Here is a 144179-nt window from a genome sequence, read left to right on the forward strand (position 1 = left end):
TGTATGGATGATGTGGCAGTTAGGGCTACTCCAACCTCATCATCCTCATCAAGTTTTTTAAAAATGAAATACGGAGCAGACGCACTGAAATATGCAACAAGGTCTCACTAATCAATTTTGGAAATCTTTTAGATGGTGAAAAATCATAGATGCACAGATGACAGTTTGAAAATAATGGCAGTAATGTAAGTGACAGATATGTTTACAAACGATCTGTGAAAATGTCAAGCCTACTCTTGTTCCAGGATACTGTTGGTCAGGTAATTTCAGGATTAAACTTGGGCTGTAGAAAGTAAAGGAAGTGAAGAAGTTGTCCAAAGACAGTACAACCCAGTCTACTTAATCTTTAAAGTTAAACTTTACCAGGACAAAATTCATCTATAACTTTCTAGGTGCCATGTGAGAAGTCAAAAGACATTTGATACAGAAGTGCGTAGAGGGTTTTGGAAAAGCCTCATCAGCTGACCTGTTCAGTATCTGTTCCAGTGCTGAGAGGATGATGAAGTGTCGGGTGGAGAACCTGTAACCCCCTTCATCCTTTATTTCCAGAAGAACAGTGGACTCCTTTGAGCAGAGACAGGAACCAGGGGCGTCCACGTCCTCAGCCGTCTGCAGGTCCTTCACCTTTTCTGGACTCGATGAAAAGGTGTAAAGCTGTTTGTCAAACTTTCTCTGTTGTTTTTCTCTCACAGTCAATGAATTTTCAGGGCTATGCCACCAAAAAAACCAAACAGATATCCCATGACGTAGATAAGAGTTCAATGTGTCTAAATGAGGGTTTAGTTTTATATTGAATAAGCATAAAATGAATTCATGGCACACAAATGAGTAACTTCTGATATTTTATAGAGCACATAATAATGTCTGTAATTTAAGAGACTCTGTGCTTCTCAACTAAATGTTAATGAAAACACTTGGTAAAATACTGTTCTTGCTGTAAAACCAATGACAACAGATATGTGTCTCTACTGACCTCTGCTCAACTACCACAAATTTTAGTTACAGTGAGGGTTTATACTGGTTTTGAAGTGTCCATTGTCCCCAATCTTTGTACGGAGAAATAGCAGAGCAGAGCACTGAACTCAACAACACTAAACCATTCATTCAGATATGTGTGTGACAGTTTAGACAAAACCACTCAGTTCAAAGGACAGCAACATCAAGTTCACAAGGAATACTTTAGGAGAAAACAAGTTGTCTTTTTGGATTGTGCTGTGTACACTGAGGAGGATGAAAACTTCAACATACATGTTTGTTAGAAATCTCTATCCAGAGCAATGCATGCCGTCTGACTCCTTTCACCCACTGGGACATAAACTGGGGTTAACAGAACCATATACCACCACAGACACATCTTTTCATTAAGCAAATACATGTCCAGTGTGTACAATCTGCTGTAGGTGCCTCTCAACCAGTTAAAACTATACCACACCAACTTCCACACAGTACAGATCGACCATTTCTGTTGCTGTCAATAAAAGCCCTAAACATGTGTCCTGCCCTAAATATGTACATTATGAGATTGAGCTCAGAGGTAGCATAGCAAAATAACTTACAGTTTTATTCATATCACGTTTAGTGACATACAAAACATTTTATGGAATTTCATCTAAGTGAAATAGCTGAAAATAACATTAAACTTTAATGTCACTGAGGGGCGATCAAATGAAATGTAACATAACAGGAAATAAATTACAGATTGTTCCAAATCTGAACATAATTTAAAACATTTTCATAATATAAGCACATACATACCCCTAGTTACCAAAAAGTTAAGTTTAAGTATGTAAGTTTACTTTTGCCTCTTCTGTGTTAAGTGTTGTTTTGTAAAAATGTTGTGCAGATTTCCTCCCTCCTCAGCTCTGTGCTTTGACGCTCACTCAGACCAAACTCTCTAAGCAACAGCCACAAACAGATGTGTGACTAACGAAGAAACTCATTTACAACCTCGAGCTGACAGCTGGAAAGACGTCTGCCCGCCGCGCCCATGGTGAGGGATGGTCGGCTGGATAATTGATTACATAACACTGACAGGAGGAGGACGGTCAGACAGCACCGAGCATCCACACTGTCATCCCAACACTAAAGCCACTGTAATCTGAGTGTAGTAATCAGGCAAAAGAGATTTTTAATCTCAGTGAGATTTCTCAGTAAGAAAAGTTATTATATATTGAATTAAAACAGAAACATCAGGATAAACCAATGTGATATCATGACTCACATAAATATACATGCCACTTTTAATTGGCATGTTATCTGTATGCATTATGAGCTTTCAGCGTGTATGTTCACACTGCATCAAATACCACACATTGAGGGTCAGGGTTAGGGTTATGTGAACCGGAGATCTTGGCGTAAATTGACACACAACCAAATAGCGTTGAATAATATGTGAAAGGTCAAAAATGCATGCGTATAGCACGTCAAATGCCATCAGAACTGGCGTGACATACAACGTGATTTCATGAGATCAGTGTCGGATAAATAGTAAATTGGTGAAAAACAGCAGTGACCAGACTGATTTTTCTGAAGTGACCATGGATGAAAGGCCAAACAAACTTCACATCTCCAAAAACATCACTGCAGATTTTCAAGTCAACTTTGTTTGATAAAGTATGCGAGTTCATCAAGTTTCTCAATAAAAAGTGAATGTCAGTGGAGAAAAATCACCTTCTCATCTAAGTTCACAAATAAAAATAAAAACGTAAAAAAAATTATCATTCTGTTGGGCCATGTCCAGGGTGTACTCCGCCTTATCCGATGTCATCTGGGACAGGCTCCAGCCCCCCTGCAACTCGGATTAAGCAAATTACAGAAAAGGAATTATGAATGAATAATTGCCATTATTCCAGTACTTAATATATAAAAATATCTAAAGGATTTCATACATTTCATTACTTCAACCATGACCACTACTGGAGGAAGAAAAATAAACATTACTGCGAGGAGGAGGCAGGAGACAGTATGAGACCTTATGAGAAGGTAAGGCTCTATCTGAGCAAAAATCACTGATTGTTTTAATACTTTCTGAACTGCAGGCCCTGTGATTTTACAGGAAAACTATTTTATGGGATTTTATAAACATAATGACAAGACCAGCCCCACTTTTGGCAAAAAACTGTAAATATTTGCATGTTTAACACTTTAAAGAAAGGGACACTTACATCCTTGATCTATTTCAACCACTAACAAACAAAATACGGCCTACATTTAGACACTTTTTTGCCCTCCATGATCTGGTTTATTTTCCCTAAACTGCAGAGTCAGACAGCCGCCCTGTCTTTCTTCTCTCTATGGAAACTGTCCTCCACAAATTAGCTATCCAAACATCACTTTCAAAACAGACAAATTGAATAATTCAGGCCAATTAGCTGAACAAACACACACTTACACGCATGTTAATAGGATTAACGAGCTGCACTTAAGTGTCTGTTGACATTTTAGCTTTCCATCTCTGCACTGATGAACTCTTAACAACAGACTGGAACCTGAAGCTAACACACTGGGGCTCATCCAGCTGAGGTCCCTCCAAAAACAACCAGCCAGCGTTTGAAGTGTGAGCGAGCGTCCGGCAGACCTGAACAACAACACTGGCGTTTCCAGGCCACCAAAGAAGAAGCTGGTCAGTCAGTCATCAAGTAAATACAACTCAACATTCAATTAACCACACACGAAAAGTGCAGCACTGCTCACAATATTCATTAACTTCAAGGCAAATCTGGCTATTTTTCCTGTCTTAGGCACAAAACAAAAATGTTAGCCATGTCCTCTCTACAATAAGAATCAAAAGAGATACAGTACTGTGTCCAGGCTAGACTCAGGACATGCTAGAGGAATTAGGTCTCGGTGTGGGCCTGTCAGGCTGCCACCCCCGTGACCCAGACCAGAATGAGAGGCAGAAAATGAATAGGCAAATTACATCAAATAAATCAAACTCAGAACTGACCAATCACATTGTGCAGAATGGATATGACATCATAACAACAATGGAGGATCTGTTAATTAACAGTAAACTACTGACCCTGTTTGATATGAAAAAGGCATTGAACTGAAGATTGTCAGAACAGTGAGTAGTTGATGTGAGGCTAATGCCATATTAAAGTGTACCTCTACTGGTCATGTTTACAACATTAACTATGATATGTGTATTACTTATAAGCAAGAGAGGCACAAATTCAGTAAAAAATCTCCCTAAATGCACCACACTGGACCCTTTTATTACATTAATTATGGGCAGGGGCAGAACCTATGGGAGCAACCATTGCCGGCCAGAAGTAACCTACCCGTTGTTGTTTCCAGGTGATGGAGTGTGAGTAAACAAGTAGCAATCAGAGAGCAAGATTGAGTGGAAAGCACATATACATGCTAGTTGTTTGTGCAGCCGTAAGCTTGGCACTCCCCCATTGTCCTAGAGACACAACTCAGTAGTGGCTGATAATGTGTCATCTTAGACTGGTGTCTGCTGCACAGGGTTGGTGACCAGTTGATCACAGCCCAGGTAATCAGTCAATATAATGATGTTTCGTCACTACCAGTGCTGGAACAGCCTGTGAAGGAGGCAACATGTCGCTGATCATGCCTGACTGATGGGGCAGTGACTTGCATGTACTTGACAAAGAAAAGGCACTCTGTAGCCCCTTTTACACAGCACATCTATTATAGGAATACTTCACCTTTATTCCGGAAGGATGTCTGTGTAATAATAATAATAATAATAATAATAATAATAATAATAATAATAATAATAATAATAATAAAACAATGTCAGACATCCTTTTTCCTATATACACTAATATAATAATATCCATTTACAAATGATCCTACCAGATGTTAATATCAGATATTAATAAAAACTAAAAAACAAACAAAAACACATATACAGTACATATATAAAATAAATACATAAAGTATTCTATATTGTCCTATATAGTGATATAGTAATAATATATCCATATTCAAACTAGATATTGTCAACACATAAGTGCAAAGCCCCTCTATGAAAAACAACTAGACCCCCCCCCCATAAGCCCTTTACACTCTGTTTTGTAAAAGGACTGTCTCTGTGAGTCGATAAACACATCCAGCTGTCATTCTATAATATTATATATAATACTAAAGAGCAGGGGAAGTGGATGAGGGTGACACGTACAGTTACATTTCTTACAAAAAGGAAAATAATTAATTTAATAAATAAAGTTTGCTTCTGGCTAACATTAGCCCATTCCCCAGTTCTTTCTGCATCTTCCCAATTGAGCACTATGGGTTTCCCAGGTATAGAATAGTGCTTTTATAACAGGGTTTGTTTGTCAGCCCTTTATCTGTGCTGTCTAGTTCAGGGGAAGGTAGAGGTACATTAAAATGAATGTGGAGATTAAACATTATTTAAAACACTTAAAATACAACCTTCTGCAAATAGAACACTGATTATTGAAAATTGCACTAATCACTGTATATGAATTAATAAATGAATTGTGCCCTTTCTGAACCCTAACTGGCGCCTTACTCAACACAGACGTCATAGTAAACATGCTCACAGGCTCTGCCGTCATTAGTTTTTTTGGACCCAGAAATTAGTTTTATGACACCAAGACACCAGACAAGATGTCACATTTATATGCTTGGGCTACAAATTACTCACTTTGCATTCTGTACACAGATGCAATCAGTAAAATTATATGAGCACATGTGAATGCAACACGGAATCATTTCTTTACTGAATTTCAACCACAATTGCTGTATCATGATATATACTGATGACAGGATATAAAGTTACATATACCTTGATAAAAGATATTGGCTGTATTGGCTAACCCTATCCATTAGTAGTGTGGAAAAATGTAGTTCATTATAGAACTGTGGTGAGATTGCATGTAAGAGGAAACACTGTGGTCTAACAGGTGTATAACAGGTGTACTGTGCACAGCACAGGTAGATGTATTGTTTAGTCATCACTGAGATGTGTCATGTGTTATGTCAGAAACATGTCATAGTTTGGTTGCAGCTAACCTATGTTTTTCCAAAAGGTGAAAAATGTGTGATTGAGGTTGTGGATTTTAATTCTACTTACATAAAAGGTAACAGATTACAAAGTCTTGGAGGGATGATGGGTGAATGATGTATGTTTAATCATACTGATATCTTCTTATCCATAATACTATATTTCCTCGGTTAATATCGTAAAATCTCAGTTTAACCACCATGTGGTCTGTTACATCACAAAACTGTAGCGGTGAATCATTTTCCCCACTGGTTTATTTCATCCTACTTTTCTCTATTTGAAGTTGTTGTGATGTCTGTGCAGGTTAATCTTTCTTTCCATCATCCTGAGGAGTTTCTGCCCTACTCTCCCTCCCTCATCTTCCCGACTTCCAAAGCATCCTGGCGCCATTATTGACCATTTTTTCTTCTTCTTCATCTTCTCTGCCATAGCTCCTCACAGCTATAGGTCTGTGAGTAGAGTTTTGTAACATATACCAACAGGGAGAAAGTTCAAAGTCCTCCCTCCTTTCTTTTCTTTTCTTTAACCAATTTTCAGTGAGCGCCTTCTTGAAGAATAAAGCTCCCTCTGTGTGTCCATTTTGCAGCTTCATTGTGGCCTCAATAGGAGCTGACAGGGGTGTTTCATCAGAATGAGATTTTGGATGAAAGCTGCCTGGACTTGGATCAAGACGAAGGAGGGGTCTACTTATCGTCACCCTAATGAGCCTCACTATGGCCGACAGTTCTTGGGCCCAAAAGCCAACAAACCTAGAGCCACTTCAAAGACTGGCCTTTATGTAACTCAGATCCTCTCTCAACCAAATTATATAAAAGTTAACATGAACCAAAGTGAGCCTGGTTTTGACTCTACTGCAAAATTACACAACCTAAAATGGAAGTAAACTGTACCTTTTACAGAATAATAGCAGTTATGACTGGATTCCCACATATAAATTTTTTTAAATGTAAAAATCAGCTGGGAATCTCTTCAACTGGTACTGATATGTTCACCTCAACTAAAAATGTGTCAAAGCCTTTAAATAAATTCGTGTCAAACTTATAATAACTTATGTTTATAACAGGATTACCAATCAAGGAACACTAAGACAAATGCATAATCTAACAGTAAAAAAATATAATTAGATAACTGACATATTATGTATTATGTAAAATTCAAGTGAAACTTCACCTCACTCTGTGTGTGTTATGGGAGTAGTTTATGTTTATCTGCAGGATAGAGTATCAGAGGACTCCTATAGAAAAGCATATGAAAGAACATGGTACTTCTTTGCCATCTAGGACCAATGGCCCTGTAGCTTACCGGCCAAATTAAAAGCTTTGGGAAATGTATCCAGATGCCATTTATTATCACCCAGTTATGTGTATTTATTATATTACAGAAATAGCCCATGTTTTGGTCATTTTCCAATCAGATCTGTAAAAACTTCAAATTCCAACTTGATATCATTGATACTTACTGATTTCTTGTATCAGTCTACTTCCTATCTCTTATAATGGGAAAATGTTTCAAAGTCGCACCAAATCCAGAATCAGATCCGGATTGAAATAATTTCAATACCTTGTGTTGACATCATCATAAAGAAGTTTGAAGTCAATCAGAACTGTAGTTTCGGAGAAGAAGACGATTGAAATGTTTTCCCCATAAGAGCCCATGTTAAATTTTCCATAAGTTCCCGGATCCAGAAGAAGATCCTGATCAGCATGTGGACATTACATTTTGGTCATCTCCCCATCAGGGTTGGACTGGAGAAATTTACACTGGATATCATTTATATTAACTGAGTTATTGCATCGATCCACTTCCTATGTCTTATAATGGGGAAATTTTTCAAAGTCGCACCAAATCCAGAATCAGATCCAGATCCAAATAATTTCACTAACTTTTGTTGACATCATCATAAAGAAGCTGTATACCAAGTTTGAAGTCAATCGGAATTGTAGTTTCGGAGAAGAAGACGATTGAAATTTTTGTAACGGACGACAGACAACGACAGACGACAATGACAGACGCCGCATGACGACAATAGCTTGCGGCCTGTCAGCCGGTAAGCTAAAAAAACAATATGACTTTAAATGTGTGCTATATTTGCAATATTTCCACTGCTTTTCAGTTCTTTTCGACTTCAAACTGAAATCTTGAAGCTATCGTCAAACCTACAAGAGCAAATTCTATAGCCTGTGATGTGTGACTGGTGTTCAGGTACATTATTTGGGATTCCTTTCTTTAAACTAATCAACAGATGCAGTGGATTTACCAAGCAAAATTGCTGTCCTTGTGGGAGTGAAGTGGTTCTGAACAGAGCAGTATAATGTTTTTACTTTGACCCACCAGAAAATGGATGAGGTTTGGCAGACGCCCTCTGAAGGGCAGGTGGGCCTCACACCTCTGATTAAAGGGTGTTAACACTGAATTTTTTACATAAATGTCATCATGTAGATTAATCTCAAATGGTTGACTCTACATCGGCATCAAGGTGAGAACACTCCAGATGATCCCAGAACTTTAAGTAGGTGTTGAGTCATTGTCACCTATAAAATGTCATTTAAATTGTATCGCTAGGTGTTGCATTTCCACTCAGCAGTTGTTTCCGAGTGGAAGTGACGAAGCTGTCAGAGCCCATGAATAAACACAGTCTGCCATGTCTCCTCTCATTGTCGCCTCTATCAACATTTGATCTTCATGTTGTCAGCAGTGAACTGCTCATAACCTGTCAGACACCAGCAGCTCTGTGATGCCCTGTCCACACAAACGTGAATGTTTTTCAAATACACTCTGCATTGTATGCCCACATGTAAATGATGTTTTAGGTCACTGAACCAGAGATGTTGGTAAAATACCTTGCAAAGTGAAGACTTAAAAACACTAGTTTATGTGTATCCTTGTGGTCAGGGGAAATGAAGAGATTACAAAATGATGGCATCATACCACAATATGCACTTATATACTGTACATACACAAACACCTGAAACATTAAATATAGCGGATACAATTGTACATGTCAGTGTACCACTGAGAGTGTACTGCAGTCATGAAGGGTATATCTGTGGACCGTGTATCAGTGTTGTGGTGAAATCTACATAATGTAAATGCACTTCAACAACTCAAACTAATACTTCTAAGTTATGTTTGTCTTTAACTTAACTCATTATTGTTGCCCATCTTTGTGACAGACTAAAGCCTGTGTGTTTTCTGTGTCCATTATCATCTGGAGGTCGATGGTGCCCATAATTTAAAGTCCACCAGAAACAAAGGCTCGTCTGACGGTTTGTAGTGATTTGTGGTTATTTCGGCATCCTGGTATGTTCAGAGATAGTTTGTTAAGTAAAAGACGACGTCCACACAGGTTGCTGATGTAGGACACATTTCATTTTATAATACTTGTCATAATGACAAATGCCAGTTCTGTCAGTTTGCATAAATTAAAGTGGACTGACAAAATCAGAGAACCAATTCTACAATATCCACTAATTTTCAGTAAAGAGTATGAAATTAAGAAATTAAAGCAAATAGCTGCTTTTTTCCACGTTTGCAGACACTGGTAAACATGATCATTCCAGTCAAGTCATCTGTGTGGCACATTTTTTAATCTAAGGCCTACATTCCGTCTCCTTTTAGCACTGCTTTGGTCTCCACCAACTTCAGAGAAAGAAAAAAAAATTCTGACTCTTTGCTATAAATTTGCATTGTCTTCTGTGTCTGTTGCTGCCTGCCATGTGCATACAGTGAGTTTTTAAAGTGACTTTTGTTTTGAAAAGAGCAAAGGCAAAAAGGTCAGGGTAAAAACCCAAAAGATGCAAAGGTCAGGCTGGTATCTTTAAAATCTGGACAGAAAACATTTTTATTTGAGTTAAGTTGCACTTTATTACCAACAACTAAAGAATACTATATGTGTGACTGTCAGTTATCAGTCCTATCTCTTTTTTTTTTACAGTTACCATGACGACCACCAGATGTCACTGTTTCCTCTGAATGTCACCAAAAGTTGAACTTTCACTGGCACTGACTGCTCGTAGCCTCACTTTTATTTCCTACCTCCCCACTTAAACCTATGTGCAGGGCATCACCAAATCCCATAGTGAGTCTTCACCTCTTTATAAAGCTGGCCTGTGGTCCATCATGCTGATACTCTGTGGAAGCTGTTAAGGGTTTGTTGATCTTTGTGATTACATGTCATGTTGGCTCCGGCAGGTTCGGAAGATTCGTGGGAGGTTCTGAGAAACATTAATGTGAGGAAAAAGTGTTTGGCTGGTTGGATGCAGCTTTTAGCACATTCCTCTGCCACAGATCGTAGACGTGGTCTGGGTTTAGTCCTGATCCATCCCTGCTTCGCTTTCCTCCTGGAGAAAACTGGGCAAACTTAAAGCCAGTCAATCACACGGCTGGAGTCTGAGTCAGCAGGTTGTGGATTCTGCCATGCTGCCGATAGCTGAGCTGGCTTTTACTTTTCTCTCTTTCTCCAGACTGAAGAAAAGTATTTTTCTCTTTAAAACATGCCCTGTATTTTTCAGTGTAAGGAAACCGCTTAGGAAAATCCTGAACTATACAGAGATTATTTAAGAGCCAACTTGCCACAGAGGTTATGAGTGTGAGTTCTCCACACACAGAACAGTCTCATCTAAAGGTCAACTTACCAGTTTGTTCCACAGCTTTCAGTCTTATCACCATCTTCATCAGTCAAGGGACTCCTGGGAAGACCAAGAGTGCAAATGGTCAGATTTTTCTGAGCAGTATGAGGAGTTTTAATCTGTGCTGATGTTGAAAACAAAAGGCAATCTCAACTCAAGGCACCCTGACTAATGTGTTCCTGTTCTTTTGAGTCTACTGATCTGTTATTTCTGTTTTACTGGGTAAATAATTTAGTCACTGATGTATATGTTGTGAAAATATATATTTCTAAACTTTTACAGACAAATTTAGTGAAAAATGTAAAGCAGGACAGAAGAAGTAACCATTGATGAACAGAATACCATTAAAGGATATAGTCTGTATAGTTTGTTAGTTTATGAAGTATTGTTTAGTCACTTTGTTAAACTAAGCAAATAACTGCTGGTTATAGCTTCATATTGTGGAGACAAGAGTAACAACATGTGAGTCTACAATAATACAGTATACTATATTTGTTTCAACATATGTACTTATACCTTCAATATTAATTTAAATTTATTAGTAGTTTGTTGTCATTTAAAAATATCCCCACATTGGTATTCTGTGTATTTTTGCATTTATTTTTTATTAGCATTATTATTAATATAGGCTGCCACGATCATCTGGTAATCAAGCGAAGTATTCTTTGATAATAATACTGCGATACTAGGAGAATAAGTACAGTACAGTAATTCTGTACTTAATTCTGAGAAAAAAACAGTGTACTTCTTGAATACAATGCTCAGTTTGGAAATTAAATTCACAGATTTGACCCACAGAACGGCTATTCTTTCCACCTGTTTGTTATGACATACCAGTGTCATACTTCAGTTTTATTCATTCATTATCTGAACCCACTTTATCCTCACTAGGGTCGCTGGAGCCTATTCCAGCTACTTATGGGTGAAGGTGGGGTACACCCTGGACATGTCACCAGTTCATCACAGGGCCAAACAACCAATCACTCTCACATTCACACCTATGGGCAATTTAGATTAACCAACTAACCTATCAGTGCATATCTTTGGATGGTGGGAGGAAGCCGGAGTACCCGGAGAGAACCCACGCAGACATGGGGAGAACATGCAAACTCCACACAGAAAGGTCCCACCCCCATCGACTGGTGTCAAAATCAAACCCAGGACCTTCTTGCTATGAGGCATGAGTGCTAACCACTGCACCACCATGTCATCCACACTTAAGTTTTAATTGTAGGAAAAAAAGATCACTTTTCTCTTATTGCTTTGCATACATTTGTGTTTAAAATCTTTTAAATTAACATTCACTGCCTGATTTGAGGTTTACAAAGAGACCCAGATGTACTGTTACTTTCACACTGTTATTTTAAACTCATCAGAACAAACTGTGGCTAGAAAAGTCAACAGTCCGTCCCCATCATGGCCTTTGGAGCAGGTCATATAATAAGTTTTCCCTTCTCTAGGACAATTATCTTCTCTACCTTCCACCTCCTCCGCATCCATCAACACATTGAGTCGTCGTTCATTTCAACCTGCCAGCTGCCGCCTGAAGCCCTGACACTAAGAGCCTTTATGCCCTGTGGATTTTGTGGTTTGAGGCTTTGCCACTCGGTGCCCAGAGAGTTCCACAAAGCCTCCAGCCCATGCCACAGAACAGTAAACCTGGCAGAGATCGAGACCAGACTGTGGTCAGGTTGAAGCCTCAGAGCCTCAGTCAGGACTCCCCTTTGTGTGCAGGAAGAGTATACACAGATGCATGCACTAAAATGATAAGTGAATGGGCTTACAGTGAAGCGTCAATCACATTTATACATCCTATTTAAATGAATTACACTTTTGTTCACTAGAGTAGCTGTAGAAAATGATGTTATGCCCTTTTTAAGGTGCTTCTGGAACATTTTGCTCAAAGCAAAACAGCATACATTAATCAATTAATCATCTAGTCAATAGACAGAAAGTTTATCTGCAATATTTTTGATAACTAATTCATCATTTTAGTCATTTTTACTGCAAAAATGCCAAACTTTAACAAGCTGTGGTACGTCAGATTAGAGTATTAATGCTTTCCTTTGTTATATCTGTAAACTGAATATATTTTGGTTTTGATTTGCAGGCCAAACAGAATAAGCTATCCCAGAGCATTAATCTTCTCATTCATTTAAAGGGGGCCGATCCAGTAATACCATATTGGAGTCAATGCAGAGTCTGCAACTCATGGTTGACCAGCAGTACAAATTAACCTGGATCATTTCAAAACGGAAAACTTTGCACAATGGCTGATGAATCATTATAGTTCATATTTTTTACACAAAATGCGGTAACTTCAAACTAACCACAAACACATCTCAGCACACAGAGGAGACCTGTGGCACCAAACCGCCAGCAGAAACTGATTAAATATTTTCTAACACCAGGAGTTGATCAAGTTGCCCCAACATCATAATCTGACATCTCAAAACTCTGCTTTTAAGCACAGCAGGGTTAGTTTTTGTGTAGCTGTGTATGTGAACAGTACTTCACAGCACACATTTGAGTCTACAGTACTTTATACATTAATGTCGGGCCGAAAGCACAGACAGTTATATTTAACGACTTCTGAGCTCTCTGTGATTCACAATGAGCTCCACTGGGAAGCACTAACTTTAACTTTCTGTGGAGTCACAGAGAACATTTAAATATATTTCTAAACAGCCTTTTAATCCCAACAATAAAAAGCTGCAGGACATACTGAGCGTCTTTGTATGGAGCTGATTTCTGAAGCTATAACCTGCTTCCTGTCAGAAGTGCTCTTTAAAGAGCTGCTCACGAATAATGGAAAATGTTGCTGCTAAGTGAGCACTAATAGTCTGATCCGGCTCATAAACATGGGCCTGTATATTAGAATTTAATTAACCATCAGAATCACCAGTTTGAGTGCCATTTTTGTTCTGTTTGCTTTGGAGTCTGTCTTACATACCATGGGGTGAAGTCAGCTCAGATTCAGGCTTTTTTGAGGGGGTATCTGTAATGATTTTACATGTTTATGACTGTGACGCATTGAAAAGAATGTTTTCCATCACTGAGTGAGGTCTTTTCTGCAGCCACCCACTGCTCCCTCTCTTTCAAACACACCCAGTGAACTCCCATCCAGCTCCACAGCACCTCCACCACCTCTACTGTAACGCCACCCTGCTCCCAGCACGATGCCACATAACAAGCCAAACATCATATTCTAATGAGATTCTACTGCAGAACAGGGTGTTACAGCAGGCTGCAGTTAGATAGACACAGCTTGTCCGAGTTGGACTGAGTCCAGATGAGAACTTAAAAAAGCACGGCACCCTATAAAACTGTTTAGATGCGTGAGGGACAGTTAATATTCCAAAAAAAAATATCCAGTCGTTCTAAGACACAGTTAGGAGAGGATGTGTTGGAAAATAGTCCATTAAACGACCACACAAATTCTAATCACAGATTTAAAGTAACCATTAACAATGATGAAGAACAAACGTCTATTTTAATAATCAGTTTTAAAAAATAAACTTTAAGTGGTTGCATCTGAAACATGAAAAAGTCATTCTTTCCTCTGACAGAAACAAAACACTGGTAGTAAGATGACTGTTTTAATCATGTACTCTTTTATCTATTCATTAGTCATAACATCCCAAAGCAGCAACAACACCAAATAATAATACAAACTTCAGAGTTTTTATAAATTTCTCAATTGCTATTGTATGAATTACTCTAAAATTTTTCTTTCATTCATGCCATATTAATGCTACATAAAAAACTAATAAATTAGAGAAGTCAATCAAGTTAGGTCATGCTGGTTCTGTCCCATTACAAAGGTATATAAATGTTCCTACTTAGTCTTAAACTAGTAAACAAGCAAAACTGCCTAATGATCAAAAACATATTACAGTGGACAGACACATACACGACGTGGAGAACACTGCCTCCGTGTGGATAAAAGCTGAAACAACCTCAGGACAGCTGGGGCTGACATTTCTATGTATGGTGAGGTCAAAGGTGACAGGTGGTGGTCAGTTACAGAACAGCAGCCACCAACCAGTTTTCATCATTCTGTCAAAATCAAATATATCTGACAAATCTATTGGTTTTCACCTTAATATATGTCCACTAATTTGATCATTTATTACCATCTAAAAGTAATTGTTTTTGTTCAATTAAAATTACCTTTTAAATCCACAGAAAGCAGGTCCTCTGTGGATCTACTTCCCCTTGTTCTTCTTGTTACAGTAACTAGCATCCAGTATTAATCTTCATGACACCATTTATCACACTACTGTTCACAGTAAAAGTGCAACGACATTTTTTATTATCTATTTTTTTAATCATGGTGAAATAAAGACATAATATTGTAGTATATACTTAAATACTGTGTTTGGTTTGAAGGGTATTTGAACTCTTAGCAGATGTAATAAACTGCTGTTTAAGTCAAATCTCGGCTAAATGCTTTTTCTGTTTGTACTGATACATACACTTAGGGATAAATAACTGGAGAATGTGTTGGAAGTTTAAAACAAAATTCGTGCAATAAATCTTACTTCGGACACTGCTAATATTCTGCTTGTCATTTAGTGCTTTGTCATTTCTGATTATTCATTTTTGCATGAGTTTACAGTGTTAGCTTAGCATTAGCATGATGACTGACTCACCATAAGCAGAAGTGTTTGACCATTCATCTGTCAAAGCCTGTTCTCTCAGATTAAGTTTACATTTAATTCCTGTTGCTTGAATTTAATTGTTGCCCATGTCTTTTTTAATCAAGGGTTAGCAACGTAAAATTTAGCAAATGTTGTTAGTGAGTTAAAATATTTTTCTTAAGGACTCTGACCCTCATGTGATCTGATGTCATTGTAATCTGATTCTGATTGGCTCTCAGGAACTTATTTCCCGATTGAAAAAGTTTTTTATTATAGATACTAGCTCGTTTTACTGACAAGCAAACATGAAATCGACATAAGATCAATAAGTAAAACTAAATAAAATAGAAAGATAAATGAACAAAGGCAACTCAGTTTATAGTAGATCTTCAAATATTTTAGTTGTTTCATAGAGCTACTGCAGGTTTCCTCCTTGCCAACCTAGTTACCCTTTGAAAACAGAAAAGCTCATTTCATTTTCCTTCATTAAGAGGCATTAATAAATGTTGCCAGGAGTAAGAAATTAGCAAGTGTTAATTCATTTTTAGGACATTGGTATACTGTCAGTGGATCATAAGCTCAGTCACCTGAGTGTTAACTCATTTGGTTAAAGAGAATGACAAACTAAGAATCTAAATTTCATTGAGATTTTAAGAAAAACAAAACATTCATTTCATTTAGTATATTTCTCATGCTTTTCTGAAGCTAGAGCCACAGGTTGACTCAAATACACCTTTACAAACTGGCAAGCTTGAAATTTATTTTTAAGACTATAACTCATGTAATTTTTCAAGTCCAAGGACATGAGAAGATCCACCCGTTAGAGACTTGTTTCAAATTCCACCTTCTTTTCCTCAAGTTTGACTGGGTTTACCTAAATTTTTTTCAAATTGTGTTGGGTGATCTAAAGTTCATACCAAATTTCATAGCGCTAAGGTCTAGATAGTGTTAATAAAAATAAATAAAAATGAGGCATTGACTGTTCCATTATAGAAATTTTTATTACTTCCCGCACAAAATGAAAAAATGTTCTTTTAGAAGAAGGTGTTTGGTCTCTTGGTGGTGAAGCGGGGTTTGTGCTGGCGGCGCAGTACCCTGTGGGGCAGAGGGAACTTGATCTTGGAGTCCTGCAAGATGAGTCAGAAAAAAAAATGTGAGTTTCACTGAGGCAAAGACACTACCCATGTTACTATTAAAAATCTTATTGTCGCCAGTTTCTAACCGCCAGGTTTGAAGATGGGAAGCTGGAAATCTGGAAGAGGAATCTGGCTTATTGTCTAGCGGGTTTATGAACTGGAGCTGACAAACTGAGACAGTCCAGAGAGAGACCCGCCATTCACCAAAAAACTAATGCCCGATTTCCACTACGTAGTATCGGCTCGACTCGACTTTTTTTGCGTTTCCATTACGAAAAAGGACCTGGAATCTGGTACCCGGTACTACTTTTTTGGTATCACCTCCGCCGAGGTTCCAGGACTGGGGACCAGATACTAAAACGTGACGTGTACACACTGCAGACCACTGATTGGTCACATAGTTTTCTCTGTGGCCCCCCATTTTACAAAAAAACAGATGCGGAAGTTGACAGTAAATATAGCGGTATATTTAATCCACATGGTAACAGCCCAAAACTACACCATGGTCGGTTGAGGAGATTCAGTCTTTGGTGGCCGACGTAAAAATTCAGATGAGACAACGCAACGAGCGAGTTTATCAGCAACTCTCTGAACAGACGACACGGAAGTAACACGCTGCATCACTATGACGACCAGGTACTGTAAAGTCAGTAGTATCTTGTAATGGAAACGCTCTCTAGGAATACCGAGTCGAGCCGAGCCGAGCCGGGCTGGTTCCACGTAGTGGAAACGCAGCATAAGAATTAACTGTTTAAGGAGACTCACGTGGAACTGCTTGACGGCTGGTCTGCGACACTTGTTAGCGGCGATGACCTCCACCTTCATGATCTGGATAGAGTGGGCGCGGGCACGATGGCGAGCTCCCATATCACGATCTACAAGAAAAGGGGCTTCATTAACATCAATTTTAAACAAAACGTCTTTAAGATCATGTAACGATGTTTGACGTCTTTACGCTGTTGATCCACCAAGGAAAACATTACGTGTTGGTATCAGCTGGATCTGTTCTGGTATCAACTTTGTCCTGTTCAGTCATGACATTGAGTTGATCAGTTATCTGCAAGCAATGTCCACCTACTGAATTATTGATAAACCCCATCATCTATTATTAATTTGTTTGGCTATAAAGGCTCAATTCAAAAAGGACAAATAGCCTGTAAATGTAGTTTTGGTCAAATACATCTAAAAACAAAAAGTGAGTTATTAGCAGAAAAATAGTAATCTGATATAATGAATAGTTGATTAGACATTTAACAAAAGAACACGTTTCATTTTCAAACTCTATAATGAGGAACTGATGCCCTACTTGGTTTAATACAAACTAAATGTCTCTGGGGTTTCAAATGTTAAAAAAAAAATGTCTGTGGACAACCTGGTGATGAAACTTGTTTTAAATGCAGCTGAATAATGTTCAGCTGAAAAGTTGTTGAACCCCCAGACAGTTTTGGCATATTTCTATTTCGCTTAATATAGTCAAGTCTGAGGTTTATCCAGATTTTTATTTTGCTATATTTGCAGACACTGAAACACACACTTTTATAAAACATATCTCCAAATAATATGAAAAAAAGGAAGTTGACTGAAAAATAAGACAGCAATCACTGTGAAAACCTCTTGGCTTCTGAAATTGAAGTATTTGTGAAGTGGCAACCAATAACCATTTGGCTTATTTTAAATAAAGCTGACTATCTGACAACTGGTGGTTGATTTTATGTTAATTGACTTCATCAGTTCATTTCTTCATTATTCTGAGAACCAAACTTAAATCGTCTTTGGTAATGGAGCCTCTCCAAACCCCCCCCCCCACCACTGCTTACTGAGTTGATGCTAAGTTTATGTGGGTGTGCATTTCAACGTTGTGCACTCACAGCACTGAGTGACGGCTCCAGAGGTGGTCAGGTCCCTGTACTCTCTGTACATGTTGTGGGTGCCGCTACGAGAATCATAACGCAGCCAGATACCGAAGTTCTTCACCTTCAGCGGGGTCTTCTCGTGCACCTGAGGAGGTGAACCATACAGCATGCACCGAGTCATTAAACACACAAATGGCTACTGAACAGAGAAAGGACTGAACAATACAAATAACCCTGTTGTGTTGAGCATCAGAGACCTGGTGCATTCATGTTTCTAAGTTTCAGGACATTCAATATATATGCAGGGTTCCTGCAGATTCCTCTTGGTAAAAAATGACTTAAGACATATAAATACATCACAGGATAGGATTGAATATTTTAGTAATACAAAAATCACCTCCACTAACATTGAATACAATACCACATTTACTAATTTATGTGCAACCTTAAGCTCTTTTATTCGGAGACACATAAGCTGAGGTGGTCGAGTGCATTGGCATTTCCTATAAACTTCCTAAATAACAGCATATTGCAAGCTTTGTCTTCTTTGAATTCAGCTTTTATTTCTGCAGAAAACTAATATGTAACTTTAATTGTTCTTTGGTGTGAAAAATGCCCTTCATTCTTCTTATAATCAATACTTACCGCTTTTAATAAGTTGTATCTGATATAGTATTTCACAAAAATCTAATTCTTATAAACTGCTAATTGATATTTCATCCTCCTGGACTGAAAAACTCAGAAGCTACACAAATACTGCTCACTTGTAAATTTCAGTTACAGAAAAGACAATTCCTGCTTTCTGAAATTTGTATAGAATTTGTCTACTGATGGCACAAAGTTTCCATGTCACACATGATTTAAACAGGTGTGTGAAAATACCAACAGCAGGCAAGGTAATGTCATTTAGTGTTGCAAAGCAGTTTAAGGTTGAACCATCAAATTTAGCAAATGAATATGGCCACATTATAAAGAAATATCCCCTCCAAAAACACATTTGCTGATGCTTTAATCTGACACCCACCAGACCACAGTAGACAGTCTCCCCTGAAGCCTTCTTCATCTTCCTCAGCTGGGAGACAAAGTACCAGAAGCGGGACTTGGCCACAACATGGTTTGGGGCAAAGATCCTCATCCGATACAGAGGAGGGGTAGGGTTCTTGGCAGAGGGCAGCAGGCGCCCAATGACTTTATACTCCCTAAGCTGCAAATAGAAATTATATCAGTCAGTGTACAGGTACATGATGCACAGTTATCCAGTCAGGTGTTAAAATGCATGAGTTGTTGAACCTTGAATTCACTTTCAAAGGCACAGTAGCATCAGAGAAAGGCGACAAGGGTCGGTTTTCTATCAGCACACCAGACAAAATCATACCACTGAAATGATATGACCTTTGGGTTTGGGTGCATACAATTAATTATAACACTGTCATATTTAACGTTTACTTCTCGCACGGAAAACTCGCCATACATTCTACGTTGATTAATTTAATAATTATCAGCCTACATACTGATAAATTCTGACTACAGAGAGATTTGCAGCTTTATTGTGCTTTATGAAGCAATGCAGAATCGATTCACTTTGGGATGTTAGTCAAACAAAACCGTATCTCAGTTATGATAGATATTTGAAGAACTCTAAAATACGAATACATGGAAAACAAGTACTAGACTTCAGCGGAAGGCTTTACAAGTCTGCTCGTATCAAAGAAATCACACACGGAGCACATAAGACATTAGAAAACATCCTAGCATCAGCTCCTGCCATCAGCCACGAAGCTAACAGTTAGCTTAAGCCCATGCTACACAATATGCATTACACTTTATGTTCAGGATTTCTAGTGATCAGAGTGTGATCCTGTCGGTGGTTCAGCTCATTCGACGTCTAAAGTGACTTTATGTCATTCAACACATTCTGTCACAGTAACACATATCGTCACATTTTAAGTTGCCGTCGTCCACATGGTACTGCGGACGCCATGTTGTAGCCGCTAAAGCACCGGGACAAAAAATACTCAAAATATCCCTCAAAGGTGGCTTTTTTGGCAATATAAAAGTATAGAGTCAATGTTTATAGCCTTATATTGATAAAGTTTGTCTTAAATAGCGTGTGGTTTAAGTTAAAAACGATAAATTAAGCGTTTTACATACTGTGCCGGACGCCTTCATGGTGTCTCTCGCTCACTGCCACAGTAAAAGAGGAAGCAGAAGGGCGGAGCGTCCGTACGTCAAATGGAAGGAACGTAAGAAGGCGGGACCGGGAAAGACGACGCCGAAGCACGGAACGATCTGTGGGGTCATATGACTGACGGAGATTACCGAAGTGGATAGCGGTTTGCGACCACTATTTGGAAGCTTTATATTCAAGTTATAAAATGTAAAGACTCACCAAGAGCCCAATTTGAAACTTTTATTGACCAAATTAAATTTTATTTTATTGTATTTTAGTTTAGCTTTGTCTAGCCATGGAATGTGCAAAAGGGTTTGAACTAGACCATCACTCATTTCTTACTGAAAAACGACAAGGTCTTTCATTTCCATAGTTTTTCATCTCATGTGATGATTCTCTGGATATTTCTGGACTCAGGACAGATTTCTGCAGTTTACAATTAGTTCATTTTTTATGTTTTTATTTGAAGCTATTGCTGTGTTCTTGTTGTATTATATTGCTGGATAGAATATTATTTTGCTCTTTGTTCCGTCTTTGTTCTGTGTACGCAGCAACTGATAATTTCCCATCCTGGGATTAAAAGAGTATTTCTGATTTCAGTCATATTACTACACGCTATTACAAATCTTGCAGCTCAGTCGAAAAAGTAAATTGAGTAATAAATTGATAATATTAACAGACAGAAAACTGAATACAGCTCATGGCTGTTTTTAAGTGAGTGTGGAAACATGACAAATTCACAGCAGCTTCAAAATGATGAGCTTCTTTATCATCAGACTTTGTTCAACTATTTAACTGAAAGACATCTTGAGGAATCCTGGATTAAAAATGGATTCTTCCCACTTTGCGCTTTCAGCAAAAGTAGGATGATGCCAAAATACTATTGCCAGAAAGACAATTCTACATTTTCAACAGTAACCAGAATAACTTGGACCAAAAACAAGGAGTCTTCATCCAGTCCCATACCACAAGGGAATGATCACTTTTGTTCATATTGCTGACAACACTTAATTACATATGAACTGAGACACTTCACACCCCTACTTGTGCATTAAACCCAAGAAACATCAGTTTTCTGGTCATGTGTATTTTAATAAATAAATACAGGAAAATGTACATAGGCTACAGTTTGGAAACTAAGCAACAGAAGTGAACTCACATGCACATTAATTTGTGTCTGTGTACAAAAGCTGAATGAAGAAAGCATTAATGACGTAAGAACACGTCAACAAAAGGTTTTTAACAAATGGAAAAAGTGACTTCAAAAAGTTTCTAAAAGCGTTTTACAGTGCAAACCGTCATTTTGCTCATATCAAATAGTTAAAGCAGTGTTGGCTATCGAACAGCGTGGATACATTCAGCTGGAGAAACTAACCTACATCATCATAACACTGAAAAAGTGCCCTGTTTAATGTTTAAATACAACACAGAGAACACTGATGACTGACTTTGTTCGATCATGGCTTTATCTTTGAGTGCAAATCAATCTGATAACATCTGATCAATGACTCTTTTCTCAAGTCAACAAGTATTTAACTGTTCATATCAGTGAGTGCTCTAAGATGTTTTTCTGATTCATTTTAATTTCAATTCCTTGATTTGTACTGATATTAGATTTTTCTTTAACTGATTATTTCCTTTAAAAGCTTGTTGTTTAATGATTTAGTTCGTTTCTCTGTCTGTAATTTTAGAAAGTGAATATTTACAATTAAGCCAGTAATTAACAATGACTTTTTCAGTACATCTAAACTGGGGATTCAAAAAAACAGAAAGTTCTCAGGAAAAACTCTGGAAAATGTATACGATTATCGAGAGCAGGAGATCAGAATTAATTTCCCGCTCAATAATTGATAATTTCTTAAATTATGAATTGTAGTGCTGCACATGTTAATCATTTTAATCATTGATTCATCTGCCAATACTCAATACAAGGTCTCCCTACCTGACACACAATTCGGTCACAGATTTGACATGATAGTCTTATAAAATTGCAATTTTACTCTAATTAACCACATCTGAACTAAATGTAGAATAGTTTGAGACAAAAATTGCAATGTTCTAAGCATAAAGTCATCGTAGTGAAAATTTCTTATTTGTGGAAAAAATACTTAGTCATGGAAAAAATTATTAGACCTTCAAAAGTCATCAAAAATAATGGTTATACAATCAAGTACTAACGCCTGTGTGTATCATGTGACTAAAACAGACAGAAAAGAAAACATGGAATGCCTAAAAGCACTGTTTTTGGCAGTACAATGCCATAGTTATTGATGTAGGAACTGAAGTGATTTTGGTTATTATCAAGAAAACATGGAAAATGGATAGATATCAGCTCTTAAATGAAACTCTTATGAGCTGTTTTTGTTGTTATCATTATATTTGTCCAAACAAATGAACCTTTAGTTGTACCAGGCATTAAAATGAACAAGAAATTGAAGAAAACAAGGGTGGTCTAATAATTTTTTTTCCACGACTGTACGCTGGTGCGTTATGTCTTCATCAATCATGAAGACATAACTTTTTTGCAGGAATTAAATCAGAAACAAAATATGACTCTGACATGGATCGTGGATTTTTTTCTTTTAACACCACTAATGTTTCTCTTAAATATTTCAACTGTATTCTCAAACACTTTGAATGTTTTCATTCTGTCAAAACCCAAATATTCCATTTATGATGACACAAAACAGATGAAAACAAAACAAACAAATCATTTGACATTAACGTACAGTTGATTAATCTATGAATGAGCTTCCATCATTTATCAGACAATGAAAACAAAAAATAACAGATTAGTTTAACCTTTGAATAATAAAGGTAGATAATACATTACTTTGGATTGTGGGAATGTATAATAAACATGTTACTTTGAGTTTTGACAGATAAATTACAGAGAAAAATAAAACTGTTACAGGTGCAGCTATAACAAACATTATGGTGTTCACAGATGAGTCATGACTGTCAGCTCTTTGGAGCCTCGGCTGGTTGTTTCTGACAGAAAATCAAAGATTTAAAGGTTTTCAAAAAAGAACATGAATAAAGGTACATACACAGTCAGATTTAAGGCTTCAGGAGCACAGAGGGAGGAACAAAACAACACAGAAAAATCTTTCTCGACCATCACTGTCATTTGTCGTTTCAGAAATCAGGTTCCATTTGGAAAGTTCCTGTTATTCTCTAGGTTTTTAAAAACAAACAGTTTCGGGCCTTTTATTCCCTTTTCGTCATCTTCACGTTCACTGTTACTTGAGTAGTTGTTCAAGTCACTTCCAGTTTGTGTATTCGTAGTTTTTGTTGTTGTTTTAAGTAACGCAAAAGCAGTAAAAAGTGAAATTTCAGTTCCATTGGATTTGTGAATTTTAATTGGAGGTGAAAAGCCACAGCAGAAAACCGACTACAGTACGAATCACACAGCAGATATGCACATGTTGGGTCAGGCAGGTCGGGTCACATCCATCAGGTTTTTGGGCCCGGTTGAAACAAACACTTCTTGAAGGAAGTATCTCAGGGGAGCAGCAGTGGATCTCCAAGTTTTCAGTTAGTTTGTCACTAGCAGAGGTTCTACAGTCAATATACGTTGTTAAATTCACTGCTTTGGTCAAAACTAAATTATCTTAATAGCTATTCCTAGGGCCAATTGGTGATCCATTGACTTATCTTCATTAGATTAAAAAATTAAATTTAGGCTCATATCTATCTGAACTTTTCCTTCTCATGCATAAGCATATGTTTGATAAAAGTAACTACAAGTTTCTCTAAAAAATTACTGAGAAATGGACCCTGGTCCTGTGTCTAGAGTGACATCAAAACAAAGGCATAAAAGCAAAATGTGAACAAAATAATAATGATAACTCAGATGTATTCAGACTTCAGATGTGTGAGTGACATCACTGAGTTGACCCTGTTCCAGTGTAAGTCAGAAAACTAAAGCCAGTGGTGGTAAAACTAGCTGATAACACATTACACTGTATTTAACAAAGACCTACAGAGCATGTTGACAGGGAATAGTTGGACAGAAGTGTGAGTCTAACTGATTTAATGAGATATAAATAAAATCTGAAAATCTGATAGTGTATATTAGTGCAGATTCGATCACTATGGATGCATGGAGTAGCCAGCTTGAATTTCAGAAGTCAGAAATCTGACTTCCAGTTGAAAGTTCCAAATGATAATTTAGAAATCCCAACATCCTTGTTCCAATCGAATGCACCATTATAACCTATGCTGCAAACAGCCACCAGGCTTATTTGGCCTTCAATGTTGTACTGTTAACTTTTTTTATTACAGTCTATGATCAAGTTGTTAATAAGAGTCTTTGAGTATTACGGAAAAACCTTCAAAAAAGCATGCCATAACATCTGTAATTAACTGCTTTTACAGAAACCTATGGCACCATTTGGTATGACACCTGTCTCAGTCTGTGATTATGACTAATGTATTCGACGCATTTTGACCAGATGATGGAAAAGTCAGAGGAAGTCAAAGTTACCATTATATTTCAAGGGGAAAGTAAATATGTGAAAAGTTTTAAGATAGTTTAGTCTGAATCAAAGTGGTGGAATGACTTCAGACTAAACTAAATGTTTTATTTTGTCAGGGTACTTGTTAGAGAAGCTATACAAACCACTTCTATTTCCAGTACAGGTAAATAATTCAGCATTAAACAAAATGTGTTTTATACCTATTTTATCAAATCTGTGTATATTTCAAATTATATAATACAGTTGAATATTTGGTATATGTTAGACTGAATATAATATGTAAATTCTGCTATTTTTGATCAGATGATGGATTTGACCCCACCGCGACCTAGTCTGCTGTTTGCTAAAAGCATCAACACTATGCTGGGTCTATATGTTACTTTTCCCTCTTAGACAAAAACACATTTCACTTAAAACAATCCAGATGCAGAATCCTACTGACCTAGTGCTGTCGTAGATAAAAAAAACAAACAAAAAAAACAAAAACAAAACAGAGTCAAACAGATCGCAGAGTAATTCGCTAGTCGAGGCGTCTCAGTGAGGAAAGCAGCAGGATATTTACAAGAAAACACACATTCTTCTCATCTGTTTCCTTCCTGGTCAGAGTTCAGCCAATGCCTTTTCACACTGAGGTCATGTGATCCTGACAGCTGTTTCCATAGAGATGACCACCCGTCCAAACTGCAGGAAATTAAAAGAAGGAAGAGGCACTTCTTGAATGGCTGGTTGGAGTTTGATCGTCCCCTCCTCTGTGTCCAGCAGATATTGGTTGTTGTCTGTCTCGACTCCGGGTGGCGCTGTTGTCTCAGTGGCCTGATGCAGGGAGGCACTTGGTAATGATGCTCTGAGGGAGTCGAGCCCTGCTATGTCATCAGGATGGGCTTCTGCCGAACCTCCAGGATGTCTGAAAGAGAACACACACCACAGCATAAAACTAAAACTCTACTCCGGTTTAAAGGGAAGATTAGTTTTAGTTTCATTTTATCACAATAGAAATTTTATATCATTAACACATTATCTTTTGTCTTAATGGATGTTTTGTCATCATTCTCAGATAAAACACATATTTCAGTCTGCTGTTGTGTTGTAAATTTTACTCTATTTGGATGTTGACTTTTTTCTTATGCATGTTCTACCTGCATATATCTAAAATGTACTGTTGTTTGACAAGTTTATAAAAAAATTACAAACTTTTATATCATTTTCCTGTCATTGAATTCCCATTGCACTACTTTTCTTTATTCTGATTTGATGTTGTAAAGGCCAGCATAAAAAATGAACAAAATAAACATTAAATCACAAGATCTGAGACTTAAGGGAAAAGAGCTTGTTAACTCTGCTTAATTGCATTTACTTTGTTTCATTTCTAAAACATGAAATGGTTCACATATTCATGATATTATAAGGTGATGCAGGAATGGTAGTACAACAGGAAATGTATATTCATTTATATACAAATTAGGTCCTCTCATGATTTATAGATAAGGCCTCTATTGACCTGGTGACCAGGTTTGGCATTTTCAAAAAATTAATCCACAGAAAAACTGCTTGATTTTAAGTTTGACGAAAGACATAGAAGCTGAATATTACACTTTTGAATTCAAAAGGATTAAAATGTGGAACTCACTTCTCTCTGATGAAATCAATGACTGACTAATCAATGCAGTTGTGGTTAATATTCCAATGAGCTATTTATAGTAGTGCAGCTACAATCTATTGTTATGATTTTTACAGAACAGCTGTTTTTTTGTTTTGCGTTCCATTAGATCACAGGTGTCACACATGAGGCCTGAGGGCCAAATCTGGCCCGCCAAAGGGTCCAGTCCAGCCCTTGGGATGAATTTGTGAAATGCAAAAATAAGATATTAATCCCTTTAGTTCATGTTCCACATTCAGACCAATTCAATCTCAAGTGGGCAGGACCAATAAATACTAGCATAATAACATATAAATAATGACAACTCCAAATTTTTCTCTTTGTAAATGTAAATATTTTAATGTATTTACACTAAAACAAAGTATAATTTTGCAAAAAAATGTGAATAACCTGAACAGATATGAAATATGAAATCTTTTAAGAGAAGTAATTACAATTTTAACAATATTCTGTCTGTTTCTAAATGTTTTGTGTATTTGTAGATCCACTGTGAGTTATAATGTACATGTGTAAATGATAAACTGAGGCATGATATTGTTAAAATTACACTTATTTTTTGAGTTTGTTCATGTTATTCACATCTTTTGAAAGGATATTTTGTAGATGCAAACCTTTTCATAACGTAAATTTACTTTTTTTCACTCTAAAACACAGAGAAAAGTTTGGAGTTGACATTATTTATATATAATTATTTTATTATTTTATTGGTTCTGCCCACTTCAGATCAAATTTTGCTGAATGTGGCCTCTGAACTAAAATGACTGACAACCCTGCATTAGATGATCATTAATCAGCAAACTGATTCCCATCAAAATGGTGTCACTGTGTCTTTTTAAACCTAAGCAAAAAGGTGGAAAGAAAACAAAGATGAACTATTGCAGAAAGGTCTTTACCTCTGAGGTGGTGAGGTTCATGTGTGGATGAAAGGTTAATGTGAGAACGTGCAATGGAAACAAAATCAGCGAATAAATGATGATGAATGCATGAAGCAACAAACAAAAAAAAAGAAACATTTATAGATGAAAACAGCACAGAAACACTGCCATGTATGAGGAGATACAGAAACAAATTTTTGTCAAATACTTCATCAAACTGTGTAAGAGTCTGAATTGCCATTTGCACAAGAAGCATCAGATTTCTACCAGTGGTTCAGAGGTAAACCTTAAAGCCAGCGGTTTTCTGACATAACCAAATTCTGGAACAGAAATTTATGCTTATGTCCATGAGCTCCTCAGTAGCCAGATCAGCTACTGTGTATTATATATGTCATTAATTAAATACAAGTACCTCACTATTCTACATTGTCTTATAGCTCAGTAAGTATATTAATCCCATTAATGCCAATAAATTAATAATAAATCAAAAATCAAATAACCAGAATTTGATTATGGCCTTATGGTCTCAACTCTCCATGGCCCTACTCTTTGTATTCACATAACAGTAGTGGGTGGAAACTGAAAATTCTATTAGAAATTGTGCAATACATCTGGATAGAAGCTCAACTAATGTCTGGTTAAAAAGGAAGTCACAGGACAGGCAGTGGCAAAACCAAAGCATCCTTAATATTGCTGATCCATGATTATGTGTGTGTGTGTGTGCTGACCTGTGGTGATGCGATGCAGTGGCAGCGTGACGTAGGTCAGGTGGGAGTAAAGCAGGAAGAAGTCTTCAGTCCGGTTCAGTTTGAGCCAAGAACCGACAAGTGAACGTCCCGTCCCCGACAGAGAGCGGGAGCGCAGGTTGGTGGTGGTGTGAAGATCTGAAAAACATAAAACGATCACTTTTAAAAAACTTTTCAAAAACTCACATAAAAAAAATCACTTTTAACAGGAGAAACATGTTCGGCCAGGCAGACTGCAGCAAAATATGAATGTCAGTGTGGTTACTAGAGTGTTTTATTCAAAATGAGTGTTCCCCTCTGTTTCCTAAAGATGAAACCTGCCACCCAATGCAACAACAAAAGTTAAAGGAGTGATATTTTGCTTTTTTAAATGGAATTATGCATTTTAAAACATTTTCCTGTGGTCTACATAAACTGTAAATGCTATGCTTGGGTCTGAATTCTTCATTAATTCAACTCCACAGGTCCATCTTCAACCCTATTTCTGAGTAATGACACAACAAAGGTCGTTCTGAGCGCTGGCCCTTTAAATGCAAATGAGCCACTTCACGCCCCACCCCCTCCAGGTTGTTGGCTGCGCTGCTCTGTAACGTTCAACCAACAACTGAACATTTTAGGGTTAGACCTATTTTCAGTATGGACTACAACCGCTGCTGCTAACAAACAATTATGGTGTATTCTGAGAAATGTTCATCGAAAGTCTTGACCTTATTTGTGCAAATGTTGTGACGTAACTAGTTACAGACAAAACAAATTAAGCAGGAATTAAAACAGGTTGTAGAAATCCACTAGATTTTTACCAAAATGAATATAAAGATACCTTTGCAGCACCTGGAGGGTTCAAATTCAAACTTTATGAATTATTAGGGCCCAAATACACAAATAAATGTACCAAAGACTAATAAAAGTTGAAAATTAATCCAATAAGACTTTAATTAAAGAAAAAATTAAGGATTAGTGCAATAATTTTCAATAATTCTATGGAAACACTGATATAACACAACTGATGAATTTATCAGACTGTATTGTCTGATTTAGCTCATTCACTTCTGTTATAGATTTTCACTTTTGTCCAAAAGTGATTACAAACACTTCATTTAAAGGGGTCATATTTTGCTAGTTTTCAACAGAATTCTGTATTAGAACCTTCTGGATCACTGGAGCTTGTTATTGTTGTGTGTCATGGCCACCTAAAACACTCTAATCCCAACACACTTCGTTTTCTTGACTTTTTTCCACATTCAACTTTTTAACTTTTATAAATCATAATTAAACATGATGCTCTGTGTTAATATTGTAATGGTCTAAACCAACAATATCATTTCCTGGAGGAGATTCTTTCTGTTTGTTGAGATACTCATACGTTACCACAAATCTCATAGCTTTTTCAGAGCTATGAGATTATGGGCCTTGTCTTTATTTACTCTTCTCTAGGGCATTAACTTAAAAGTCGGTTTGTCGATGCATTGATGTCTGTGGCACAAGTCGACGTTACTTCAGAGGAGTCGACTAGTCATGTGTTATTCTCTCTCTCCCTTCCATCACCCGACAGCGTGCGAGCCGTCATTCAGCACATGTCGATACTCTCATCTTTCTACATGAAATCATGGAGCGCAGTGAGCAGTAGTGATGCGTAGATCAGTGGACCCAGCTCAGGTTGGTGCGGGTCCAAAAAATGTCACTTTATTTGCAGGGCGGGTCAAAAAATTCCACAAAGTGGCTTAAAAAAAAAAAAAAAAAACCCGCGCATCACTAGCACAAGGCCAAGACTGAAGGAAGAAGACGACTCAGAGTAGGAACTAAACTGACTGTGATCTAGAAAAACTCTGGTCTCAGTAATGTTCTGTGAATCATGGAAGCACCACCAATATTGAAGAAAAATTTGACCAGCCAATGTGTATGGATTATTCTGTTCATTTATTTCATGAAGACAATGCGCTCTTTTCTCTAACATGCTGTGTGTCTTTTCTGCCGCTGTCTTAACTTTTTCCCACTTTATGTTGTTTACTTAAATTTAAAAGAAAATCCCAGGTGTTAACCTCTGTTTAGTTTTGCTTAAATGTCTGTGAAGGACTGTTGATGCTTGTGTCTTAGTTTTTTTTTCTGCTCTTTACTGAACAGTGTTAATGTTACAGTGAACAAGTTGCTCATTGCTGAACAGCTGTGTATCTGTTGTTCCTCCGCTGTCAATGTGATGATGTCATCATACGACAAGTTGACTTGACTTTGACTGTTGACAAATAAGTCGATCTGAAAAAATCTGAAGTCACTAATGCTCTACTCTTCTCAAACATCCAGCTGTTTTGGACTGAATCCACAAACACACATACAAATGAGTTCATTATTCTCAAAACAAAAGAAATACAAGTGATAACTGCAGAAAAAACAGTCTGACCAGCGTGTGCTGCAGTTTTACCTTCGTCCTCCTCTTCCCTGAAGAATTCCTCGCTGTCATTGGCAGAGTGAGACTTCTTCATCTCTGCAATTCGGTTTCGAGGCATTTTACGACGCAGAGACGGCGAGAAGAAGGAGGGTCGGTTTCTCTCAGGGGTTGGAGGTGTGCTGAAGGAAGTCACCTGGAAGACGACGTCAATATTAATATTTATAGCATCCTGTCCTGAGCATACGTTTACTCAAATACTGTGAACAGCTTTATTTTTCAGTAGTGCTATAAATATAAACTGATTACTGGCACAGATTATGGCAGAAAATATATGCTAATAAAGTCTTTAGTATTGGATATAGGACATATTATTACACTTGCCAAAGAGCCAATCAGAAAAGAGTACCTCTAACTTTGATGCTTTAAACACATCTTAGTGACAACACTTTTCCACTTAAACCTCATTCCAAAATGTTATGATCCATGTGCTTCCTGTGAGATATATCTGGACGACAGACTGTTAAATGATGCATAATCCAGTCCGGCTACATTTATTATTGATCATGACCTCATTTCTTATCTCATTGTAAGATATGAAGCTCTGAGCTCTCCATTTGTTAGCTTTCTGTTGTTGTGCTTTTACTTATGTGAAAAGCAAACAGATAAATAGGAAGTGAAACAAGAAGTCTGCTTCCGTCTGTAACTGATTTTATGAACTGCAGAATTTCAAACCTGGAGGTTACTTTTAACAGAAGGAGAGATATGAAACTAATGTATAAAAAAAGAATCAATGTGTGAAACTGCTTTTTTTAGTATTAACCTGTATCAAAAACTGCAGAACAAATAGTTACGTTTAGGATACTTCATTGTTATTGGTTTTTGTTTGGCATTTTATCATTCCTATGTGCATGTAACACAGGATCTCTAATAAATATGAAATACTTCATGACTGTTCAAGGGAGAAGGAGAAAGAATAGGTCTGGTAGTGTATTTCAGATTAACAGAAGACATAATTCATCCATTACAGACTACCTTTATATTCAGCATGAACGTTTATTTGTACATGCCTGGTTATATCTTGTCTATAGCCATCATGAAAAGACTGGACTGTGTTATGTAACTGTATTTAGAAGTTGAAAAGACTTTTAATCTGTAAATATGATGGATAAGGTACATATTTTTAGTGCTTAAAAGCCACATTAACCATGACTACATGTCCATAATCAAACTGGTCGCTTATTATTATTATTATTATTATTATTATTATTATTATTATTATTATTATTGAGTTGCACGTCATCTGGTTCCCTCACCCTTTCGTGCATCGGTGACACCTGGTCTTCCTCTGTACCATAGGGGGAAGTATCACCTGTTGGCACCCTGCTAACAGCCATCTCTGCATGACCTTTGCCCTGCGGACCTTTCATCCTCACAAACTCCATGTTGTTATATTTGTAGAAGCCAAACGACATCCGCTGGGCCATTTTAGCAGCAACGCTCACCTACAGCACAGAAAGCCATCATAGAGTCATTGTAGAAGGAAAATATAAAAATGATTATGTGCGAAAGGGAAATTTACTCAAGAATCAAAGAAAAATGTCTGCAATGTTAAAATTTACACTACTATTTTGATTACAGAGTTACACAATTCTGAGATTTATCTAATTTTGATCAGAAATTACTTAACTGTTTACATGAAAACTAAATAAAAGGATTTGGTAAGATGTATGTTTACATGCACAACAGAACTTGATCAGAATAGAAGTGTATAGTGGTTTTACCCTCTGATATTTGTGCTTCTGCTGCTCTTTTAATTAAGTAGCTATCGCAGCAGCATAGATATTTGATTTATAATGAAAGAAATCATGGTTTCTCTGTCATTTGGCATGTGACATGGTTAAACATACTACAATACCCATGGTCTTCAGCTGCTGTTGCCATGGAGCCGATGCCGGTCAGAGCTGTGGTGAATTCAAAAGATTAATTGTTGCAGTTGAGAACTAAACTCATCTCCATGGTTACTGAAATCCTCCTAAACTGAGGCAGACTTTTCAACTGATTCAAAAGCATTTTGTTCCATCCATGCATTCTTGTGCACAAAATCTGCTCAGAAATACTGTATATAAAAACAGCTTTTAAGGTGCAGGCGATGTTTTTGCCAACATTGAACTCACTTTAGTGCACATTCAAACAGAATCAGAACTTCTGTTCTGTGCCTGGATTTCTCCTACAACTCTTGTCACTTTAGAATTCTTTAAAATTGTGCAATAAAAATATACCATTTGTTTTTTAGCAACCAGATCAAAATTCAGGGCAGCCATGGCCTAGAAGTTTGGAGAAATGGCATGTGACCAAAGGGTCAATGGTTCAATTCTCCAGAGTGATAATGAAATTATTGGCTGATGTGCCGTTGAGCAAGGCACTTAACTCCCTCATTTGGTCCACAGGCACCTGGCATGGCAGTCCACTGCTCCTAGTCTGTAGTGTGCGATGTGTTCCTGCATGTTTAGCTAGTGATGGGTTAAATGCAGAGGTTTAATTTCAGTGTGTGTTGCATGTCTGCATGTGAAACATATACTGACAAAAAAAGATTATCTAAATAAATTACAATATGGAACAAAAATCTACTCTGCACAAAAGGGGATGAACCTTTTTGATATGAACATTCACATATCAAGTGCTTTTCTGATGAACATATCAAGATTCACATTATTATAGATAAAAAGTTTCAAGTTGAGTAGAGTTTCTTATCCCTCACAATAAGATAGTCTTTGGGAAACATGAGTGGTGCTGTTACTGCAGGAGCCTGAAGGGTAAAATAACTGAAAATTTTGTCCCTCTGTTGTTATTGAAGCATGCACATGTTATTATATTTGAGTGAAGATTTCCTGAGCAGGGCTACAGCCTCTCACCCTGTTGTCGTAGACCTTCTTCAGTGCCTCGTAGCGGATGGAGCCCTGGAAGATGACTCCCTGGAAGGTGTTACTTTTGTCACTTGCTACCAGCTCCACACATACCATCTCCCCCTCGCCCACCGTCATATCACTGAACACCTACACAAACACACAGGACATTTGGAATTACTCTAAAAGTAATCATGACCATGTTTCAATCAAAAACATCTGGCTGACACACATGCTCTCAGTTGTTAAGCTGAGTGCAAAGCAAATAGGCTTTTATTTTTTGGTCTCTGAGCACAAAAAAGTGTTCACTGATTTCCCAGGACAGAATCTGAGATCTGTGGATTCTCCCTGTAGTTGACCGATAAAATGACCTATTAGTGCAGGAGCTTGTTTTTAAATGGAGTGAAAAACCATGTAGTAATACTTTTTAATTCAAGGACCAGGAGCAGCCACAATCAGCTGCTGTTTGTCACTGCAGAGACGGTTTCATTACTAAAACCGCCACCTTTTAGGTTCTTTCATTTCTTTGTCTACACCTTATATGTCTACAGGTTTCTAGATGAACTTTTTTGCTGAGTGTTGGATGTTATGGCAGTAGCATTAGTAGCAGTATCATGACTGACAAGATAATAATAAGATAACAAACATAAAAAGTTATCTGTGTTTTTGAGCATGATGTTAGTTCTTGTATTTTGGAGCAGCTGGACCATTATTTAACAGTTTTATGGACCTTTATTTTGAAACTCAAGCAAAAGTGTCCCTTTACAAAGTAAGTTGCATCAGTAGTGCAGGTAGTTTCGTAACAGTGGGAGTCGATAAAAGTTAAATTACCTCCTCAAAGTTATCAATCATAAAAAAGATGTTTGGATAGCTCATTTTGGATTCCTCGCCTTTGCTGTCCATGGCATGTTTGCTGGGAGATGCGAAGACTTCCTGTGACAAAAAGCAATAAAACAAAAACCCACACATGAAGATCAACAACTTCATGACCTTCTCAGAGAAAAAAAACTAAGCATACAAGAAGCTAACTGAAGCTGCTGTGGTGTAGAGATGGAGTGTGGTTTCATACCTGACATTTCTTCTTGTGGATGTGGATATCACCTGCATCTGAGCGTGTGCAGACGGCACATGTCACCACATAGTCCAACTGGAAGCAATACAGCAGAGAGCAGCGGAGATTTTAGGACAGAATCCAAACCATAACACACTTCGGTACATTTCATTTACATAGATTTACAGGCAATAAACAACCACATTGTGAAACTGAAAGTATCTTAATGCATAACAGCACTGACAGTGTTGGCTCTATTTGACTCCAACTGATAAAATGTCCATAAAAGGCTTCCATATCTGCCCCGCGGCCTCTGAGTGACAGATGTGATTGACAGTTCACTCACATGTTGAGCTGGACCAGAATAGATACACTAAGAGGACAAATTTTAATACTGTTTGACAACAGCATTCCTAAAGGTTTCTACAAATTAAATTTAAGATGTTTTTAAGACCTTTTTAAGACCCTTTAAAAGAGAATTTAATGCCCATTTCACAGCCTATTTCAAGGCCATACTAGCTCCTCCTAGACTCCTAGAATTTAGGAAAATCTATTTATTTATTCCAACACGTTGATTCCAACTGTTCCAAGGGCTGCAAATTTGGCAATAATTGGTTCCTAATTTCACTATAAATTGTCGGGTTAGAACGGGTGGAACCAACTACTTTCTTTGCAGCTTGGACATTTAACAGATGCAGTTAAACACAATACATTGAACAAGTTTATGGCAACATAACTACCAACATGACCTACCATATCAAACTGAAAACATTTTAAAGATTTTTTTAAGGCATTAAATGCAGATTCGTAAATTCAAGACTTTTATGACTTCTGAAGGCCCCGCACGAACCCTGGACAACAGCTTTAACTCTAATACACTATATTGCCAAAAGTAGTTGATCACCTGCCTTGACTCGTATATGAATTTAAGTGACATCCCATTCGTAGTCTATGGGGTTCAATATGACGTCGGTCCACCCTTTGCAGCTATGACAGCTTCAACTCTTCTGGGAAGGCTGTCCACAAGGTTTAGGAGTGTGTTCATGGGAATTTTTGACCATTCTTCCAGAAGCGCATTTGTGAGGTCACACACTGATGCTGGACGAGAAGGCCTGGCTCTCAGTCTGCGCTCTAATTCATCCCAAAGGTGTTCTATGGGGTTGAGGTCAGGACTCTGTGCAGGCCAGTCCAGTTCATCCACACCAGACTCTGTCATCCATGTCTTTATGGACCTTGCTTTGTGCACTGGTGCACAGTCATGTTGGAAGAGGAAGGGGCCAGCTCCAAACTGTTCCCACAAAGTTGGGAGCATGGAATTGTCCAAAATATCTTGGTCAGCTGAAGCATTCCCAGTTCCTTTCACTGGAACTAAGGGGCCAAGCCCAGCTCCTGAAAAACAACCCCACACAATAATCCCCCCTCCACCAAACTTTACACTTGGCAAAATGCAGTCCGACAAGTATCGTTCTCCTGGCGACCACCAAACCCAGACCCGTCAATCAGATTGCCAGATGGAGAAGCGCGATTGGTCACTTCAGAGAACATACCTCCACTGCTCTAGAGTCCAGTGGCGGCGTGCTTTACACCACTGCATCCGGCTCTTTGCATTGCACTTGGTGATGTATGGCTTGGATGCAGCTGCTCGGCCATGGAAACCCATTCCATGAAGCTCTCTGCGCGCTGTTCTTGAGCTAATCTGAAGGCCACATGAAGTTTGGAGGTCTGTAGCGATTGACTCTGCAGAAAGTTGGCGACCTCTTCGCACTATGCGTGTCAGTATCCGCTGACCCCACTCCGTCAGTTTACGTGGCCTACCACTTCGTGGCTGAGTTGCTGTCATTCCCACATTCCCAAACACTTCCACTTTCTTATGATACAGCTGACAGCTGACTGTGGAATATTTAGGAGCAAGGAAATTTCACGACTGGATTTGTTGCACAGGTGGCATCCTATCACAGTTCCACGCTGGAATTCACTGAGCTCCTGAGAGCGACCCATTCTTTCACAAATGTTTGTAAAAGCAGTCTGCATGCCTAGGTGCTTGATTTTATACACCTGTGGCCATGGAAGTGATTGGAACACCTGATTCTGATTATTTGGATGGGTGAGCCAATACTTTTGGCAATATACATGTAGTGTATGTCAAAGGTGTTGCTCTGCTGCTGCAGGTTCATGTTGCCATGGAACAAAAAATTAGGTTTCACTTCTTCCAATAGAGTAAAATCCAAAGACACATGGAAAAGACAGAATTGAGGTGCTGCTGAAAGCTACTTTCAGTTCAGTATGACATAAAAGTAGTTTTGCTGCTGTGCAATTCTGCTGCAATGCAATATAAAAACAGGCTTTCGGTTCGTGTCAGTGTAAGTTCTTTGGAGTTCTTCTATTGGATCTATTACATTTTTTTTCTGACAACTCTACTGTAGTTGTGGTTAAGATGTTACACTACCACTATAAACATCATAAAAGAATATATCTTGAAGTTTACAGTTACTTAATTCTAACCAAGACTGACTGTTAGCATAACATAGCTTAATTTGTAAATTAATAAGGTCTGTCAGCTAGCCTGCTAACTCAGCCAGGTAACTGGTGTGTATGTATATTACACAAAGCTAACATCACTATTACTAAACATGTATGGTTTAACTGTATGGTTTAACATTTAGCAAGGAGATGAAATTACTTTGTGGCATTTAGCATAACAGTGTTAGCAGTGCAACCTGTGTGTTCAGAAAATTAGCATTAGCGGTAGCTTGGCAACTTTCATCTCTGTTTTCCCCTGCTTGTCTTTTATCTAAATATGGTCACTTCTGGTTCAAAAAAAAAAAACAAAAAAAACAACAACAACATAGCAACCAGCAAATGCCAAACTTGAGGCTTAAAAACCAGTGGTCAACAAACTAATGGTTAACTTCTTTACAGTCTATGATTACAGTACATTCTATTGGTCATAAATCCATATTCTATCCTTACTGTTGCCCATAAAGATGGAATAAAATATTTTTTACCCTTTTTCATGAAATGATTGTGACAATATGATATATTCTTGATAGATAAAGTGTAACTGGGACTCAGTACGTAATCATTGGACCCGGCCAACAGTGATTACTGATGTGTATAAATAGGAGTAAAAAGAGGAATATGTCTGAAAACGAACTGATTCCATCTTAATGGGCAACAACAGCATATCCTGACCTATGGAAAATATACTCCAACTCCAAATATACTCCAACATCAGCTAAGCGTCTTCTATCTGCTTTGATTTGAAATAATTACATGTAAAGTTGATCAGCTGAAAGAGGAATAATTAGCATCTGGTGATGAATTGTTTCAGAAGTTGTGCAAAAGCATCAGGAAATTAAATCATTTCCACACACATAGACATTATGCCCACTCAAGTGAAACCACCACAGTGATGACAGTGATGCAGTGAACATCAGTATTCAGAGAGAACATTTATGGTGTATGTTGGTCACCTTCTGCAGGATAAGGTTCAAGTAGACGCTCTCCTCCCAGTCGATGTCGGGGTCACCGAGGCCGGGTAGTTTCTTAGAGTCTCTCCTGTAAACCTCCACCTCCACCTAAAACACAGAACCATGATGATATCATATGATGATGATACAAGACAAACAGGGTGACTGTGTTCATGTCGCAGGTTAGTCTCACAGAAGAGGAGTCTGCCCTGATCTGTTACCATAACAACGTGAGGACGATGAAGGAAATCACAGACATGTGTTTTTAGGACTGAAGGTGGCAGAGCCCTCCATCAGGTGGCCAGGTCTGATAAATATTTGATATGCTAAAATATCAAAACTATCAGGTCAAAAAGAGTGAACACACATTCACATTCAAATACATTTCTTTCTTCAAACCACTGGTAATAACCCCATTCATATGCAATAAATAACTACATACAGAGCATTGGTATCAAACTCATTTTAGATCAGGGGCTACATGCAGCCCAATTTGATCTCAAGCGGACTGGACCAGTAAAATAATAGGATAATAACCTATAAATAATGACAACTCAGATAATGACAACAGCTTTTTCTCTTTTAACAATCCCTCATTCAACAGCCCCTATTCTATTCTATTCTATTCTATTCTATTCTATTCTATTCTATTCTATTCTATTCTAACCATAAAAAACTGAAATTTCAAAAGAAAAATAAGTGAATTTTAACAATATTATGCCTCAGCTTATCATTTAAACATGTATATTACAATTTACAGATCTAAATGGATCCACAAAGGTACAAAACATTTGGTAACAGGCATCTGGAACTGAAAAATATATAATTTTACTTTATGATCAACACAACTTAAGACACAGTGACTCCCTTGCTAATGTCTCCTGTGTAAGTTTTGACTCCACAAATTCAACCTGTGGGCCAGATTGGACCCTTTGGTAGGCCAGTTTTTGACCTGTTGATACCTCTGATATAGAGGTTTAAAGGACATGTACTGGCTCACATACACCATGCACAAAGCACAATGAAAATGTAGTTTCCTCTTTTTAGAATGGGTGGATGACACATAATATTGTGAACTCCTGATGCAGAGACTTTTTTATGGTGGAAATGAGAGCTCCTGGAAAAAACTTCTGACCCTGGTTCCTGAAGTGGAAATGAATTTTTAATGAGTGCTGTTTTGTTATGTCCGCTGTAATGCTACTCAACAAGTCTTACAAAAATAATTAAACATAAAATGACCATATTCAAGAGATGGCTTGATACCAGGATTACCCACAAAACAATGTGCGTGTGTTATTACTAACACAGTATAAATAGAAAAATGTGAAACAGCAGAATCTAAACAGAACAGGGCTGTGTGTTGCTTCTGCTGTGTTCATAAATTTGCTCCTCTTTTGGCTGCTGAGGGTGTTATGGGTTGGAATCATGGATCGATAATGTGAAAATGTGAAATAATCAGACTGTGAGATCATTAGCTTAAAATGTCAGAAATATGGGTGAATAACAAACCTTCTCTGTGGGGAAAATTAAACAGTTTCCCATGTGCTACAGTCCTTTATGCTATTGTGAAGAAGATGAATTCTGATATATGTACAATAATTCATCAAGTAATATGAGCACAACTAGAAAGAAGAAAACTATTTGCTAGATTTATATATAAATATATTGGTTAAGTCCAAACTATTCAAGTAAGAGCTTTGTCAAAAAACCAAGGTCTTGCAGGTCTTCGGTTGCACAGATAAGAACAGGTGAATTGTGTGAATGACATTTTCTTTTATACTTAGCGCCATTAAAAACACACAGTCCAAACATAGGGTGTAATTTCCAGAAAATGATTTGTTCAGGGGCCTATTTTGTATATGCCGCTCACGAGATGAGTAACACAGTTAACAGCTGTATTTTTTTCATTCCAAATGCGCACAACGTCGGTGTTTGGACTAATCCCTTAATGTTGGACATTGAGTCGAATCTCTTGTACAGTCACACTTGACTGGTAACTGTAGGTGTGGTCATTAGCCGATATGAAGGAAGCAAAGAAAACGCCCAAATGTTTTTGCCAGCTCAAAATGCCACAACTTACAATACAACAGAGAGGCATGTTATGAGCAGGTCTGAGATGTGGTTAAGTTGCTCGTCGTCTGCGCTGTCATCGCAATACAATCAGTCGTCTGAGTGCCAGAGAACATGAGAAAGGCACTGTTGCTGACCGACTGCACCCAGGCCAGTCGAGCGTAACGGCAGAAGCACAAGATTGGTACATCTGGTTGCAACACACTCATAACACTTTCAGTTTCTGAGTACCTGTATTCAGTGACTGAATAAATATGTTAAGTTGATGACAATTTGTCCACAATTCATTCTCTAATGACCATTGCTTCCCTCTTTAATATGAAGGTAACCTCAAACCAATTGATTTAATATATCTCCAAATATACATATTATTCTGGCCCGTGCATTTTTAATGGCGCTATGTATATAATGTACACATTATGATGACCCATGTCTATATTTAATGAAACGTCTGTCCACCAGTTTTAGTGCTCTAATGATGATAGAATATAATCGTTATAAAACTTAAGTGTTGATAAGTTGGTTGCAGGTTAGTATTATTTACACTGACTAATATTATTTGTGTGTTTGGTCTCTGGCTCCAGTTTCTTGAGTTGATTAATGGCGTCTTGTGAGTGCATTGTGGGCTGTGCATATTATGTGTATGACATAATAATGAATCAAATCAATGAATCATGTACAATAGTAAACACTAATGGTATTAAACTCATTTCATTACAGAGAATCCACCTTTATAATTACTAGCATTCATTTTCTATTTGTGTATTTAATTTGGTTAAACATCAGCGGTATCTCTTGTTGATGCTATTGTCATTACTATTGTTGTCAGAAAGTATTATTAAAAATAATGAAATAGAAACAAAGGCTCTGAATAATGACACGGGGTGACATTACACACTAGTCCTCACAGGCATAGAGGAACACACACAGATACACACTCCAATCTATCTAATGCAGCGTTGTGTCTTGACGTGTCCAACTGCTGTCACTTTGTCTATATGGTGAGATGGAGATGATGGGACTCTTTAACTAACCTGGGCACAGAACAATGGTGGTAACCATGACAACCGGAGATGGAGGGATATAGGACGAAGCACAAAGGGGACAAAAGTGTTTGTTATAAAACGACATTATAAAAACAGGAGCAACTGGATTTAGGTTAAATAACATTTGCACACTTATTTTAGACTGCTACCAATTTTAGTGTGTAACTTGTTTTTATTTGTTTTGCCTCTATCTATATACATTTGTATCATTGTGTTTTTTTTGATAGACTTTAAACTAAAGACTTAAAAATCACATTTGTGAAACTCATGATTCATGGGTTTTTTTTCATAGTGGCTTTAACATATACTGGCCTATTAATTCTTCACATTCCATCTGTTTTTTATCATTTGTACTTCCTCCCCCAAATTTCTAATAAAGGAAAGTTTTGGGAGAAAAACCATTTGTTGAGTTAAAAAGTTGCATCTCAGACTGAATGTTTGACTTAGTATTAAAGACAAAGGACGGCACCCATTAATTACAAAGGGTGTGGTGAATATGAAAAATAACTCTACTGATCTTATTATCATGTGTTCATCAGTAATGTGTCGACCTTCTGCTTGGCTACGTTAGCCTGATTCATAAAGCTGCATATTTTACAAATAGACATCTGTGTTTGCTCATTCAACAGCCTCTATTGTTGCAGAGCGATGACGGACCTGAACAAAGGTCTACACAACATAGAAAAACCCACAGTGGCTGTGGGTCCTGTTTTTTCTCTCGTAATAAAGTTCTTCTTTTTCCCTTTACTTATTATTATTTACTGAAAGATGAAGCAGGTACCGGAGATATTTCACCTGTGACTGAATTTGCGTTTTAACTGTAAAACTACTGAACATATTGTGCACTTCATTAACAGTTCAAGTATAAATTATATATGGTTCATTTTAATAGTGTCATGCTCATTGTTAGATCATTTATCCTAAAGAATTATTGTTTTGATTACCATCTAAAATGTTGAAATATGTAACATGAGACTATTTAAATACTGATTTAGTTTAAGAGACTCAACTTTTTATCTTAACTGCACTAGTATAATCCACAAAATAATGACAACTAACTGATTAATTTGCATCTTTTTTGTTTTTTTAAATAATGAAAAAACTGAAAACTATGTTAATTACAAAATATAAAATTATTTTTTTATTACTTTATTAATATTTTTTAATTGTTAAGATTGCTTTTCCTTTTTCATTTTAAAGATTATGTAAAGACACATAAATGCACTTGTCCATTCATTTGTACTTTGCTTCTTTTCCATATTCTTCATCTTGACTCACTGTATGAAACTAACTAAACAGTATGGTCAAAATGTTCTACACTCAGAAGTGAAAGGTTATCACCTTTTTGCCTTCAGTGTTGTCTGCACTGACGTAGGAGAGTTTCCTGCGGACATAGAACAGCATGTCATCCTGTCGAGGAGCCCATTTCTCCATGAAGTAGGTGGAAAACATCCAGGTCCAAAAAACAATACGGTCATCTTTAAAACAGCCTGCAGGACAAAAAAAAAAAAAATCCACAAGGTAAATATACACCAGTGTCAGCTAACATGTAACAGTCAACGTTGTATGCATTTACTGTACATAAAACATACATTTATATGATGATAGGTTATTGTTACCAAGCTCCAAAAAGAATAATAGATTAGTGTCACATATTATAAATACATACATTCATGTCCTAAGTCATTTCATAATATAGCAAGATATTTTTATGCTGGGTTCTCTCTGGGTACTCCAGCTTCCTCTCACCAGCCAAAAGACATGCACTGATTAATGTTAATTGGTCAACCAAAAAAAACTGCCCATAGGGTGTGAATGTGAAAGTGATTGGTTGTTCGTATGTATATGTATATGTATATGTATATGTATATGTATGTGTATATGTATATGTATATGTATATGTATATGTATGTGTATGTGTATATGTATATGTATATATACAGTACAGGCCAAAAGTTTGGACACACCTTCTCATTCTTTGCATTTTCTTTATTTTCATGACTATTTACATTGTAGATTCTCACTGAAGGCATCAAAACTATGAATGAACACATGTGGAATTATGTACTTAACAAAAAAGTGTGAAATAACTGAAAACATATCTTATATTCTAGTTTCTTCAAAGTAGCCACCCTTAGCTCTGATGACTGTTTTGCACACTCTTGGCATTCTCTTGATGAGCTTCAAGAGGTAGTCACCTGAAATGGTTTCCTAACAGTCTTGAAGAAGTTCCCAGAGATGCTTAGCACTTGTTGGCCCCTTTGCCTTCACTCTGCGGTCCAGCTCACCCCAAACCATCTCGATTGGGTTCAGGTCCGGTGACTGTGGAGGCCAGGTCATCTGGCGCAGCACTCCATCACTCTCCTTCTTGGTCAAATATCCCTCACACAGCCTGGAGGTGTGTTTGGGGTCATTGTCCTGTTGAAACATAAATGATGGTCCAACTAAACGCAAACCGGATGGAATGGCATGTCACTTCAGGATGCTGTGGTAGCCATGCTGATTCAGGTTGCCTTCAATCTTGAATAAATCCCCAACAGCGTCACCAGCAAAGCACCCTCACACCATCACACCTCCCCCTCCATGCTTCACGGTGGGAACCAGGCATGTAGCATCTATCCGTTCACCTTTTCTGCGTCGCACAAAGACACAGCGGTTGGATCCAAAGATCTCAAATTTGGACTCATCAGACCAAAGCACAGATTTCCACTGGTCTAAGGTCCATACCTTGGGTTTCTTGGCCCAAATAAATCTCTTCTGTTTGTTGCCTCTCCTGAGCAGTGGTTTCCTAGCAGCTATTTGACCATGAAGGCCTGATTCACACAGTCTCCTCTTAACAGTTGTTGTAGAGATGTGTCTGCTGCTAGAGCTCTGTGTGGCATTCATCTGGTCTCTAATCTGAGCTGCTGTTAATTTGCGATTTCTGAGGCTGGTGACTCAGATGAACTTATCTTCAGCATCAGAGGTGACTCTTGGTCTTCCTTTCCTGGGGCGGTCCTCATGTGAGCCAGTTTCGTTGGAGCGCTTGATGGTTTTTTGCGACTGCACTTGGGGGACACATTCAAAGTTTTTGAAATTTTCTAGACTGACTGACCTTCATTTCTTAAAGTAATGATGGCCACTCGTTTGTCTTTACTTAGCTGATTGGTTCTCGCCATAATATGCATTCTAACAGTTGTCCAATAGGGCTGTCAGCTGTGCATCAACGTGACTTCTGCACAACACAACTGATGGTCCCAACCCCATCAATAAGGCAAGAAATTCCACTAAGTAACCCTGACAAGGCACAGCTATGAAGTGAAAACCATTTCAGGTGACTACCTCTTGATGCTCATCAAGAGAATGCCAAGGGTGTGCAAGGCAGTCATCAGAGCAAATGGTGGCTACTTTGAAGAAACTAGAATATAAGAGATGTTTTCAGTTATTTCACACTTTTTTGTTAAGTACATAATTCCACATGTGTTCATTCATAGTTTTGATGCCTTCAGTGAGAATCTACAATGTAAATAGTCATGAAAATAAAGAAAATGCGAAGAATGAGAAGGTGTGTCCAAACTTTTGGCCTGTACTGTATATGTCAGCACCCATGACCCAAGTGCGGATGCAGCGGGTTCAAAGGATGAATGATGAATGAATTTTTATGCTATACAAGAATTCACTTTCACATTATAGCATGTATATGATTTGTTATAACTTATAATGAGTTTAACTTCTCGTTACCAGGGAATTTTGAATATACTATTTTTGCTGTTAGAACAAGAAGCCTTAAATCCTAATGTGATAACATGAAAAAAAAATTCAGAGTAAGTTAAAATTTCTTTCATTGTAACATAAAAAAGCTAGTCTTTATAAGATGAAAATTTTCTGTGTCTTTAAAATGTCTTGTTCAAAAAACTAAACTTTTCACATTATAACATGATATAACATGATCTAAACTTCAGAAAATGTCACAATAGAAAATGAAGAGGAAAGTATTAAAATGATTTGACAGAAATCCTTCAGTTCAGCACCTGAAAACCCCACACCATAAATGAACTCCTCACCACTAATGGACCATCTCAGGTTTTGAAGCATCAGGGACTCCTATATTTAACAGATTACTTTCTGTGTTTAATGCCTAAAAACACCTCAGAGGAGCTGAGGTTTCCCCCATGAGCTTTATACCTACATGTGAAGTCGATGCAGTTCGATCCAGTCCTGCATTATGTGGTCCATACTGAATCACTGCAATTTATTATTCCATTACTCTCTGCTTGTTCAAATCAAAAGTCATTTCTCTTTATGGGCTTCAAACAGTTGGTAAATTATTCACGACAGCAGGATTATTAACCTCACTGAGTTTTATTTTGAAGAATGATCAAAAGTTTAAGAACATACAGACACACAGTCACAGGCAATCAATAATCAATACGGTCCTGCTGCTTAAATCAACACACATCTCTTTATGTGCTCTGACAGAGACGACCACCTGCACCACAGCACCTCGGGGTGCTCCGTTACCTTTCGACAAGCAGAGGCACCTGCCTGCCGCCCAGCAACTGTTGCCAGGCAACCAGACAAGGGATGGCATGGCATTAAGTTAAACTTCCTGTTCCAGCTGCAGCAGAACGAACAAGGTATAGCCTTCAGGATTTTTAGCAGATACAAACTCAAAGTCAGTAAATGATATGTCTATGATATAATTATTTTCAGTAGAGTATGGATTCCCACTCGGTTAATTAAGTTTTAAATATGTCACTACTGGTCCGTGTGTGTGATGATCATCTATGACTGACTTGATCATTAAACTTCACACACAGGGTTTTTCAGTCCTGATTCCCTCAAAATTTAAATTTGTTCAGTTTCTGTCAAATTCTAAACTTATACAAGCAAGCATGTTATTAAGTGTTGGACGTGAAAGGAAGTGACTCATTTAGTGTTCTCAGCAGTAAATATTTACTATTTCTATTTTTTTATTATGTCTTTTTACCTTAGTCTTTTTCTACTTTACTTTACTACGACTAGAAATTTTATTCTGTGAAATTCTTAATCTATTCATAAGTACGTTCTTGTTTTTAGTGACAAGGCTGAATAGATACTATACCAGATATTGATACTGATTACCTTAATTGATCCCCATAAGGAAATTAAATTTCTTAAATACCTAAGTACTTCAACTAAGTACCTCTTAAGTACCACAATATTATTGTTCGAAACAAAAAATTTCAACACATAAATATGGATATATTAATTATCACTGTTCTAATTTTTCTGGAAAAAAAAATTGAACCACCTTTGAAAAATAATCAAATCTCAAATTACGCAACAATTCATCATTTTACAATATAGACTATTGCCCATGAAGTTGGAATAAAATATTTTCCTCTCATGAAATGATACTGACAACAATTCAATTGTGACAATTCATTCTTGATAGATAAAGTGTAACTGAGACAGTTTGACTTTGTATGCAGTCATGTTTACCTTTCATTTTCACCTATCTTCCTCCTGTACTAAATATACGTTTTATAAAACATACCGTACATGTATTTCATTAGACTTATCTCTCCTTAGCCAAATGTTGATTACCTTCGTCAGCATTAGCTGCACTATGTCAGAGTTAATTATGAGTGTGAGTTTTCCTTGTTCACTGGCTCAGTGTCATTTGCTCTGTGGGAGGAAACACATGATACCTCGGAAGAACTAAAATCTCTGGAAATTAAATTAATCTTTCTTTAATGAAAACAGAGTGTACACACTGTGGTTAAAGTCTGTATGTAGGAGAAAATCATTATGCATTGGCATTTCATTTAATTTCACACGTAAATAGATTTAGGATAACTGAATACAGCGGCCTGACATTAATCCTGTTTGCTTTGATCGGTTCAGACTTTGATTTAATTGTCCAAACACCTGAGCTATAACTGAAGGTCAACTTGTTGAAATGCATTTTCAAAGAATTCATAAAAAATATTTATAGGTTTGACTAAAGCAACTTAAACTTGTCTGACAATGAATGGTTTTTCAGAATAAATAAGTTTTTCAGATACTGGTTTAATAATATTGATGCTGGGTCCAAAAACATGAGAGAATCACAGTATTCAACATTGTACAACATTTTGGTTTTCATCCATAAACTGAGTCTTGATATTCTTTACCTATAGGTTTACTGTCTTTTGGTGTTCCTAATGTGTGAGCAGACTGGAACATACAATAAAAAATACCCCCCTCCCTGTCTCAGTCACCTCCATCTATAACACACAACGACAACATGTACAAATGTCGCATACCCTTACTCCCTTAAAATGGTTTTATTCTAATTTAATAAGTAACACTTTGACAAAATATGTAAAAAAAAAAAAAAAAAAAAAAAAAAAAAAAATACAATACAATACAATACATGATTGCACAATAAAATTGGTGGGAGAGCTCCCAGGGGCGGACTTAAAAATACTAAATCTAATACAATAAATAAAATAGCAGCAAACGAAACTCCAGTGGACCTGTGTAAGTATAACAATGTGTTATTAGGCACACAGAAAAGCACACATCCACTCTCATTACACATTACACAGTCGACTGTCAGACTATCAGACTGTCCATGGGTCACCCACCTTTGAGAGTTTGCTCATGGATAGAAACAGTTTGTCATGTGCATGCAGTGGATATCATTCTTCTTCACTGCTGTTTTTTGGGGATTTTTTGCATTTCATCATGGATGGTCTACAATGGTTATCAAGCATGACACAAATAGCATCATGTAAATCATCACCTTCACAGTACAACTGGGTTGAGCTCATGAAGACATGAGTCAGTGGTGCTGCCAGTGGTGAGAACTCTGAGCCAATTAAATGCATGATGTTCTTTTGTAACTGCAGACGCCTGATGCACTGAAGCAGGTTACTCTTCAACAACACAACTCTGAACTCAGGCTGACAGCCAACCACAGCTTCAGTTGTAGAGAGGAAATGACCCCTGGCCTTCCTCCAGACAGACCTGGCATCAAGTTTAGTCCTTCCAGACAGAGGTGAGTCAGTGAACAAGGGTGGCTGGCAAACGGAGACACAGAAGCTTCCAGAAAGCTGCACCTGTCATTTAACATCCACTCTGAACGGCAACAACCCACAATGTAAAACCAGGAGGAACTCCTTCTCTAGTCCCACAAACAGTGTTTACTCATTATAACTTCTTCCAGTGTTGGAGTTTGTCTAGTAGTTCAAGTCAGAGTTAATGTCATCCAAAAGTGTTGGCAGTCTTGTATTAGCTCTGCATCGAACACAATCCCCCGGGCAGGTGTGTTTCTTCAGGTACACAGGCCTTGACAGTGTGACTGTATCACTCACATCTAAAAATAAATGTGTGTGCACTGCTAAATATATTCAGGAGCATCTGTGCAAATGCTTAAAAATGTTCAAAAGTGAGTCCAAGAAGCCTCAATTTGTCAAAAAAAAGTCTGACAATGATGATGTGGTTGAACTCTCAATCCTAAAGACCTGCAGCCACTTTTGTGATGACTTCCAAATATTTTTTTTTCCACATTGAACCTTTCCTAGTTGATTTATCATTATTTATTATTTTATCCTATACATTTTTCAGTCATATATTTTGCTACATTTAATTTATGTTAATAAAAGCGCAGAGTAAATTAAAAGGTTATTATATCAGAACAGAAAAACTGTCTTTTTCAACAAAATATATCATTAAATGAACATTAAGCATCTACAACTACTGTCATTTATCAAACATGGATTTTATTGGTCAGTCAATGTAAGAGAAGATGATGGCGTTTCCACGTTCACTACAGAGTCCAAATGGGTCATATCTGATGCCAATGAAAAGATGAAAAACTGCATTTTACATAGATTATTTCCATATACTGATAGGATTAGTGGCTGAAAAGTTATTTTACATTTTAGATCAGTAGATGCTTTTGTTGTCTGCCAGAGACTGTTTAGGTCTTTAAGGCTTAACAAGGACTCCCACAGATGCACTAAATAAATAACTGTAAATAATTCAATGACAGATCTGCTCTTTCTTTCACTAACTGGAACCTTAAATTATCAAAACACTGAGTGCAACTGAGGTGTATGTTTCTTTATTTCCTAAAGTACAAAACCCTTAACTACAACAGAAGTTGTCATTTCACTTTGTTGACTTTTGTTTTGTTTCTTTTTTTTTTGGTCTTGAAACGAATATAAATGTGAAAATCAGTGTTATGTTTGCTTATATCCTGCATATCGCTGAACGCTCTTGTAATTCCAGAGTCAAGCAGAGTACAGTTCTACAGCAGCCTCAGAGAAATTGATAAAAGTGCTGCTCTATTTATAGCTGCGTATCCCATTTTAAAAATACATCAACTGTGCTGTGAAGAACGACACACTATCACTCAACATCTGATGAAAGGGAGCTGAATCACCCAAAATCTATCTCTGCTGGCACTGGAGAGAAATTTCATGAGCCATGTTGAGGCTGTTTTATTTTTCATGACAGTTATATAATACTTGGTGGGAGCTCGCTGATGCTTCGTCAAAGCTCCAGTGACCTGGATGAAAGAATGAAAACCACGGTGTGTGGATGGACGGGTGGATGGAGCAACAGAAACCAACAGCTCTGACTCAGTGTCCATGGTCAAAGGTTTATAACTCACTTTAATTAACCAAAGTTATCCAAACACGTTCCATAAAATAACAATAGTATTACATAATATTGACCCTCAAAGACCTAAACAGCCTAATCCAGGTAAATAGTTTGTCATCTTTTCATGGTCATCAGATATTATTTGGACGTTCAGAAGCTCCGTAGTGAACAAGGAAACACCATCATCTTCTGCAACATTGATTCACCACCACAACCCATGTACTGTAGTTTGACTAACGACAGTGAATGTAGATGCTTTGTTTTATGTTCAGTTAATGACATATTTTACTGAAAATAATTACTTTTTCTTCAGTTTTCTTTGGTTTGATAGAATAGCCTTTGAATTTACTCTGAGCTTTTACGAACATGTACATTATCGATAACTTAAATGTAGAAGAATAACATGCAAAGGGTTGTATTATAATAAATGGTAATAAATCACTTAAGAAAGGCTAAATTCATTCATTCATTTTCTGAAACTGCTTTATCCTCACTAGGGTCACAGGGGTCGCTTGGAGCCTATCCCACCTACGTAGGGGTGAAGGCGGGCTGACATATAGACAAGCAATCACTCTCACATTCACACCCATGGGCAATTTAGAGTAACCAATTAACCTAGTGGATGTCTTTGGATGGTGGGAGGAGGCCGGAGTACCCGGAGAAAACCCACGCAGACACACGGAGAACATGCAAACTCCACACAGAAAGGTCCCACCCCCATTGACTGGTGTTGAAATTGAACCCAGGACCTTCTTCCTGTGAGGCACGAGTGCTAACCACTGCACCACCATGTCACCCAGAAAGGCTAGATGATTATAAAAATTCATTTGAAAGTCACCATAAAAATAATTTTAAGTCTTTAACCCTTTATAGGGCACTCATAGAATAATCTGAAATTAAAAACTTCAACCTTAGTGTGTTATTTGAGGATATAACAAGACTTTATTACATTTGTGAAGTGTTTTAATTCTTTTTATCGGGGCAGACATGGCTCAGATGGTGTGGCGGCCATGGCTCAGATGGTAGAGCGGGTCGTCCAATAACCAAAGGGTTGGTGGTTTGAATCCCGCTCTGTCCATGTGCTGTTGTGTCCTTAGGCAAGACACTTTACCCTCCTTGCCTCCAGTGCTGCTACTCACACTGGTGTGTGAATGTTTGGTGGTGGTCGGAGGGGGCTGTAGGCACAGATTGGCAGCCACGCTTCCGTCAGCCTTCCCCAGGGCAGCTGTGGCTACAAATGTAGTTTACCACCACCAGAGGGAGAATGTGAGAGCAAATGGATCCTCTGAACGCGCTTTGAGTATGTGTTCATAGAAAAGCACTATATAAATCTAATCCATTATTATTATTTTATTGTCATGTGGAAAATCAAGGTCAATGAAGTTACCATATTTGGTTTCTTAGCTGAAGTGGTAAAAAAAAAATAAATACAAGAAGTAAATATAAAAAATACAAGAAAAAAACACATGTAAGGTGAAAGGAACATGTATTTTAGAACATTAGACCAAAATAAATGCTGATCCAGACCCCTGTCCACATCCACATTCTCCCTTTGAACATCATTCCTTACATTAGTACCATTACTTCATGGTAATGAAAGCAGATACACTCACTGTTCATGCAGAGGTGGACCTTACAGACCCTGCAGACCACATTAGACCTGACCTTGTTGACTCACTGTCCTCACTGTAACTGTTGCTGTCACTGTCTTGTAATGTATGCAGAAATTACCAAAAATAGTTACTTGCCCGATAAACGGTTAAAAGTTTATAAACAGGTGACAAATTAAAGCACTAAACAAAAACAGTGTTCTGCCCCACAGTAGTCTACCACCTGCAATAGGTTTTAAAGATATCTAAACCTTCTAAAGACCTACAAGAATACAATGACCACATCGATGTCTTAAGTCCAGTTCGGGCTAATCAGGTACACCCATTTTATGATGTTACAGGATAAAGGTCTAGTGGTCTGGACTCACTTGTGTCCCTGTGACTCAGCTTGTCAAATCACCAGAGTTCAGGTTTCGATCCTATTGACTGTATCAGCTGTAGCTCACAAGTCACTAAGATACACAACATTATAATGGTTATGTTGTCTTGATAGTTGAGGTTTTCTCAACTGTCTCAACTGTGTTTTTTTAGAAGCGATACCAACTGCTCTTACTAGTAGAAATCCAACTGTAGTGAGTAAGTCACTATCAAGGCCACTGACCTCTTTAGTACTTTAAGACTCTACAAGTTACATCCTGCTAAAAAAAACAGTCTTATGAACTGGCACTTGGAGCAGAAGTACAGAGAGTCATGGCTATGGAAATGATAAACCATCTTGCCTAGTTTCATGGGTATAAACTATAAAGCTATAAATGACCTACAGAACCTAAAGAACCCCTGGCACGCTGGTGGGAAAAGATGCAGGTGTAGCCTTATAAATAAACACTGCCTCTGCTACAATGATTCCTGGAACCTCTTAGTGACCCCTAAGGCTTTGGAAGGATTTTTAAATAACCATAAAAACTTTCATCTGTCAAACAGGGACGTGCATAGTCGATTACTCCAAGCTGTATATATTTTTTAAAGAATCAACCAGGTTTTTATGTGGGGAGGGTGGAAAAGGAGCTAAATATGGAGCTATTCTGAGACCAAAAGTTTTGTACATGAATTGGAATCGGAAATATCAAATACTTAATGTGTGGCTGTTGAACCGCACAATTTGGCAAAATTTATCACTCTTATACCACAAATGGTGCTAAGTACTGTCTAAAACAACTTTTTAAATGTAAGTTTGTCATTGGCATCAGTTTTTACACTGCCAGTTATATGAATATGTTGTATATAAAGTGTTGAGTCTGAATTGTTTTAGTTCCTATGTTCCGTGAAGGCAACATGAAAGTGGAAGGCCCCTAGCCTTTTTATTATGCTGTCCCTCATGATTCCACACCCCTCTCAGTTGAGGCCATGTCCCCCATGCCACATCAGAACCAAAAGTTTTTTGGTTTTTTTTTGTTTTTTTTTTTTAAATACAAAAGATCTGAAACTGAAAAAAACATTTGAAATTGAAAAAAGATCTGAGTGAAAAAACAAGATTTGAAACTGTAAAAACTAAGGTCTGAATCTGAAAAGATAAAACAAGCAACTGAAAAAAAAATACATCCTCAAATATCAAAATATATACGCAAGTGAAAAATGAAAATAAATAATATATTCAAAAGAATTACTGAAGTGAATCAAAATTATGTTTTACCTGAAAAAAAAACTTTTCATACTTATTTTTAATGTGAATACATTGCTGTATTTTTCAAAATTCAAGATCAAAACTTGAATTTTCAGTTTCAAATTAAATTTTTTCAAGTACAAACCTTTGGCTCTAGAATAGCACCATTAATATACGTTTTATTTTGTAGAGATAGAAATAATGTTTGCAGAACTGTTTATGCCCAAGTGATGCATATGTTAAGTAAAGTACGAAGAAATGTTAAAAGAATTTTAAAAATTAAATATTTTGTTTTCTCCCTGTCCTTGGTTGGGTTAGGTCAGTCAGTTTTGTTTTTGTTTTTTTTTTTTATAATTGTGATTGTTTTGAGGTGGGAGGCACACGTTATTGATGAATGATGCACTTAAATGGGTTTGATTATTATTTTAAATGCTGCGCCCTATAGCAGAACTATGGTTATGGAGCTCACATAAGATGTATTTTTACTGGTGAAATGTATTATTTTTTTAGTTACTGAAATACCAAACTATTTATCTATTTATTTCACATAATAGGTCGGTAAACACTCATCAAATTCCAAAAGTTGACAAAGATAAACTGACTTCTTGCTAAAACTGCTACAACCTCTATTTTTAAAAAAATATAATGATTCTACATTTATATTATGATGTTATAACTGGATCCCAATTTAACTTAGGCATTGTCTTCTCCGTCTCCTCCCTCCTCTAGATGTACCTACTTTAGGATGATTTTAACTACATCAGATTAGTATAATATTTCTGTGCGAGTTGAGTTCTTTTATTGAATGACTCTTGGCGTGTTTGTGTAGTTTTTGAATGTGTTTTACAGATGAATTAAAAAAGAGGAGGCTGCCTCCTGCCTCCTACTGAAGGATGACCCTGATCCATGTGACGTCCCATGTGCCCTCTGTCGGCTGAATGAATGACTGTATTTGTCATGTGACGAGTCCTCAAGGCGCATGTCGTCTTAACAGTCTGTGACTCTTTGAAATGAAGCAGTGGAACCGATGACACGCAGCAGGTTGGCTGAAAGGATTTAGCTTGAAGATGTCACATGGCCCAGACTGGCCTTACAGCTGCTTTCTTCATTCTTCTACTGTCATAACTCCACTTTCTCATTTCTCTGCAGCTCGATGCTCAGTTCATTGTCGTGGTGTCATGCTTTTACTGCTGATTTCCAGATAAAGATAAAACCCCTTGAACAGATTTTAAGTTCATACAATGAGATTACACAATTACATAACAAAACAGAACAAGTCATTTTTAGATTTTATTCATTACTATTTATGAAGGCACAGTGTCCATTGTTTAATTGAGACAGCTTTTCTACTTTTTAAGACGTATTTTAGCCCTTAACAACCACTGGTGACCAAAAGCATCGACTGATTTAAACGGGTCATATTTTGCTAAACCTACTTTTATTAGTCTTTGGTTCATTTATTTGTGTATTTGAACCCTAGTAGTTCAAAAAGTTCGAATTTGAACCCTCCAGGTGCTGCAAAGCATTCTTTATATTCATTTTGGCAAAAATTGAGTGGATTTCTACAACCCATTTGAATTCCTGCTTAATTTGTTTTGTCTATAACTAGTTACATCACGACATTTGCACATATAAGGTCAAGCAGGTAACATCTAAAAACTATACCTTGTCTGAACAAAAGAAAAAAAAAGTATATTACTCCTTTAAAATGTTTAAAACTCTTTAAAAAACAACTAATCTTATCAATACATGTAAATAATTCAGGTAACATGCAGTTTTTTCAGCTATTCAACTGAATAGATTTGACCCATTTGGACGTTCAAGAGGCCTCCACGTTCGTGGAAACACTGTCATCTTCAACAACACTGATCACCAATAAAACCCATGTAGTTTGACAAATGACAGTGGTTGTAGATCCTTGTTTTATGTTGAGTTGATGATATAGTTTGCTGAAAAACTTTTCCTTCAGTTTTTTTTCTGTTTTGATAGAATAGTCTTTGAATTACTCTGAGAACTGCAGATAACAATATACAACAAGAAAAGCACTCGGAGAGGAGAAACCTCTGCCAAGACAGATCCCCCCCCCCCCCCCCCCCCCCCACACACACACACACACACACATTGATACTGTGCCAGTATCAACATTTCCTGAAAATGGACTCTGTGCACAGCTCCACTAGTTCCTGAACTTTAGGTGCGTCCTTTATTTCCTGTCTTTCATTATTGGACACACTGATTAATCCAGGTGTGCCTAATTAATCAGTAGTCACAACAAGAAGTAACATGCACACCTGGATTAATCAGAGTGTCCAATAATGAAAGACAGGAAATAAAGGACCCACCTGAAGTTCAGGAACTAGTGGAGCTGTGCATAGAGCCCATTTCATGAAAAGCCGTCCATAGCTTTTTGAGTTATCCTGCTAACAAACAAACAAACAAACAAACAAACAAACACTCAAACAAACACACAAAACAAAGTGATCACAATACCTTCTGGCGGAGGTAATAATTGCAGATAAAGCTGAGAAAAGTTTAGATGTAGAGAAAAAAATAATTTAGAAGTCAGCACAAAAACAGTGCTACGTCTTTTGATGTGAAACTTTCATGACGGCTTCTGCTTTTCACGTTCTGAAACTATTTAGTTCATGTTTTTTCTGGATGTGATTGTTTTAAGAGCCACAAACATCTTCATCAGTCTGGATGCTGGAGCTGCAACAATTATTTGATTAGTTGTCAAGTATTAACTTAATCACCAACTGTTGTACTGACTGATGTCGTGGTTTGATGAATTCAGTAAGAAAAGAACTAAATTACTGATTCCAGCCCTTTAAATCTGATTACTCTCTGATCTCTTTCCTCCAATATGACAGCCATTTCTGAAAAAAACAACAACAAATCACTTAATTGAAAAGACAAACCACAGATTAATTGACAATGTAAATAATCATTACTTGCCACAAAACTGGACATGATAAAGCAGCACATTCAGACACATATATTACAAAGTTCAACCTCAACTGTTAAGCAGTTTTTCCAGCAGGAAGGGCCTCAATAGCCAAGAACACAGCAGGACATCTCTGCATCTGCTTATTATCTGACACATGGTCAATTTAGCCTTCAGGTAAATATGCTTTCCTAAACAAGTGATAAATAATACGTAAACTGTGCTGTGGAAAACATAGTTTGTATGTAGTGGTCTTGCTGCACCTGAATTTAGGGGCAAGGACAACAACTTAAACCTGGCTCCCATTGATTTCTGGGCTCAGTGGCAGATTCTAATAAGTATTCTTTTATCACTTCCATACATTGTAGATTTTAGGGCTAATAGAAGAGTTTACAGTTGTGTTGAGTTTTGATTGACAGTTCACTTGCCTACAGAGTTCAGGAACTTGTGTTTACTGAACAGAAATCCTTTTTTTTTTCTTGAACTGACAGCTTAACTGTAGTTGTGGTTGATAAGTTACACTAACAAAACTGTAAATGATTCTGTTGTGAAAATGTTTGATGGAGTTTACTCTTTTACCATGTCAATGAAGTAGTATAACTAAGAATGTGAATTGATAAGAATTTAGCATTTCTAGTTCCACTGTCACTATAACTTATCAGTTTGAGTCCCTTTGATTCTCATTGGGGAATAAACTATAGTACAAATGGCTTTGTTTGCATTAACGCTTTAATTTCAAATATGCACTAACATTTTGCATTCTATTTGAACAAACTTTATAAAGGGTTATAAAAGGGTAGTTAAAGGAGTGTGCGAGCTATCTGCTGCAGCCTCTGAGACTCGTCGACACTTAAATGTAATTATAAGACAGTGAGATTATTCATAAACAATAGTGAAAGCAGGGTAACAGTGAAATGACGCTAACATTAACAGAATCAATAGAACTAGGGCTGCGAAATACTGGAAAAAACTGACATTGTGTTTTTTTAACCCTGCGACATAAATTGCGATATGAAAAAATACTCAGGAGGATAAGATAGCTGTGTGGCACTGACGTAAACGGTCAAACAAATTAGTTGTTTCCTCTCATCGTGTCGACAGGTGGAAGGCACTGTCGACACAGAACACGTGTTTCAGTATCATCCTTCTTGTAGCTGACGTTGCTTTTCTTTTTGGCACCAAGTCATTTTCTGTGATTTTCTCTGGTTCGTTGCTAATTTTTCAATGTTGTTACCAGTGACTCACTCCAAACTGATTAAGAACAATTGTGAAAGGTTGAAATTAGATGAGAGCATGTTGAATTCATTTTCCTCCTACATTGCAAGACCTGCGATGTGACTATTGCGCACAAGTACATCGCGATGACGATGCTCAAACAATATATTGTGCAGCTTTAAACAGAACCCAGAGGAGTTTAATGTTACTGTGACAGAGGACACCTTGTTGTACATTCTGCTTACAGAGTCACCGCTCCCTTCATTAAGCAGCCAATTACAGACATTACATTGGTGCAGTTTAATTGGATGTTGTGGTTAAATGTTTGTGCAGATTGGAGGTATTTCCCCCTTTGTCATAATGGAAGCTCTGCAACTGTTGCAAATGGTCCTAGTGTCGTTTTTACTGGTGAAATACAGCCATATGTTAGAACGCTTCTGAACCAAAATAAGTAAACAGCCGTATGACACATTTAACACGATGATGTCACGGAACCAACAAGCAGAATTGTTACACAAGCAGACCAACGATTCCAAGGAACTAAACTATTGGACTTCCATCCCTATGTATCACCTCTTGTGTTCCCCAAGCTCTAAATAAGGATTTAAAAAAAACACACAACACAAAACAAAACACAATCATAAGGCTTCACTTTAGTGTGTGACCCTGTGTGGCTCTATCCATGTCTTCAGTCTGAATAGATGATCATGAACATCAGTTTGTCAGGAAAGTACTAAAAACTTGATCCACATTTAACAGGAACATCTGACGTAACATTATGTAAAGTAAAAGGGCAATCCAAGAGCAGAATACAATATGTCCCATCTAATGTTTGGAAGAGCAGTTCAACAGACTGTACAATGTAAACAGATGGAAGCCCTCCTACCGTTTTCTCCTTCTGTTTGTGATGGCCCACGGTCACACACACACATACTGTATGTACATCCAGAGTATATACTAACAGAAACTGCATTATAGACTGATGTACATCTACCTTACAGATGGAAAGCATTCTGGTAGTTTTTGACACAAACGTGGCTCAATGTTTCACACCTCAGCCACAACATCTGCACCTAAAATTCAGTAGGATTTGTAATAATCTGACTCCCACAGATCACACACAGACACACACACACACACACAGCTATTTTTATTGTACAGTGGCACCGCACTCAAACACATCATCAGTTTATGAAGACGTGTGAGCGACCTGATTCTACTGATCACTCCATTTCTCTACCACTGAACGACAAACTGTGCAACATTAAAGCCGATAATGATGTCAGTGTATTTATAGCAGGACGTTTTTCACTGTGGAGGTCTAGACTTTGCAGTGTGGAGGTAATTAATCTGAATCACTGATGTTCAGGTCTCTGTTGGACTGAACTCCAGAGTTTAGAGGACACATTTTATTTTTGTAACACTACTTGCATCGTACTATTTAACAGGTAAAACATATAAACCCTAGTTTTTATTTGTGGGGAAAATAAAATCGGAATAGAAAATCATGTGATCAGTGTGTTTACAAGAGAGGCTTTATATAATAACTAAATTGACAAAGAAAATGACAAAACAATGTATTATTATTATCATTTGGATTTTTCCATCTTCAGTAAAAGCCTGAGTCACTGTGGGCGTCATCAGACCTGAGTCAGACAGTAGAGTGAAGGACCAGCCAAGGACAGAGATAAAGGCTGGTACTATGACCAAAGGAGAGAAACACCGGGTAACAGTTCACCTCACCTGTACTGTGGGATAACAGGCTACGTATATGAACCTCATACTCAGGCCCTGTCCATACAAAGACGGTTTCAGTTGTAGCTGCAAAAGTTTTGTATCAAATAGGCCTTTTGTCCACACAAAACTGGCATGTCCAGTCACTGAAACTGCAACTTTTTGAAACCAGGTCCCACAGTGGATAAATTTGAAAACGCCTGTTTCATGTCTTTGTCTGTACAACCAAACTGCAACTTTTCTAAAACGATGATGTCGTAGCCCAACCTTTCAAACCTTTCACCCCAGAAGCAAAACGCCACATCACAACAACAACAACAACAACAACAACAATGGCGGACTACAGAATAGTGCTTGTGCTACAACAGCTATTGAGTTTATTGGAAATACTTAATCAAAATCTTTGGCTACTCTTTCATTACAATGAGCAATGAACAACCATAGCTAATAATATTCACTACATGCTCTTGGATCTATTGCAGAGAGGGGCAACCAGGAGGTAATACTGGATCAGACCCGGTAAAACCAAGCAAGCTTTATGCACATGCTCCACATCTTCTTCTCTATTTTTTGCGAGAGCATTACAACGCCACATACAGACCTGGTATTTGTACTACATCATTTTCAGTCGTTTTCAGTGGTTTCGTGTGGATGCAGATATTTCCTGAAATGACTCCGTGTTTTACGGAGGACTTTTTTGAAAATGACAAAGAAAATTATTGGATAGGAAAAGATGTGATTTCATGTGGACATGGCCTTAGTCACAACTCTACAACATCTCATTTACACCTCTGTTTCACTCCAAGGCATCAGTAATGATCACACACCAATTGGTAACACACCTGTGTAACTGTTGTGACATGCATCCTCAGCAGGAATGACAATACTGACATACTGTACTAATAATGTATAGATGTACAATATTTACCTACTAAATTTAACAGACTTACATAGGGCCTAATAGCATACTGTCCTGAACTGCAAAGGGCAGGCAATTATTGTCCATTTCTATTTTTAAAACAACATCAGCTGCAGACTTAATGATCCATATTTTATGATTTTCCCAAATTTGTGCAGAAACCTTCTAATCTTTAAACCCTGGATGTCCACTGGATAACTGGCAATCCCTCTAAGAGTGATTATAGACCCCCACCCCACAATGTTCATTAGGTCATAAATATAATACTTGTGCCGATAAAGACCTTCCACATATCGAGGTTTAGATTCTCCATATTTTTGCTATTTGGGTATTTTTATGGAAATCATATGCACTAAAGAACTATTAATCATTAAGTGAAGACATGTGTGGAGGATTATTCATGTTCCTTTAGTCCAAGGAGGTCAGGTCTGCAGCATCATTATGTTTCAGCTGCATTATATTTACCCCGTCCCCCCAAGGGGAGGCAAGGGACATTGTTTTTGGTTCCGTTTGTTTGTTAACACTTTAGCTGTAAAACTATTGGTTCAATTCATACCAAATTGGGTTTATATATTGCCAGTGACCCAGAATACATCACATTACATTTTCAGAAAGGTAGGTCAAAGTTCACATTTTTTATGATTTTTTTTTTTAATCTTCCCATTTACTTATAATGGGCGAAATACATGCGAAGTGCGGGATTTGTTGTGCCTGGCACCACTTGTTTAGTTACATATTCATTAATTCATATATATTGAAGTAGCATTGTCATTGTATCAACATCTACACTGTGTGAAGTCAGTGATTCAAATGAAACCAAAAAGCTACTGTATAATTCAATACCATTTGAATAATATTTATTTTTAGTGTAACTCTGGACTCTGGAGGGTTAAACCTTTATTTCTCAACTTCGTTACCTCTGTAGTTACTGCTTTCTGCCCTGATAAAGTAAAAGAGTATGAACTGATTGTACCATAAACTGTCGTCAAACAGTGAAAAATGCTGTTCACGTTGTTGTTTTAACAGATATTCATTTTAAAGTGATGTTAAGCAAAAAGCAAGTCAGATACACCAGTTGTAGAGGCTGCCACCGGGGGATTTTTGGCATTTTTTCCTTAAAGGTCATATATTAACCACAGTCACACTCAGGTCCCTTTTGTCATTGTTCAGCGACAATGCAGAAGTAGTAGCGCACTGAGTCAACACAGGCACATGTGCTGTGATGAAATCACAGCAGAGGAACAGAGCTCTATTGATTTCTTCGTCCGAACAAACGACCCACAAAAACAAACACCACAACGGCCTCATGAGAGCTCATGGTGGGCCTGATTGTATCTACAGACGTCCACAAGCTACAGTCAGTGCTAATGGTGAAGACTCACGCCACAAGGAACCCACATCAGAGTGGTTACCGTGGGAGACTAAACAGCAGCTCGACAGTCTGACGGTTTATCCAAGAGGATTAAAGTGCTTAGATTTTCTATACAAATGAATTCATGATGCAAACCGCATATGAAACTGATCTAGAGTCTGTTAGCGTGTTTTGGGGCATTTTAACCTTTTACATTAACATTAAAACTGACCAAAAATGAGGTGAGATGAAGAGTGACGTGCAATAAAAGCTCCTCAACCAGATCCCTCACCCTCCAGGCTGACCTTTTTCTCCAATTAAACCATTTATGACCAAAATTCAATCAGCGGGAGCTTTTTATGTTTCCCATCAACAGTTTTAGTGGCTGATAGTCTGTGACAGACATCATACTTCCCTAAAGATAAATGACGTGTTAGGACGTATCTGGTTCTTTGATAAGAAGTCAAAGGTAGACGTAAAAACTTAATGCAATGAGTCAAATAGGCTCAGTAGAAAGCATATCCAATCTCAGCTAATACTTTTGGTAAATAATTTGTCTATGAAGTATGTACAACAAAGGTGAAAAATACCCATCATTATCTTGTTGAATGTTCAGGTTAGTAGTTTTGTTGCACTAAAACCCTAGAATGAACAATTTAATCACATGCAAAGAGAAAAGAAATAAGGTTTGGTACCATTTGTGTAGCTGATTGTGAGGTCAAAGCTGCTCAAATGTGACAATTTGCTGCTTTTGTCTATTTATTTCACTGTTATATCAACATTTTTTAGCATGAAAACATGAAATTACGTTATTTAAGTGTGTAGGAGATTGTTGTGGAACTTTTATGATTACTTTAGACTCTTTACAGTCAGTGGGAATTTTATCTACAGATCATTCAGGAATAAAATTAACTGCTAAATTATGTCATATAATAAATAACGATTACAAGTGTGTTACTCTAAGGCAGTGATCATTTTTATGCTGAAGTTTACTCTGCATCTATCCTTTTACTTATCTTATACATATGTTGAGTTTTTTCAAACATAAAAGATACTGAACACATTTGTTGATGGCGTATTTTAGTGAGTAAGCACTGTAATACCCTCACAGTGGGATCAATAAAGTCAAACCTTATCTTATGTCTGCATGTAAATATTAACAAATAAAGATTCTTCTTCTATGAATGTTATTTCTTTTCTTCTTCTTTTAAAAATAGTGTTTCAGCATAAGACGTTCATTTATGTAACTTGTTGTTTATACAAGTGGGCTTTTGCAAACTTTCATTTACATAAGGTTATGCTATATTTCAAGTAACGGAAAAGTAGAGATTTGCTGTGTCGTAAAACTTTTGTCTCACATTTGCACATAATAAGACAGCACATTTTTGACAGATAATGACTCCTCAGTACTTTGTCAAAGTGTATGGCCACAGTTTGACAGGAGACATGCTGCTGTGTGTAAATAATACACAACATAAATGCCTTCAGTATGAGTCAAAGTGTGTAAAACCGTGCAGGGAACCCCCACAGTGACTCCGGAGCAGCACACATCCACACAAATACACAAACGGAATGGTGTTGTGCAGTGTCGGAGCTCACCCAGTCCGCTGATCTCCTGTCGGATGTTAAGTCGGTTCCTCTCGTCGGTGATGGCCTTCAGCATCTGCTGCAGAGACTGGTCCAGCTCTCCGTTCTCCTCCTCCGCGGGCCCGACAGCCTTACACAAACCGGGGAAGGACGCCATCTCCGAGCTGGGATCATGACAGTCCGAGCTAACGGCGACCGAACCTCCACCGGTTGACGGTAGCTAACTGACGGCTAAAGCGGAGCGGAGGCCACCGAGGACCCCCCCTCCCGACCCTTCCTGTGTTTAATCCCTAACAAGAGCCCCGATATGACGGTACAGACGGGTCGGTGTCTAGTACCGGTCTCCTCCTCAATGTGGGGCCGGAGAGAAGAGCAGGTAGGTCGGGTAACACAGGGAGACTGTGGTCCTTCTGTTGTGCAGATCAGCTGGAAACACCCCTTACACTTCCTGTAACAACACGAGGCGTTTAAAGAGACAGTACACGGTAGTGAGCCGGTGGAACGCACGAGCCTATGCCTGCACCCGCCACATCCTCTGCCCGGGTCAGAGGTCACACGACGGATCCATTTACGGCAACATCAACACAACCACCAAACGCTGTTTAATAAGTGCATGGTGATAGCGTGGTATAGATTATTCATGCTGACAATGAGGATTTATTTAACAGACTTTGCTTTGCTTGTCCGAAATACTGTACCTTGTCCACCTCCCAATACTGTAAATTGTTTGTACACAACAGAGCTACTTTTTATACATACCTTTACATTTTTATATACTTCTTTTTCAAATGTGTGCTGTATGTCTTTTTTTCCCCTATTTTCCTATTGGTCGTAGGAACAAAAATACATTTCACTGTGCTTTGTAATATGTAACTGTGCATGTCACAAATAACCTATCTCATCTGATCTTGTTTTAGCCTAACTTCATACTCCTAAAAACAGATTTTCACGTTTTTTTCCTGTTCTGAATGAAGGTATTGAGACTTATATTTTAATTATTTCCCAAAGCACACAGAAACGTATTTAATTTTTTGTTGCAGCCCTTGTATTCGTTTGGCTGTATGTTCTGATTTCACTAGTTCATCATACTATACACTTTTTGCATTAAAACTTAAAATGATGTTTGATTCCACATTGTTCACCGTTTACTATGTAGTTTTTATCTTATACCAACGGAAACCTCGGTGATTTCCTTTTGTATCCTTCAGTATCTTTCTAAAATGTTCGATGACTTCTCATTTGTGAATTCAGATCGTAAACTGTCACAGCTGCAGTTACCATGACAACAGGTTAATTCAGCGTGCTTCTACTTGTGAATTAAATTACAAAATGTCGTAAAAACCCCAATGAGCTCTTTATATCTATATTTAAGTGTCTTGTTGGTTGAATAATTTGTGTTTGTGGTCCATTCCAAATACCATGAAGCTAAAATTTACATAAAAACGCACAACGTACCAATAAATCGTACCACAGTATCTTTTGTTCGCAGAATTTATCACCGGCATCCCCACACCGTCGACTCCGCCCGCCTCAGATAGCACCTCAGCGGTGAGCCGGTGCATAAATCTAGCGCATTCTTTGTTTTAAGACAAAGGATGACGTCAGTGTCTGATGGGTCCTGGACAGGGGACACAAATCTGACTTAATTTTTTTTTTTTTTTTTCCCTGAGGTAACTTTATGCTTCCTTTATGTCTCCTTTAAAACAGCACAAATATCATCTCACCATCGGGTGGATCTGCAGGTTTATTCATGAAAACCCAGAGTTCAGATGATCCTCACGTCCACTGTAATATCCTATCTTTACCACTGTACAAATCACATCAATACATTCCATTTATGTCGTAATTTAATGTAGTTTTGTCGGTTGAAAATATTCATATTTGAGATAAGATAAGAAGCTGTATTTTTCATTGTACATAGGATACAACGAAATTTCGTCTGGCATCACACAGGCATCCTTATTGTTTTTACAGAGGGCTGTTCAATAGTTTCCCCCAGATGTATCTAGAAGGTACAAATAATGACCATAAAGATGGTTCAAGGAAGAGACAAGTGTGTAAGTGCCAGAAAATTTATAACAAAAAAAAGTAAAACCTTTATGTTGCATTACTCAAGGTTCATTTTCATTTCCCTTGTTTGTTCCTAGAGGAAAGCAGAAAAAAATATGACAAGAGAATATTTATCCTACCACAATTGCATATGATTAATATATGTCATAATTTTAAGATACAGAATTTTAAGCAGCAGGCATTGTAATAATGATGAGTCAAAAGTTTGACATGACAAAAATGTAACTGACAATTATGAGAATTATTAAAGCAGGTGCAGAGTATGTTGAATGAACCATAGATAGGACATATTACATGTAATGTTAATACATGTGAAGAACTAAAAGCCAAAAAAGGCATTAAAGCGATATGAAAATTAATTTTTGCTGTTATTTTCTCAATGTTCAGAAGTTTTTAATTCTGTAATAAAGACACAGCGTATCCTCTGGTACTGCAGTTTTTAGTGTGTTTTAATGAGATACACACACACACGCACACACACTCTGGTATATATGAAAGAAAATGATGATGGCCCAAGTCTTTCATTACAGCCCAGCAAAAACAAAATTAACAAAGAATTAGTGAAATCAGTGAAGACAGTGGCGCAGGGGTTACTACAAATTAATACTCCTGTAGTGAATGAATTTGTCCTCACAGAAACTGAACACACCACCTCACCAAACCTCTGAATAAAAAACACACATGATGCAATTCTTGTTTTATTGTAGCTGTCCTGAAATCAGACTTTGGACAGATGAGAGTGAGATGAATCCACTCATCGGTCTAGACCAGTGCATGTCATTAAAACCACCTCGTACCCTGGCCTCTAAATGGATTCAAGGGGTCATAGCGTGGACGAGGGAGCAGGCCTTGGGGAATGTTTGGTCTCTGGTCGTACTCCCCACCGATGATCCCCGGGATGGGCGGTGGGAAGGGAACAGGCAAGGGGTTGAAGATGTCTCTGGGGTTAGGAACGAAAGGAAGTGGGTACGGATGATGAGGCACACATCGATTTTTAATCCGGATCTTGTAGGATGTTTTGTAAAGCTGAAAAAACAGGATATGTAACAGAGTAAATATTAATTATTAAAGCCCCAGTTTTACCACATGACTGAATGTCTTTAAACTAAAGGATAAAAACTTAATTCATGTGTAACTCTTATACCCCCTGGTGGTGGTGATGAAATTGCAGCAAATTTAGTGATTAGAAAAAAGGATTTCACCTTTAAGCCGAAAACATTTATCCATAGACACATTCACAGCAATTAAGAAGTGATTGTTTTTTTAAAGTTTGTTTGATCTAAAATACGTTTATCAGTCTTTGTATTTTTTTCAATTAAAAGGTCAAAAATACATGCAAAACAAAATAAAAAACAGAACCATTTGAGTGCAATTTCACAAGTTAACCCCAAAGTTTGGACAAGTAAAGTATATATTAATGTTATACAACACATCAAAACAGTCATGTGCCTTGATTTGAATAAGTAGTAAAAACACTTTAAGAACATACTTCATCACTGTGCAACTCAGCTCAACAGACCAAATATAAAAACACTGTGGTTGGCATGTTTTTATTTCACTATGAAAAAGTGAAGACACCTTTCAAACCTTCTGTGTTGAACTACAGAGACTCATAACTGACTGAAAAATTACTAATTACGTTGATCACATATTTAACCTGAAAACACCCATGAAAGGCTAAAACATCTCATCAGGGGATAGATTTCCTACAGCAGAAAAATAGAGACAACAGACGGTGCTGAAGTCAACTTTCCTGCCAGATAACTTTAATTACAATACACTGAAAGCTAATTATGGAATTTTTGCTTGATGCAAAAACTGTTGATCACTGCAACTAAATGTGAAAGTCTAAACCACAATGTGATCCACATTGTAATAGGTTGCTTTATTACAAGAGGAATCTTTGAATTCAGAGATTGAGACAAACTTTGGGGTAAATTCATGGAGCGTCTTTCATTTATATGTATGTGGTTTTAAATGGTACAAAATAATAAACTTAATTGGCAAATTTTAAGTTGTGAAATTTTCTTTTAAAAATAGAAAAGGAAAGTAGTTTCATAGGTTTATATCTGTTATTTTAAAGAGTTTTAAACCATTTTAACTTCACAAATGATAATTATAGTCTTTGAATTACATTAACTCTCTAATAATCTGTGGATTCTTTATTTTTTTGTCATTATGTTGTTTACGTCTGAAAGTGTCACTTTGAGATTCAGTAAATGCAGATTACTATATTTATTGTTGACTATTACTATCACTATTATTGACTTCCTGATGAAGACTTGAAGCTGAAACGTGTAGAAGTGTTTTTTAAGGTCTATATATGACCATGCCATGGAAATAAAGGCATTTTAATGCTTAAAGAGAGTGCCTTGGAGTTTCCTTCCACTTTGTCATCTACTGTATGAATCCCTTTTTCCAAAGAGCACCTCGAACAAACTCTTTTTTTTGGTCTGAGAAGCATTCCTTCCCATGAATTTTTGAAATGCTGATTACTGTTCCACTCATTCTCTAAAGTAAATAAGACTAACTAACTCCATAGATTCTATATATAGCTCTGTTGTATGTAGGTTGCTGGGGTTTGTTCAGTTACTGCTGGTTTTCTCACCTCTTTCCAGTCTGTGTCTCTCGATCTCTTGCTGGAATCTTGACCTGAGCGACAAAAGACAAGTCACATCATAAACCACACCTTAAACTTAAGTCAAATGAGAAGAGAAGCTGTGTTACAAATGTTTTGTGTTTTTATTCAAATTAAATCCACGCCCCTCATGTGTCTACAGATCTGGGTTCAAACAGGTGAGTGTTTCTGTGGCTTCACCTTTGAAGTCGCGGCAGAACAGGTGTCTCCAGAGCGTGGAGTCTGCTGTGGAGACGTGGAAGTGTCTGTTGACTGACGACAGCCTCACAATGGAGTGGACGTCCAACAGCCTTAAGACCCTGAGGAGGAGCTCCGGGGGTAGAGCCCCCAGACCGAAGGCCACTGGCAGAGCCATGGCTGAAAAACACCAGAGAACAGAACCAGCACAGTAACGCAGAATGTCCTACTCACACTGATAAAATACTGTCAGTAAAAATTCAAATCTGATGTTTGTCTTTATTTTGAATGAACAAAAGTGTCAAATTAAAGTTGAGAAGCTCTCAGAGCGGCAGATATGACGTCTGTACCTTCTCTGGCTGCAGCAATCAGTGGGTAGGCCACCTGGTCCTTGAAGATTCGGGACAGTTTGTTCAGATCTTTGAAAGCTGCAGCTGCACTTTCTCCTGAAAAACCCCAGAGACAAAGCCTGAGTTATTAACAGGAACCCTGAACTGCATTTATCAGGAGCCTCAGAGGAACAAATGCCCTCTGTGATGCTTATTTAAAGGTGAAATGCCTCCTCTGTATGTCTGCTGATATTCATCGGCGCTACAGAGGAGTCCTGAAGTAAATGATGATTAGACACAAAGATTTCGTTATTATTACTTCTGTCTGTCTATCTGTGCATCAATAGGATTTCATTAAAACTACTGCACTGATATGGCAGAAGTAAGAGATTTGTGAACAAGGCTGGAGAGTGAAATTGTTTTGCACTTTCTCCAACACTGGGGATCCTCAGACTGACTTATAAATAGAACAATCAGTTAGATAAAAATAAATAAACTAGAAAAGCACTCAGAGAACACAGACCCTGGCAAGGCAGATCAGCCCCCCCCCCCCCATCACCACCAAAATTTAATCATTAGTTCCTTGTGCCAGTATCAACATTTCCTGAAAATTACATCAAAATCCTTCCATAACTTTCTTGAGTTGTCTTGCTAACAGACAAACAGACAAACCCCGATGAAAACATAACCTCCGGCGTTCCTTGGTGGAGGTAACAAACAAACATACTAGAAAAGCACTTGGAGACCGCAGACCTCCGCCAAGGTAGATCGGTCCCCCCACCCCACCCCCCATCACCACCAAAATTTAATCATTTGTTCCTTGTGCCAGTATCAACATTTCCTGAAAATTTCATCAAAATCCGTCCATAACTTTTTGAGTTATCTTGCTGCCAGACAGACAAACCCCGATGAAAGCAGAATCTCTTTGGTGGAGGTAACAACTGAGAAGTAAGAATTTTTGCAATATGTTGCCTAGCTTATAGTTTATGACAGAGGTGTCAAATCTGGCCCTTGGGGTGAATGTGTGACATGCAAAAAAAATTAAACTAAGATATTAACATGTTTATGTTCCTCATACAGACCAGTTCAATCTCAAGTGGGCAGGACCATTAAAATACTATTACAATAACTTATAAATACTCATAAGTCCACATTTTTCTCTTTGTAAATGTAAACATATTCATGTAATTTTACTGTATTTACACTACAACAATCATTTAAAAAAAAACATGAATAACCTAAACAAATATGAACACCCTGAAATGTCTTAAGTGCAATTTTAACAATATTCTGCCTGTTACTAAATGTTTTGTCTGTTTGTAGTTCCACTGTGATCTGTAAATTGTAATGTTCATAGAGACATAATATTGTTAGAATTGAACTCATTTTTCTTAAGAAATTTCAGTTCATGTTATTCACATTGTTTTAAAAGATAGTTTGTAGATGTGAACATTTTCACCATGGAATTTTACTTTTTTCACTCTAAAACAGGGGTCTCAAACTCATGGCCCAGGAGCCATTTCAGACCCATGGGATAATACTTTGTGGACCCCTACTTGACATTAAAGTTGACATGTAGTTCTCAAATGCACCTTTTTGCTGAGTCTTGCCACGCTTTTATTTTATCTTTTTTTTTTTATCACTTATGGGCTACCATAGATAGTCTTGTGACAGCTTCCAGCAGCTGTCAAAGGTTGTTAAGCTAGCCAACCACAAAGTACCTGGGGAAGTATGAACATTAGTCACTTAGTTGAAACATATTTCGGAGTGACACCAAGTGGATGGAAAATATATGCCATCACCCAGTTCCAGTCATGTCTCTCTCAAAAACTGCAGTGAAGAGAAAGGATGGCTATTTTGTTATATGTGTGTTTTGTATATGTTCTGTTCTGTATAAAAACAATTCCTATTGTTTAGACTTTTTTACACTACTCCTGTAAAAAATTAAATAAAAAATAGCTGTGAAAAAAAGAGAGAAAGGTTGGCAATGAGCACAGGCAATTTCAAGAAAAGTGGGAGACAGAATATTTTTTGTCAAGCACAGGGGCATCCCTACGTGTCTCATATGCACAGAGAAAGTTGCAGTGTATAAGGAATACAACATCTGATATCATTACTCAACTAAACATACTGAGGAGTTTACAAAATACCAGGGAGGTCAGAGACAGACCCGGGTGGCCAATCTTAAAAAATGTCTATTGAGGCAACAAGATTTATTCAAGAAAGCAAGCAAAGAGAATGAAGCAGCAATTGAAGCTAGCTACTTGTTTAGTGAAATGGCTGCTAGGGCTGGAAAGCCACTCAAAGAATGCGAGTTCATCAGAAAGTGCATGTTACCAGCTGCAGCTAAAAAGCAAAGAAACCCTTTTTTTGTGGGATACTTAATGTAGCCCAGCCTGACCCACACTCTACCTCCAGCGGCCCCCAGGTAAGTTGAGTTTGAGACCCCTGCTCTAAAACATCGAGGAAAGATTGGAGCTGACATTATTTATACATTATTATCTTATTATTTTACTGGTCTGGACTACTTCAGATCAAATTTGGCTTCATGCGGCCCCTGAACTATAATGAGTTTGACATCTCAGGTATATGACAAAACTCAGAAACAAGCATAAGGATTTTCACAGAAAACAAAATTATCTACATAGAAATCATTGTAAAGGCTGTTGTCATGGACAAAGGCAAGAGAGATTGTCAGGAAAGATATGTTACAATCTCTCCACATATTGGAAATTCCATTATGTTTGACACATCTGAACAAACACTTGGATAAGTCTAAGCTGCTGACCTGGCCACTCATCAGTCACATAGCTGGATGGGTTCAGACAGAGTTTGCAGATGGAGTTGACCGTTTGGTTCACGTTCAGTGTTGCTGAAACAAAGACAAAACCAGTCAGAAACACAGCTGAGGTCAGTGGTTCATGAGGGAAGTAGGTGTGCAGTCTTTTTTTTTCAGGTGAGGCTGGGGAAAAACTGACCGTTAATGGTGAGAATAGGGCCCATGCACACAGCGACCACCATAGCCAGGCTGTTTTCACACAGAGGGTGGGTGTACTGCAGTTTATAGACTCCCCCTGCCCTCCTCCACCCAGCAGGCATCTCTGTAGACTTCAGTGCACTGCCCTGAACACAAGAGGACAGATGCCTTTAGATGAGCTTCATCTGTCTGGGATAACAGCGGTGTCCCCTACAGGTGACTGCCTTCACTACAACAAACACATACAGTACAATATCACAGTGTAGTGAATATAATACCAGAGGTGGTGATGAGCAGTCGCAGTGCATGATCCTGTTTATTACACATTTATTTACAAAAGACATAACTTGACAAAAAAATACTGAAAACGATTTGAACATCAGAGCAGCTAAACATCAGACTGAAATCAAACAGTTGACAGCATACACACTTCTTGTGGAAATTTTACCCTATACGTCATGCCTTAATACTATAGAGCAGTGGTTCTCAACTGGAGGGGCACAGACACTCTCCCAGGGGCCCTAATGCAGCAACATTCTCTTAAATTTTTCTAATATTTTCTCTTATTTTTTTGTGAAGAGATGATTCAACTCTGCACCAAATGTTTTTACTGTAAAACTGCTCTGCTTGATGAATAGGATGGGTGTGACCAATTAGGATATGTGACACCCACTACACACCATAAAAGGGCAGAAACACATGATGCTGCAAATGTCAGTAGACGGACGCACAGTTACAGATCAAAATTAAAATTAATTCATGAGCATTGGCTATAGGCAAACAAACAGACCAACACGTAAGCGTCTGAATGAAGACAGTTTGATTGCCTATTATGCTCAGAATTTTTTTTTTTTTTTTTTTTTCACGGCAAGACGAAGAGCCATAGTTTTTCTTCCTTTCCCAAAAAATCTGAAAGGACTTATTGGACCCCCCTTTTGTAAATTTATTTATGGGTTACCATGACAAAAACTAATCTGAAGGATAACAAGTTAAAGTGTTATCCAAAATACCCCAAATGCATCCTTTTGTTTAATTATTTATTTTTGTTTTTACTATTTGTGATACAAAGGTGTCCAGTCCAGACACTCAACTTGACAGTGACGCTGTGGTTCAACTGACGAATAAGATATTTTTCAACCACAAACTTAGTAATCAATTATAAAACTTGATTACATAATCTGAATTAGATTGTATTGTGTTTCTATGTTCCTAAAATTCAAAACGTGTGCATGTGCATTGAATAAATACTTCCTGGGCTATGATGTTTTTCCCTTGTCTAGGTAAGAGTGCACTAGACCACTCATAAAATTTTATCTTACCTGGAGTTGGATCAAAAATAAGAAAACATTGTTAAAGGAGTGATATTTTGCTTTTTTAAATGGAATTATGCATTTTAAAACATTTCCCTGTGGTCTACATAAACTGTAAATGCTATGTTTGGGTCTGAATTCTTCATTAATTCAACTCCACAGGTCCATCTTCAATCCTATTTCTGAGTAATGACATTGGAAAGGTCATTTTGAGCATTGGCCCTTTAAATGCATACGAGCCACTTCACACCCCACCCCCTCCAGGTTGTTGACCATGCTTTATGTCCCCTTCAGCTACAGCCAACGACTAAACATTTTAGGTAATCTGCTCAAAGTTTGGACATATTTTCAGTATGGACTACAACTGCTGCTGCTGACAAACAATTATGTCGTACTCAGAGAAATGTTTGTTAGAAGTCTTGACCTTATATGTGCAAATGTTATGACGTAACTAGTTATAGACGTAAAAAATTAAGCAGGAATAAAACAGGTTCTAGAAATCTACTCAACTTTAGCAGAAATTAATATAAAGATAGCTTTGCTGCACCTGGAGGGTTCAAATTCAAACTTTATGAACTATTAGGGTCCAAATACACAAATAAATGAACCAAAGATTAATAAAAGTGGGTTTAGCAAAATATGACCCCTTTAAATCCCACAAATTTATGTTTACTAACAAATTAAGAGAATATGTAGGAAACGAACTTAAGAGAAAATATGTTCGTATATGGTTTCTTGCGTGAGGCCCAGTGTACTGTTTCTGAGGTTTCTGCTAAATGACCACACAGGAGGTCACATCAGGTCACAGGCTGCTCATCCTCCTTCCTTTAACGCTTTTACTAGATTAGTGATATTTCTGCAGTACACACTCACCTCATGAATAAATCCTGTTTCAAGCATCAGCAGGTTTCCAGCGACCATGATGGCATCACTGGGGCTTGTGATGTTGTCGACATGGTAGAGAAGCTCCAGAGAGAGCGGGGCCTGGCCATTCTCGGCTTCGCTGCACAACATTGGCTCCCAGATGGGGACCGACGGTTCAGGGTCCAACACATCAACGTTCCCTTCAGAGCCGCTTGGTACTGCAGGGCTGCACAAACTTGTCTGTAATAAAAGAGACATGTTTTTATGAAGTACAGTTAGGTGGAGAAACGCTGAAAAATACACTTGCACATGAAAGCAGAAAAATGACCAAACAGAAACATGCTGAGCTGCACTGAAAGCTGCTGATGAAGGTGAAATTAATTAGATGTTAAAAAGTTTTCATTTCAGTTTGGTACTTCAACACTTTCACTGTCTCCACTTTCTGGTTTTTCTTCTCACACTTCTACCAAGACACTCTACAAAAACATAACAAATACAGTTCTCCTCAAGTTACAAACACCATACTCAGTTACAAACACTTTGGCCATGGTGACATTTCCATTTCAGTTCTTTGCTTGCATCATTTAATGCAGTTGATCGCACTATTGTAATTGCCTTTGAGGAGAAAATGGATTAGATGTTCTGTTGTAGAGCAGAACTGGTTTATGTCTCATTTGTCCAACAATAAGTCTTCTGTCTCAACTGCAGAGAGTGTATCCATTTCAGCATCAATCAACTCACTTTTTTGTTTTGAAAGAAGCAGCTGTTTGGCATTCACAGGATCATCATGAAACAAAGTTGTACCTGTTGCAGCTCTATCTAGTCTCATTTTGCACTGTGTGGTCAAATCCACTGTGTTGAACCAAGCTGAATTCACTGTAAACCTTTTGTCATTTACTCACTGTTTTTTTATCTGTTGTAAGGCAGCTGAGAGAAATAGTGATGTGGTTGTGGCAAAGGTTGCATGTTAATCAGAGACTGAGATGATGTCTGGGCAGTTCGCAAATAGAAAATTTCGGGGTCAAGTTTGAATGTAACTTCCGTAGCAGATTTGCCCCTGAAACCACACTGGACAATATATAGATATATAGACAGTTTTATTCATTTTAATTTCACTCAGGTTTCATTCATCTGCTGCCTCCTGGTTGTTTTTCACACCATGACCAACAATCAGCCGAGTCAAACAGCAACTGAGATTTGTTGTAAATCTGACCATGTCAGATTCTCACCTGGCTGGAGGTCATTGCTGTCATCTGTCGAGTCTGTTCCTGCTTCTGTGACCCGATGTTTGAGCTGCTGGATGCCTGCTGGGTGCTGAATGAGGATAATGAGGAGGAGGAGGAGGAGGAGAAGGAGGAGGAGGTGGAGGATGAGGAGGAGGTTGAGGAGGAGGAGGAGGTGGAAGAAGCAGCAGCAGTTGTGGCTGTAGATTCAGGTAAGATCACACTGATCAAATCTCCAGATACGATTCCACAGGATGACAGAGTCTGACCATTGTCTGTCAGGAGCTCTGTGCCGTTTAGAGACAAACTGAACTCTGAGTCTGCACTGAAAGAGAAACATCAGGAGATCAAACACTTCAATGTTCATTTTGTCAGTCAGGAAGTATAACATAAGCCTAACTATAGTTTATCTATGGGTAAGGTCAAGGGAACATGCACATCTATGACTGGGTTAAGTTGCTAACATGTTGCATTTATGTAAATATTCTGTATATAAAATAACTATGAGGTATAATAAATGCTTGTATTAAAAATATCTGACTTGTTTCCTAGACCCATTGGTCCTTACATCATAATAGGATCAAGAATTGAAACCGTATAGACAGACAGACAGACAGACAGACAGACAGACAGACAGACAGATAGATAGATAGATAGATAGATAGATATTATATCTAGAAATCTAGGCAATAAACACCAGAACACATGAAAAATTACACTTGTTTTTTACATAAATAACTTAAATATACAGAGCAAAACATGTAACAATACAAGTTAAAGATGAAGGAGGCACAAAGGACAAAGAGATGAAGTCATTAAAAGAACACCAGTCAAATATTAGGAAGTGGAAAATAATGTAGAATTAGAGATGAAATCCAACATGCCTATTAGTTTACACAGATGGACAAGGCTGGGTATAGGTGCAATATTTCAATATCAGCACCAATATTGATACTTTGGCTTCAAAACTGGTTATTTAGCAGTATCTCTGAAGCAATTTTCTGTTTCAAGACAAGCTTTATTTTTCAGTTAATCTCCACTTTATACACTTGAAGCAGTTTCAATACGTGATAAATATAAACCTGTTCATCGTGAGGGAAGTGATTCAGGTGCATAAGCACAGAAAGACTAATGGATTAGTGATAATTTTGCCTATCACTGGGGTTTTACAAATTTGAAAAAAACTTCTGATAAAAGTCAGTCTGCTTTAAGTTTAAGCTGTAAACACAAAAAAATATAAGTTCTGAAGGTAAAGATTACGAATTGAAGAAAATGTGAAATATGTCTGACCTCAGTCCATGTGTTGATAGGATACTCCCTCTGATTTGATCTATGAGATCTTTGAGACTGGGATCTTCTCCCAGTAGCTCCAGTCTGCTAGTCTGTCTGCTGACCCTGATTCGGAGCTTCATTATGTCAAGGACAAGCAATCACATAAATCCCAGTCGCTGTGTTTTAGAACTTTCTGTAATGAAGTGAATTCCAACAAGGCATTCCTTTCAGAGATATAGTTGGAAAATCATAATCACAGGATTTCATGAGACAAGGAATAAAGTTAAAACTTGAGGCTTACAGTTGTTGGTCTCGGACCCCCTCCCTGCAGGTGGAGACCTGTCCTCCAGGGACCTCGGTCAAAATACCTTTATACTTTCTCTTTATCGGTGTGAGGCAGAATATAATAAAAGGTCTCTCTGGACTTCTTGATTTAATGAGCAAATTCTTGATAGCTTCTCCAGTCTGGACTGTGACTTGAAGAGAACAAAATATGATGAGATGTATCACTCTTCAAAGTAACTCAGGTATATTTAAAATACAAGTAAACATGGGAATAATATGAACAGCAAAAACAGTTTTCCTTTCACAACATATCCTCACCCACTTCCTTTGGAATGTATAGCGTGCATCATGTTATATCGTCATCTATATTTACATAGTTAATCCTGTTTGTTGGTGTTGCAAAACAGAAAAAAAAATACAGATATCACTTTGAAGAAAAATAAGTGCACTTTGATAAAGTCACTTCAATACCACAATTATTCTTACATGACATGAGTGTCCACATACTTTTGGGAATACATTACCAGTACATGTACAAGGGAAACAATGAAACGTAATCAGTGTGTAAAAATCTCTCTAAAAGTCGGTGAGTTTGCATTTGTATTTATTAAGTATTGCTACAGTCAACAAATGTCCATATGCTTTTGGACATATGACACATAGCACTGTTTCTTTTGTATATGCAAATTTAATCATATTTTTAGTTGGTTAACCCTATAGACACAGGGTGCAAAGGTTGAAGGCAGTAATGGTGTATTTTGTATGTGCCCATTTACAAAGGACAACACCTGTAAGTGTGTGTGCATTTACGCATATATACTGGAATTATACACCACAGAAATCTGCCTGTAGATGACATGACTTGATATTTTGATGAGTCATTAACTTGTTTTTTCCATTTAAAATTGCATTTTAGCATTATATTTAACCTAAAAGAAAATTCTAGCTACAAAAGTGGATTTGATTTTGGTTCTGTTATTTTCTATTTTTAGTCATTTTAATACCGTGACGCTAGCGGTTAAATCTTATTATTTGGGAAATTTCAATGACAAAACATTCATAACTCTGCATAACTTTAACAAGAACAACTGCCAAAAATAGCAGGGCACAAGACGTGACAAAAATAAAACCATATTAACCACCTCAACATTTTATCTGACAATAAAAACATTTCTAATTACAATAAAAAGACGCGAAATGTTTCGTTTTCGTTTCATGGACGTTAGCTAACAGTAAACTTAAAATACTGCGTAGTAGAGAGGCTAGTCACTTATGTTAACAGGTAAAACTTTGGCAAACGTTCAATAAACGTTTTGAGAAATAAATGATCAGATATTTAGTTAGACAGTTAAATGCTGAGGTACCTGATGTTTTTACGTGGAAATGTCCAGGAATTTTAACTCATCTTTCACATAAATCGTGCTGTAAACACAAGAAAAGTTAGCATCAGCACCACCACTCTGGTGACTTCTGTTGAGGATTTTCTAAATAAAGCTCTTTAAACAAAAGATAAACCTTACAGACCGTAGTGTACATTTTAATTTCACAATAGTGTTTTGACATTTATAGAGGACTCATCTTCTTCCTCTTGTTGCCTCACATTAAATCTGATTATTTAATTTTTTATCATCAGTGACTAAAAACAAGCAGGAGTGAGAACAAAAGGTTGTGTTTTACCTGCCCCTTATCCAGTACATAAATAAACAGTAAATATACAGGTAGGTCCATTAGTATTTGGATAGTGACACATGCTTTTGTCCCCCTCATCCACTGTTAATACCACAGTTTTTATACATCAAATGCTTTCCTTTTTGTGGAAAATGCTTTCACATTGAAGGTCATTCACTAACTTCCGGCTTGTTTTTAGTTTTATCGTGTAACTTGACTAAACCATTATTTGACTACAACTACGGCAAGCTGATAGTTAAGTTTAAATTTAAGATTCAGACTTTGTCCGTGACAATAATTAACCACAAATTGCATACATTTATTTGTAATATAAAAATCACCGTTAATCATATTATTTCCACTTTGTAGACCACGGATATAATATTTTGATGCGTCACGCTTACATGTAACGCGTTTTGCTTTCTTAATACTTCCAGGCTTCCGTACTGAGCCAAGTGACGTCATCCGCTGTCACTGGTCTCACAGCCGGGTTAGCGCAGCACTAAAATCTCTGAAATAATTTAGAGTTTGGAGCAAAAAATGAGTCGGAGTTATAACGATGAGTTGCAGTTCCTGGATAAGATCACCAGTAACTGCTGGCGGATTAAAAAGGGCTTCGTTCCTAACATGCAGGTGGGACTTGGAGCGTTAACGTGGCTAAGAGCAGGTTTAGCTAATGCTGCACTTCAATACAGTCCACGGGCACACGTTGGCGATTATGGAGACTCACCAGCTCTGAATACTGACGTTAAAATTCACATTTAATGCATGAGTAAAATAGTTTTGATGTTGATTATTTCGAAAAATCAACTATTAAAAACCACGACTTGCTGAAAACGTATAGATCCATGCTAGAATCTGCTGCTGTGACTCCATCTTTCAGTATTTGATAATATCCACTGCGATGTTTGACGAATTAGTACATAAAAACATTTGAAATACAGCAGACCATGCTTAGTTTTGTGATTTTTACCCAATTAAACATAAAACTGATGTGTTTTATCATTGTTATTATTATTTAGAATGACGACATAGAGTAGGACATTCTGTCGGCCGACTTATATTTTGACAGTCTTGATAATTAGTAAGCTAATATTGTTATATGATAGATCATAAAACACAGACTATGTACACATGATAGTTTTTAAGCTTTACATTAAAATGATGGTCTGCGCCATTTAGATTTCATTCAGCGTAGATGAATGTGCTACAGGACAGGGCTGAATGATTTGCAGATAAAATGGGGTCTACTCTATTTTTTAATGGATCTCAGATTTTTCGTTTAGATTGCTAATTTTTCATGTGATTTTTGCTGGATAAAATAAAATTTGTGGATTTGCCTGGTGTGCACAAAATAATCATGTCCCTTTACATCTGTACGATGTGATTTGTGTGCTGTCGCATCTCTGTAGAACCTAAGTGCTTCACTATATATAAAAAAAAAAAAAATAGATACGTTGTGACCCAGTTTACCATCACCCAAATATTGCAGCTCCTGTGATGTGGAAAAAAGCTCTTTGTCATATTGTGATTGCATAACATTTGTATCAGTTGCTCTGGTCCTTAAAATTAATATGTTTCATTTCAGGTTGAAGGAAATTTTTATGTGAATGATTCTCTGGAGAAGCTGATGTTTGAAGAGCTTCGTAATGCCTGTCGAGGAGGTTTGTGTCTGCTGTGGTGGATTTTCATTATTTACCCACTCTGCTAAAATGTAATAAGAGAGCAGAGAGAAGTTCATTAGATTTGTTAGATTTATTACATCACAAAGTAAACACTGGGCAGCTCTGAAAACCTTTTTTTCATTTTAGCAGCAACTCAGCTTGGGATTAGTTCAGTTCTCAGTTCAGATCAACAATAGAATCAAAACCAGGTGACAGTTTTTGGGCCAGTCTGGATCACACAGGACCTCTCCCATGTATTTACTGTATTTCCCACTGTACCAGCTTTTAGTAAAACAGTATATAGTACATTTTAAATGAAAGTATCCTGAACAATCGACAAATCTGCCATTGAACTGAAATTAGTTGATTCAAATAAACCTGGTATTTTGCTCATCATCTTATTGTTTTAGTTGATTTTCAGATATAATTACCAAATGTTTTTGGTGATTGCAGCTTCTGAAATGTGACAATGATACAGGAAACGGAATATATTTGGGAATAGACTTATTTGACTTATTTCATTTTAATAAAATCTAATTATCATTTGAATATTAAAGATGCTCAAATGATTAATAATTAATCAATAAAACAGGTGTTAAACTTTGGCTCAAACAGAAAGTTCAGACTCACGATTTTGTTCATATATTCCTATGTTCATGAATTAAAACACTGACTACACTGTGTGTTTGCTCAGGTGATAAATGTTTAGTCCAGTTTGCTCACATGTGTTGTGTTGAATCTGAATACAGCCTGTTTTCCTCAGGTGTTGGTGGTTTCCTTCCAGCCATGAAACAGATTGGAAATGTGGCAGCGCTGCCAGGAATAGTACATGTGAGGACTTGACTCAACACTGTCTTTCTGAAAGTACTTCATAAAATGTGTTTGTTATAGAAGTGCTATAAAAAATGATAATGATAATGATGAATATTGTTCATATTGGCATGGAGAAAAGGAGATATCACGTTTGATTTGTTTTGTTTGCACAGTAAAATACAATTTTATCATGTAGACTTGCATACAAATCATATGTTCTACAGTTTAAATCTTTAAACAGAATCTAGCCCTTTTAAGACTGTGGTGTCTCCAGTGACACATTGCATACGTGTCATTCCTATTCCCAGTCTTAAAAGGGCTAGATTCTATACAATTTAAGTCTGATAATAATAATAGTTTATCATTTATTAACTCCACAGAGGTCCATTGGCCTCCCAGATGTCCACTCTGGGTATGGGTTTGCTATTGGAAACATGGCGGCCTTCGACATGGACAACCCTGATGCTGTTGTCTCTCCAGGTACATCAGTCAGTCAGTTAATGAATAAATTATACTGTATAGTTTTATTAACTTTGTATTATAGCATGAAATATTGACTTACGAACAGTTTGGACAAACTGTACATCATGGTTTCCTTTGATTATTTATTTTGCATGATGGTTTGTAATTTAAATGGTGTGGCACATGATGCAATGATGGTTTTGTTCATTTATAAATACTGAGTTCCAAAATATTTTTAGGTGTCTGTTCCTAGTAAAGAAGTTTGCTTTTGACTCCTTTAATGCATCATTTAAAGAAAATACTTTTTCTTCTCTTTGCTGATATTTCACAAACCAAAATATATTGATGTCAGACAAAATCTGCAGTTAGAGAATTTTTTGTCTCTTTAAGTTTTTGGTTTCCAAACATCTAGTAAAATCTCTAAGAACCCATTGGACCAATGAACACCTCCTGATAACAGCTTATCACTACTGGTGTGTTTTTCTAATAGTTGTATGTAAAATAATTTATCACTGAAAACCTGTGTAGATCTGAAAACTGATCAGGAATCAATAAAGATCTGAATCCAAAAGCACAATTGCAAATGTAAATGCTATCAGTAAAACCTTATGAAGTTTGATCTCTACCCCTGATTCAGAACTAAAATAGAACATACATATCTGGCGAGCACTGATTGGACAGAGCTCCCTGTTGTTTTCCTGTAGGTGGTGTTGGCTTTGACATAAACTGCGGCGTTCGTTTGCTGAGGACGAACCTGGATGAGAGGGACGTGCAGCCGGTGAAGGAGCAGCTGGCTCAGTCACTGTTCGACCACATCCCAGTGGGAGTGGGATCCAAGGGAGTCATTCCCATGGGAGCTAAGTAAGGAGACACACAGCCCACGCCACACACACACACACACACACACACACACACACACACACACACACACACACACACTAACTGATGTTACAACCTGAGCTCATGTACTGCTGTATGTCTTCAGAGACCTGGAGGAGGCTCTGGAGATGGGTGTGGACTGGTCCCTGAGGGAGGGCTACGCCTGGGCCGAGGATAAGGAGCACTGTGAGGAGTACGGCAGGATGCTGCAGGCCGACCCCAACAAAGTGTCCTCGAAGGCCAAGAAGAGAGGATTGCCTCAGGTATCCTAGAAGCCCTGAGGTCAGGGGTCATGAGGGTTTAGACCTCAGACGTTTTCAAACCTGATTGATCAAGATAAAATAAGATATGACATTATTTAGTCCATTGTGGGGAATTTACATGGTGTGATATAGGGGGGGTTACAGTGAACTGTTATAGAGTCTGATGGGAGGAATAACCTGCAGTATCCCTCCTTGCACTGGGGATGTAGAAGTCTGGTGCTGACAGAGCTGTCCAGGGCCTCTCCAGTGTGGTGCAGGGGGTGGGAGGGGTTATCAATGATGGATGTCAGCTCAGCCAACATCCTTCTGTTTACCACCTCTGCGATGGAGTCCAGCGGGTAGCCCAAGACAGAGCTGGCTCTCTTAATCAGTTTATTGCGTCTTGTCTCTGTCTGTACTGCCCACTCCCCAGTACACGATGGCAAAGTGTAGTGCAGAGGCCACCACAGTGTTCTAAAATGTCCGGAGAAGAACCCCGCTCGGTCTCCTCAGCAGGTTGAGGTCTGTGTTGTCTGTCCAGTCCAGTTTATTGTCTAGGTGAACACCCAGGTACTTAATAGAGTCCACTATCTCAATGTCCAAGCCCCGGATGTTCCCCTGTGTGTGTTGTGGGGGTGACCTGCAGAAGTCAATCACAATCTCCTTGGTTCAAACCAAGGTTCCTGCTGCTTTCACACTGCAATGTTTGGAGAGGTCGAAACAGTTTTACATTACCATACTTAACATCGTCCTGTGTCTCCCTGTACTGGACAGTTGTGTGTTTCATTTATTCAGCTCATCTTTAACTTCCTCCACTGTATATGAGCCATGATTCAGCTTTATTCATCTTACTGGATTAATCAGTTAGTATAAAACTGAAAAAATAGCAGATTAGTTGCCATTTTTCCTGCAAAAGTGTCAAGATTTCAAGGTTATGGCTGCTAAAAATGTGAAGCCTTGATGCCTTTATCTGATAGTAACCGAAATGGTCTTGTCATTTTAGGATGGTACATATAAAATTGGATGATCTTTGACTTAATAACTGAAACTGTGCTGTAAAAATATCCATCCTGTTAAAGCTGGGGACTCTGGGAGCAGGAAACCACTACGCAGAGATCCAGGTGGTGGATGAGATCTACAACGACTACGCAGCCAAAAAGATGGGCATCGACCACAAAGGTCAGGTGTGTGTGATGATCCACAGCGGCAGCAGAGGACTGGGACACCAGGTCGCCACTGGTACGTGACCTCGTTACAACTTGGTGAAAGGTTTATAAATGGAGGCCCACACATAAGAGTTACAGCAGTCTGAAACGATCCATTAAGGAGGCATATACTATTACATCATCTGCTCAATGAATGACATAAAAACATACACATACATACGTGTAAAAAATAAATATTTGAAGCCTATTAGAAATTGACATAACTTAGACATACCTATACACGTCTCAACAATTATATGTTATTAAACGTATGTAGATGGGCACCAGATAAATAGATAGATACTTTTATTACATTGCAGCTTACATACAACAACAAGAAGACAAAACAGGCAGGTTACTAACCAGATTAACATTAACATTAAGGTTAGTATATACTCTAAAGAAAACCTGCTGCACAATACTATAAACACAGCAAACAGCAAGAAGTAGGTGACTGTGGTATGTCTTCGATTTCCATATACATACAATCAATTGATTTATTAGTCAGTTTGGTTTAATTATTTTTTGTAATTTGTCAAACTTTTCCTGTTTGCAGCTTCTCAGATATGAAGCTTTAAATCTTTTTGCCCAGTAAAGTAAATATATTTTTGGGTTTTAGATTGTAGCGAATCACTTCCAGATTCTACAGACATCCTATAGGTTTAAACAGCATCCACTGTCTATAACATGTTCTTATTGTTGTTTTTGTTGTTTTTTACAGATGCACTGGTTGCCATGGAGAAAGCAATGAAGAGAGATAAGATCACAGTGAATGACCGACAGTTGGCCTGTGCTCGAATCACATCACAGGAGGGACAAGATTACCTGAAGGGCATGGCCGCCGCTGGGAACTACGCCTGGGTGAACCGCTCATCCATGACCTTCCTCACCAGACAGGTGAGAACACCAGGAACCACATCACATGACCCTGACACGCAACAGGACGTGATGTCATATTTCCATATGTTTAATATTCATGTGGTTTGAGTCCCGCTTGTGTTTTTAAAACATGCTTTAGGCCTTCTCGAAAGTTTTTGGGACGACGCCAGACGACTTGGACATGCACGTCATCTATGACGTTTCTCACAACATTGCCAAAGTGGAGGAGCACATGGTGGACGGGAAGCAGAAGACGCTGCTCGTCCACCGCAAAGGCTCCACTCGAGCCTTCCCCCCACACCATCCGCTCATCCCCGTCGACTACCAGGTGCGCGCCCCCCTCCCCGTCAAACCTTTAACCATGAAATTCAGATCCATAAGATGAGCTGGAGTTTTAAATCCATGTTTTGTTCTTATTGCTCAGCTCACAGGTCAGCCAGTGTTGATCGGAGGGACCATGGGAACCTGCAGCTATGTCCTAACAGGGACAGAACAAGGCATGACAGAAACCTTCGGTACCACCTGTCATGGAGCGGTAGGAGCTTTGATCAGTTTCCTCAGATTTCTAGCAATGACATGTTTTTTGGTTTCATAGCTAAGTCTACTTGAACTCTGCCTGCAGGTGAAATCCCAAAGTGGGGCTTTGGCTGACAGTTCACTCACCTGTCAAACAGACTTTCTGAGCTTCTGAATAGACATTTTTTTCTGAACAAACAGTAAAGAGGAATCCTTCATGGACCTCCAGGCAGTAATTAAAAATAGTAATGAAAAATTATAAAAGAGGTCCTCTTTGGTGAAGGTACCATCAATGCACAAAAATACAAAAACCAAGGCACTCTCTTATCATTCCTTTATTAATTATGGCATGTCTCAATGGACCTCACTGAGCCTGAGTGCCATGGTTTTTTTGTATTTTTTGTGCTTAGACAGTTTTTCCTGTTTGACTGTACTTGTGGTTAAGAAGTTACAGTCATCTGTGCTGATAGGACATTTAAGACCAGTATACACTGTGTTTGGGTCTTTCAAGACAAAGGATGAGAAGACATATTGGTATCTCTGGTCATACCAAAAAAAATTGGTTCCTACATTTCACAGTGAGGGTCACAGCCTGAGACAAAATTCTGACAGCGTCTGAAATTTAGTTTGACCATCTCACAGTGTGAAGCAGCTACTACCTACATCAATAGGAATGCACCATGACAGGACACATTGATCACCATTACAAATGTGTTTGTCTGCTGCAGTTTATCACCTTAAGCTTTCTTTGTAAAGTTTCCTCCCAAGTTTCTTTTCTCAAGTCACAACCAGGTCCTCACAAAGCAATCATTAGCTTAGCTTCATTGTTTTTAGCTATAGTAGCACAGAAAGTAACATGCACACATGACAATTCTTATGCTTTGACTTGGATTGAAGCCCAAGATTCGGTGGATTTTATCATAATTGTATCATCAGTCTGCACATGTCGAATACAAGTTCAGAGACAAAAACCCTGATGGATTTTGTGTGAGGTTTTTTTGACATTGTGTTCTTCCTGTTGGTTCAGGGTCGTGCTCTATCTCGAGCAAAGTCACGCAGGAACCTGGACTTCCAGGACGTCCTGGACAAACTGGCTGATATGGGAATCGCCATCCGAGTGGCTTCACCCAAACTAGTCATGGAGGAGGTGAGGGGGGAAAATGTCGTTAGTGTTTCGAATATCCAGGTTTATTTAGCTCCTAGTTGTCTTGTCCAGGGTCCTTACTGGACACTCAAATAGGTTTTTACCTACTTGCATACTTTATGTATGAAAAATGCTTATCTTAAAGTTGTTTTTCCTTTTTGTTTAGGCTCCTGAATCATATAAAAATGTGACAGATGTCGTCAACACGTGTCATGATGCTGGAATCAGTAAGAAGGCCATCAAACTGAGACCAATTGCTGTGATTAAAGGCTAAAGCTGAAAGACAGTTTGCACCAAACTGAGGACTAAAGCCAACGTGTCTAGAAAACAGAAGAAGCAGAAGATAGTCACTGAAGCTATTTTTGATTTTGGGTGGGAATTTCTGTTAAGAAACATGAAATTTAGAATGAAGCTGAAAATCTAATTTTGGATTTGAAAATGTTTTGTTTATGCCTTATCTGTGATTCCAATAAAGATCACAAAATGGAAGCTGTTATATTTATCATAGTATCATAACTGCCAGTACAACCACCTCTACCATCAGTGAAAGGCATGACTTGTTTCTGATGTTTTCTGCTTTGATACTGTAGTTTTACTCACCAAGAAGCTCCTACTTACAGTAATTACAAAGACAAAGAAGTTCCTGGATTAGTAAACACTTTATTGGTTCTAACAGATGTTCTAACAGAAGGTTCATCATTGGCATATCAAAAAAATAAATGAAGATCTCAGCAAATTTCACCTTCAGTGAACAAATTCATCCATTTGGCAAGTGTTTCTTACACCAAGAGCAAATCTCTCTCAACAGGACAAAAATACCAGGTTGAAATAACCTGAAGAACTCACTAATAAACATTTGAACACATCGTTCAAGTGGTCATGGGTGGATATAGTTCAATGTCCTCACTTTTAATGTTTTGTCCATTCAGTATTTATGTGAATTTAACTGTGGAACACAATCACATAGTAATGTCCATTAAGGTGATTTCATGATCTGTTCTTTGCGTTGTCTCAGAGGTGGATTAAGTGCAGATTGGGCTCAGTGTGTCAGTGCTTTGTGAACTGTTTTAGTGTTAGAGCCAATTCGCATGAGTTGTAACTGAACTAAAATTTAGATTTTAACAAATGTTGAACATTTTAGAAAATGCAAGTCAGATGGATATAAAACTCGTGTCTGTGGGTTGTTTACCTACAGTAGCTTAAAGTTAGCGTAACATAAAGTCTGTAAACAGGTGAACAGATAGTCCAACTTTACAAATATTCACAATAATATACCAGCAAACACTTCTAAAGCTCACAGATTAACATGCGGTAGGGTTTAGTGGCTGTAAGCCGTTTCATAGAACACAAGGCCATGAAGAGATGGTTTAACACTTGTCCATAAATAGTTCCAGCAATTCCCACCAAAAAAAGTGTTTTGTTTACATGCATGTACTAAATAAGATGCATTATGTTTATCATGCGCTTTGGAAGTGTTGCCAGGTTTTGACGGCCTGTATTTCCATTCTTTATGATAATCTAACATAAACTAACACTAACCATTATCCATGCCACTGCCCTTTCAGCCTGATTAGCAGGATTGGCATGTTTAATGATCATGTTTGTCCTGAACACTGAATTTTTGAGAGCAGGTTGTGCATGTAGTTTAGTATTTAAGCTGTTAAATTTTACATTTAAAACAGTCAATTTGACATTCAGGGATAATTGTGTTTAAAGTAATAACCATAGATGTGTTTATTTTAGCACAAAGAATGGAGGCAGCCCCTAAAGCACAGTTAAGTGTTTATCACTAATGATGGCAGCTAAAACCATGCAGACATTAGTGGTCTGTCAGCTGGTGTTAAAATAGACATGTATACCCTCACTTGATTCTTACTCATCTTAAGAAAAGATCAGTGAGCAAACCTGAATTCAGACAAATACCATTCTGTGAAAATGGTTTATTATCAGTTGATTCATCATCACGCTGGTGTTTTTACATTTTTCTTCTCGTCAACAAATCCTAAAATGTGGACTATCACACTGGTGAAAACAGTCTCCACATGCACACAAGCACATTTCTTCCTGTTTGACCTGGAATTTGTCGACGACAAGAAAAATGGCACCATCCTTCCTTGCATAACCACCTTTAGTTGAATTTGGGCACTTTCATTCCTTCCAAACGGCATCATTTCAGGGCAAAGAAATGTAAAGTTGATAAAGGTACTCAACTTAAAGAGTCCATGAATTATCACAAAACACCAGAAAACCCACATGGATCTGGACAATGGAAACAGGAGGGCGGCAGCACTTCACAGCAACAAGAGAGGGTTGGAACAGACACCTGAACAGTGAAGAAGTTAATAAAAAGGATTTGTTTTTTTTTTTTGTTTTTTTTTTTTTAACGTAAGGAAATTCTCAGACATAATTGTTAAAGTTCAAGGTCATCATCATCCCACATTGATTGGTTTTAACTGTTTGACAGCTCCTTCACAGTATTACTTGCAGAAAGTGTTGCATATCAATTTGTCACTCACTCTGAATTGTCACAAATTATTCAATAAAAGAAAAAAAAAATCATTGAGCCACTTCTGTACATGGGAAATTAAGGTTTTTACACGAGCTGTACATGAAATAACCCCTATGAGTTTTGCATTTCATAAGGAAGCCCATTAGTGCCAGGAAAAAAACTGATAAAATGTAAGACGTGATAAGAATAAACACTTATGAAAGGATGAAAATTCTTATCAAGATTCAACTTTATACCAAGTTGAGATTTATGAGAACTCTGAAATTACGCCAAATTTTGACATTTGAGTGAAAATTACAATGTATTCTGTAAAAAGTTCTACTACTATGAGTAAAAATATGACAACAAACATGATTCATGATTCTTATTGTAGAATCATGTCCTATTTTATGTCAAAACATAAAAACCACAAAAAAAGGGAAAAAAAATCCCACTTACAAGACACTCATCAAAATTCAAAAAATTAGGGTTGAAGTTAAATTTAAGCACTAAATGGCACTGACTTGGCCATAAAATAAAAAAAATAATCATGTAACAGACTTGCATTTAAGCAGAATTACAAATATCACTTCTAAAAGAAAAGAAAATCAAACTGATGTTACTGTAACTACTGTGAATTTTTTCTAAGGAGGATGAACACATTTGTTTGTGTGTTTCTACTACTGGACTATTTTTTTCTGCTGAACTACTTTGTGTAAAAATGTAACAACAGCTGTGATTCTAGTCCTTTTTAAGTCAGAATAATGTAATACTGAGGTAAGGGTTTGAAAGATTTCTTTTTAGTGATTACAACTGTATGATACTAAACGTTAGCCAGTTATGACATGCACTACATCAAAATTATTACGTTAAATCAAAATTATGAAAACTCAGTGTTCTCTTTCCTATATTTTCATTTATTTTCTGGCAGAAATGAGCTTCCATAATTTACAGATGGGATAGTAGTTAAAAAAAAAAAAACTAAACCTAGGATATTTATTTACATTTTTGATCATCTTATTCTCTTATTTACACTTTGTTTCTCTTCTGTCTAAGATAAAAACAGCCCAAATTATTAGTCCTAGTTCCCAAAAACAAAAGTCATGGAAGATTGACTAATGAACATCAGTGTACATTTTTAACAAAACCATAATCAAGGGCTGATGAAATTTATCAATATTGATGCAATAGTGACATAAAGATATTTAAAATGGAAACTTAAGGGGAAAAAAAAAATGGATGTTTGCAATAAACCTGAATGAAAATGCACACTGACTTGGGCTGTAAGCACTTATTATTTCACTCCAAACCTAAAAACAACTCAACCATCCATTCCTCAATGCATAAAAAAGAAAAAAAACAAACATCAATGCCGCATCTTAAATAAAAATAATACAATTGCAGCCCTTATTTTTCGTCCATTCTGTGGCAGCAAAAAACTTCCAAAGAACTCAAATCTAGCAGGATTTGTAATGTGGTTCCTACAGGTTTTGATAAGAATAAAGCTATCGTCTCACAAATCCTAAAGTTTTAGGATGATTACTAAATGGTTTTAGACAGGTAGTCCTCTCCCACAGATCTGTGTTTACGTCTAAAAGCCCTTTCCACATGACTCCACACTTCCCAGAAAGACACTGGACAGCAGTGGAGCTCCTTTCTGTCTCGTGGACAGCTCTTCTTATCGGAGGGATTTATCCGTCCTTCTGTCCACAATCCTGACAGACTGGGCTTTGTTATGCATTTAACTTTTTAAGTGCAAAAGCAGCTCCTAGGCTAAGGTCCTTTTGTTGATGTAGTTAAGTGGCGAGTACAACCACTTCCTGTGAAGTGTCCTCTCAGTCCTGATGAACTTCCAGTTTCATTTCCTACAGCTTTGCTCGCTGAAAGAACGCCTGCACAAACACAAAGAAATCATGAATGAGCTAAAGAAGCAGCAGAAGAACATAGATGCTGACGATCGGTTAAAATAAATCAGCTCAGACCTTGATGTAGTTTTTCAGGACTTTGACATCTGGCTGCTGAAGCACTTGACACAACTCCTGTTAATAGAAAATCAAATAAATAATAAATACATCTGAGAGGAAAGAAAATTAGAACAACTGAAAGAACTTGTGAATATGTATTTCTGCAACTAGTTTAACAACCTTTTTATCACAGTTTAATGGGCAGATTAGTTTTAAAGTCAAATTGTGTAGAGGGGCATCATGTTTTCACATTCAAGTTTCTTTGTATGGGGGGGGGGGGGTTTACATGAATTCAGGTCCATAGCTGAGGAGGCAACATCCACACTACAATGTACAATGTGTTTAAGGTGAAAATATGTCCACAAACATTTTACAATTAATCCCTGAACACTGTAACATTCCTCCTAGACACAACAATTTCAAAAAATTGCTCAGATAGCAGTTTGTCTGCTGCGAATGTAACAGTAGTATCAAGTTAAAAAGTAGCGTTCAATTGCAACTGCTGTCAGTTGAATGAACAACTGGTAGTGGGAGGGCAACACGTCTACAAGGGATCATAAAATGTCAGAATAGAATGAATAGTAAACACAACCTTGGTAAAAAAAAGACAAAAAACAAAACATACACGAAAACATTAGTGTCCTCACATAGTTTCAAGACTTACAAATGGTGAATAATCAGTGAAGATCTGGTTTTTTTTTTGTTTGTTTTTTAAAGGTACCTACTACACAAACCAAATTTAAAAAAAAAAAACAAACAATGAGTTGAACATAATTTGTACTTGAATTACAATGAATTAATAATTGCAGGTTCTGAAAACTTGATGAAGGGAAAAAAATGACAGTGAGCTGGTGCTCACTTGAAGAAAAAAAGAAAAAGCTTCACATAAACTGTATTTTATTTTTTCTCTACATCAAGCATGAGAATATTTTCCAGATGTAACGTAATGTGTGAAGATGTTTGCAGGTTTGATTAGTTTTCTGGCTGATCTTACCTGTGAGATTTCAGGTGACACCTGTAGCGAGGGCAGATACTCCTGCTGTAAGAACTGGATAAACTCCGGTCCCTGAAAAAGAAACATTTACACGATTTTCACATTGTATCATATCTGCAGTGATTTTTAACATCATTAACAAGCCTTTTACCCGTTTGAGATGAATCATTTTCAGTGTGACAGCACACTCCGACAGTGTCTGTAAAATATACAACAGTCAAACTGAATGATGTGCAGAAACAGTGAAGTGGTTTTTGTCTGGACTCTGGTTCAGAAACTCACCAGTACTGTCTGAGCATCAGAGAGGTCAAAGGTCGGTTTAAGAGGAGCCAGGAAGCACGCAGGAACAATGTGTTTGTAGATGAAGTCAGGGAAACCCACCATGCCGTCTTTACCTCCTGTAGATTTGACCAAACCATTGTCAATTGTGCTAAAAAATGGCCTCTTAAAAGCTCTTGAAAAAGCTTTTCAGTGTGTTTCTCACCCCACAGCTCCACCAGTTTAGAGAGGATGATGAAGCAGGTTTTCTGAGCAATGGGGTCAGGGAAGTCCACGGCCCCCTGGATGATGGTGAACACAACTCGCTCAATGTTCTCTGCACCTGAAAACAAAACACACAAATTTGAGATCCAAAATGTTGAGAAAATGATGACTGATGCAAAAAGTTCAGTTGTACGGAAAAAAGAAGGGTTAGTTAAAACATTCTTAAATCACGTTCAGTGCTTTGTATTTTTTAGGTCCCTGAGAATCAGCTGGAGACAACAACTGACCTTTCAATAAGCCCTTCCCAGACTGCACAGTGTCCAATGGAAATTGGTAAAAGTGTATACATAAGAAAACTGTAGGTTTAGCAGCATAAACCATCTAAGTTTAGAGGAGGAGATCCACTTTGAAGACAGATTTTCTCAAAGTGTAAAATTCTAAAAGTAGAGCAGAAACCATACAAGTATTTTATTTGTTTTGTAACTGTGTGGTGTCTGTGAGACTCACCCTGGTTGGCCATCACCTCGTTCATGCCGCTCCCTGTGACCGTCTGGATGAAGCTGAAGTAGCTCCTCCTCAGCATTTGTTTCTCCAGGGCAGCTGCCTGGTCATTGTCCTCCGCCGGCCGAGCCAAAACCTCAAAGATGGCGAGCACCAGTGGCATGAAAATCTGTTGCAGGAAGGGAGATACCTGCTGCTGCAATGGCAACGAGACAGTGAGAGATCATTATTTCATGCTAATAATGAGATCATTATTTTATGCTAACTGGTCATTAGGGTAGAAAGCTGATAGTTTGCTACAGCTGTCCAAGACAAATACATATCCTCGTCCCTGTGTAATCTGAGTATTTGTGAATACCTTGAATTTAGCAGTGATCTGGCTGATGAGTGGGATGAACTCCTGCAGGTCTTTGGCCTCGCAGTCCTTCAGCATGTGCTCAGAGGCAGCGGGGACAAAGGGCAGCACCTCCTCCTCAAGGCAGATGATCATTCGATGCAGGAATGAGCGCACAGAGCTCCGCAGAACCCCCCGCTGGACAGGACAGCTCAGCGCAGGCAGGAACGTCTGCAGACAGTCTCTGTAGACCTCGGTGCAGCCGCATTGCTTCACCGTCTGCTTGTTACTGAACGCCTTACTGGTCCGGCTGTAGATACAAAACAGAGGTTCTGACTAAGCTCTGCAATATAGCTATATACATATATATCTATATCTGTAAATGATGACTCAGAAACATTCTCTTAAACATCCTGCATGACAAGAGGCAAATTACACAAAGTGCCAAACAAAGCAGCAATCTGACCAAACAAATTAACCAGAGGTCCAGAGGTAGCAACACATCCTACAAGACTGATCAGCAGGTGTTTAACACCTGAGACCAGCCAGCTGTCACTCAGAATGTGGAAAACAAAGCCTGAACCCTAATAGTCAGTTGGATACCTCTGAGACCCATGTTAGACAAAGCTGTGAACAGCATTATGTTTCTGCTGTCCACTTATTTCCAGATCACAGAAACTGTCTGAAAACCAAGAGAAAATGTGCTGTTTTTGCAATTTTAGATTTTTTTCCCCTCAATATCAGATACCAGAAGCTTAAATTCTAAGCGCAAATTCTAATGTGCTGAGGTTTTTGTTTCCTTCAGGCTTTTAAAATTCCTGAAAATGAAACAACATAAGCCTTAATGAAGTCTTAAAACACTTACAGCTCAACATAACATTAACGAGGACACTTTATTTTGAAAAGGTCTCACCTAAAGATCTGCAACTAGACTTAGAAAAACAATATAAGCAATACTCTGCTTGCTATAAAATACACTATCACTAACACACATCTGCATATATCTAATAGCTGTGGACATGCATCTTTAATGTATTGCATTTTAACAATGTATGTTTGAGTAATGAGTCCAGTAAACCCAGTGGGAACTCGATCCTCACCTGGCAAAGCCGACAGCGTGGCTCAGACAGTCAGCGAGGGCAGCCTGTCTTTCCTCCTCCGTCTCTTGCGGCAGTTTGGCAAGTAGCAAACGAAAAGCATCCATCAGTGGCGTCAGCAGGCCCCTCATCATTGCCTGCTTCCTCTCCACTGGACTCTCGCCATTTACGATCAGAACGCCCGCCGTCTCAAACATGAACAGCTGATCGTCACTGGTCAGCAGTGCTGGGAAACCATTTTCCTTCACAGAAGATTTCATATTTCAGGCAAATGGAGTGTACAATCTGAGTGATTCTGCTTTAATTAAATGATCGTCGTCAATTAATCAACAACCAATGATCATCAGGTATAGAGACTCACAGGAGGAGCCAGCTCCAGCAGGTCCTGGATCCTGGTCAGGATGTCCTCAATGAAGGCATTCATGTGTTTACTGTCAACAGGCATCAACAGCAGAAATGTCAAGAAATGCAGTTTTAAAAGTCTACACATCTGTTGGAGGACACACAACTAAAGGCAAAACAGAGTGATAGGTGCGACTCACTGCAGAGTTTTGATGAATCTGGAGAAGAGGTAGGCCACTCTGCTGCGGACCTTTGGGCTGTTATGTCTCAGTCCTCTTTGGTCCAGAAACGCCATCTGAATATTGATATACAGTACAGAAAACAACACTGAGCAGCTTCAGAACCAAAACATTTAGCCAAATGTTGTATAATACAACAGATTACAACAGAAAAAAGAAAAGCACTCAAAGAGCGCAGACCTTCACCAAAGCAGATTAGTGGGCCCCCATGCCCCCACCCCCGATCACCACCAAAATTTAATAATTTCTTCCTTGTGCCAGTATCAACATTTCCTGAAAATTTCATGAAAATCCGTCCATAACTTTGAGTTATCTTGCTAACAAACAAACAAACACGCACGCACGTACGCACGCAAACACACAAACCAAAGGGATCACAACACCTCCTGGAGGAGGTAATAAAAACACACAGAGAGTACTTGAGATTAATATAAACAACTGACATTAGTGTATTTACTATACCCTAAATTTTTATCTAACAAAATAAAATAAACAATGTAAATATGTAGACTTAAAAACACAACACAAAAGCTGATATAAATGTGGTCAAACTGTTATTGGAAACCTTTTCCACCTGCCACAAATGTTACACTAAAGTAGATCATTTAATGTAACACAAATTCATATATAAAATATTTTCTGGTTCTCAGAGTTACGTTTTTTGTATATGAGGTCACTCACCAAAACACTGGGAATGTGTTGAGGCTCCACAATGAAGAATTTATCATATCGAACAACTGTTTCAAAAAACTCAAGAGCCACTGAGGTGTGTTGGTAGCTGCTGACACCACAGGACACCAGCTGAGGATGCAAATTTTAACACACATTAGTGAGTGGAATTTTCATTAATTTCTCATAGTTTTTAAACATAATGTGCCCGCACTTGAAAACCCTCAGCCTTCAGTCCACGCCAAAGTTTTTGCACATATGGACGGACAGATGGACGGAGGGTAAAAAGCAAAGAAAATCTTATGTGATTTCATAACCCACCGTCCTCATCATGTCCTGGAGGGCGCTCGCCTTCGCCGTGTCTCCAGAGAAATGAGCACCGTGAGACGCAGGCAGAGCCTCGCCAAGCATGTACAACAGCCGGATGGCCACCTCCACCTCCATGAATGGAGCAGTCTGCCAATTCCTGGAGGAAAAAAAAAAACAAACCATGCAGATGACAGATGAATATCTTTATTTAATGTTGTTGTTTGAGAGTTAAGCTAAAAATAAGCACAGATTACTTTAACTTCACTAAACCATGTCCCATATATACAATGAGATACAAGTGTTTTCAAAATATTTCATGTCCAACCTCTCTTGGATGACTTTTTGACTGCACAGAAATGTATGAGCACAGTCCAGATCTACCACTACAACAGGTGACAGCCAAAGTGTATAATATGAATGGACGCAGTGTGGATACTGGTTGGTGGACTCCCATTCTAAAACAGTGAATTTGTATTTTGGCTGTCTACGTCTTCTCTATTTGACGACACAATAATGTACTGAAAAAACACAGACTCCACTGCTAAAGAATGTTAACAGTCAGTGCCATGAAGTAACAACAACATAAACAAACTAGCAGGTTAGTGAATAGATGGTAGAATGCTATGACAAATTAAACATTAGCAAGTGTAGTTGTACTATGAAGCTGGGATGTAATTATGTACACCCAGCAACTTGTGTGAGATCACAGTCTTGTTAATTACTATAACAGTAATGCTGTCCGTCAGCAGGGTTCCTACAAGTTAAATTTAAGACCTTTTTAAGACAACTTAGGACAGAATTTAATGCCCATTTCACAGCCATACTGGCAAAAATTTGTGACTCCTGGAATTTAGGAAAACTCGTGTCAATCAGGTTGAGAATGATCTTTTCTCCAACGAGGTATTAAAATTTACACTTCCCCATGCTTACTTTTTACTTCTGTGATCATTTCTCACTGGGGTGCTGCAAAGTTAGCAATATTTGGTCCCTAATTTCGGTATAAATTATCAGGTTGGAAGAGGTGGAACTGAGTCCACTAACGTTACTTTCTTTGCAGCTTGGACATTTAACAGGAACATTTAAACACAATACAGCCAACAAGTTTATGGCAACATAACTTAAGACCGACCATATCAAATTTAATTCCTTTTAAAGACTTTTTTAAGGTATTAAATTCAGATTTGTAAATTCAAAACTTTTTAAGACCTCGTGGGAACCCTGGTTAGGAAAAACAAAGTATTAATTCTGAAAGTTCAACTAAACAGACATGAGAAAACTGCACTCAAGCTCGCATGACAAAACTTTCTATTAGCCATGAAGCCTTAATGATACAATAACTTACAAAAGGCTACTTGTTTGCTTACAGTATTTCCAGAGAGACATTTAATACTCAATAATTTTAGCCAGTTGTTTTGTAGGCAGCATCCAGCAGTCATCAGTGACTTTTCATTTCAAGATACTTTTAAATTGCTGAAATTTCAAGTGACCATTCTTGCCCCTTGGTGCTAAATCAGACATGGGTCTCTGAGTAGCATTTGATGTTGTAAGCCTTTCCCTCAGTTTTTACACTAAAACTGGGTCTTACTGCATGGTGTTGGTGAAGACCCGTCGTACGGCCTCCAGCAGCAGCTCAGGAGACACCTGAGCCAAGCGGTCCAGCAGCATCTTCAGTTGCTTCCTGTACTCCACGAACATTGCTTCATCCTCACCCTCATTTTCAAAGTTGTACTCATCATCATACGTCAGTTTCTTCATGACGGCGAGCATTATTGCCTGCAGATAGAAAGCAGTGGCTTATTTGTTTATTCTTAAAGCAGTCAAATCATATTTGATGACAATGTGGAGGCATTTTCAGTCTTACCTCTATGTTTGTTTTCTGCTGGTCTGTCAGCTGGGGAAGCTACAATAACAGAACAAAAAAATAAAGCATTATTTTAAGTGGGGATTTTTACCCGAATTATGGAACCTGCTCATTAATCATCTACCTTTGAACTTTGGGACTTATGAAATTTAAAATGCATCCTGATCCCAACTTCTGAAATTCCATTGTATTCATTCAGGAGCTCTCATCCTTCTCGGACTGTGACTGCTTCAGGTAAAGATCAACTGCCTGCATCAGATCTCACCTGTTTGAGCACATGCAGGTATTCGTAGCAGAATCCGATAATGTTTGCAGAGATGTCATCGTCCTCATGCACCAGCAGCTGCAGTAACAGAGGCACTTTGGCCTCCATAGCCTGTAGTGTCTCTGCGGTAGCTTTCACGTTGCCAGTTTTGGCCAGCTTGGTCCAGCTCAGCACCAGACTCTGCCCCATCCCGTTAACCAGACGGGAGAACTTGGCCAGGAAGTCCACGTCCTCCTCCTGACAGAAGAGGAAGAGGAAACTAAAACATACTGCCTGACCCGAAAACATGTGACCTCTGCCCGGAAACATAAACACATTTTCTCTTATCTGCAATGACCAACTGAGCAAAACCAACAACCCTTCCAAAATAGAGATCAAAACTTGAAATGTGAAAAATATTCTAAATATCTACACAATCTGAGTTGTCTTTTTACAACTTATGACTGCAGTAGGTAATTTAGCTGTGCGACAGAGCACAATGACTGGTAGTGTGTGTTGTATCAGATCATACCTTTTTTTTTTTTTTTTTTACCATTTTTCAGTGATAGCACAATTATAGCACTAAATATATTATTGCCATTTTCGTATAGGTACTCCATGCATATGGTTCCCGATTTCCCTTCATTTTAACAGTAAAAGATTTTCCAAAGACAAGACACCTCTACAAGATATTCAAATATACAAATGAAATATCATAGATTTTGGTTGTCTACTGGAATGGTTGGTCGCATAAATGAAAATGTTCTGAGGAAAACACAATCTGCTTATTAAGGCATGCACATATACAGTGGGAGATGTAATTTATTTTAACCAATAAGGCTTTTTGACAAACCAATGTTTTAATAAAACTGTGTTCCATCAACTTTAATATTAGAAAATTGTTTTCATTGAATTTTACATTTACAAGGGACAAACCCAAGTATACACCCACCCCCCTGTACGTCTGCCCTAGATAACAGAAAATAAATTAACTTGTACTGAAAAATGGTAAATTATAGAGGTGTGCCAACACATCGATTATTAGATTCATCATAATGCGACATGTGACGACTCAATAACTATTCATAAATGTTAAAAAACGATTATCTTTCATAATTACTAAATGACAGGAACACAACCACAGTGTGCAGCAGGAAAATAGAAGTGGAGCATGCTGCCCGGACACCTTAAGGAACAGACCACGGGGAACACAGTACAACCAATTCTAACTGTCTGGCTACAGTTACAGAGCTTCAGAGTCATCCAACGGGTTTAAAAGGTCGCATTTGGAAGCAGGACTGTCGTGCTCTGATGCAGACGCCGGAGCGCAGATACTTCTGAACTAAAAGTATTTTGCCCAGAAAGCAGTTCCCGAACTGTACAATGAGACCAAAACCAAAGTAGTGGAATCACTGAGGAAAGCATGTGGGATTACGCCGACATGTGATGCATGCTTTGATTGTGGATAGCGAAATCTTTCGTTTGTTATGGGATTTATGCTGCTCATTGAGGATTTTGTTTGGATATCATTTATTATGACTGAATAAGATAGCGCTTGTGTTGGTTCAGATTGAATGAGCTGTTTCCTACAATTTTCTACGGAAGCGTGTGTGTGTGTGTGTGTGTGTGTGTGTGTGTGTGTGTGGTCTGAGAGTTTGAGTGGGTTCCTGGGGAGCTTTTGAGGTGCCAGAAAAACTAAAAGAGCAATTATATATATATATATATATATATATATATATATATATATATATATATATATATATATATATATATATATATATATATATATACACACACACACACATAAAATTAGACTAGTACAGAAATCTGTGAAAACCACTTTTGATTGAATTAAGTCTAATTTATTTCTAAAGACACTTTATTTGTTTTCTCAGAAAAATGTGAACGTCATTCCAAAGTTTTTTTGTACTTTTAACAGGTACATATTTTTGAAAAGTATTGCTTTTGATACAGCAAATGTTTTGCAAGTAACTGGAAATCTGTATTTGTGAATAAGAGCACCTTTTGCTGTATATGCCACTGCTACCTTTTCTCTGTTGGTTCCCTGGTGGAAAATAAGTTGGATCATTCAGTGGTTTGGCACAAATAAAAGATAATAGAGGCAAATTTGTTTGATTACTAGAATTTATAGATACTGATAAATATACATTGCTTAAAAGTAAGAAGTAGCCACAGAGGTAGAAAAAAAACCTGAATGGGGAAAAAAGATGCATTGAAAATTGTTATAATCGTAATAATTGTTATAATAATTGTTATCGTGAAAATAGTTGATTAATTGAATCATAGCACCCTGAATCGCAATCGAATTGAATTGTGAGGTGCCTTAGATGGCACACCCCTAGTAAATTAATGGTGTAAAATTGGTTCCCACAGGATAAAGTAAGGATAATCATAAACAAAAAATGTAACTCTTCACATAGTTCTGTACCAATATGTTGCTCACAATTCTAGTTATACATCAAACACTCAAACAACCAAAAAAATCGTCTGACCTGCTCCACATTGAAGAAGCCTACAGACTGCAGCACTTGGCACAGAGACTCTACCAGCTTGGTTTTATCCACAGGATCCATCCCTTTATTGATGATCTCATAAAGACAGTCACAGGCCTCCTCTCTGAGCTCCTCCACAGACATCTGACTCAGCAGCAGATTCACAAACCTGAAAATGTACATTTTACACCAAAAGCCATCAACCAAAATGTCATCTTCATATTTTAATTTTTCAAGGAACCAAAAGTACAACTTCTGTGTTATTTAGGAGCTGTAAGAAAACTCCATTCAAGAACTTCAACACCAACATTAAACATTAACATTTTGAGTAAATCAGTTGTCATTTCAGTAAAACTCCACCCACTGCTCCAAATGTCATTAATAAAGTAGTATTACAATTTGTTGTGCTGATTAATGAACATCATTTCCCATAAGCCCTTTTACCGATCATTGGCGATGAGGTTGAGGTCAATCCAAGATACGTAGGCTCCAACCACCTCCAGACACTGGCAGGTTAGCTCTGGGTGGGACTGCTGGTATGTCTGCAGGATCTGAAACCAGGACTCCACCAGGTTTGGGATGCACTGCTCCCTCATAGTGTCTTTGATTAAGGTGTTTCTACGAGTCTCCTGAAGGAAGAAAGATCATGACATGATGAAGACAGTGCTACTTTACACCTTTATTTCCCTAAACACACAGATATACTATACTATGACTACACTACATTTAATGACAGGTATCTGCTAACTGTCCTTACTGTCACCTCTTTGTGCCTTTACAGTATCGATCAATTTAGTTTATTTAACTCTTCATTAGTTAGTAGAAGTTCATTTGACAATTGGTTACCAATTTCTTCGATAAAATTTCAAACGAGAAACAGATGACAATGTCTTTAATAATGTGGCAGCTGAAAAAGGATGTGTGTTTTAGGTGTTAGTGTTTTTGAATAAAAAACTTAATAGTAAAAGGTTGTAATTAAACCTTCAGTAATTGTTTCCATTAATGAAAGGGGTTCAATACTTTGTACTAATATCTTTAAAAAAGGAAGAATCAGTTTGCCATGAGACTCCAATTATGTAAAGGTTATTATTTTGAGTTTTGCCTTCTTTCTTGTGACTATTTATATTTATCTTCTGTTCTTCCTCTGATCATTTCTACTTCTATGTTGTTATTTCATTCATATAAAGGAAGAAGTCTCTTGTACACAGTCATTTGTACACACTATACATTTACCGTGCTTTACTGCACACAAAACATTTAATTTCTACAAACAATTCTCTCTTTCAGGGTGGGGTTGGGGGGGGTCCTTGCCTCAGGGGAGTGTAGGATGTCTCGGTCAACCACCTCTGCGTCGATGGCCATGAGTGTTCGCAGGTAGATGTCGACACCATGAGGGTTCAAACCGACCAGTGACAGGATGTCGAAGAAGAACTTTGGCCACAGAGTCAGATACTCCATGATGAAGGTGAGAGCAAACACCTGAGCTGCCTTGTTCCTGATGAAGGGCTTCTCAGGCTGAGTGTTCATCAGCTGCAGGTGAAGAGGGGAAAAAAGATCATGTGTGAGGGAAGTACACATCTAACACAGACAGATGAACATCATCAACCCATCACACAGTCTCCTTTTAGCTCAGCTTTGGTCTCCACCGAGTCCTGTGCTTTAGTTGTTACATGGAGCACTTCTAATTACAATTATTGTCATCCTCAGACATGTTGCATTTGCATCAAACAGCTCAAAAAGCAAATCAATTATCAAAATACCTTCTGAATATTTCTTTTGACAACGTGTTGTAGTTCTATGTGCAAAATCAACTATACCCTTGCATTCCCAGATATTAGTGACAAAGTAATTATACACAAAACTTACTTATCATATTTGTATAAATAATATGTCCTGTGTGTGTTTAAGTGCATCTGATGTACAAGTATGTGTAAAATGAAGATTTAATTTAATTATACAACTATATATACAAGTATGCTGCCTGTTGTTTTGTTGGTTTGTGGTCCATGGTGGTGTACTGTACCTGACACTGGAGCCACTTCATCAGAGTCTCTCTGATGAGCTGCTGCTGAACAGCACTCAGACCAGCATGTCTGGAAAAACAAGCAGTTCAAAGGTCATCAAGAGGTCTGTCACATCAAAGTGAACCACTGTTTCTGCTGAGATGATGCTGATGGGTCAAAGGAACAATGTTATGATTAAAGGAAGACACTTCTGGGAAGACGTGAGGAGGTTTTCACCATTAGTTTTCCTGTTTTGTCCTGTTAAATTACAACTGATGTTAATGTTCACATTTGTGCATTCTGTTTGAGGTTCTGATTGTGGTTATTTATCTGTGTTATCCTTTGTGTCAAAAATTCACAAAATGACAGAGCGTGTGCATCTCACCTGAACTTAATCTGATGCTCCAAAACTTGGAAGCAGAAGAACTTCACGTGGTCGTCACTAAAACAATTTTTAAAAATGTTTTAAGTTTTGAAACACAACATTATCTGCATATATTCCAGCACTGTATTCCAGCAGGGTGTAATAAAAGCTGTGTTGTTGGTTAAACTTACTTATAAATGCCTTTAGCGAGGGCCTCAGCACACACCTCCCAAGCGTCCTGAGACTCCTTCAGCTGCTCAAAGTAGGCCATAGCCTGATCGAACACACAGAGCACTCACATCAACTTCACACATTTGCTTTCTATCTACAGTAAGTGTGTTTACAGTATTTAATCACATACTCATTAGTAATTTCTTCATCACTTTGTGTATACTGTAAAATTGATTTGTAAGAGTAACAATTTTATCAATCTCAAAAACCGAACTTGTGATTTTCAACTAAAAATGATCTCAATGTCTCAAAGTCTTAACACATTAACCAGCACAACTGGACCCAAAAAATTATTGAAAAGTATGTTTGCTTTTCCACAAATAATAATCATTCATTGAGCAAAAACATTAATATTACTAGAAGCACTCGGAGAGCGCAGACCTCCGCCAAGGCTGATCAGTGGGCCCCCCCATGGGCCCCCCCCACCCCCGATCACCCCCAAAAGTTAATTATTTCTTCCTTATCCCATTTCCAACAAACCCTGAAAATTTCATCAAAATCTGTCCATAACTTTTTGAGTTATGTTGCACACTAACGGACAGACAAACAAACAGACAAACAAACCCTGGCAAAAACATAACCTCCTTGGCGGAGGTAATTAGTCATTTTCAAGAACATATTTTATTTTAACCTTCATCCACACTGATCTTTATTTTCATTAAAAAAAAAAACTCTCTTCTTTCTGAACATTCCAACATGTCTGAAACACATGATGTGTCCATAGGGTTAGTAACACCACTGGACATGGTAACTGTACCACATTGCTCAAATAATGACTTTCCTGCTGTAAACAGTGAGTAGTGAGATGACAAAAGGCCACATTTAACTGCACAACATTTGTTAGCGAAACAACAAGAATGGAAACATCTGTAATTCATTGTCCATGTTGAAGTAGTCTTGTGTTCTTCCCAATACAATGACAAAGCACAACAAATAAGAAGAGAAAACAGTTCAGAAAATGAATGAATGAATGAATGAACGAACAAACAAATAAAATGACAACACATACATGTCCATCACTGTTTCCGAAAGCCTATTTTTGCCCATCTGCAGTCCTTCAGTTTCTAAATTAAAAACAGGGTGGGAAGTGTTTCCAAAAGTCACTGTTTTAGGGATGATAAAACAAAAATGTAGTAGTGTGGACATGACACTTCAGTGGGTCACAGCTCTTATTAGCATTGACACTGGGGCAGTGACATACGACCATGTGACAGGCAAGTTTTAGTGCAGTGTTAGCAAGATATGTAACAAGTCAAGGGTCTACAAGCACATGACGGAGAAGTGTCATAGCAAGGAAGGCATTGAAGATCTGTTAAGACAGGTTGAAACCTGCTTTCCATATGTGCCCCATCAACCCCATCAGAGCGAATACTTTCTGAGGCTGACTTTTTTGTAAAACTGGATTTTCCCTCTTTGCCAAAGAATGTGGACACGGTTCTTCAGTCACAATTTAAAATGTCTCCAAGTATACCACACATCTTGACTTTTATTTATATCTCTGGTTTTCACTGATTAAGTGAACCCTAAAACAGGAAACTTAAGCTTTTAGATCAGTGGTGAAAGCAAAATGTTAACAGGAGTCCTGCTGATACTAATGCAATGCAATGAGGTTTTGTTTTGCAGTTGTATGTTAGATATCACCATCTTAAAACAAACCCGTGATCAGGTTTTGTTTCCACTCTAATTACATTCCACATGCTGTTAATGGTGTTTCATGATACGGAGTGAAGAGAGGCTACACACAGACCTGGGGTTTCATCTGAAAACTTGGATAGCATTATTTCTCCATGTCTTGTTATAGTATCAAAGAGGTCTGGTGTGTAAACGCCGATTATTTTCATTCTTACTTTGCTCTTTTTGCTTTGCAGGCATTAAACTCAGATCACTGATAAACTCATGTGTGACAATACTAAGCTTTTTGATGAACTTTGATTGAACTAACTGGAAATGTGGCATCTAATCTAACTGTGTTTACATTTAAATGTGTCATCAATAAATCTACAATCAATGTCAGATTACGCAGATATTGTTAAGATAACTTTGCACCAACTGATTAATTTCCACCTTAAAGTAAATGTAATATGTGTAATATTTGTGGGCTTAATGTTCCTTTGTTTGTGTAAGTGACCTATTTATTGGTGGTGACGTCAGCAGGCGGTCAGATTGCAAACACCTGCGTTATCTTGTTTCTACTGGACACAGATTTAAAAAGCTCAAAACAGAGCATTTTCTCCAGATGTAACCATGAATGTGTTGAACAAAAAACATTTCATATAAATAAGGATAAACTGATCAACACTCATCTCTTGACTAAGACATCACATAAGTAATGCAACATAAACAACTGCAAGTGCAAAGTTCTGCTTTATCAGGGGCCAAATACTTTATCTTGAAGAACAGATTAGTAGGTGATTTTTCCCCAACAGCTGAGACATTCTGAAACCCTGACAATAACTGAGACATGCGTCTCTTTCGGAAAAAGTTAATTCTACACATAGAGTAAATGCTGAATGTAACCTATCTGCAGCTGAAGTAATAGTAGTAATAGTGACAGTATAAAGGCAAACAGTGTAGCTGTCTGAGAGTCAGAGACAGTGTGGTGAGTTGTACCCTCTGTCTGTAGCGGGCGTCGGCATTGGGGTTGAGTCCCAGCAGGGCCTGCTCGTCCATGACTGCAACGACAGACTGGCAGGCCATTAGTGGGTTAGCTTTTCTCCACGGCAGGTTCACTCCTCTCTGCTGACAGCAGGCACACTCCTCTCATCTGATAAAGAAGGACATCCCAACACCTGACATGAAATACATTTTTTGAGGGGGCATCTGTTCTACCTAGTGAAATCTGTACATCCCATCCAAACCCCCAGACACTTAGCACTTCACAGCAAAGACAAGAGAGCAGTTCACAATTTTACCTAGTTTGAGAACAGTAGTCAGCTGTCCACATGGAAACTGCTTTAACTAATCTGAACTGATCAACAGATACACTGAAATATATGTTTTGAATAAAATAACTGCACACTTAACACCAAAAGTCCATTATTGAGGTTTTTTTTAATCAAATATGAACATGTGGAACAATTACAGGGACTAAAACCTTTTTTAGTGTTCATATGAGCAAACACTGCTTTAACAGAGACAACCTTCAACAATGAGTCTGCTGTTTAAATGGTCTACAGCTGAAAATAACAATTATTGACAGTGAAATTATTACCCAGGTTTTACCAAAGTTTCTGGGAGGCTTAAGGTCACAGGGTTTAGAGGATTTCTGTACATTTTATATTAGACTACTGTCATACATAAAACATACATGTGTTAATTCATGACAGTGCCCTCAGACATCACACAAGAACAATGTTTGAAACAAATATGGTCAGTTATGAGTTGATGATGCACATACGCACTTGTTATGTCCATGAAAAAGAACATTCACAATATAAACCAATAGCCATGATTTCATTATCAGTTATTATCACTGGTTAACATTCCATTTAACAATTTTATCATTTATTGTAATTAAAATAAGGTTATGTGACTTGTGTTTTATTGTAATTATCTTTTTTTTTTATTTGTTCAAAAGCACATTACGAACAGAAAAGAATTACAGATAGATCCTCCTCTGATTAAAAAAGGCATTTTAATCATAGAAAAGTAAATAACATGAACAGATGAGCGTACTAAAAGATGGGGGGTTCACCATCTTCTTACTTTCTATTATTAGTAGGGCAGAGGGATCTCATTTTTAAAAAGGGGGGGGGGGGGGGGGTATTTTTTTCAATGAATGACCTCATCCTCCTCTGCAGAGGGATTCAAAGATTGAAGAGACCATGTGGCATAGGGAAAAAAATCCCAAAAACAGTCAATTTACATCATAAGATATTGTCATGAAAGGGAAAATCGTGAATCCTCATTAAACCCTCTAACCTAGACAGGCAGAGATGTGGGAGCTCTGACATGAAGTAGTCCCAGTAGCACATGTTGAGGATCTACAAACCCCAAAATATCCTGTTTATAATTAAATGAACAGCAGAAAAGCAGCTAAAATAATACCTGCACGCCAGGCTGCCATACAGTGATGTTGTGTGATCATTGGTGTATATTTCTGAGCTCTACTGTGGGTTATACACTGGTAAATAATGCTAAGGCCTCATGTAATGTGGTTGGGTTAGCTCCATGATGGTGAGGAGGATCCAGGTAAGGTGACCAGAATAATCAACCTTTGGGATCTGTTGTTTACCGGCTCGGATACGTCCAATCGACAACAGGACATACAACAGAAACAACAGGGTGGAGAAGATGCAAGCCATAACTGACAGCTCATCTCTCACCTACATGATGCAACACAGTGTCAACTATTTTATCCACGATTCAACCAAAAGACCAAGGCTAAAGATACTATTGACCGAATAATTCACCAAACACCAAACTAAAACGAACTAAAATGAGGATGAAGACGCGACACGATGCCCAGGCCACTCCTAAAAAAAGTTGACACCGCAGCGCCACAAGCTAACAACTTCAGTCCACAGACACTGCCACTGCTGCCGCTAAGTCAAGCTAGCGTTAGCCGTTAGCCTCCGTCCGCTGCTGTAATCTTTACATTGATTTGATCCCAGTCATCACCGAGACGCACACCTCTTCCCCGGTAGCCACACCGTCAGCCCCCTAGCCGAATAAAACCATCTTATTGTGTTTTTTTCTTGCTGTTTCTGACGGCTAGGTAACGGTACCTGCTGTTTGGCTGGTTCGCCTCAATCACATCATCGCTGTGAAACCCTCACGGTGCCAATCTCCGCTGACCATAGTCGTGGCATTTCTAGGGAAAAAAAGCTCTAAAAACGGAAGGGTAGCTCTGAAACGCTTACCTTAGTGAAAACTCAACTTGTCAGGTGTTTTTTTCTAACGCGTTAACTCATCACGAAGCCGCTGAAATCAGTTGCATGTCGGTCGGTTCAACTCACACGACAGGAGACACGGTGCGGCGTGTCCACCCGGTTACATCCGGTTCACAACCCGGAAGTGATCACCTCGGTGTAAACATGGACGTTAATAGCACGAGAATATCCCTGCTTCAAAGTACTACTCCCGTCTTCTCTTATTTGTTAAATGAGCACTTTTTATATTTTATTCCTCCTAAATTAACTGAAACTAAAATGGTGACGAACTTATTTGAAATTCTTGAAGATCTCTGTTTTTTTTCCCTCGACAAATCAACAGTCTTCTCTTTTTTCTCTTACTTCTCTTTTATGTTCTTTCTGGGTGTCATTGTTATGATTTATGGTGTATTTTTCCAAAGTGTATTTGCTCAGCATTAGTCTGTATTGTAATGCTAATATTGATCATTAGAATTGATCATTGAGTAAGTATGAGAACATCCATACCAACACATTTATCACAGAATAACAATGTAATTACACGTTTTAACCACAAATTCTAAATTATAATGTATAATCATTTTTTATTTATTTATTTATTTATTATTAGGGAATTTCATATTCACAAACATATTTTTTTGTTTTTTACACGGGTCTACAAGTAAAATGCCTCCAGAATAAAATTAATGAATCTTTACCAAGTTTGAGTCACTAATAAAGAAAGATTATATAAAAAATGTTTGTTGTTTGAAAGACACAAGCTTGGGCTGAAATGTGAAATGTCAATTTACTTTAGGAATGTTTGTCTCAGAGCTATTATCTACTTCAAAACACTGTCTACACATTATAATACATTCACTTTACAGGTTCTCTCTAGTGAAAATGTATAAATCTATTGTATAAATGTACATAAACCAATATATGTGTAATAAGACTTCATCATATATTTGAAAACATCAGCTAAGCAGCACTTTTGTCATTTGTTTTCCAATTCATCTTATTAAAAGTATGTAAGATTTAGCACATTTCATCTTTGAGGCAGATAATTGTAAAATAAAACTATATACTAGTGAAATAGACGTATAATGAAGGACAAAAAATGAGACTTTTTGATTAATGGTATTTTAAATATTTTTTTCCTACATTTAATTTCCCTGTACATTTATTGTTATTCTCTGCACTTGGCATTTTTCAGTGAAAATCAGGTATTTTCCAAGATTCAAATTACTGATCATGTCGATGTTCATTGAAGTACAGTCAAAGGCTATTTTTATCAAAACAGAGAAAATGAAAGAAAATGTGTTCTCAGCAAAATATATCATTAACTAAATATAAAAACAAGTGTCTACAGCCACTGTTATTTGTGAAACTACATGAGTTTGACTGGTGAATCATTAAAATTACAGTTTTTCCATGTTCATTACAGGGCCTCTGAACATTCAAATGGGTCACATCTGAAATCAGAAAAAAGCATTTTACCTTATTATAAAAATCTATTGATAGTATAGTGGTTCAATAGTTACTAAACATTTTAGATCAACAGATGTTTTTCATTGCTGGCAGCTGTTTAGGTCTGAGAATAAAAAATTTACCAATCAAGACTATACAAAAGGCCATCACCTGTCTGTACTTAACCAAAGTAAAGCATTTTTTTTGCTGTTCCAATAGAAACACATCAACAAAGGCTTTTTATTTTTAATGTGGAAGTGGTACCATATTTACTAGTTTCAAATTATATTCAAGTAACATGTTCTTGACGTCTCATCTTCAAAGCAAACAAAACATGTAAGTGGTTGATTCACTTTTAAGTTTCCATCTCGAAAAGTTCTTCAGTTCTCAGTTTTTCCATCGTCAGAAGGTAAAGTGAGGTCAGAATCTATTAATGTGGGCATCACTTTGCTCAACTTGGTCAATATTTGACGTTGCCATATCCAAGTTTACAAAAGGATGCCTGAAAATAACTACTCATTAAATTGTACTTTTTATTTCAATTTCCCAAGAAACTGTAAAATGACTGTTTACAACTGAGCCTTTTCAATTCAAATAAAAGTTCCATTATGAAAAGTTGGATTTACTCTGTATTAATTTTAGTGCCATTTCATTAGCACAACTTCTTTATGACAATGTTCCTCTGCACAGCAATAGTATTTGAGCAATATTTCGTCTTTATACCTAAACATAAATAAAACATACATTCAAAGCAGCAGCTGTGGTTGTTTAGTTTCCTTTTATTCCCCAATAAATGTCTTTACAAATGTTCTCAGACGATGACAGCATGCCTCATCTCTAAGGCCGAACTGAAGGCCACACAAAGGACACTTGGAAAAGAACAGAGTCCATGTTTACAGAAAAATAAAAATAATACTTCCCTTCCACACCATTTTAAGAAGCTCTTCAGGGGAAACAGTCATACAGGGTTCAATCAGTAAGAGTACAAATCCTGCCGACACAATAAATAGTTTCCAGAGCAAAAACAAAGCACTCGGCAGACACACTCAGAGGAAGGAAACCTCTAAATCCTCTACACTTTCATTAAAAAATTAACTGTTACTGCAAGTATTTAATTTGTAAAACCAAATCGACTGGACCTTTATTTGGAGGTTTAGTTTCCCCAAAACGACTCAGTGATGAGAAGCTCCTCGCACAATAATTTGTCTGAATTCACACTTGACTCAGTCACTCGGCCATCCAATTAAAACAGTAAAATTAAAAACACAGAGGCTGATAACATACACTGACATTGTGTTTGTCGACTTCTAATAAAACAGCAGCAGCAGGAGGAGGAGGAATGTAGCCGAGTCAGAGAGCGACGACCTGCTTCTGTACGTGTTGGTGATTTAAGAAAACACAGATATTTCACAGTATGAACATCAAATTATTGAGGACGAGTGAAGTGCAAATGTGTCTGCGTGAATAAAACCGCTGTGATGAGGTTGAACCGGTGGTGTGTGACAGCGGAGGGGCTGGGGGTGGGGTTTGAGGAGAACGGGTGAGGTGTGCTAAAAGGTGGTGGGGATGTCCAGGGGAGGGCAGTTCAGCCTTTTTTCTCATCCAGCGTCTTCAGGAGCTCATCAGCATCCTCTGCCGTCTTCACCCGGATGAGAAGTGGGATGGGGGCTGCTGGGGTTTTTGTCGTCGATGGGGGGGTTGGGGACGCACACCACCATGACGTTGTTCTTGCCGACCCTGGAGCATGGCATGGATGACTGCAACATGATGTTCAGCAGGATGTTTCCTAATTTAGAGGAGAAATGGCAATCAACTTACAAACATTTTACTGAAATCTCCATGTGCACATGAAGGCAACACGAAAAGGATTTACGTATCACCCTACAAATAGTAAAGAAAAACAAACCAGGCTGAACGGCTTTTATTCAACTGTGAAATGGTTGCTGATGAGTTGAAAACGTTGATTCTGAGAAATAAAAACTGTAATGGTCTTTTACCAGCTTTTATTGTTGTTTTACATTTACTAGAGATTGACCAACATGTTTGTCCCAACAGTGATACTAGTAATTAGAGACCGATAATAACTAATATTAAGGATGACATTTTAAGTAATAACTAACATTGTTGACATACCTTTAAGATGACTGTCAAATCAAATAAAGTACACTTTAATATTTCAACTATATTTATTCTTAAGTTTCACATTAAAATGAAGGGATTATAAATAGTTACTTCTTATGTCCTTGTTGATCAGATAGTGCTAAAGACAGCACAATAAAATTCTAAAAAGATAAAACTGTAAGTGTTTGAGCCAATAACAAGTCATGGCCTCTCTCTAATATGTATTCTTGTTTTAGCTGATTTGTTTATTTCTTTAACTTATTCTAATGAGTTTATTATTTTACTGAATTTATTTTTCTTATTGTTACCTCTGCCAGGAGGTATTGTGATCACTTTGCTTGGGTGTTTGCATGCATGCGTGCATGTTTGTTAGCAAGATAACTCAAATAGCTATGGACGGATTTTCATGAAATTTTCAGGAAATGTTGATACTGGCACAAGGAAGAAATTATTAAATTTGGTGGTGATTGTGGGGGGGGCAGATCTGTCTTGGCGGAGGTCTACGCTCTCTGAGTGCTGTTCTTGTTACAATATTGTCTCACTCTTTTTTCTTCAGTTGTACTGAACACACGTTTTTCTACTTTAAAATATTTTTAAAAAATTACAAAAGTACATTATTATTGATACTTACAGAAAAAAAAGCTCTGACTGACTATGTCACAGATGTCAATGCATTGTACTGCAGAGATATGAACTAAATTAATTGACAGCCATGTCACTATGAATGTATTTGACCACTAGAGGGAGTAGTGAGTCATTCTTCCCGTCTCCCATGGTGATGAAAACTAATGACAAGGCTGAGCTGAGGATGAAAACCAGTAAGAAACAACTTTCAGGAACAAAGGAAGCAACAAAGTGATAAAAACTGAAGCATTTGTCACCATGTTCTACCACTGTAAACAGCTCTAAAGCAGGGGTGTCAAACACTCAGTTGGCGGGCTAAAACCAACACACCAAAGGGTTCAATCCTGGCCACAGGATGAATTTACAAAATGCAAAAATTGCACAGAAGACACTGACAGTCAGTAGTAACACTGTGTCTTGACAAGTTGTTTTCATCATCACGTTAAATATGATATTTTTCAGTTCCAGGTGCCTGTTATTAAATGTTTCATGCCTTTGTAGATCCACCGTGATCTATAAATTGTAATGAACACATGTAAATGATAATCTGAGGCAGTGCAATGTTAAAATTACACTTATTTTTCTTTAAAAATTGTAATTTAACTTTTTTGCACTAAAAAAGACAAGCTCGGTGTCATCATTATGGTATTATTTTACTGGTCCCGCCAGCTAGAGCTCAAATTGGGCTGTATGTGGCTGGTGAACTAAAATGACACCCCTGTTAAAAGAATTCAGGTCAGCGTTGTACATTTGACTTCCCTCTGCTGTTAACAGTTTAGAATATCAACACTACATAAAACCCCAAAGACTGAATGAATGACTGATGCAGTTCATATCTATGACCAGCAGGCGGAGCTGTTTGATCATAACAGTGAATCATCTGCCAACTGAAAAAAACATTTCAGTTTCTAATCTCGCTCTAAGGGATGTATTAAAACATTTTGATTCTTTATGGATAGAGTGAATGATGGTTTCCATTATGATCACATCAACAGGATCATAAAGTACTACTTTTAGGAAGACTAACAAAACAAAAGAAAACAGATAAATGTGGATATGTGCATATTTGACAAAGGTATTTAATTCAAATGAGTTCATCATGTTTTTTAAAAATTTGTTAATATTATTTTTAGATTTATTTCTATTTTTATGGTGGTCTTCACTTCTTTTACAAACTAATTTTTGTCCTTTTCTTCACATTGACAGTTACATTTTAACCAATCCTAAGCAAACATCAAACATCATTTCCAAACTATCAACACCTCAAGGTGCATTGTAATGTTTTTCTTTCTTTTGCTTTTTTTACCCAGATTGGTGTCAGCGCGGATGATCATCTGAGTTTTCCCATCTCCCGCCTGTTTAAGGTGAAGAGTTCCTACTCCTTTCTCCTTAAACTCTGAGTCCTTCTTGTAGAACATCTTACACCTGATGAAACAAAACAGACGTCATGTTAAAAAAAGACAGAAAAATCCATATTAATTTTTCAGAAATTAAAATGTAACACACCTGCTCCAGCATTAGTTTCTATTGTGTGAACTGCAATACCGAAAGACTAAAACTACATAATATTTAAACAGATTTTTTTTTTAATGTAATACAAATCTTCATTCCTCCTATATTCTTTGGTAATTTTTCATTTTAAATGTTATTGATGGGTACTAATTAGTATATTTATTGCATTATAAAGTCTATCATCAACAAATCATATTTAGTCTGGAGTAATTCTACAATTATTTTATCATTTCTACACAAGAGTCCCAAAACCACATACCACATGGTACATTTAATAGTGTACTATTTATTGTCCAATACTATCATTCTAATGTCATGCAGTTCTAATGTGAAAGTCTGAAACATCTGAGGTGACACAAAATATTTATTAGGTCATAATATTTATTTTTCAGTTCATCTATTATTTTAAATATTATTGAAACACAATAGATCTGCTGTGATATAAATGCTACTGGATCTAAGTTATAAAAGAAATGATTCACCTCATCCTGTCCTATTCCCACTCTCAGAATCATTGTTAAAAATGAGTGATTTAAGGTTTGCAGTCATTCAGAGGAAAAAAATTATTCACAAATTCCATCAGAACAGGCCTACTGATGATGTGACTTACTTCTTAGAGTAGAAAGCATCTTCCTCTTTGACCTCTTTGACTTCAGGTTTGGGCGGCTCTTCTGACTCTTCTTCTCCATTCTCTTCTACAAAGCAAGTAAGGAAAAAAAAAGCATCACCCACCATCAATAGACCATCAAGAGTCATAATATTAACATGTCCAATGATAGAAAAACATTTCTGTTGTCACTAATTTGTGACAGATAAAACATCAGCCTTTACAAATATGTAAATCAAACAGTACCTTTCTATCTCTGATTTAAAAACTAAAATAGTATTTCAGGCTCTAAACACAGATCCACCAGCTACAGTTTTATCTTGTAAATTACATTGAGTAACTTAGGCAGTGTTTTTCAAAATGTTGTAACTAAAACCCAAGTAACAGGGGATGTTGTCTTCACTGTTTAGATAAAAATGTGACAATACTTTCATCATAATATATATATAACAAACATTGGTGGTTTTGGATCTGAAACATTTTCTACACCGTATGACAATCAATTTTTAAGTATTAAAACCAACCTTGACACAATAAATTTCGACATACGTGAGAACGCGATGCTTCTTTGTGTATCTGATATAAAACTGGATATCCTTGGGTTTTGGATTATTGGGTTTATTTAAACATAAATACTTTGGTCTGAGGAAAGTTATAAGAAACACTTTTTCCATTTACTGGCATTTAACATATGATGTGATAAAGCACAATAATGAGTCTAAAATTTAACAGTGTTTGTTTTATCGAGTGGACAATCCATGTATGATTTAAGACACTGACAATCTAACTGAATAATGAAACATTTAGTAGTTCCGATGCCTTCTGAGATCATAGTTAAATAGTAAATGCACATGTAAATTCAGAAAAGACAAATGCATGCTTTCTGTTTGCTCAGTGTTCAAAGGCGTGAACGTCTCATACCTGTAGGCTGAATGTCCTCGGTTTTTGTCCCACTGAAGGACAGGGCTGGTGCAGAGCCTGGTGTCCCAAACAGGGAGCTCTGGCTGGAGGAGGTGCTGGAGGAGAAAGAGAAGCTGGAAGCTGCAGATTTGGACCCTAAGGAGCCCAGAGCAGAGCTGTCCACCTTCTGACCAAAGTTAAATGTGACGCCGGTCGGTACCACAGTGGCGGTGGTGCTTTTATTCCGGGCCAAGTCCTCCGAATCTTTGCCAAATGAGAACAAGGCTGCAGTTGAGCTGGAGGAAGAAGTAGAAGAAGCAGCAGCAGCAGCAGGAGGAGGAGGAGGTGTGGCGGCGACTGTGGTTGGCAGCTTCTTCTCCTCAGAGCCTCCATCTGCAGCTCCGGCTCCGTACTGCCGCTCAATGCTGGCCAGGTGCCGCTCATAATCCCTGAAGATGGGGTTCAGGTCACACAGAGGGTTGTCGTTGACATGTTTGGTGATCCAGTCCCGCACTGAGCAGTTGAGCGCTGTGAGCTGCCGGCTGTACTCCTTGTTACTGCTGCTGCTGCAGGAGCCTGAGCTTTGAGTCAGACTCAGGGTGGAGCCATTGGTCTGCTTTGTGGTGATGTCAGCAGTGGGTTTGGTGGAGGCGGGGCCATTGAACGTTAAACCTGTAGTAAAGGCAGGGACGTTAGTGACAGCTCATACAGCTGGATGAGGCCCTCCCCCCTTTACAGGCGCACACACACAAAACCCCCGCTGATTCAGCTCCATTACACTCCAATACCGAAGCAACAAAGGAGCATATTTTCACCTCCATTACCATCAGCAACACAGCAGCTTTATACAATCAGTGGACAGGAAATAATATCAGCTCATAAATACACTGAAACTGAAGCAACAGCTGCTCTGAATGTACACACGAAGGTCACTGCCTCTGGCCTTAGTATCACAACTGACATCAGAAAGACAGAACAGAACAGAACGAACAGAAAATTAATCAGCTACTAGTTTGATAATTCAAACCTATGGTTACACCCCTAATATGTACACACACATACTACTATGGATGATGTAAATGTCATGTCCCATTAGATCCAGCTTTATCTTAATGAATTAATTATTTATCCCAGTATATAACTAGCTCTGCCTGCAGCAACTCCAGCACTAATATACTTCCTTAAACCTGATAATGCGCAATTAACTATCCAGTGCCAAAATATAATGTTAGTAATGGACAAACCAGGATGCCAATACGTGTTAATTGCTAATAATTAAAACTTTCTTTCCCCGATAGGATTTTTCTATGTAGGACTAATGAGTGTCTCTTTACATTTCTACACTGGTACCTTTACTTGTACAAAGGTTGTTCATGCAGCAACCCAAAACAAAAACACTCTTTAGAATAAATAAGCAGAAACTATTCACATTGTAGAAAGAATAACCACTTTCCAAGCTAATTTTGCTGTCTCACAATTACAGCATATGGTGCTATGTTGATGGGTTACAAGTGCAGTAGAAAATTAACTGTGCACAGGAGATGAGTGTAGATGGTTTGAGCTCTGAACAAATGATATGCTCCAATTTTCTGTTAACTTTCCTTTGCATCTCACCAAATGGGAGCACAAGTAATTCACATTTTTCTTTGCAGATTTTCCTGAGGCTTGATTGAAATTTGTTTGACCTTTGGAGGGAAACACTGACTACAGAGCACCTTTTACAAAATAAGTAAGAATGCAGATACAGCATTCCATTAAAAGCAATAGAAAGATATTATGCTTTTGTATGGATAAAATTTTAATTATGCTGAAACAACAATGTAAATGACAGACAGTCTGGGGGACTTTTCCCACAAAGTATAGACTAAAAATTTTTTGTGACCATAAATACATCAACATCTACATATTTACGTAACAGCAGGCAATAGTATTAGTAAAAAATAATCTGAGATAAACTGATCTCTCACCAGCTGTAGCTGTTGATGTTGCAGGAGGAGAGAAACCTCCAAATGAAGGTGTGATACTATTGCCATTGGTCAAGCCACCAAAGCCTTTAAAGCCTCCGCCATTCCCAAACCCAGAGAAAGGTGCTGGCGTTGAGGCTCCACTTGCTGCGGACGATGCTAGAGAGAAACCTTTAAAGCCTTTGAAAGCTCCACTACCTTCAACCTGCAGCAAGAGTAAAAAAGAAGGAAAAAAACAAACCAAATTACTCATGAATTTATGGTATAAGTGCGATTTACTGATTCTAAGTTGTACATTTACAGTCATTAAAAAAAAGTAATAAAGGAAATAAGAATATGTCCATGGAAGTAGAAAATTGCTAATTCCATTTATTGTGGGGTTGATATATGCACATTTCTGGATTACCTCTCCTCCAATATTTCGGCGTTTGGCCTTCTTAATCGCTCGATTCTTCAAAACATCTTCACTTGCTACAGAAAACGTCCCAGCCTGATGAAAGAAAAAGTACAAGTCATCAGTACAAAATCTCGTTTTCTAAAGTATCATATCTGTCAAGCATCTATATAGATGTAATTTTTAATCTGTGTAATTTAGATGAATCCCAGTGGTTTGACTGCTCACATAAAACAGCATAAAGTAATTTATTAACAGCAAACAGCTTTATTTAATAATTCATAACCCCCCCCCCAATTTAAAGTTTCATCACTGTACCATATTTTTTCCTCAGTTTTTCAAACCTTATCCTCTGATGTTATCACACTTTTTCAGTTTAATGGGCAGCAAAATAAATCCCAAAAAACTCCCCCAGTCAAAAAATTGCTTTGACAATGTGTTGACTTCAGAACTACAGTGCATCAAGAACTAAAATGTGTTATAAATTATTAATGTGAATTATTCCTTGACCGACTTCCAAGTCTTAAATGTAGGCCAGTGATTTTTATGAAAAAACAGAATTACTTTTAGACTGACAATATTGGTGAAAACAGTCTCAACTAGGGATGCAACAGTACAAGTTATCCATGGTTCAGTACGTATTGCAGTTCTTGAGTCACGGTTCGGTACAGTTCGGACTAGGGATGCAAATTATTGATTAATCCAATAATCATTAGCTGGTTGACCTTATCAATCAATTAACGATTAATTGATAAGCAGCGATTTTTCTGAGAATCTGAATTTCTATTTCAATCAGATCTATAAGAATAAAAGCTAAATATTGTTTATATACTTCATGAAAAAATCATGTCATATTCCTTAATGATTGGTTTATCAAACCACTGGATACAGTACAGACAATGACATGTATGGAGTAGAACTAAATAAATTCTGCAGAGAAATTAAATAAAATAAACTGATCTGAGGAAGGGCAGTTAGAAGAAATGGGCATTTCTGACTTTGCATCACTGGCATGATGAGTGAGATTTCAGCAGAGATTGCTCCCCCCCCCTGAAAATCACAGACCGCTACCCCTACCCCCGTTCTGACAAGGATGGGCCGCTAACTCCCCCCTGCTCCGACCCCCCGAAAATCAGGGACGCGTCTTATGAACTATTCAACCCCCCACACACACATCGGTCAGGCTCTACTTTCTTTGCAGATTGGGCATTTCCCACACACATTTTTTAATCACAGTCTAGTGAACAAATTTATGGCACCCACCATATCAAATTTAATACCTTTGAAAGACTTTAAGGTATTAAATGCAGACTGGTAAATTCAAGACTTTAAGACCCCGTGGGAACCCTGCAGATTCTAAACATGTAAATGGTTCATTGCATCAGTTTACTTTAGTTTGCATTTTCCTGTAACTGACCTCCTCTCCTTCTTCCTCCTGATCCCAGTTCCTGTCTGTTAGCTCTTTATCTGCAATCCTCTTCGCCATCCCTCCTGCTCTGTCACAAAAAGCAAAATCACAGTTAGCACAAAACATCAGCAGCTAAAACAGGGTTAAGACTAAGTAATAAAAGGCAGTGTTGTAACTAAGACCTATTTTTACCATAACATTATCTCCTGATCTTGCAATTATTTTCTTATTCAGAAAAAAATGAAAACCCTCATCAGGTTGAACAAATTAGGCAAATAATCATATTTGATAAGCAAACATTTACAATTTTTAATGGCAAAAAATATTATTACACTTGACTGGATCTCAATGATGAGAAGTATTTATTTGGGAAATTGTAATGGGCTCTTATTTTATGACAGCCCTTAGGTGGAATGATTACTTGACTGACTCAAAGAAAACACTATTGTTAATCTGATGATGAAAGTAACTTTGTTGGGGCCCTGGTTCTACTATTTGTTACAGTGAGTGCATTTATGTTGGATTCTTTTAAAATTAGATCATGTACATCAACATCTATGATAGGTTACAACTAACAATTCCTTTCATTGTTGAGGTTGACCATTTTCTCTCAATTATTCTTTCACACAACCTTAGCTTACAAAAAGGTGTCTTTTTTGCCAGACCCAGCCATATTCTCCCATAGCCCAAAGGGACGACTGTCTACAGCTGTGGCCAAAATTTTGCAGGGACACAATTTTTCTTATTTTGTTTTTAGGTTTTTCCCTCCAATATTTGTCAGAGGCACACTTGAGAACAACTACCAATATTTTATGAGTTTCAATAACTTTTATTGTCAAATAATTCATACATATGCAAAGAGTCAAAGCGTCGCTGCCAAAACTGTGGGTGAGGACTGGTCTGGACTGGAGTCTGGACAGATTTATCAACGAATTATTGTATTAATTCTGTAGACTATAAATGTTACAGCAGCAGTAAACTATTTCAATATGCCTGGAACTACAAACAAACCAAACATTATGATCAATGGTTTCCTCCGTTTGTCAGTCGGTGCCAATGGTTCTTCTTAATAATAATTACCGTATGATAGTTTTAGGCACATTTTGCTGATAATTCGTCTGTACTTTAGGTCCATTAAAAGACAGGTCTTTCACTGAAACGTAGTATTTTCCAAGTATTTATACTTGCAAAAGCGTATGATGGCGTTGGTACATTTCTGACTGATGCACCAGACACCATCAGATAACCTGTGAGGACATTCTGGATTACGAACCACAGCCGATACCGGTAACCGATATTAACGTGTTTCGACGCCTTTAGCTGACTGTGGTAATCTATGATTTTAGCTACTCCACATTTGCTTTAGTTCAGTTTACTTCAAACTGAAACAAAGGTGGAGAAAAGCGACCAATACCTTGGTGGCATTAATGAAGTTACAAAAGCTCATTTCCCGGCAATCACCACTAATGTGAAACCCAAACTAAAAAAAACACCAGTTCTTTAACTCAGTAAGGATAAACTATGTTTCCATTACATTCACAGCTTGTCAAGTAGATACCTCGCTTTAATTTTACACACAAAAACCCCTAATGGCACGTTCATTCATAAAATATCCAACATCCAACGGTTAGCTTCTGGGCTAACGGCCGGTTAAACGGGCCTTCTATCGCGTTAGCGGCTAACGCCGAGTTTAAAGGCTGGCGTTGGGTTAGCTACTCCTGCGCACCGGTTTGTTTTTTGTTCATCTTAAAGTTCACGTACCTTCTCCGGAAAGTATAACCCAAACGTTGCCTTTTACTGACTATCTGATCTGAAGATTCTTACACGTAAACGCTAGCTAAACACCTTCACAGGTAAATCCGCTGTGTTTTGAACGGACCTTCCTCACACCGCCATTTTACATAGAAGCATATCCGCATGTTCCCGCGGCCCACCTTCCGGAACATGCGCACCAAAACCTTATCTGTATGGGACTTGTAGTCCAAAGCAGTTAGCTAGGTAGATGGGACATTGTACAGATATTTCTGAATGGATACATGTTGTAGTATGTTGTAATAATCTTAAAAATGTTTTTAGAAACGTAACATACATCAGTGGTAATATGGGGTACTTTATTTCATTACAGCATGTTGTTTTTTTTTTTTTAGTTTATGTTAAATATTTTATCTACATTTAATTGAATCACCTTTTCTTGCTTTACACAAGGTTTAGGCTACTTTAACTATGGAAAAATACGAGAGTTTTTTTAGTTGTCGAGGAAAAGTCATTTAGATAACAAAAAGTCAATTTTTTTGGAATACTCATGAACTAAAAAATGCCTGCCTTTTTAACAATAAATTGTGTAGGATTTTTCATTCATTCATTCATTCATTCATTCATTCATTCAGTCAGTCAGTCAGTCATTCATTCAGTCATTTTCCAATTAGCTTGAGTCTAGAGAGGGACACAAGATTTTTTTTTTTTTCTCAATTTAAAAATATTTCAAATTCTTAGAAACATCTACTTCACTTTCCTCTGTTTTTGTTGAAAAACCTGGAGTTATTAATAAGTGAGAAAGTGTCAACAAAAACAAGTTTATCTGCTCCTCACCAGGCATCTCCCACTTTACAGAAAAGACTTCAAGTTTAAAGGATAGAGGGTACACTTGTCATGCTTTGATTTAACATGCTTTCACACCCCCTTTTCCTTCAGCTAAATGGTGATTTTGGGATTTGCTGGCCAATCTGTTTCAGCTTTTTCTCTGTTTTTCCACCAGTGCAGTAGGGCTGGAGAAAAAGAAAATCAGATGCCTGCAGAGACTCTGGGGATTGGGGGTAAAATGGTGCAGAGTTGGGCAGCAGATGGCTTGTCTCCAAGCTTTCAGGATCCCAATCGGCCTTGCCAAATAGGAACAGGTGCTGGAGAAAGTAGGAAGTGAGCTGTGGGCCCTAGTGGCAGCAGGAGACCCTTGACCAGCTGGCGAGGAGAAAATGGAAAGACTTGGCAGTAGAAAAAAGAGAAAACCTGTTTAATGTGGAATTAAGGAACAGGCTATCCAACATGTGAGGCAGGGGTTCTTTAAAGCCTTTTAAACAAAAATAGAGTGCTTACACAGGAGACTGACTCATAGGAGCTTCTTTAAATGCTGATTGCAAATCCTGCTTTTTCATTTCTCATATTTGACCATTTTATGTCCATGAAGTTTCCAAAAAGGTTGTAAAATTATTTTTTTACCAGTAGATTTTTTTTTTATTTTATCAAGCACCCAAGTTTGAAACAGATGGTTCAAATCTGAAGTTTATTCTGCACAAACTGAAGATAAACAGCCAGCCAGAGAAACAAGACATTTAGAGGATCTCAATATATGCCTACACAATAATCACACAAAAATGTTTTAAACAGGTAAAGACAACATTTCTCCAGCATTATCTTTAAAAAACAAAACAAAACTGTGATGTCAGTATCACGACTTACATTTAATAAAGCTAAGTTACTGCTTACAAACCATTTATTGCAAGAGCTTCACAGTAGCATTGAAAATGTAATGCATTTTTTACATTAACTTAATCAAATAACAAAAACTGTAATTTGAGATTTCTTTTTGTTTTTTATATTTTGTGTCATTGTTAACTAACTTCTTAGTCACGATAGATTGACACCAATTAATTCTGCTGTGACTAAAATTTTACTTCAAAGTTAGATAAAGATACAGATACATACATCAACTTCATTTATCCCCAAGGGTAATTAATTTGTTATTGTCATTGTGTGTAACAACACACCCTCATACCTACACAATAGATTGAGCCTTTTACCAGTCACTCCTGAGATGATATACAGGGTGGGGAAGCAAAATTTACAATAGTTTGAGGCAGGGATTGAAAGACAGTGTATGACCAATTAGTTTATTGAAAGTCATGAGAATTTATTTGCCACAAGAAAATTTACATAATAGAAAATGTTTTTATTCTACGTGTCCTCCTTCTTTCTCAATAACTGCCTTCACACGCTTCCTGAAACTTGCGCAAGTGTTCCTCAAATATTTGGGTGACAACTTCTCCCATTCTTCTTTAATAGTATCTTCCAGACTTTCTCGTAACAGTTTTGCTCATAGTCATTTTCTTCTTTACATTATAAACAGTCTTTATGGACACTCCAATTATTTTTGAAATCTCCTTTGGTGTGACAGGTGCATTCAGCAAATCACACACTCTTTGATGTTTGCTTTCCTGATTACTCATATGGGCAAAAGTTTCTGAAAAGGTATGGATAATAGTGTTAGGTATGATTATGACATCAGTATATGTTTGGTTTCAAAACAATTGACGTAGTGCCTGCTGAGAAAAAACAACTAAATGTTCATTGTAAATTTTGCTTCCCCACCCTGTATATGCACAATATTTGTGGCCACAAAATACCACTGGCAATATGTTAAAAAAAAAAAAAATTACATAACTTTGCATTTTGATAGCAAAGAATCATGGAATAAGTTTCTCTTAGCTTAAGGCACATACATTGTTTTGTTAAGGTTTGGAAAAGTCTGTGCTTCAGGCTAAAATAATAAAGGTATGTGGGGATCATTGTCATTTCAACTAGGTTTATGCATAAAAAATACTTCGTGAAGGTTAGTAAAAATCCCTGGTGCTAAAATTAAGCTAAAACACAATTTTTGCAGTTACACTAACAAACATGGTATTAGTTAGGGCTAGACACAAAAATTACTTTGTTAGGGTTAGGAAAAAATTGCAATAAGAACTCAAACAAGTGGTGCCAGGCACAACAAACACTGCCCCTTGTAGCCTAATTGTAGCCTATTTTAGCATCGATCCAGCTGATGTCATCATGCCTATGCATGTGCTGATGTCAACATATCAACTCTATATATGTGCCAAGTTTGAAGTAAATCGAAACAAAATTGATCATTTTATAGACATTAGAAATTTTGTCCATTATAAGTAAATGTGAGAAGAAGAAAAGAATTTAAAGATTCTAAAAAAATCTGAATTTTTACTTACTTTCCCCAAAATGTAACCACATCTTATCTGGGTCACTGGCAATCTATAAACCCAATTTGGAATGAATTCAATTAAAAGTTTTGCTGCTACAGACATTTGAAATTTTGCCAATTATGAGAAAATGGTTAAAATGTTTCATTTGTTTGTTTGTTTTTTAAATTCATCAAAAATTGGAACTTTCACCAACTGTTTCCAAAATGTAATCAGATATTTTCTGGGTCACTGGCAACCTATAAACACAGTTTGGTATGAATTCAACTAATAGTTTTGCTGCTAGAGTGTTGTTAACAAACAAACAATCCAAACCAGAAACAATACCAATTGCCTCCCTGCAGGGGGCGGGGCAATAAAGTTGTATGACATTTGTCCTGCACTACTTCATTCAACCACTAGAAGTTGCCACATGAGCACAATAGATACACCAACACTGACCGATTTAATCACTTTAGAAAACTGACCAGTATTGTTGTTTTTCTGATGAGGTCAGGTTACAATTCAAGTGTTATTTTGCAATGCGTTTATCGCAAATGTTCCTGTTGCAATGTCAATGAATATGCTAAACAATTTTAGTTTATGGATTAAAACTAAGCATTTATAGAGTCTAAGTTTGGAAGGTTGAAGACATCTGTCACTTTTTCAATCTTTCACAATCTGTGCAAAAGTGTCATTGCTCCTCTAAAATCAGACATATACTGTATGTATGATTTCTGAGTGAAAGCAGGTTTCCCTTTCAGTGTGTCAAGTGTTTCCATCACCATCACAGGCTGCAGATCCTGCCTGCTGTGCTGACTGAATTACAGTGTGCTGATAAGACAGGGGCCCCTCTCAGCTCGGTATGGGGGAACTTTCGCAGCAGGCGTCCTCTGAAGCCTGGAGCAGCCGCCGGGGCTCAGAGCGGGTCTGGTGCGGGGCTCTCAGTGCTCAGCGGGGCCAGTTTGTATGGGTCTGCACTTCAGAGCGATGAGCAGAATCAAAGCGACCATCTCCCCTGTGAGACCTGGTAAGCTATTGATCAACGTCCATAAAGGAGTGCTCAACATTAGTGATTATTGCAAATTAGGTAATGTGAGAGCAAAGGGACTGTGTTTAAGAGTAATACGAAAACACAGTGAAGTTCTGCGCAGTGACTAATGAGGTACATCCAACACACTGCTCAGATATTGACTAGACTGTACTCTCCTTCCCACATTCACTGTTTTCATATTCATTCATTCATTTGAGATGCATTCACTTACTTTATTCAGTTATCAGTTCATTCATTGGGTCATTCATTTTAGTGTCACACATTCATCTGTTAAATCAGTGGTTCTCATCCTTTCTGTTGCCAACGCCCCCCTGTGTCTAATAAAAAAATCATATGACAAAGACACACATTCAAGCACCGCAGGGAAATGCATGTGATCATGGTGTTTAAGTCTTTGCTGAACCAGAGTTAAGTAATTCTAAGTACTTCACTACTTTAATTTATATCAAAGATATATACAAAGATACAGATGTGTGGATGATGGGGCCTTCAGCAATGTGTACAACCAGGTTACTGCCCAACACTGCATTTCGATCAATTTCTATATTTGTTATTATAAGGTTAGGCAGTTATTTTATACAAATGAAGCACTACAGAATGACTATTTGATTAATTAGATAGTTGTCTCTCATTATTTTGTGCTTTCCCATGGCCCCCCTGTTGAAAACCGTTGTATTAAATAATGGATTTCCTCTTTTTGGAAAAACCTTTAGAAGTTTATTCATCATTTTATCGTTCATTCTTTGTGTATTTGCCAACTTCTGGTTTACATTTCATATTAAATTTTAGATCACATATTTTTGTTGACAGCTTTTAGGTCACCTTTCATGCTAAATCTAAGATTATCTATTTGTGTTTGGCATTTTTTGGTAACATTTTATTAAAAATTTTAGACAATATTTTTTCTTCATATAAGGAACAAAAATGATCACCTCTTTGAATCTCACTTTGTAGTTACACAACCTCCATCAGATTCCAGGTTCACATTAATTATTATATTTGATTAAATCATTAAGATCTTGCCATCAGTTTTTTTGATGCATGCAATATTTCATGCATCTCCTCTCTAATTGCCCGTGCAGTAGACAGATCTATGTGTCAATTAAGCTTTTGCAAATGGAGCTGTAATTAGGTTGAATTAATTGACTGACTGTGTGGACAGCAATTAGTGCAGTGACAAATTAATAGGAAGCACAACTGATGTTCATAATGATCTAAAAATTCTCTTGTGATAAAAAAAAAAAGGAGAGGAGATCTTAAAGACATCATTAAATTCTTTTAATTTTTGCATGAGAGAGAAAAAAGGTTCAAATGGATGTTTTTGTATCAGGGGGAATTGTGCATGATGTATGAAGAAGAAAACAACCTCCTGCCTTCTAGTGGCTGAGAATGGTACTAAAGGGAATCACAGACATGTTCAGCTTGACTTTGGATGTTTGTCTTTGCTAATAATGAATGTTAAGTTCTATAGATATTAACTATGCTCATCAGATCAGTCAAAGTTAAAACTCACAAGGTAGTCTGCAGACAGGGTTTCTGCTGTTCCATGACATAGAGCGGCACATAATTTATAAGCTTGGAGAGTCAAATAGCTTCAAATCTTATTTAATGCCTTCTGTTTTCACAGTAAATCTAACTAAAGTACAAAATATTTGGGATAGAGAGCATAATATAGATTTTTTTGTGTCATTGTCATTGTGTCAACAAATCAGAAAATCTTTACCTATTCTTATGAAATGATTGTAACAATGTGATTTATTCCTGATAAAGTGTAACTTGGACTCAGTATGTAATCATTGCACCTGGTCAAAGGTGATTACTGGTGTGTACACATAGGAATTAAAAAGAGGAATGTGTCTGAAAACAAAATTATTTCAACTTTATGTGTATAATCATGAAAGGCTGAAAATAGACAACTAATGAACAGCCTATTGTTGCAAATATATATAGTTTATATGGCTAGGTGTTGGTCAAGTCATACAATGTTTACCTTGTGTTAATAAAAATTACCACATACATTGCACATAATTAGGAGTTGTTCAAAAGAGCGTTTCTTTTTCTCACTAAAATGTTTATTATTATTTTTTATTTCCATTACAGTCAACTTTACATCACTCATGTACATTACAGCTTTGCTTACAACCCCAATATCTCTAGTTTACTTTTATTAAAACATAAAAAGTAACAACTGTGGAAAAAACATTAATATATCAAGTTACTAAAAAATTAGGACAAATAAAACAGCTCATCAAAACAAGCATATCTGTTTTAACTGTTAACCTGCTGAACCTGCAGAGAAATGCACACGTGACAAACCTGCTGTATGAATATCAGTTTCCTCTTCATCATTTATATATTCATGATGCAGCAGCTCTGAATCATGTGTTTGATGTTACACTGCTGGATGCAGCTTTTGCAGAGTGCTGTCTGATGCTTTTTGGGTGATCTGGGTTCCCCACTGCTCTGGATCACAGCTCATAACCACGTCTGAAGCTGATCCTCCACCTGGGGAAATATCCATGTGATAAATGAATTTGCCTGTCAGACTCTTTAAAGCTGCTTGATTACAAACTGTCTGTTTGGTTTAATATGAAGTGGCTTGGCAAACACTAAAGGGACTTTAGAACAATCAGACTGGGGTGATTGAATTATAGCTATTAATAATTCATTCCTCATAATTCCTCAAATTTAGAACAAGTGAGTGGCTGTTGCCAAAGAGCGGTGTTGTGGCTTTAGTGTGGATTACTCAGTTTTTAGGTTTTTGTGTCAGGGAATTGAAAGGAACATTGAAACCTGTCATTGTATACTGTTAGCAACATACACAGAACAGACCTGCTTAGTATTTATAGCTCATCAAACTCTTCTTTTCTGAAAAAGTCATCATAAGGCAAGTTGAAAATGAAAAATTTATTATGGTCTCTTACATCAATATCTTTTCCACTTACATCATGGAAGATACTGGCCTCATTTGGTTTAAAATGAGCAGTTACACATAAAAATCTGACATCTTCATAAATCTGCTAATTTTTTATTCTTTTAAAGCTGTAGACTTTGGTGTTTTCCTTGCTTGACTTTAGATGACTGTGAATGTATTTGTAAACCTTTCGGTCAGACTAATTGTCTCATTTGTCTCAGCTCAGGAGAATTTTTTGTATATGTAAATTATACTTGGTGGTGTTTGTTGATTGTAAAAAAAAAATCTGATAAATCAGATCTACAAAGTCAGATGTTTATTTTTAAATAAATAATAAAGTTAAGGTACTTGAGATCATTTTATGCAAATCCATCCTTACACATCTCTCTGTGTGTCTTGTTGGAGGGCAGACCAGATGCTACAGTGACTCATTACTCGCTCTAGTGTTTCAGAGCTGTATTACAAGACACACTGACATGGGGATAGTTTGGTTAGCAGTAGATATCACTGGATATGGTGACATCGCACACTGAAGATAATTTGAGGTAATTACCCTGCCCCCCGAAGGGGAGGAAAGGGGTATTGCTTTTGGTTTGGATTGTTTGTTTGTTTGTTTGTTTGTTTGTTTGTTTGTTTGTTTGTTTGTTTGTTTAACCCTCTAGCAGTAAAACTATTGGTTGAATTCTTACCAAATTGGGGTTATAGATTTCCAGTGACCCAGAATAGATTTGGGAAAAGTAGGTCAAAGTTAAATTTTTTTTATTAATTTTTTAAATCTTTTACTTCTCCCATTTACTTATAATGGGTGAAATTTCACGTCTAAAACATCAATTTTGTTTCAATTTACCCCAAACTTGGCACATATATAGAAGCAATTGATATGCTGACACCAGCACACGCATAGACATGATGACATCAGCTGGACCCGATGCCAAAATAAGCCACAATACATGCAAGGGGTGGGGTTTGTTGTGCCTGGGATCACTTGTTTTTCATGTTTTAAGTAGAAAATTACTTAGAAATAATAGCTATTTTATGCGAGATGTTGAATGCTTAACTAACTGCTTTTTTTGGATTATTTCACAGTCTGCTTTAGCCGTGCTTCCATAAAATGTTGAATGAATTTGAAGGAGCTTTGGAAAAGTTGTAAAAATGCAAATTGTGTGTGTTACTGTGAACTGCTTTGGAGCAAATGAACAAGGCTGTGTTGTGTCGTCAGCAGGTGGTGGTGCACGCTACATTACACATAACTGTTGTACCCATCTAAAGGTGATGTGATATCTTTATTCGCGGACCAGACAGAGGAATAATATGGTCTCCTCATCAGTCCACCGTAACTGTAGAATCGAGCATGTTTTCACACTGTATCAGAATATATGGGAGGATGCAGCAAACAGCCCATCAGTCAGCAGATCAGTCAAGTTAAAGTTAAATAAAAGTTTGTTAAATCAGAATTCATTCGCAGAAGTTGTTTCTGTTTCCTCTGTGCATATCCTCTGTCTTATTCAAAGCAAAGCCAAAAAAAAAAACTCAGCATGCAATGTGCTATGGAAATGCTCCTGTTGTTAAAGAATTGGTGTTTGATTGTTAGTGTCATGCATCTGTAGATTGCAACCAAAGAAATACCACTCTCCTCACCCTCCCCTATGGTGGCTGTTCTATTAAAGGAAATGAGGACTAGTGGATGGCATCCAGTGAAGAGATAATTATGAACGTTACATTATACTGTTGGACTGAAAGGCCATTAAATCTTACACACCAGAACTTTATGGTATGATTTTGAATATTTCCACTTTTGTCACAGGTCATTTTCATTATCGAGTTCAACATAATCATACAAACATAATCTGTTAATGGCTTTATTGGAACCTAACCCCATGCTGCTTGGTGTTTATTTACATGAGAAATTTTTTCTTGGAGGTTGACGCTGCTTTTTAATTCTTTGTAACTATTTAAAAGAACCTGCAAAATATATAAACATGAGAAACTCGTTGGTGCTGACTGCTTCCTCCCTGCAACGCTACTTTTTTTTTCTGACAGACAAAAACACACTGAATAACTATTATGTCAGCATATTATCTCTGCATGACAATTTCCAGCTGAACAATACAAATTTCTCCTTTCACAGCAGCAGAATAGGACTGCAGCTGCCTTATTTTTGCTCAGATATGATTTGTTCGGTCGCAGCACCATTTCTTTATTCTGCAGAATAGCACAGTTATGTGCTCGGCAGGTAGCCAAAGCCAAGTCGAGACCACTCAGAGGAAAACTTGTGTTTATTTATCGGTGTAGCGAGAGAACTGGGTCAAAGCCTCAGCACAGCAGCAATTAATTCAGTCAAGTTTGTGTTGGTTGGAAAGAGCTGCAGTCAAGTGTGTAGCTTCTGTCACCTACCTGAATGAGATGTCTGTGCAGCAGCTTCCACTTAAATACTCATCTCAGTGTCAGGGCAGCAGTGGGTCACATCTAAAACAGCTTCTCTTGTGTTCTTTTAGATATAGTTTGCTAGTTTTGCTGAAATGACATTACACACATTTAATATTATACCCTTTGCATATCTACAAACCATAAACCATATATTGGCTTTTACAGGAGCTCACTTAAACAAAAGTCTATGACATGGTTAGAAGCAATTCTATAACTTTTATTTATCAAGTTCTACCACCTGTTCCACTGTCCTGGAAGAGGGATCCTCCTCTGTGGCTGTTCTTAATATGTTCACCTTTTTTAAGCAAGTTTATACTCGCTTGAGAGTCAAAGGACAGTGGATACTGTATATTGTAAAGCCCTGAGGTGAATCTCTGATTTGTGATATTGTCCTATATAACTGAAACTGAATTGAACCAATCAAATATTTGATTTGCTAGTGTATTTAATCTGGTAGAAGTTTAATTAAAATATCACCTTTTTTCAAATGTTATGTCACCAACTGACTCTGAATCAATGCTGAATGGAAGTACTCCACTGTACAAATATAACACCTCATTTTATTGGATTCCAGTCTTTTCTCTATTTTATACCAGCATTTTTATGTTAAAAATAGATATATTTTTTAGTTGCGTCCATCTTCATCATTCATCACGACAACAACAACTGATAATTAAGCTTACGCTCTAAAAGGTAATACTTGTAGTTGCTTAAATCATATTAGCATACTTTACATATTTCTCACTATCTTGTTAATTTAACTCATGTACTTTGAGTATTTACTCATTTTCAAAATTAAGTTCATCTGAGAAAACCAGACTTGAAACTTTATGTTCATGTATTGAACACCTTCTTGAGTCACACTTCAGTCCAGTTGGTGGCATTAATTTACTTCTTTAAGCACCTTTAAGGTGGTTTGCCAACTGTCAAAAATGTCACAGAAGACACGAGGCACTTATTTAGTTATTGACTGTGGATGAGTAGGAGAGGGGCGCTGAAGTTTTCTGAGGCAACATGGAGGGTAATTTTAGATGGAAAGAAGTGTTAGGATACTCAGAAACCCCAGAAGTAAACAAACACATGTCACAGTGTTGCGCTTTAATGTGCACAAACACACTGATTTGAACCGCTGCTTACATGTCAAGGTCCCTTACTTTAAGTTTCACAGAGCAGTCAGGCTCCACAGGTGTGCGTAAGCTTTTCCACCAATGTGGTTGAAGGTGTAATCAGCCAGAACACCTGTTCTTGGAGCGGCCATTTTGAAACACCATGAGTCAGTGTGGCCTTGCTCATTCTAGAGTGGAAATCCTACATGCTCTCAATATTTCGGTCTCTACCCTGGGGAAGGCCTTCTTCTTTCATCTCCCATGATGAGAGCCTCTTGTGGAAAAAGAACCCAAAACTAAATAGAGATCCATTCCAAGTTAGATTAATACTATTTAAATGTCCTATTCCCTTCACTTCCTTTTCTACCTCTGCTCTTGCCTAACTGCATGAAATTACCCATGAACTGCTTACATGTATGTATGTGTGTTGCTGTACAGTAATTATGCTTGATATTTTTAAGTAAATTAAATAAACTTAACTAGTAGGTACGAAGTAAACTGAACTTAAGACTAATGGTCATGTTTACTTGCTTTTTTTGAGTGCAACTGGTTTCCCAGATTCGAATAAGTAAGATCAACTTGTCATATTTTACAGTGTAGTGAATAATTATAAGATCAGAATCCTGGCATATGATATAAGGGTGTTAATGTTAGTAGTTGCGTGAATGAATGCCTGGGATTCATGCATGTTTTTGTTGCAGCTCCTTTTTGATGATCACACAATCTTGTATCTTTAGAAAACAATGACAATAAAGTGTTTGCATTCTATTCTATTCTATTCTATTCTATTCTATTCTATTCTATTCTAAGAATCATCAGCAGTAATGCAACAATTTTAATGAAGTTAGCTTGTCCTCATTCCTCCTTTCTGTAACACACACACATACACACACACACACACACACACACACAGACATGACACACACACAAACACACACACACACACACATTTATTTATTTATTTATTTATTTATTTTACATAGATGATGCGTTACATAATGCTCTCCATAATCTCCATAATGATGAAGGTACAAGGAAAAAGATATGCAAGGCAATGTTTTCAGCATTGTCAATCTTAGCAACTCTTGAAAATATCATCTTTTGGTGGAGTTCATGCCTTATTAAGAGAAATCATGCTTCGCCTGGCTCTCCTGCAGTTTGAACCTTGAACTCAGATTTCGTAGTGCACATTCCTGATACGTGCACTGATTGATAATGGAGATATGCCTTTGACTTTACACAGGGAGCAGCCAGACACGCTTTCTACACCGCTCAAGAAAAATTTGACCTCCTAGTCTCTTTTATATTTTTGAGATGTTGTCACAAATTACCCAGAGCTTTATAAACAGTTTTGAGTATAGGGTGTATGGATGTGACTTCTTGTTGCCTGTATTATGAATGTGACTGCTGGAATTACAGTGATTTCTTCTATTCTATCTTGACAACTGGTTGGATGAAGCTTGTGATAGACTGAAACAAAAATCTTCAACCAGTGCAAAACACAATAAAATAGACCTAAACGTCATAAATGCTGATATGCTTTCATGTTTCACAATTTGCACTAATAACACATTTGTAATCTATAAATAGTGCAAACATTTATGAATAGTCACTGTTTGTCAAGGTAATAGGCACTCAATGAGGCTGTCTCTCTTTAGAGCACTATATTCTATTTTTCACTAAGTTTATCAAGTCTTGAGTTTTCAAGGTAGACCCTAAATGGACTGTGACAAAAGTAAAATGGGGGCTCCAGGTACTTTTACTGTTATGTGCTTGCAACTGATGACATGTAACATATACTATATATATATATATATATATATATATATATATATATATATATATATATATATATATATATATATATATATATATATATATATATATATATATATTCCATGATGAAGCTGTTGTGGATGTGATTGAAAGCCCTGCAGACGTAGGTAGCTGTTAAGATTCAGTGTGCTATGCACATTCTCTACATGTGGCCCACAAGGACTTATTAGATGGCAGAAATACAGCAGTGAAACAGCACTTCACTTTAATTTAAAACAAAGACATTTATACGTAGTTTTGTGGTAAGTGGCTGTTAAGACATGTTCACAAGACAAAACATTTAGAAGTTAGCCTTGAATTAAAAATCATTTTATTGAAGAGAACATTTCTTTTTTTTTTGATACATTTCTTCATACATCTTGTTTGATAAGATGCCGTAAAGACATAGTCTGCAGGCGTCACAGCTGAAATGAAAGTCTTAAGGTCTTATTTTTTGTCCAGCAATCAAGCAAAAGTACATTTAAGGGATGTACCTGTTCTTGTATGTTTTGGTACATTTAAACATACACTAAATTTCAGATTCCAGTCATGTTGTGTGAGGTGTTTTTAAAGCATAGTACAAGAACTAATAGACAACCCATGTTTTGCTATGGTATACAAGGGAATGCACTGTGTCTCTGCTGCCAGCTCTCTGACTGCACTTGGCTGACATTTATGTCAACCTCTCATAAGCCCAAAGACACAATCCTTACAAATGTCAGAGTATCTTTTCATCAGCAGTGGAGGATATGTTCTTGGCTTCTGCTCTGTCTGCATGGTGCAACGCAGTTTGCCAACCATCATTTGGAAGACCAAATAAAATGTCAGTGCAACCACTTCAATGATGGAGTGTCTGCTGATATTAGGACACATTTAGATCTCAGTTCTGCTGCTGCTGTTTATATGACACATTTTTAATGCTACAGAATACATAAATACACTCAGCAGGTAAAATGAAGCACTGTACTGTCATAATGAGAAGGTTAATAGCTAAATTTGTAAATTACCATACTGCCTTTCCCCTCATATTAAATTATCTTTTGGGCTATGTGCTTTTCTGTCCAACTTATTATACTGCAGTGGAGAACAGAAGATATTCAGGACAAATAATGAAAAAGCCTCCAATCTCTCACCCTCCAGCTTATCATCTCACTAAGAGCTGGTTGTCAATAAGGACAATCGACTGTTACACACAGCTGAGTTTCTTATTCTAATTTCCATAACTACTCGAAATAGGAGTAGGCACAGTGTAAAAGCCCCACTAATATAGTTTTTTTATTGACGAAATGTAAATGAAAAATGTAATACATTTTCATGTGTTGGCAGTCAAAACCTCTTTTAGTGTATAGTTGTTGAATGTTTTATGACCCATTTAAATATTAGTGTAGTTCGTTCTTTGGGTCATATTGTTCAAGTCACAATTATTACCAGGCAAGTCATGATTAAAGTTAACACTGAGTTTTGACCCCAAATTACAGACAAAGGGACCTCATTCATGAATAAAAATACAAGTAATGGATAATGTAATTCAAGTGAGGTTGCAGTAAACATCTTATGTAACAAAAGTTTTTTTTTTCTGTTTTTCTCATTCAACTGACTCTGTGTAAATCAATTAGATTTGGTTACATGGACACTCAACCCATTTTTGGAGCTGAATTAAACATATTTGATCACATAAGTATGAAAATTCTGGGTCCATCCCATTGTGACAAAGTAAGACTGAGAATTAACTGTCCAAAATGTTCAGATATCTTCCTCCATACAGTCTACATTTTCAGAGATCTAGATTTTTAACATAAAGCATAACAGTTTCTTAAATGAAATAATCAGATTCACAACACAGTCAATGTGTTTGTGTTCACCAAGTTATTTAGTAACTGGTTTACCCTTTATAGGGCACTCATAGAAATACTTTGAAATTCAATATTTCAGCCTTAGTGTGTTATTGGAGGACATAACAAGACTTTATTAGTTTTGCAAAATCTTTCAAAATTGTATGTTGTTATGCAGAAAATCAAAGTCAATGGAGTTGCCATATTTGGTTTCTTACCCATAAGTGATGAGAAAAAAATCCAAGAAGTATATGTAAAAAATACAAGAAAAACACATGTAAGGTGAAAGGAACATGTATTTCAAAACATTAGAACATCACTTTTAAAGCATTACAACAACATAAGTGCTGATCCAGACACCTGTCCACATCCACATTATCCTTTGAACATCATTCCTTACATTAGTACCATTACTTCATGGTACCTAACAAAGCAATTACACTCACTCTTATGCAGAGGTGGACCTTACAGACCCTGAAGACCACATAGGACCTGAGATTAATGTCTCACTGTTCCTGTCAATGTCTTGTGATGTATGTAGAAATAACCAAAATAGTCACTTGCTCGATGAAGGGTTAAACATACTGAATTTGACAGAAGAAATGACAATGAAAAGAATCTACAGTTGGACATAGTGACAAACCTTATTATGTTTAAATGTGTTCTCTCGATGAGCGAGTAAGCAGGTTTTTGCTAACCTGTTAGCCAAAGCAACTTTTATTCTTCCTCTTGTGGCCAAAAATCTAGATGATGTAGCTTTTACTAAAATCCACCAAAGCTAATAGATTGTAATAGGTTGATTTTTTTCAGATGTTAGTGTATCATCTTCTTCCATGTGACTGAAGTGCCTGACCAGGAGAATGTTGTTAAGAAGCAGTGAAAGAGTGTGCGTTTAAAAAGTCATAACATATGGTAAAACTCCCATTTCTTTACTCATTGGAAAAAATTATAATAGACACAATGCAATCAAAAATCCCATGTCCTTCAAAGTTCCTATTGATATTTAATAGCCCTTGCAGAAGAGTTTCAGATGGTATAATCAAATTTTTGGTTTGTATCCAAAGTTAACTGACAATGCAACTTACTTTTCAATGAATTTTTTTTTTTTTTTAATGACAAATGTAGGTTCTTATCCTCTTTTCAAATGCAGTCAGAGAAAGACATGCAGAACTCAAACAGACTTGATGTCCAGCTGGATGTTAGTTTTATCTTAGAGTCCTACCTCAGGCCAGGCCTGGACAGGCCATCTGTCAATACTGGCAAAACCACCAAAGCCTGTCCGGGTTTGGGCCAAGCTTGGGTCGTCACTCACAGGAAATGTTTAATGAGTAATATTTGGAAAACAAATAACGTATGAAATCTGCTAAGCTGGACACAGCATCTAAATTTCAGTCCTACATTTGGTGGTTGATGGGTGTGGGGTGTCATTCTTCCATAAATGTAACTAAAACAGGAAAGTCAACATGTAACATTTCAAAAGGACCTGGAATACTTACACTATTTACAGGCCAATTACATTTACACTTTTCTTATTTCATATCAGTCCATGACCTCATTGTGAATATTATTCTACAATGTATATCTTTGTGGGGATTTTTTCATTATTTTAGCTAAAGATGAAAGCAAAGACTTTCCTAAATTTGCAATCTCTGCTTAATAGCACAGTGCAACACTGGAGCAAGAGCTAACAGCTCTGAGGCAAATTCATGCATATTGATGAAATCCTTATGTCAGCTTTAGGTAGGATCATGTGATGCTGATGCCATTTCTACATCGCAGCCTATTTCAGATAACATATTAGCCTTTATTAAAGTTTTAGATTACAAATGTTAACAATGGGCTTATGAGGAAGCAGCACCAAATGGGCCCTGGACCCATAACATACACACATAAAATCAACTGCTGTATTGAGTGCACTGAGGTCCTGGGCATTACTTGGAAATGTAAGGTTTTGTCACATGACTTCAAGACATGTCTTGCAACAAACATCTATTAGTGTGTAACAAAAATATTATATTAAATTATTTGATAATAAAATGGCTCAATGCAGTCCAAGCAACAAGACAGCAGATATTTTCCCTCTGATGGAAACTGAAATGTTGAATAAATGATGGTTTTGTGGCCAAAGAAACCGAATGACAGAGTTGTGTGCAAGCATTAGCAATATTTATCAGCACCATCCAGTACTGTCCACATGATACAACATTTTTTTTTTTTTGTAAGACAAGTTAATTATTTCAGTTTTCAGACATTCTGGTATGACCATTGAATATCTTTAATCCTTTAACTCTTCATGAAGTTATATCTTAAATTTTTGCTTTTCATAATTTCTTTTCAAGACTTTAAAGTTTTTGTTTAACCTTTCTTAAATGAATGATCAAAATCACCATTTTATTAATAAATGCCCAGTAAATATGAGTTAATGGGAACCAGCTATTTTCCAGGCTCCTTAACTACTATCACCTGCAAGTGAAACAAACGTCAGAGTAAATGTAGTATAATATAATGACCAATACAATTAGACATAAAAACTTATGAAACTAGGGCTGTGGAACCATATCTATCTATCTATCTATCTATCTATCTATCTATCTATCTATCTATCTATCTATCTATCTATCTATCTATCTATCTATATATATATATATATATATATATATATATATATATATATATGTGTGTGTGTGTGTGTGTGTGTGTGTGTGTGTGTGTGTATCCTGACTGTGTGGCTCTGAAAACACAAACAGAGACACCAAAATGTACAAATTCAGGACGAGGGCAGCTTAAAAACTCAGAGCAGCTCGGACTGAAAAGCCACCACAGAGAGGACTTCAAGAGTTTTACCGCTGAGCCGTGAAATGAAAGTAGCAGCTGATGTAGCAGCAGACCTGGCCGGGGGTGGGGAGGGTTACAGCAGGCAGGCAGGAAGGAGGGGAGAACTGAGGAGGGGGGGTGGGGAGTATTGTGTGAGGGGGCCATTCTCTGTCAACGCTACAAGCTGCCCTCAAACTACAACTTTACTTAGGCTTAAGTCGATTAATAAGATGTAATTCTGAATAGTGGTGTAGGGAAACTCCGCCTGGACTCAGTAGTTGTACTAATAAACACACTGGAGCCTGGTTCATGGCTGCTGGACTCGCCTACATGAATAAACACTTCCAATGCAACGTCGACGGAATTGTAATGTTTGTGAATCCTGCCTCTGTCCATGGTGCTACTTCAATAACACTTGCCGAGACGATGACTTTTATTCAACTTTCGAACAATAAATACGAATTTGACAACCAAATTGATCTCACAGCTGTTCAGTACTGCGCTTTAAAACTGTGGTGAAGTTGTTGCCTGTCGAGTTAACAATAAAATTAGACACAAACTGCCATTTCTGCTTCACATCCAACTCTCCGATCACATACTGCTGCGTAACCACCCGCCCCGTGAAGAGCCTTACCCTCTGATGATAGGCTGTTAATCCTGTCACTCTACAAGAATCACCTTCATACGCAACTCCTCATTGGTTCGCTCCTGCTCGCCTCCCCGTCATCTCCTCGCACACTGAAACATCAGATTGGACCAATGGCCGCTCGATTTGGGAGTCCAGAGGGCGGGAGGAGAAGGAGGAGGAGGTGGCAGGGGGTCAGGCTGACAGAAATGGGGGAAAAGAGGCTGTGTTTCAAAGTACAAACTACCACAGTTGGCCTCTTTTTGTCTAAAGAGGCAAAACATACATCTGAGCAGATGAGACTGTGAAATATTTGTTTGTATTGAATAAATTATATGTTTTCTTATCCTCCACATTCTGCTTTTCTGTGTCTTTGAGTTGTGCTTGTAGTAGAGCTGTTGTTGCTGCTGCCATTTTGCTCCTCATTTCTCATGTTGGAATATAGAGTCCATGTGTTTATTTTACTGCAAAAAACATTCCATGTTCAATCTGGAACCCACATGTAAGTTCCTAGCCTTGATGAAAGTGTGAATCAAAAAGTGAAAACAACAGTCTCATTACCATAAGATGTTAAGGCCTGGAGCACCCCCCCCTCCACACACACACACACACGCGCACGCACGCACGCACACACACACACACGATCAATAATAGACTATTTATGGTTTCATCATCTTTTTTTCCTTCTTTTTCTTTTTTCTTTTTTTTTTCTTTTTCTTTTTTTTTTTTTTTTTTTTTTTTTTTACAGTACAGTGTTTACAGTGTGTAACACCCATATTACATTTAGCAACCCATGTTTTTCCACATTTAAGCAGGGGCATTTTTGTAAACACTTCATCACTGTCTTTCAGGATAGGATATTATGCAGTCAAAGGATAAAAAGCCATGATGTGTGAAGAAAAGTAAAGTCTCTGAGTAAATGTAAATTCTCCATGTTACATTTAGTATCAGTAGCACAGAAGACTACCTTAGGTTATTTTGCCATGAGTAAAAAAAACTTGATAAAAACTAAATAAGAAATAAAACACATTTAGTTAAACAAGGACTAGATGATAAAAGATGGAAAAATAAATAAATAGATAACATAAAAATGTTTCAAATTCACAATGGGTATCAAAACATAAATGGTGACACACCAGATATTCAAAATTAACACTGTCCTATCTGCACAAATTGCATGTCACAAAATATTGCACAACACAAAACAACTAAAATGATTAAAACTATTCAAACTTGTAAAACATTAATAGATACATAGACAGAATTAAAATATTTTATATACTATATATATATATATAAAATACAGGCTTAGGTCTGTATTACAAAATGTTAGGCAACAATCATGATAGTCAGTGACAGTCAAGTCATGATTTACGAGTTTTTATATATAAATGTGACAGAAAGGTTCGAAAAATTCCCATAAACAGTACAATGAAAATTATGATCTATCTATCTATCTATCTATCTATCTATCTATCTATCTATCTATCTATCTATCTATCTATCTATCTATCTATCTATCTATCTATCTATCTATCTATCTATCTATCTATCTATCTATCTATCTATCTATCTATCTATCTATAACTTTGATATAAACTGCATATATAGATATATGCCAATGTAAATATTAATAAAATGTTGTTGTAATAACAAATAATGGTGTAAAAGACATAAACGTACTTTCATTTGATAATTTAATTTATTCTGCATGACAATAACTGCACAGCCTCTGTGGCTGTTGTCACTACAGGTGACTTTTATCAGAAATACACCACACTGTTCAAGTAGTTGTGGCTCCCCCGGCCCACTGCGCATGCCCACACTGTGTGTGTGGGGGGGGGGTTCTGTGCTCTCTGCTCCATCCGGGAACTTCAGAATTACCATTGACAGCCGAAGCGCAACTTTTCCCCAGGCAAAGTGAAATCAAGCCGCGGACTCGGACAAAATATAGTCCCCGTTTTTCAACTTAAAATTATCGAAAGAAAAGCTAGCTTGCGTTCCTGTCGGACCCCTCGACGTTTGGCCGTAATTTGGAAAGGACGCGGCCGGGGCCTGGGCTCTTTCTGCCGGGTTTGGATCACTTTTTAAGACGGGCGGAAAGTGGGTGGATGAGTCCTAGCTTGTAAAGAAGCGAGAACTTGCTTTGCAGCCCGAGTAGTTCTTCTTTCAATTGTTATTGTCGCTTTAAAAAATCTTTAATTCACTTAAACTTCGTCTCGGCCGCGTCGAAAGTGGGAGGAAAAGTGCTTTTCCAGTCGGAACATGGAACTACAAGGCCTACAAGAGGCGTTGAAAGTAGAAATCCAATGTCATCAGGTAAATGAAACATCGTGTTATTCTACCCTTATGTGTGTTATGAGCAAGTGAGAGCAGCTGGGGAAAATCTGAAGGGATGAGAGGTTAACACTCCGAGGGAATAACTATGCGACATGTCGCTTAAAATGTCTGGCGCCGACACAGCGTCCACTTCCAAGTCTGATCAAGTGTACTTTTCGCAGTACTTTGACTAATAGTCGGGAGTCTTTTTTCCGAGCAACAAGAATTTGGAGTAATAATGCGGTGGTGCTGTGTGGCGATCAGGACGCGACCTGAATATTTATGAGGTGCAAGAAACTGAGTCGTTGTGGCTATCATCACCGCTTTGTTCCTCCCTTACATACTAACTTGAGACACTTTTGTAATCCCATTTCGCTCCTCCATCGTTTACAAACTAGTTGCACAGATGAAGCAAGAACCACAGGTAAACGTTATATTTTCCTGAAAGCTTGTGAGCTACGATCGGGGCAACCGAATTGGGGAGTGTGCGAGAAACTTTATCAGCATAAATCTCTTCTCTTTTGGGTTAACATCACTAGCTTACTAGCGAGCCCAGTGTTTTGCCGCTTTGGCTACCCTCATCGTGACTTTGCTGAAAAAAAAAAATCCCGGTGATATGAGCTGTGAAGTTTCATTGTTGTGATAAAAATGGTCATTTACACTGGCATTGTCTTGTCTATTCGTAGGATGGAGAGCTTAAAAGACAACTGCACGACAGGCAAACAAGAATAACAGCCCTAAGCGATAAACAAGTAAGCACCAATATGTTCGTCTGTTAGGCTTTGGGGGTTTGTTTTTGCCATCTCTGTGCCTATTGTGAAAGCTTTTCTTCGACACAACTAGTCATAACAACGTAGTGGAATCAAAAGTGTACTGTTGTAATCTTTTATTGTGTTTCGTCGCCTTGTGTGTCTAGTTTAACCGCCGGGCTTCATTCTGGTTCTTCTCTCGGCTCTGAAAGTTGTGTAATGTTGAAAAATTTTAGCGTCCATTTTGAGTAGGTCGACATGTTTCTGGAGAGTAACGGTAGGCTAATAAAAGGAACAGCTTAGCCAACTATCCGGGCTTAGACTTTTGAAAACATCACAGCTGAAGTTGTATAGGTTAAACTAAGTGTTAATACGACTCTGGAGTTGCCTTTTTGGTGTCTTTACAGCGTTAACACAGTGGTTTTGTTACTTTATACTTAGTCTAGTGGTATTATTTCTTCGTGGTCACGTGACCGCATCGAGGCATTTGATTCGCCCACGATTACACTTTCACTTTTTTACTATCTTATAGCTAGCAAACGGTGTCCTATATTAACTTTGAAGCAGCAGAAGCTAAGTAGTTTCGAAGCTATGGTGTTGGCGGCTCTGGATGGATGGATGCTGGATGGGGAGGCTGAGCGGCTGTGTGTTCAGCACCTCGGCCAGCTCCTTCGGTTCTCCTGCACCGCCCCGCCGGTCGGTCCCAGCCCGACAGCAGCGCACACAACTTCCCCACATTAGCAAGAAGATTTCTAGGTCGATATTTTTTTCAGCTTCTCTCTGTCGTGTGTGTTTGTTTTCTTAATTGTTGGAGGCTTGTTTTCCCTTTGCCTGTCTTTGATCGATCCCGTTTCCTGTGGAATGCAGTTTCTAAGCACCTTCATTTGTTGCAGTTACAGATAAAGCTATTAAACTTGCTGTTGCCACAATAACATCAAGACACGGCACCACCAGCTGTAACATCTCTTTGTAAATCCAGTTTTTGTAATGATGTTGCCCTGAATCCTTGTTGTTTGTGTTGTAGTGTTTTACCCCCATCCTTCTTCTTTCAGTTTGATAGTGGAAGCTTCCATTTTGAGAGAGAAGGGGGTGGTTTCTTCCCCCCTCTAACATGGAGAGGAAAAAAGTCTGCAGAGTTTCGTGCAGGAGGAGGAGGAGGAGGAGGGGGGATGGGCCCCATTCATGCCTAACATTACCATTTTGATTGCTTTGATGCTGTTTTTGGTTGGAGGGGGGGAGGGGTGCTGGAGAAGAGAGAGACAGAAAGCCCAGTCAGCACTGCACGGCAATGTTTTTAATCACTACTCACTACTGATTTCCCTTCTTTTTTAGCAGCAAAATGTGACCTTTACTTTTCCTCTGCATATATATGAACTGCTTTCTCCTTAAAGCAAATGAATCCCTCCTTATACACACACAGGACTGCACTAAATAGAAGAATGATTTAATGATAATCCTGGCTAAAAGTAAGCACACTTTGCAGCTGTGTCAACATTTAAAAGCCTCTGAAATCAACTTTAAGCTGCAACAGAGAGCAAGGATTCCTCAGTTGGAAGCAGGAATAATTAACTACATGAGTGTTTATGAATACATGTGTGAATATTTCCCCCCAGCAAGAATAAAGCCTGGAGGTCATTTCATGGTCACAGTGTGAGTAGGCCTGAGGCTGACAGGCCTGCATGTGGAAGTTTTATTTCCTTGAACTCTGAAAATGGAATGAAAGCTTCTAATAATCAGCAGGAGGATTCAATTCAGAGAAGAGGTCTGAATATGGAGCGCAGGCTGTCTTCTGTGTCCATGTTGTGAATAAGAACACGTTTTAATAACAGCCTGTTTGTCTCCAGAAAACAGCCAGCGTTTATCAGAGGAGGCAAACAGGCTGCTTTCTGGAGTTGATGGATAGATGTAAATGCAAATGAAGAATGATTAGAAAATAAAAATGAGTCGCTATAGAACTGCAAAACAAATAGGGATGCATTTGTGAATTTTTATTCTTAGTGTCATTCAGATTCAGAATCAAGGTCTGCCGTATAATAACTCCATAAACCACCTTTATCCTTGATCGCTGTCTTTTGGCCCTTGAAGAAGAATGGATTCATTGATTCTTTTCTATTCTGCTCCACTTGCTCTCTGTTGCATCATGGCACCAGTTTATACTGACTTGTAAGGTACAGAGGAGATAGTTGTTTTTTGTTCTTTTTACTCTGCAGTTCTGCTCCATTTATTATTTGCTGTGGTTTTATTTATCTTTTTAAAGGATCATTGATCAGAGTGTTTGCAGCTTTTGGGGGAAAAGAAGCTTAAGTAGATTTATCTGAAGTTGGCAGCTTTTGCGGTACTGGTCGAGTTGAGTCCTATATTAGGCCTTTTTTTTCACCAAAATACCGGGAACTTTTGTTACCAGGAACTTATTTACCTGGGTAAAAGAATTCCTGGTAATCTGTATTTTGCATTTTCACCACACACAAAGTTCTGGGTAGTTTATTCAAATTAGGCTGATGAGGTATGTGAGAGTGGTAAAAGAAACTGTATTACACCTCCAGTCCAGTAGGGTTGTGATAAGAAGAAGAAGCTGAAAGCCCAAAAAGTAGGATTACGCTATAAATGGTGACCAACAAGCACACATCATTGTTCGTGCGACACAATACGTGCAGGATGGAGGATGCCAAGTTCTTCTGTTGTTCCTAATGTTTTACTACTTCACAATAAAACCATGTGAAGGTGGTAAAGTTAAAAGTTGGTAGAGATTTACTCAAATGCCTGCATTTAATTCTACTTGCATATTACTTAAAAAAGTACTTATACTCTACTTATATTTGATGCCCTGTAAACAAACAGACAATATTAGTTATAATTTTGTTTTTTATTAAAAATTAAACCCAAAACAAAGGTACAAAAACAAGGTACCTTGAGATTAAAAAGGAAATGAACACTTGTGAAAGGTTAGGGTTTCTGGCCAAGTGTCTGGACCAGCTGTCCAGGACAGACAGAAAGCCAGTCTGGAACTCCCCCACTTGCTGTCTTGCTTTGTGCGCATCCTCTCTGAGACCGTCGTGGTCCTTTTTTATTTTTTTGTATAGCCTGCTGAAGTTTCTTCAGCTTTCTCGTATTTGTTTAGGCGTGTGTCTTACATTTAGCTCTGCCAGCTTGTTGGCTAATTTTACATAAACTTGATCATTTCATGTCGTCGATTCAAAATCCTCTGCAAATACGCTCAAAGGAGACTGGACCTTGTCATCCGTCCTCTTGTTATAGCTTCTCTTTAGGGTCGATTTTCTGTATTATCAAAAGACGAAGCTTGTGGAAATGAAATGAACAAAACAAAGTTTGCTATCACACAGTGGCATAATGGCAGGTGAATGGAGTGGAACACTGCAAGTGTAGTCCACCAATCAGTGCTCTCCAGCACACAGTCCCCACCACTCAAGAATTCGGGTGATCTGAAAAGTACTACTTCCCTACCAGGAACTTCACCCTACCAAGAACCTAGGTAAATTAGGTGGAAACGCACTGGGGTTTTTCAAAGTTCCAGGTAATGCTAAAAGTTCTTGCAGTGGAAAAGGACCTATTGTTACATTTCTGCCAAGAAGCTGTTGTGTCCTGTCCTTAAAAAGTCTTTCATTTTGGCCTCAAACAATGGCCACAGCTTGTTAACTGGACATATTTTCAGTTACAATTAAGTGTTTTCAAAGGGTAGCATCTATAATCATAGATACACCACCTTCATACACACACCAGTTGCAACTTGATGGCTCTATTTTTATTACTGTT

At 37.6% G+C, this 144179-nt stretch overlaps 7 protein-coding genes and 1 non-coding gene across 19 annotated transcripts in view; 2 read left to right on the plus strand and 6 right to left on the minus strand.

Moving 5' to 3' along the window:
- Positions 1 to 16251: 16251 nt before the first annotated feature.
- rpl18a (ribosomal protein L18a) lies at positions 16252 to 20487 on the minus strand. Of its 2 annotated transcripts, none has more exons than XM_030149057.1 (5): positions 20410 to 20487; positions 19283 to 19462; positions 18274 to 18403; positions 17171 to 17280; positions 16252 to 16396 (listed from the first exon to the last, which is right to left on the minus strand). In XM_030149057.1, exons 1-5 carry the CDS (start codon positions 20425 to 20427, stop codon positions 16304 to 16306), a joined length of 531 nt encoding a protein of 176 aa, XP_030004917.1. In that variant the 5' UTR covers positions 20428 to 20487; the 3' UTR covers positions 16252 to 16303. The 2 variants fall into 2 exon arrangements, with proteins under 2 accessions (XP_030004917.1, XP_030004918.1); XM_030149058.1 differs by lacking the exon at positions 16252 to 16396 and adding an exon at positions 16541 to 16616 and having other exon boundaries at positions 17142 to 17280.
- Positions 19538 to 19669, minus strand: LOC115430910 (small nucleolar RNA SNORA68). The gene has a single exon (XR_003937035.1). It is a non-coding gene; the product is annotated as a small nucleolar RNA SNORA68 (small nucleolar RNA).
- A 4214-nt stretch (positions 20488 to 24701) lies between the features above and the next one.
- Positions 24702 to 63144, minus strand: kiaa0930. The gene is made up of 10 exons (XM_030149056.1): positions 62699 to 63144; positions 42452 to 42600; positions 37998 to 38102; positions 34543 to 34620; positions 34305 to 34406; positions 33483 to 33623; positions 31884 to 32072; positions 30604 to 30763; positions 28170 to 28325; positions 24702 to 25813 (listed from the first exon to the last, which is right to left on the minus strand). Exons 1-10 carry the CDS (start codon positions 62841 to 62843, stop codon positions 25773 to 25775), a joined length of 1266 nt encoding a protein of 421 aa, XP_030004916.1. The 5' UTR covers positions 62844 to 63144; the 3' UTR covers positions 24702 to 25772.
- Positions 63145 to 65176: 2032 nt separating this feature from the next.
- On the minus strand, positions 65177 to 77304 carry fbxo7 (F-box protein 7). Of its 6 annotated transcripts, none has more exons than XM_030150535.1 (12): positions 77196 to 77304; positions 75848 to 76022; positions 75565 to 75739; positions 74438 to 74599; positions 74281 to 74401; positions 73061 to 73291; positions 70879 to 71023; positions 70689 to 70772; positions 67922 to 68017; positions 67575 to 67751; positions 67365 to 67408; positions 65177 to 65782 (listed from the first exon to the last, which is right to left on the minus strand). In XM_030150535.1, exons 3-12 carry the CDS (start codon positions 75684 to 75686, stop codon positions 65537 to 65539), a joined length of 1428 nt encoding a protein of 475 aa, XP_030006395.1. In that variant the 5' UTR covers positions 75687 to 75739; positions 75848 to 76022; positions 77196 to 77304; the 3' UTR covers positions 65177 to 65536. The 6 variants fall into 6 exon arrangements, with proteins under 6 accessions (XP_030006395.1, XP_030006394.1, XP_030006390.1 ...); XM_030150534.1 differs by having other exon boundaries at positions 74281 to 74399; positions 74433 to 74599; XM_030150530.1 differs by having other exon boundaries at positions 74281 to 74599.
- Positions 77305 to 77957: 653 nt separating this feature from the next.
- Positions 77958 to 85797, plus strand: rtcb (RNA 2',3'-cyclic phosphate and 5'-OH ligase). The gene is made up of 12 exons (XM_030148581.1): positions 77958 to 78132; positions 79088 to 79163; positions 79927 to 79994; positions 80357 to 80456; positions 81143 to 81299; positions 81424 to 81580; positions 82639 to 82798; positions 83486 to 83661; positions 83783 to 83971; positions 84068 to 84178; positions 85187 to 85306; positions 85470 to 85797. Exons 1-12 carry the CDS (start codon positions 78040 to 78042, stop codon positions 85575 to 85577), a joined length of 1515 nt encoding a protein of 504 aa, XP_030004441.1. The 5' UTR covers positions 77958 to 78039; the 3' UTR covers positions 85578 to 85797.
- Positions 85798 to 86373: 576 nt separating this feature from the next.
- Positions 86374 to 106925, minus strand: xpot (exportin, tRNA (nuclear export receptor for tRNAs)). Of its 2 annotated transcripts, none has more exons than XM_030148580.1 (24): positions 106802 to 106925; positions 104550 to 104703; positions 101900 to 101982; positions 101730 to 101786; positions 101365 to 101434; positions 100653 to 100871; positions 99786 to 99970; positions 99342 to 99510; positions 96850 to 97086; positions 96585 to 96623; positions 96309 to 96496; positions 94736 to 94880; positions 94427 to 94546; positions 93707 to 93801; positions 93526 to 93595; positions 93168 to 93406; positions 92092 to 92377; positions 91740 to 91926; positions 91234 to 91350; positions 91032 to 91147; positions 90901 to 90948; positions 90750 to 90821; positions 89774 to 89830; positions 86374 to 89683 (listed from the first exon to the last, which is right to left on the minus strand). In XM_030148580.1, exons 2-24 carry the CDS (start codon positions 104634 to 104636, stop codon positions 89657 to 89659), a joined length of 2913 nt encoding a protein of 970 aa, XP_030004440.1. In that variant the 5' UTR covers positions 104637 to 104703; positions 106802 to 106925; the 3' UTR covers positions 86374 to 89656. The 2 variants fall into 2 exon arrangements, with proteins under 2 accessions (XP_030004440.1, XP_030004439.1); XM_030148579.1 differs by having other exon boundaries at positions 91740 to 91929.
- Positions 106926 to 109018: 2093 nt separating this feature from the next.
- nup50 (nucleoporin 50) lies at positions 109019 to 119719 on the minus strand. Its single transcript, XM_030148582.1, is given in 9 exon segments — positions 109019 to 109928; positions 109930 to 110045; positions 112311 to 112429; positions 113127 to 113211; positions 114045 to 114695; positions 115991 to 116192; positions 116394 to 116477; positions 117799 to 117875; positions 119551 to 119719. Coding segments are annotated over 8 exon segments (1410 nt in total). The 5' UTR covers positions 117868 to 117875; positions 119551 to 119719; the 3' UTR covers positions 109019 to 109844.
- Positions 119720 to 139236: 19517 nt separating this feature from the next.
- Positions 139237 to 144179, plus strand: part of phf21b (PHD finger protein 21B) — a 114308-nt gene continuing 109365 nt past the window's right edge. For 3 of the 5 annotated variants that reach the window (XM_030148842.1, XM_030148843.1, XM_030148845.1), the window contains exons 1-2: positions 139237 to 139659; positions 140346 to 140411. In XM_030148842.1, the coding sequence (XP_030004702.1) occupies positions 139606 to 139659; positions 140346 to 140411 (120 nt within the window). In that variant the 5' untranslated portion in view covers positions 139237 to 139605. Of the gene's footprint in view, positions 139660 to 139720; positions 140084 to 140345; positions 140412 to 144179 lie in introns of those variants that run through there. The other 2 variants (XM_030148844.1, XM_030148846.1) reach the window with 2 other exon arrangements.

This window comes from Sphaeramia orbicularis, chromosome 12 (genome assembly GCF_902148855.1).
Source record: "Sphaeramia orbicularis chromosome 12, fSphaOr1.1, whole genome shotgun sequence".
Classification (NCBI taxonomy): Eukaryota; Metazoa; Chordata; class Actinopteri; order Kurtiformes; family Apogonidae; genus Sphaeramia; species Sphaeramia orbicularis.

Coding starts and splice junctions, on each gene's coding strand:
- rpl18a (XM_030149057.1), bottom strand. Junction 18,404..19,282: donor AGACTGTCTACTGTGGTCTG/GTGGGTGTCAGA, acceptor TCACCTCCTCAG/GTGCACGAGAAGACCCCGCT. Junction 16,397..17,170: donor CAGCCGTCAAGCAGTTCCAC/GTGAGTCTCCTT, acceptor CTCATCTTGCAG/GACTCCAAGATCAAGTTCCC.
- kiaa0930 (XM_030149056.1), bottom strand. CDS start 62,843: ATGGCGTCCTTCCCCGGTTTGTGTAAGGCTGTCGGGCCCGCGGAGGAG. Junction 38,103..42,451: donor ACAACACTGAAGGCAAAAAG/GTGATAACCTTT, acceptor TCTGTGTTTTAG/GTGGAGGTGGAGGTTTACAG. Junction 33,624..34,304: donor TGATTGATAACTTTGAGGAG/GTAATTTAACTT, acceptor GTGTTTGTGTAG/GTGTTCAGTGATATGACGGT.
- fbxo7 (XM_030150530.1), bottom strand. CDS start 75,686: ATGAAGCTCCGAATCAGGGTCAGCAGACAGACTAGCAGACTGGAGCTA. Junction 74,600..75,564: donor CTATCAACACATGGACTGAG/GTCAGACATATT, acceptor TTTCTCTTTCAG/TGCAGACTCAGAGTTCAGTT. Junction 67,409..67,574: donor GTTCTGCCGCGACTTCAAAG/GTGAAGCCACAG, acceptor TTTGTCGCTCAG/GTCAAGATTCCAGCAAGAGA.
- rtcb (XM_030148581.1), top strand. CDS start 78,040: ATGAGTCGGAGTTATAACGATGAGTTGCAGTTCCTGGATAAGATCACC. Junction 81,581..82,638: donor AGAAGAGAGGATTGCCTCAG/GTATCCTAGAAG, acceptor ATCCTGTTAAAG/CTGGGGACTCTGGGAGCAGG. Junction 83,972..84,067: donor TCATCCCCGTCGACTACCAG/GTGCGCGCCCCC, acceptor CTTATTGCTCAG/CTCACAGGTCAGCCAGTGTT.
- xpot (XM_030148579.1), bottom strand. CDS start 104,636: ATGGCCTGCCAGTCTGTCGTTGCAGTCATGGACGAGCAGGCCCTGCTG. Junction 97,087..99,341: donor GCTTCTTCAATGTGGAGCAG/GTCAGACGATTT, acceptor CTCTTCTGTCAG/GAGGAGGACGTGGACTTCCT. Junction 93,802..94,426: donor AACACATTCCCAGTGTTTTG/GTGAGTGACCTC, acceptor ATCAATATTCAG/ATGGCGTTTCTGGACCAAAG.